This window comes from Scylla paramamosain, chromosome 4 (genome assembly GCF_035594125.1).
Source record: "Scylla paramamosain isolate STU-SP2022 chromosome 4, ASM3559412v1, whole genome shotgun sequence".
In the NCBI taxonomy this organism is placed as follows: Eukaryota; Metazoa; Arthropoda; class Malacostraca; order Decapoda; family Portunidae; genus Scylla; species Scylla paramamosain.
Window position 1 is genome coordinate 15443412 of NC_087154.1, and position 144179 is coordinate 15587590.

At 39.3% G+C, this 144179-nt stretch overlaps 1 protein-coding gene and 2 pseudogenes across 1 annotated transcript; all 3 read right to left on the reverse strand.

Annotated features, from left to right (window-relative positions):
- Nucleotides 1-56061: 56061 nt before the first annotated feature.
- On the reverse strand, nucleotides 56062-71566 carry LOC135100124 (uncharacterized protein DDB_G0271670-like). Its single transcript, XM_064003089.1, has 4 exons — nucleotides 71461-71566; nucleotides 67545-68015; nucleotides 66584-66925; nucleotides 56062-56150 (listed from the first exon to the last, which is right to left on the reverse strand). The coding sequence occupies exons 1-4, from the start codon at nucleotides 71564-71566 to the stop codon at nucleotides 56062-56064; spliced, it is 1008 nt and encodes a 335-aa protein (XP_063859159.1).
- A 13129-nt stretch (nucleotides 71567-84695) lies between these two features.
- Nucleotides 84696-98592, reverse strand: LOC135100125 (UPF0746 protein DDB_G0281095-like; annotated as a pseudogene).
- Nucleotides 87268-87386, reverse strand: LOC135100159 (5S ribosomal RNA; annotated as a pseudogene).
- Nucleotides 98593-144179: the final 45587 nt, after the last annotated feature.

Below are 144179 nucleotides of genomic sequence, written 5' to 3' on the forward strand. Positions count from 1 at the left end.
AATATGGACACAAAATTATTAGAGGCTATGAATCTTAAGCACTTAAATCCAGAATTGAATAACTTAACATCGAGTCAACTACAATATTGTAAGATAATGAATTTTATAACACTTTTACTTAGTGTTTTATTGACTTATAGCTTGAAGATGACTGCAGAAAGAGGTGAAACGTAGCAATTGACAAAAGAATAAATTTAAACAAAACTTCGGAATTTCCCTGCAAAACAAACAAATATATATATATATATATATATATATATATATATATATATATATATATATATATATATATATATATATATATATATATATATATATATATATATATATATATATATATATATATATATATATATATATATATATATATATATATATATATATATATATATATAATGTCACACACGTGACTACTCTACCACGGAACCAGGTGCCTGCCTCTCAACTCGTGGCGCTGCCACGTGTATAGCTTGAGGCATACTGGATACGTGACCTCTAGCAGGCTACCAAGCCGATAACGAGGGGTGGAGTTCCATCGAGCTTCAGTCTCCTCCAAGGGTCGCTACAGCTCTGAGGTCGCCTTGGCATACGCTGGGAGCCTCATATACACTCGAGAGCGGTGGTAAGAGTTACACCAGTGTTACACACCCACACACACACACACACACATAAACACACACACACACACAAACACATTTATATTTATTTTCTATTATGTATATGTAAAGGTGTTTATTTTTGTAATTTGTATCTATATGCATTTACTAACTTGGCTTAAGTTATTAACTGAACCAGTCTTTTAAGTTATTCAGTCCAGTTCAGATTGCCACTCCTTGTTACTTACTTTTACTTACTTAAATAATCTTCAATTTTGTATTGTTACTTAATTTAAGGGTTAACTTTAAAGATATTAAATAGCAGTTAAAATGTCTCCTTTTCTCTTTTCTTTTAACCCTTCCATTGTTAGTGTGAGCGACACCCCTTCATGGTCCATCCCCTAGAGTTCAGTGTATGCTCACACGTAACAATTGGGGGCCCGTCCGGGATATTACACATGTTTACACATACATATAACTACACTAGTTCCTTTCCTGCTCTCGAGTGTATATGAAGTTGTGCTTATTTCTTTGTTGGTGAATTTTTGCGTTTTTCCGCTTTAAAAATACGCGAAGTACCGGCGTCTAGTCATAAAAGCGTTATTTCATTTCATTTCTCTTTTCTTTTAACCCTTCCATTGTTAGTGTGAGCGACACCCCTTCATGGTCCATCCCCTAGAGTTCAGTGTATGCTCACACGTAACAATTGGGGGCCCGTCCGGGATATTACACATGTTTACACATACATATATAACTACACTAGTTCCTTTCCTGCTCTCGAGTGTATATGAAGTTGTGCTTATTTCTTTGTTGGTGAATTTTTGCGTTTTTCCGCTTTAAAAGTACGCGAGGTACCGGCGTCTAGTCATAAAAGCGTTAAAAACCTAACAATTGATTTCCTCAGTGTTGCTTTAATGTCGGTTCGATTCCCCCTAGTAGTGACCTTCACCCCGAACTCCGAGACTCCTTAAAACTTGGGAACTTGCGTTCCACTCTTTGCTTGAAAGCAGCGAATACGGCAAGCCATTACAAGTGCTTAAGTGTTAGTTCTATGGTAGTCATTTTGGGGCAGTGATTATCGCTACACTTCTTCGATTCGTTGCCTCTTCAGAAGCACAGTTAAGGCGTTGCTAACCTTGACTCAACTAGACTCAAAAACGAGTCTCTGTCGATGCACGCGGGTCAACTCATTTCCCTCCGACTCGTGGTTTCGAACCTGTCGTTCACGCGGGTCCTTCCGACTCGTGGTGGCGAACCTAGGTCTTGGATCAGGTTTCAGTGTAGGGCTCAGACACACTTGATTTGGTTCAATTGACCTCACGCTCATTAATCATGTCGCATGAGTTAAACTTGGACGCATTTTGCAGTAATCCTTCTGTGGCGGAGCTACAAACTGCCAAAGTGACAAAGGATGATTTAAAGTACATAGCCCGACAGTTTGATCTCTCGTATCCGTCTGACATTCGGAAGGAAGAACTCCGAACTCAAATCCTAGTTCACCTTGGAGGTGAAGCCACTAGTGCTGCTTCACAGCACGACGCCAGTTTAATGTTCGAACTCGAAAAGCTGAAACTAATGGCAGCAAGAGAAGAGAGAGAGGCAGCAAGAGAAAGAGAGAGAGAAGAGAGAGAGGCAGCAAGAGAAAGAGAGAGAGAGAAGAGAGAGAGGCAGCAAGAGGAGAGAGAGAACTAAGGCGAGAAGAACTAGCTTTTCAAAAAGAAAAAGCGGAAAGAGATCTGGCATATGTAAAAGAAAAGGAGGAAAAAGAAAGAGAGGAGAGAGAAAAAGAAAGAGAGGAGAGAGAAAAAGAAAGAATCCACGAGACCCAACTCACACAATTAAAATCTCGATCAACCACCACAGCTGACCTCAAACAAAAGTTAACTAAATATCTCTCACTACTCCCTCAGTTCTCTGACAAAGACCCCGAAACTTTCTTTGGACAGTTCGAGGACACAGCAGTACATTTTGAACTGCCCCGAGAAGACTGGCCTTGGCTTCTTAAATCCAAACTCAGCCAAAAGGCTTTAACTATTTTGAACGGCCTCGAAAACAACACGGATTACGACTGTGTCAAACAGGGCATCCTAGCGGCGTACTCCATTACCACAGAAGGATACCGTCAGTCTTTTCGAAAAATGTTCAAAACTCCGCAACAAACCTATCTAGAGTTTGCCTCAGAGAAACTGAGGGCTCTCAAGCGTTGACTTAAGTCAGCCGCGATAACCACGTACGACGAATTAGTAAATCTCTTAGCCTTAGAAGAGTTCATGCGTAAGCTCCCTTACTCAGTAATGTTACACATCACCAACAAAGAAGAAACGGATCTTCTCAAAGCCACTCAGTTAGCGGACCTTTTCTCCCTGGTGAATCGCAAGGCAACCTCAGACAAGCTGACCGAGACTCCTAGTGGTAAGATAAACTCGGGTAACTCAGGGGTTGGTAAAATGACCGGCAGTAGTACTGGACCACCTCTATTTTGTGCTTTTTGTAAACAGCCGGGGCACCTCATAAAGAACTGTCCTAATCCCAAGTGCAAGGTAGCTCAAACATATCCTGCCAAGCCAGTTGCTTCCATACAAGCTCTTCCCTCCTTCCCTGTACCTAAAGACTTATTTGAGCCTTTCAGGTCTGTAGGCACCATCAGCATTGATAACAAGGATCACCCAGTTAAGATTGTCAGAGACACCTGTTCAGCTCAGTCCCTAGTGCTGAAGTCAGCAGTCCCTGGTATTGAACAGTGTTACACAGGTGAAAAGGTATATTTAAAAGACTTCCATGACCCCTTCCCCATTGCATTAGCTAAAGTACATCTTGATAGCCCACTAGTAAGAGGTGAAGTGATAATAGGAGTTAGTGAAGAACCAGCCTTACCCATCCCTAATGCTCAACTACTCCTCGCTAATGACCTAGCTGGCAGTAAGGTGACTCCCCCTTTGGTAATTAGTGACACAATGCTGATGGATAACCCCACTGTACAGTTAGAAGAGCAACAACCAGGCTTATTCCCTGTTTGTGTCACTACTCGTGCACAAGCAAGGAAATCTGATCAGTCTTTCTCACTTCCAAAGAAGAGCCCATCCCCACTTGAACTCAATCAAATATTTTCTGAAAAACTTCTCACTGAGGCTCTGATCAGTCTTTCTCACTTCCAAAGAAGAGCCCATCCCCACTTGAACTCAATCAAATATTTTCTGAAAAACTTCTCACTGAGGCTCAACAGGAAGATACTACTTTGACTCAATTTCATGACAAGGTTATCCCTCCAGATCAAATTACTCATTACCCTGCCTTTTACAAACAGGATGGAGTTCTCATGAGAGTGTTCCGGCCCTCTAAGGTCCCAGATGATGCTGCTTGGGCAGAAGCCCACCAGGTGGTTGTGCCTACCATACTCAGACATTCCATACTAGAGATCGCTCATGAAAGTTTTGCTGGTCACTTGGGCATCAAGAAGACATGTAAGAAGATCCTCGCTGACTTTTACTGGCCAGGATTAAGGGAGGATGTGAAGAATTACGTCAGTACTTGTCATCTCTGCCAGATAGCGGGTAAACCTAACGTAACTATCCCCCCCTATCCTCTCCAACCTATTGCTGTTCCCTCAGTAATGAATATATCCTAACAATTCTTGACCCAACAACTAGGTATCCCGAAGCCTTTCCGATACGTAAAATCAACACCAACACTATTGTGTCCAAGCTAAACCACTTCTTTACTACCTTCGGGATTCCTCAAACCATTCAGAGTGACCGAGGAACTAATTTCACTAGCGTTCTCTTCACAGAGGTGTTAAAAGAGCTTGGTATCGCACAAACCTTGTCTTCTGCCTATCACCCGCAGTCACAGGGCGCTCTAGAAAGATTTCATCAGACACTGAAAGGACTTCTACGCAAATTCTGTCACGAGCAGGAGAGCGAATGGGATGACGCACTCCCCTACATGCTTTTTGCCATCAGGGAAGCACCTAACGAGAGTACAGGAGTTTCCCCATTCGAGCTCCTGTTCGGTAGGAAAGTGCGGGGACCATTAAGGATTATTAAAGACAAATTGTTAGATTCCACTACCCACAAACTTGTCTCTGTAACTAAATACTTGAACAACCTTAAAGCCACACTCACTAAAGTTCGCACCTTTGCTGATAACAACTTACACAAATCTCAAAACACCATGAAGAAACACTTTGATCAGAAGGCCAGAGTTAGAGTATTTGATAGAGGTGATCAAGTCCTTGCATTCATACCCACACCTAAACACCCATTACAAGTAAAGTATCATGGTCCCTATGAGGTAGTGGAAAAGGTAGGAGATAACAACTACATCATAAACACTCCAGACCGCCGAAAGGCAACACAGTTAATACACGTTAATCTCCTAAAAATGTATAAATGTAGAACCCCTGTGACTGGCGCCCAATCAACCCCTAGAGTAGCTTCCTGTGGTATCATTGAACCCCAGGAGGCTGACTCAGAGTTAAAACCTGCCTCTGTGTGTTCATTGATGTATGATAAATGTATTACCACTGAGATTGACACAAACACCATACATCCCAAGGACACGCAAAACAACACCTACATTATCCAACACTTAGATGATCAGCTCCGTCATTTTTCATCCTCACGAGCACTGGATATCTCAAGAATGATCTCTCAGTATGACGTGTTCGGTGACCATCCTAAAATCTGTAATGTCCTCCGCCATGATGTGAAGGTGCTTCCAGGGACCTTCCCTATCAAGCAGTCTCCCTACAGAGTCGACCCCCGGAAACGAGAACAGATGCAGAAGGAGGTCCAGTACTTATTAGAGCAGGGCTTGGCTATACCCAGCAGCTCCCCATGGGCATCACCCTGCCTCCTAGTACCCAAGGAGGACGGACAACTGCGATTCTGCACGGATTACCGATGGGTCAACGCCGTCACCATTCCTGACGCCTATCCTCTGCCTCGGGTAGACGACCTGATAGATGAAGTAGGTCAAGCCAAATTTGTTACTAAGCTGGACCTATTAAAAGGGTATTATCAAATAGCCCTTACTGAAAGAGCTCAGATAGTCTCTGCCTTCATCACCCCTTTTGGACTTTTCCAGTATGTAGTAGCCCCATTTGGCATGAGGAATTGCCCCGCTACTTTCCAGAGGGCAATGAACAAGGTAATGCAGGGATTAAAAGGAGTGCTAGTTTACTTAGATGATATTCTTATTTATTCTTATTTTTTCACATGACTGGGATGACCACCTGTACCAGATCTTTATGTGCTCAGCCGTCTGCAGGAAGCGAACCTCACCGTGAAGCTGGCGAAGTCTACGTTCGGAGCTGCCACCGTCTCCTACCTAGGACATCAGATTGGACAAGGCTCCGTCCGGCCCAAGACCGCTAACGTCGACGCAGTACTGAAGTACCCAACTCCCACTACTCGACGCGAGCTCCGCCGCTTCCTGGGCATGGCGGGGTTCTACCGGCGTTTCTGTCCAAACTTCGCAGACGCAGCTGGGCCACTTACTAGACTAACTAGTGGGAATGTGGCGTACGAATGGACCCCTGCCTGCCAACATGCCTTCAATCAACTTAAGAACTTGCTTGCTCGGGAACCGGTTTTGCGTGCGGCCGACTTCAGTAAACCCTTCATCATACATACTGACGCCAGTGATCACGCTTCGGGTGCCACCCTCCTGCAAGAATCTGACGGAATCTTTCACCCAGTCGCCTACCACTCCGAGAAGTTCAACATCCATCAGAAGAATTACAGCACTATCGAGAAAGAACTTTTAGCCATTATCTCTGCCATCAAGAAGTTTGAGTACTATCTTCAGTCCAACACCCAGCCACTCCAAATCTACACTGACCACAACCCTTTGACTTTTCTCAACAGGAACCGCTTCACTAACCAACGTCTGCTACGGTGGTCTCTACAGCTCCAGCCTTACCACATTGAAATGCACCATATTAAGGGACTGGACAACTGCCTTGCTGACACTTTGTCTCGCCTTCCCACTACGCCTCGCATCACTACCCGTCGCGACCCTGAGGACCCTAGGATCCTGTTGCCGGGGATGCAGTCGTGCCTTGTGAACCGGTCGATGGAGGCAGCCGAGGGCCGAGCACTGCCAGAAGAACCATCTACCGGGCCCCAGACTACACACGTTCTGGTGGAATCAACCTTCACGGGACAGGAACCACCTCACTTCTCTAATGACGCAGAGTCATTCCTTCTGCGTCATCCTAAGAAGGGGGGAATGTCACACACGTGACTACTCTACCACGGAACCAGGTGCCTGCCTCTCAACTCGTGGCGCTGCCACGTGTATAGCTTGAGGCATACCGGATACGTGACCTCTAGCAGGCTACCAAGCCGATAACGAGGGGTGGAGTTCCATCGAGCTTCAGTCTCCTTCAAGGGTCGCTACAGCTCTGAGGTCGCCTTGGCATACGCTGGGAGCCTCATATACACTCGAGAGCGGTGGTAAGAGTTACACCAGTGTTACACACACACACACACAAACACACACACACACACACACACACACACACACAAACACATTTATATTTATTTTCTATTATGTATATGTAAAGGTGTTTATTTTTGTAATTTGTATCTATATGCATTTACTAACTTGGCTTAAGTTATTAACTGAACCAGTCTTTTAAGTTATTCAGTCCAGTTCAGATTGCCACTCCTTGTTACTTACTTTTACTTACTTAAATAATCTTCAATTTTGTATTGTTACTTAATTTAAGGGTTAACTTTAAGATATTAAATAGCAGTTAAAATGTCTCCTTTTCTCTTTTCTTTTAACCCTTCCATTGTTAGTGTGAGCGACACCCCTTCATGGTCCATCCCCTAGAGTTCAGTGTATGCTCACACGTAACAATATATATATATATATATATATATATATATATATATATATATATATATATATATATATATATATATATATATATATATATATATATATATATATATATATATATATATATATATATATATATATATAATATCAACTCATGCAAGTTTGTTAATGAGGATGACTATAATTAACAGCAAAGTGACTAATAATATAGGCTATCATGACTTAATATTTAAGAAAAACCCTACCTACACAATGCATTTACCTGTGCACCTACCTAACTTATATGTCCCAGTCTAATGATCAAGGTACGCATCACTAAATGCTTCAGTATCGTTTGCAGTGCTGTGCTTCCAGCGGGCTGCAGTGAAGGTTGTCAGGGATTGCAAGGGTGTTTCTGTGACGGTAGTGATAATTTAACATGTACTCTAAATTAACAGATCTATGAGAATTCGACTAGTCATTTAAGTGGACTTTGAAAATAATTACTGAGATACTAAATATGTTTAAGAATGCTTTCAATTGAAAAATTCAATTGAAAATAATTACTGAGATACCAAATATGTTTAAGAATGCTTTCAATTTCCCACATCTCCCTTACTGAAGAAAAAAAATCGTAGTTTATTCCTTCTTTGTATCTTTCGTGTTCTTTACTATGCCATAACCTCGTGTGCCAAAAATATATTCTCACATATTAAGAAATACACCATACACTTCCTATAATAGACCACTCACGTGTCCCTAAAATTCCTCTCACGTACCCTGGGGACACACGCACCCTAACTCTAGAGCCCCTGACCTAGAGGGGTAAAAGAAGCACATTCAATTTAAGTTAACAGAAATGCACAAGAACAACACCATTATGGCTAAATTTTGATAGTGAAATATTTAGTCTCTATCTTCAACCACGAAGTACATCAAGACCTGTTCAGACACGAAGCATTATCATTACGTATTCATTTGTTTTGTGTGGAGCAGAGGAAGAAAATTAACATAGGGAGATGCTTGACTGTAGTTGTGGAGTCGCGGAAGTGGTGGTGGTGGTGGTGGTGGTGGTGGTGGTGATGGTAGCGGTAGTGAAAATAATGTGAGAGAATAAGGGAAGAAGAATGGGAGAAAGGAAAATGCAACGGAATATATAGAAAAAAGGAAGACCATAGGGGAAAAAAGATAAATAGCGTTGATGGAATGCTTCAAATACGGAAACGAAGAAAAAGAAGATGATGATGATAATGGAAGAGAAGGATGAACAGGAGGAAATAGAAGACAAAGGAAGACAAAGAACAAGAAAAAGAAGAGCAACAGCAGCAGCAGCAGCAGCAGCAACAGCCGCCGCCGACGCCGCCGCCGACGCCGCCGCCGCAGTGTTGCATCTCTTATTATCTTCTCTCGCTATTTTCATGTCAACTGCTCTTCTGATCTTGCTAACTACATACCTCCCTTTCTCCAGCAGCTTCGCTGCACAAGACTCTCTCTCTCTCTCTCTCTCTCTCTCTCTCTCTCTCCCACCCCTATTCGGTCCACCTCTCTAATGCAAGAGTTAACCAGTATTCTCAATCATTCATCCCTTTCTCTTGTATTCCCTGCCTGGTTCTGTATTTCCACTTTCCTATGACTTGAACTACCGCTTTCGAATCTGTTCGGGGACCGGCACCTCAGCGGGACCTTTTATTTATTTATTTATTATTTATTTTTTTATTTCAGTTTTGTTGCCCTTGGCCGGTGCCCCTCTTACATACAACAACAACAACAACAACTACAACAACAACAACAACAACAATCTAATAAAAATACTGGCACTCCTAAATTACCTCAGTCATCCATATAAATTATCACAGAAAATGGAGTACCAAGCTACCCACTTTTACATTCTTTTTTTCCTCTTTCAATACATTTCATTATTTAATTAACCATTATCTAAACAGCAATATATTTCCCTGGCGTAATAAATTGCATAAAAAATAAAGAACTCTCTCTCTCTCTCTCTCTCTCTCTCTCTCTCTCTCTCTCTCTCTCTCTCTCTCTCTCTGTACCGGAACTACCTAACTACCTAATGAACTAAGAACAAATAATCTTTAAAAAACACTAATACCATAGCAAACTTAAAAAAAAACAATAAATAAATAAAAGCAGTAATAGCAATACTATTAAAAATAATAACAGTAATAAGTAAAATAATAACACTCAAAGGCAACGGAATACGTCACAACTAAATAATGACGTCATAGGAACCCATCATGACGTCACTACCACTAATACACCCTCAAAACATAATAATTACGTACTTGAACGCACTTCACGCATCATCAGACCGACCATAACGAGCAACAAGAACACAAAAGAACAGTAGGGAGGAGTACCAAGCCTTACTGTAAAGCCTATCACACATTACCGCCAAAATACACACGTGAACTCACTGGGAAACAGGAGCCTCCCAGAACAGGCCGCTGCGGTAACACTCACTCACCCTTCGCTATTTTATCCACGTTCATCCGCCTTCTAGAGTGTCCCGTGGTGTTATTCTGCTGGTGGTGGAGAGAGGAAGCCTTTGCCATTATCCTGCAGTGTCTTGTGGGATGAGTGGCTTAAGGATCCTATGAAAATCGGTGTTTATATATTGATATCAATTGCGTGATTATTCTCCGTTAGTCTTTTTCCGGGATACTGGAGAGGGAGTCAAGCGAGTGTTTTTTTTTTTTCTTTGTTTCATACCTCATACTTTCAATTTATCCAACAGTATTAGAATCCAACGTATTAGAATTATGTGTATAGGTACTGGAATCATTTAAATTGTACTGCCTTGTTAGAGGAAAGCCCATTTTTATGTTAGGATAGGAGTTAATGAAAGAAATGGCGTGTAATGTTATTTATCGAGTTACCATATATTGTTGATTTATGTAAAATATATAAATGGATATAAAAAAAAAATACAATTTGAAGGTAATTGTTTGAGGAAAGCCTAATTTATTATTTCAGGCTGTATGTAAGCAAGTTAGTAAAATGAACACCTGAACCTCTACTACTGCAGCTACCAGGATATCATCTGAGGGAATCCATTCAGTGTTTATAGTCGTAGTGTCACTTTCTTTGTTTTTATTCATGGAGCCTCTACTGCTTACGAAAATTATGTTTGATTTAGAACAAAACTCTCTCTCTCTCTCTCTCTCTCTCTCTCTCTCTCTCTCTCTCTCTCTCTCTCTCTCTCTCTCTCTCTCTCTCTCTCTCTCTCTCGCTCTCTCACCACTATTCGGTCCAGCGGGGGTAACTGTTTTACAATAAGCTAACCGTAAACTGATGAAATGAGCATCAAAGAGAGAGAGAGAGAGAGAGAGAGAGAGAGAGAGAGAGAGAGAGAGAGAGAGAGAGAGAGAGAGGGAGCTTGGCAGGGAGAAGTGGGATTAATCAGTAGAGATTCAAGAAAATAGGACACGGTGGATCGAAGGGGGAACTGGAACTAAGTGTGAATATGAGTTAAGTTCACGAAAAATTAACCCATTTGAATCGAGGGGTCAAAGAGAGCGAGAGGAAGAGGAGGAAGACGAGAAGAAAGAGGAGGAGTACACATGCTATCAAGAGGAAAAAAGGGAAGACTAGGGTGAGGTTTTGAGAAGACTAAAGGATGATTTAAGGGAAAACTTTAGCAAGGGACAGATTCACGAGGGATCAGAGGGAAGAGAGGGCAAGACGACGGGGTGGTAAAGGCGAGGGTACCTGTGTATCTCTATGGGACTGCACCCTTAATTGTGCTGTCTCTTCATCGTCGTTATCATTGTTATCATTGATGTTGTTGTTGTCGAGAGAGAGAGAGAGAGAGAGAGAGAGAGAGAGAGAGAGAGAGAGAGAGAGAGAGAGAGAGAGAGAGATAATTACTTGAAAAAAATAAAATATGGTAAGCAAGACATACATACGAGAAAATAAAAAAGAAAAAACGAAAGAAGAAGAAGAAGAAGAAGAAGGAGAAGAATATGATGAAGAAGAAGGAGAAGAAGAAGGAGAAAATCTTCAATAACAACGAAGATGACAACAAGAACTGGAAAAGAAAAAGAGAAAAAGAAGTAAGAAAAAAAGTAAAGAAGAAAGAAATATAAGCAAAGAGCAGAAACAGACAAGGAAGGAAAGAAGAAGGAAAGGAAGGAAGAGAGAGAGAAACAAAAAGAGAAAAAGTAAAAAAATAACACGAAATTAGAAAAGGAAACGGGAAAAAAATAAGATACAGGAAAGAAGAAAAAGAAAAAAAATACTAAATAAATTGACGGTAGGGAGAGACAGTGGGGAGAGGAAACGATGAAATAATAGAGACGGGAAGGGAAAAAGGGAAATAGAACGCCCTTTTTTTCTCTCTATATTCTCAGAGCGTGCATCTTTTTACCATTTATATTAATTTTAGTGCTGAAGGTCTGAAGCTACATCCAAGGAGAGGAAGGGAGAGAGAGGGAGGGCACCTTATCTCCCTCACATCTAGGCAGGGAGGGAGGAAGGGAGGAAGAGGAAAATGAGGGTAGAATCGTCTGACTTGAGAAAAAGGAAGGGGAATGAGGCGGAGGAGGAGGAGGTGGTGGTGGTGGTAGTGGTGGTGGTGGTATGGGAGGTACGGAGGGGAGGTAGAAACGAGGACTGTAGGCTCATTAACTTTATCGAAAGAGAGAGAGAGAGAGAGAGAGAGAGAGAGAGAGAGAGAGAGAGAGAGAGAGAGAGAGAGAGAGAGAGAGAGAGAGAGAGAGAGTACTAACGGTGGGTCGACTCGCCATTTTCTTCTCCTGCCAAGAATTTCAAGCAGACATGACCTATAGCCTCTTTCCTCCTCCTCCGCCTCCTCCTCCTCCTGCTCCTCCTCCTCTTCCTCCTCCCACGCCAACCATTTCTTCTTGCCCAACCTTCATCTTTCACTATTTTCACTTCGTAATTTTTTTGTTTCTCTACTTCTCCCTATCCTCCCCTTTCTCATTCTTCTCTTCTTCCCTCTCCTCGTTCTCTTACCATGTCGCCTATTTCCTCCTCCCATCCTTTTATCCTTCCTATTTTCACTACTTCGTCATCTCTTCCCTTTACTCTTCCTCCTCCTCTTTCCAAAATTCGCCACTATTTGTTTAGTATAGCAAATCCACATTTTGCTTCCACCTTTTTCCATTACTTCAGCGAATCGTTCTGTCTGTCACGTAATGTTCCTATTCTCTCACCCCTCCTTCAGCCACTTCAGCCTGTCTGTCTTTCCCTCCTTCGGCTTGTATCCCCCGGAGTGCCGTTAGGCCCAGGGATGCTACTTACTCCCGCTCCCTCCTGTCTTCCTTCTCGTTTACTAGACTCTGATGGCCTGCCTTCTGTATCGATGGGTATGCAGGGCGCTCGTCGGCTTCTTGTGGTGCTGGTGGTGAGAGGTTGTATGGATGAGTGGCTGGCAGTTGGCACCAGACGTGACCTGGGGCCATATTCTGAAACGTTTCTGCGTCGCTCCCTCCCGATCTTCACTACTTTCAAAAGACTGTTTAAGTTACACGGGTTTTCAAGGGTGTTTGTATAGTTCAAGTGACAGATTAACAAGATTTCTGCACTATTAGCCGGAGAAACTCTCTTGAAAACCGAGTAATCAACGCTGCGGCCTTTGAGAATAATCGTGATGAGATAGCAAAGTGTTTCAGAATAACCTGAGCCTGTATTCTCGAACATTTCAGTGTCTTATCTCAGTTTTAATAGTGTGTTGTATAAGTTAATGTAGTCTTCTTAAGGATTTATTTTTTTTTTTTTCGTTATCCCAGTGGTAATTGGACAAAGGTTCTGCATCATCAGTGGGGAAAGCAGGCACGGTAATTCGATCATTCATCCCTGTGGCCTTTGAAAAAATAGTATTGATGAGAAAGTAAAGTGATTCAGAATATAAGCTCTGTTTCACCAAGGAGCCCAATATTCCTAAACGTTTCGTCGTCTTACCCTCGACTAATTTCAAGAGGCTTTAGTAGACGTTATGAATACAGTTACCCAAAGAAGTAATATCACATTCTAGAAAGTGCTGAAGAAAAAAAAAGAAAGAAAGAAAGAAAGAAAGAAGGAAAACAAAACAAAACAAAATGGAACAACCGCTTTCACCTATCATACCCTCATTTTATCTAATTTTCTATCTTATTTCTTTTTCGGTCTTGGCGGAGCTGTTCAGACCAATTCTTTAGTCCATGTATCAACTCCTATTCAACTTAAAGACCTGGAAATTCACTGGACTTGACGCCATCAGTGCTTGAGGAAACTACATTCTTCGCCTTCATTATTATTTTGTAGTGATGTCTGGCGGGTTTGCTGAAGAATTCCTGGTGTGTTTGAAGTCTGTGTCCTGTTTCATGTGTGGTTGTAAGTGTGCTATGTAAGGAGGAAGATATAACAAAGGTTTGTGTATCATTTAGATTTGGGGACGAGAAAAATGGAATTGAGGAAACTAAAAAGGTAGAAACTAATGAAGATTTTGTGTGTTTTACTTCTTTCTTGTCTTTCTCCACCTTTTTTTTTTTCCACTACAGTTCCTTCGTCCTCCTGATTGCCACTTCTGCATCTAAGAATAAACAAATCATTACTTATTGTTCTGCATTTATCTCTTCCCTTTTTCCATTTCCTTTCTCCTCTGTCCCTTCCTATTGGTTGTTTGTTTATTTATTTATTTTTTTTCTACGGTCTCTCCTTCATAATTATTACATGCATTAATACGTACAAACTTAAATGTAGTATTCATTGTTTCTTGTTTATCTCCTCATCCCTTCTTTTCTTCCTTTTCCTTCTTATTTATCTCTTCATCCTTTCTTTCCCTCGTTTTCTCTTCTCCCTTCATATATATTTTTGTCACATACATTCACACCAAAGAAAAGAAAAAAAAAAGAAGAGAAATAATCGTCTTTACTAATTGTTTCCCGTTTATCTCCTCCTTCCCTTTTTCCCTTCTTCCTTTCCTCCCTACTTCTTTGTTCCCCTTGCACTCCAAAAGCGCTGTCGCCAATATCTTAGGTTTTTTTTTTTCCCTACCCTCTTATCAATAATTGCGACTCTTCTTTATTTAATCAAGGTACGCCGGAATTCATTAAACTTTGCTAACTTCTCTTAACGTTATGGGAACTTCCCCAAAAGTCTCGGTCAAAAGTTACGTATTACGAGAAGGCGAGGGAGGATGTGTGTGTGTGTGTGTGTGTGTGTGTGTGTGTGTGTGTGTGTGTGTGTGTGTGTGTGTGTGTGTGTGTATGTGGCTGTTGTTGTTATCCTCAGCCAGTCTTACTTACGTATTTGGTTAGCTTGATTGTTGTTGTTGTTGTTGTTGTTGTTGTTATCAATTTTTGTAGTAGTAGTAGTAGTAGTAGTAGTAGTAGTAGTAGTAGTAGTAGCAGTAGTAGTAGTAGTAGTAGTTATTGTTGTTGTTGTTGTTGTTGTTGTTGTTGTTGTATTTATTCTGGTATGATTATTGTTGTTATTACTACTGAACAAATGTTATTACTACTGTTATAAGGTTTTGGTTTCCTCCTCCTTCTCTTCTTGATAGTGTTATTATTATCATTATCATTATCATTATTATTATTATTATTATCATTATTATTATTATTATTATTATTATTAGTAGTAGTAGTAGTAGTAGTAGTAGTAGTAGTAGTAGTAGTAGTAGTAGTAGTAGTAGTAGTAGTAGCAGAAATAGTAGTAGTAGTAGTAGCAGTAGTAGTAGTAGTAGTAGCAGTAGTAGTAGTACTAGTAGTAGCAGTAGTAGTAGTAGTGGTAGTAGTAGTAGTAGTAGTAGTAGTAGTAGTAGTTGTTGTTGTTGTTGTTGTTGTTGTTGTTGTTGTTGTTATGGTTGTTGGTGTTGCTGATGTTACGTAAAGGAAGCCTTGCAGTACTGACCTGCCCATAGCAATAGCAGGCCAGTATTGTTACTATTAATAATCCCAGTAGTGTTGAGCGTCCGTCACAACTCAGGGTTAGTCGATCATAAGAGACCACAGACAATTATTGTTGTCACTGCGTACGGTACTAATGAATTCATGAGCACATTTGATAATTTATTTTTCGCAGTGATAGATATATAAGCAGAATTTTCTTTTTTTATCACACACCGATAAATTGGTGGACATATTTGGTATTATTTACTGGTGAAATCTAGGGCGCATATGATGTGTTCTGTCGGCATTCTGGGTAAGTATGCGTGGCCATTACTGAAAGACTTCAAGAGGTACCAAAGACAAAAGACTAAGAACACTTGCTTTGAGTCCTGTTTATTTTGGACATTTTTCTTTGGGACTGGCATCTTCAGAGGAATTTTTTTTTTTTTTATGCCCTAAGGCAGGACCTCATCTTACGAAGGTAGAGTAGAATAAAATGAGATAAATAAAAACTGCCGCCGAATAAAGAATTATGGTTTGCTAGGCGCTGATTTCGCTGAATCGTGGTGTGTCTGCCACGCTCTGGCAGGTCGTGTGGCAGCCACAAGTCTTTTGTGAGCTCTAGAAAGAAGTAGAGCAACTCCACCAATAAGCTCCTGCCAGCAGGTAGTCCACGGCTGGTCTCGGAGAATTGACGAGAAGTCTGAGGTTGTCACCGGCAAGACGTGTCTGTTCGCGTGTAATGTAGTGATGATAATAATGATAATATTTCGTAGAAAGTGTTCTTAAAAGGAAAATATCACAAGTGAATGAAAATTAACAGCGTTTTTTTTTTCTATTTTCTCTTTTAAACGTGTTAACATTTTTACAAAATGTACTGTTTTACTTTTTTTCTTTTTTCATCTCCATCTTATGTAGTAATTCATATGTTTTAGGTGAGTGAGTGAGTGTGTGTGTGTGTGTGTGTGTGTGTGTGTGTGTGTGTGTGTGTTTATCCATTCTTACCAGCAGTAACCTCCTTTCGTTATTCCTCTCTTTCCCTCTCCCATTCTCTTAACCTCTCTTACTTCCCTTCTCTACATTGCCGCCCTTCACTACTTATCAATCTCTCCTGCCTTTCTCATTCTCAGCAGTTGCACCTTCTCTCTCCACCCCTGCCCCTCCCAATCACTCCCCCTCACTGCTGCTCTCTCTCTCTCTCTCTCTCTCTCTCTCTCTCTCTCTCTCTCTCTCTCTCTCTCTCTCTCTCTCTCTCTCTCTCTCTCTCTCTCTTTCTCTCCCTTTCAAGATAAGACGAAAGTGAGGGTTTAGTGTCACTAGCATTATCGTATCAGCCTGGTCAGTGCCAACAAAAGGGAAAAATACATAGATTCATAGCAATGTCTTTAGGATTAATAAAAAAGAAAAAAAAGTTAAGTGTCTGGTGTATGTTTGAAAATTTCGGAATAGATTTGGCAGACGAGGTTATGGCACAGTAAGAACTAAAAATACGATATATATATATATATATATATATATATATATATATATATATATATATATATATATATATATATATATATATATATATATATATATATATATATATATATATATATATATATATATATATATTATTTGTTTAGGAGTGGTCTCTCCTAGAGCAATAAGACCTAGTAAAAAAAAGAATAAATAAATAATGCTGATAATAATGTGCCAGACCCAAAATGAGAGAGAGGAAATAAAAAAAAAATATATATTAATAATAATTTGTTATGTATAGACAGGTAGGTGGATGGCCAGATAGAGGCAGATAGATAGGTGACAACACACACCTCTCTATGGACTGGTTCACTGTGTGAGGAAACACTTTAGCAATATTTGTAAATGTTGGTAATGTGACGATTACAGATGGTAAGGTTTAAAGTGACATACATCAGTAGTAGTAGTAGATAAGTAAGTACTTTTTTGTGTCACTGATAGAAAATTAATATAGATGCGGTAAGATTATAACTATTATACTATTGATTTAATATCATAGACTGATAGATAAAGGACAGGTATATAGGTAGATAGATATGTAAACAACTACATTTCTCTTAGTGGAGAAGGTGACAGTATACAGATACGTAAAGTGGATATGGTAGTTATGATTTCTGTGATATACACTGGAAAGAGACAAAATACTTAGTTCATTGAGAGGTTGAAGTAATAGGTAACGTTAAAGAGTTGACTGACAGATGAATAAATAGAATAATTGAATAGATAGAGATGTAGATGAATGAAAAAAGTAAATGAGTAGATTGATAGATTAATAGATTGATGAATGAATATATAGAGATGTACATGACTGAAGACAGATATATGCGTGGATAAACAGATAACTCCTGTGCAGTGCTTGACCAGAAATAATTAAGTGGAAGCAGATTACTGATGGATAGACCATACATCGATGAGCAGAGCAGGCAAACGGAATGGACAGATAGGTAGAAAGATAGATAGATAGATAAATAAGGACTGTTTTTCAAAGGTAAAAATCTTAATCAGGTTCTCGTGTGTGTTTTTCCCACTAACCGTATAGAATATTTGTCAAGCTATTACTAGAATCATGAAAACACACTTGGAAACCTGTAGAACGTGTTCAAAGTAAGTGAAAAAGTAAGGTAGTGTTATTATCATCGTCATTTTTGTTGTTATGCTTATTTTTTCATATGGATGTTTTATTAAATTAAATGTGCGTGTGTATGTGTGTATGTGTTTGTGATTGTGTTGTGATTGTGTATGTGTTTGTGTTTGTCTTTGTGTTGTGTTTGTGTTGTGTTTGTGTTGTTTGTGTTGTGTTGTGTTTGTGTTTGTGTTTGTGTTGTTTGTGTTGTGTTTGTGTTGTGTTTGTGTTTGTGTTTGTGTTGTGTTTGTGTTTATGTTTGTGTTTGTGTTTGTGTTGTTTGTGTTCTGTTGTGTTGTGTTTGTGTTTGTGTTGTGTTTGTGTTGTGTTGTGTTTGTGTTTGTGTTTGTGTTTGTGTTGTGTTGTGTTTGTGTTTGTGTTGTGTGTGTTCTGTTGTGTTGTGTTTGTGTTTGTGTTGTGTTTGTGTTGTGTTGTGTGTGATGAAAGAAGCTCTTTCTCCCCAAAAAGGCTCCTTCCGTGTGTGTTGTGTTGTGTTGTGTTGTGTGATGTGTGTGTTGTGTGTTATGTTGTGTGTTGCGTGTGTATTGTATTGTGTTGTGTTTGTGTTGTGTGTGATGATAGAAGCACTTTCTCCTCAAAAAGGCTCCTTCCTTGTGTGTTGTGTTTGTGTTGTGTGTGATGATAGAAGCACTTTCTCCCCAAAAAGGCTCCTTCCTTGTGTGTTGTGTTTGTGTTGTGTGTGATGATAGAAGCACTTTCTCCCCAAAAAGGCTCCTTCCTTGTGTGTTGTGTTTGTGTTGTGTGTGATGATAGAAGCACTTTCTCCCCAAAAAGGCTCCTTCCTTGTGTGTTGTGTTTGTGTTGTGTGTGATGATAGAAGCACTTTCTCCCCAAAAAGGCTCCTTCCTTGTGTGTTGTGTGTTGTGTTGTGTTGTGTGTGATGAAAGAAGCACTTTCTCCCCTAAAAGGCTCCATCCGTGTGTGTTGTGTTGTGTGCTGTGTTGTGTTGTTTGTTGTTCAAGCGATTACAACGATGAATACACGATGGGCGCCCGCGATGATAACGATCCGAATAGCGACAATAATAACGATCCTTACAACTACGACGATAATGGTCCTTATAACTACGTTGACAATGGTCCTTATAACTACGTTGACAATGGTCCTTATAACTACGACGATAATGGTCCTTATAGCTACGTTGACAATGGTCCTTATAACTACGTTGACAATGGTCCTTATAACTACGTTGACAATGGTCCTTATAACTACGACGATAATGGTCCTTATAACTACGTTGACAATGGTCCTTATAACTACGTTGACAATGGTCCTTATAACTACGACGATAATGGTCCTTATAACAACGTTAACAATGGTCCTTATAACTACGATGACAATGGTCAGGCAATGGTCAGGTAGGCAAACTTCCAGCAAGAAGGAAAGGTAGATGTTGACAGACAGAGCTGGAAGAGTTTGACTATGCAAGGTGCAAGCACGGAGGCACAGTTTCGGAGAACAATAGGAGGGACCCCATCAGGTCCATAAGCCTTCCGAGGGTTTTTTCAAACAAGTACACTAAGATTGTACTTTTTTTTCAATATTCATTTATATATTTTACGTTAGTTAACAATACTGCATAACTAAAAGAACATTATAAGATATTTTTATCAATGCATTTCTAGCCTAATATGAAAATAGACTTTCTTCCATACAATTCTATAAAATTTAAGTGATTTCAATACCCATACACTTAATTCTAATAAGTGAACGCTACTGGATAACTTGAGAATATAAGAGAAACGAAACAATAGACACTCGCTTGACTCCCTCTCCAGTATCCCTGAAAAGACAGTGGTAGCAGTAGCGCAAGTGAATTTAATACATAAACTCCGATTTTCATGTGAATCTTAAGCCATCCATCCTTCAAGACACTGCAGGATAATAGTAAAGGCTTCCTCTCTCCACCACCCACAGGATAACACCACAGGAATCTCTAGAAGGCGGATGAACGTGGATAAAATAGGGAAGGGTGAGTGTTACCGCAGCGGCCTGTTCTGGGAGGCTCCTGTTTCCCAGTGAGTTCACGTGTGTGTTTTGGCGGTTGTGTGTGATAGGCTTTTACAGTAAGGCTTGGTACTCCTCCCTACTGCTCTTTCGTGTTGTTGTTGCTCGTAATGGTCGGTCTCTTATGTGGTAATGCGTATGTTTTTAGGTGTGTGTGATTCACCTACGGTCGTCTGCTGGTCACCCAGCCAGCCGTTCCCCTACGAAAAGAGCTCAGAGCTCAGTGACCGATCTTTGGGCAGTAATGAGACCACTGACACACCACACACCGGGACAGCGAGGTCACAACCCCTCGGGTTACATCCCGTACCCACTTGCTGCTAGGTGAACAGGGGCTACACTTTAACAGGCTCGCCCATTTGCCTCGCCACGCCCGGGATTTGTTGGATGCTGCGTTTATGTGTGCAATGACTTAACCTGCTCACGTGCCCACGCTCTTGAAGCTTCTGAGTCTTCCACCATCTGGCTACGACTAGAGAGTCACTCTCAAACTAAATTTATCTGTGCTGTATACCTTTCACCTAACTCCTCTGACTATAAGAAATTCTTTGACTGCTTAACTTCCAAACTTAACTTCAACTTTGCTATCCTCCACGACCTAGAGCAATTGTTGCAACACCCTACTCTGCCTCTGGCGTTTTGCCTCTGCTAGGTGGGGGTACCTGATAAGGTATTTTGCTGATTTTCCTTGGAATGACTACTGCTTTCGTGTCAGAGACCTGTCTTTGTGTGCTGAGCGCATAACAGAGGTGATAGTGTCTGGCATATAGGCGTACATTTCTCACTCTTTTTCTCGACCTAAACCTTCTAAACCTTGGTTTAACACAGCTTCTTCTCGTGCTATACATGATAGAGAGGTGGCCCACAAAAGGTACTTAAGCTTTCCATCACCAGAATCTCATGCACTTTATATTTCTGCCCGGAACCATGCGAAGTCTGTTCTCCAACTAGCCAAAAACTCCTTCATTAATAGAAAGCGTCAAAACCTTTCAAGATCTATCTCCCCTCGTGACTTCTGGCATCTAGCCAAAAATATTTCCAATAACTTTGCTTCTTCTTTCCCTCCTTTATTTCAACCAGATGGCACCCCTGTTATCACATCTATTTCTAAAGCTGAACTCTTCGCTCAAACCTTTGCTAAAAACTCTACCTTGGACGATTCTGGGCTTGTTCCTCCCTTTCCTCCACTCTCTAACTACTTCATGCCATCTATTAAAATTCTTCGCAATGATGTTTTCCATGCCGTCGTTGGCCTAAACCCTCGGAAGGCTTATGGACTCTTTCAGCTCTGTCTGTCAACATCTATCTTTCCTTTTTGCTGGAAGTTTGCCTACATTCAACCTGTTCTTAAAAAGGGTGACCGTTTTAATCCCTCAAGCTACCGTCCTATTGCTTTAATTTCCTGCCTATCTAAAGCTTTTGAATCTATCCTCAACAGGAAGATTCTTAAAAATCTATCACTGTTATGGTGTTATGGGTAATCTTTGGTGATGATGGTGATATCCTGTGGGGCTTGAGGACGTGAAATACGGGAATTACTGTCTGGCGACGCGGTAATGGCGTCTGAGTAAATTCCTGCGGTTGAGGGAAATATTTCTGTGACTGGTGGAGGTGTAAACGGGTTCTGGTGTTGTGTGAAGTGACGAGAACGTCATGTAGTAACATGTACTACCTCATGTTGTTTGTGAATTATCATTAGTATCAATATATGTGGTTGTAACATAGAATAATCGTGTTTTCTACTCCCCCAACATTGATCTGGTATTAGAGGTGATTCCAGGTGTGCTATGTCAAGGTAAAGGTAGAGTGAGAGGGTGTAATTCTGGTGATTTCGGATAGGTCGGGTAGGCACTCGAAGCCTTTAAAAATCCAGACCTTTAAAACTCCGGGATCAGTGTAACGTCCACTTTCTTAGAAAGATAACCGTGATGGTACGATCGTAAGTGAGTAAGCGATCGTGACACTTGTCATACTCTTCCAACTCTATCTATCAACATCTACCTTTCCTTCATGCTGGAAGTTTGCCTACATTCAGTCTGTTCCTAAAACAAATGACCATTCTAATCCCTCAAACTGTCGTCCTGTTGCTTTATTTCCCTGCCTCTCTAAAGTTTTGAATCTATCCTCAACAGGAAGACTCTTAAACGTCTATCACTTCACAACCTTCTATCTGCTAGCCAGTATGGGTTCCGTCAAGGCCGCTCTGCTGGAGATCTTCTGGCTTTCCTTACTGAGTGTTCGTCATCCTCTTTTAGGGATTTTGGTAAAACATTTGCTGTTGCCTTAGATCTACCATAAGCTTTTGATAGAGTCTGGGAGAAAACCCTAGCCTCCTACGGCTTCTTTCCTTCTCTCTGTAACTTCATCTCAAGTTTTCTTTCTGATCGTTCTCTTGCAGCTGTGGTAGACGGTCAATGTTCTTCTAAAACTATTAACAGTGGTGTTCCTGAGGGTTCTGTCGTGTCGCTTACTCTCTTCCTATTACTCACTAATGATATTCTAAACCAAACTTTCTGTCCTATCCAGTCCTACGCTGATGATGCTACCCTGCACTTTTCCGCGTCTTTTCGTAGACTTCCAACTCTTCAGGAAGTAAACAGTTCACTCACAGGAACAACAGAACACCTGACTTCTGAGCTCTCTAAAATTTCTGATTGTTTCAGAGAAAACTTTGTATTGCTCAATGCCTTAAAAGCTCATTCGTCCATCTATCAACTCAACACAAACTTCCAGACAACTATCCCCTCTTCTTCAGTGACACTGAACTGTCCCCCTCTTCTACACTGAACATCCTCGGTCTGCCCTTTATTTATAATCTAAACTGGAAGCTCCACATCTCATCTCTTGCTACAAGAGCTTCTATGAAGTTAGATGTTCTGAGTTGTGTCCTAGAGTGTTTCTCACCCCCCAGCTACTAATTGTGTACAGGGGCCTTATCAATCCATGTATGGAGTATGCTTCACGTGTATGGGGGGAGGGGTTCCACTCATCTCTTTCTCTGGTCAGCTCTGGAACTCCCTCCCTGCTTCTGTATTTCTTCTTTCCAATGACTAGAACTCTTTCACCGGGACCTCAGTGGACTTCTTTTTTTATTATATTTTTTTGTTGATCTTGGCGAGTCTCCCTCCTACACGTAAATAAAAGAAAAAAAAAGAAGACCTCAAACCTTGTTTCACCTTTAGATTACTGTTTAATTGCTTATTTAAACTGATTTAAATATAAATATGAAAAAAAATAAAACCCTAAAAAAACTAATCTCCTCAAAAAATAAAATCCCTAAAAACTTTATTTATTTTTTTTTTTTGATCCGTGTTTTTTCCAATCCAACAACTAATACTGCTAATAGTGCAAGTGTCCTCAGTGTTGAGGGCGCGTCACAACTCCGCGTTAGTCAGACATAAGAGAAAAAAGCACCTGGCGTATTTTTCCTCACCAGTTAATTAGAGAAAACATTCTGTAATACTTAATACTGCAAGTCCTATTATTTGTGCTGATCGCTAGTATGGGTTCCTTCAAGGCCGTTCTGCTGGCGATTTGGCTTTCCTTACTGAGTCTTGGTCATCCTCTTTTAGAGATTTTGGTGAAAATATTGCTGTTGCCTTGGACATATCAAAAGCTTTTGATAGAGTCTGGCACAAAGCTTTGATTTCTAAACTACCCTCCTACTAGGCTTCTATCCTTCTCTCTGTAACTTCATCTCAAGTTTCTTTTCTGACCGTTCTATTGCTGCTGTGCTAGACGGTCATTGCTCCTCTCCTAAATCTATTAACAGTGGTGTTCCTCATGGTTCTGTCCTGCCACCCACTCTCTTCTTATTATTCATTAATGATCTACTAAATCAAACTTCTTGTCTTATCCACTCCTACGCTGATGATACCACCCTGCACAATTCCACGTCTCTTCATAGACGTCCAACCCTTCAGGAGGTAAACATTTCACGCAGGGAACCCACAGAACGCTTGACTTCTGATCTTTCTAAAATTTCTGATTGGGGCAGAGCAAACTTGGTATTGTTCAATGCCTGAAAAACTCAATTCCTCCATCTATCAACTCGACACAACCTTCCAGACAAGTATCCCCCTCTTCTTCAATTACACTCAACTGTCCCCCTCTTCTACACTGAACATCCTTGGTCTGTCCTTTACTTATAATCTGAACTGGAAACTTCACATCTCATCTCTAGCTAAAACAGCTTCTATGAAGTTAAGTGTTCTGAGACGTCTCCCCCAGTTTTTCTCATCCCCCCAGCTGCTAACTCTGTACAAGGGCCTTATCCGTCCATGTATGGAGTATGCTTCACATGTCTGGGGGGGTTCCACTCCCACTGCTCTTCTAGACAGGGTGGAATGAAAAGCTTTTCGTCTCATCAACTCCTCTCCTCTAAATGACTGTCTTCAGCTTCTCTCTCACCGCCGCAATGTTGCATATCTAGCTGTCTTCTACCACTATTTTCATGCTAACTGCTCTTCTGATCTTGCTAACTGCATGCCTCCCCTCTTCCCGCGGCCTCGCTGCACAAGACTTTCTTCTTTTTCTCACCCCTATTCTGTCCACCTCTCTAACGCAAGAGTTAACCAGTATTCTCAATCATTCATCCCTTTCTCTGGTAAACTCTGGAACTCCCTGCCTGCTTCTGTATTTCCACCTTCCGATGACTTAAATTCCTTCAAGAGGGTGGTTTCAAGACACTTATTCATCAATTTTTGACTACTGCTTTGACCCTTTTATGGGACTGGCATTTCAGTGGGCATTTTTTTTTAATTGGATTTTTGTTGCCCTTGGCTAGTTTCCTTCCTACATAAAAAAAAAAAAAAAAATGTGGCAGCACAGACACAAACTCTTCTCTCACATACAGACAATATCAGATATACCTACAGTGTTACTCGTATTCTATTCACATAAAGATGCAATGCGCTTATATAATATATTTTCTACGTAATCCCTTCTAAGTAGTAACACAAGTAAAATCAAACTCTTTTCATGAACAAATGTATATAAGTTGATTTTCTAGTGAATCGGCCTTTAGATTTATTTGTTCATCTTAAGATTTCCAAATGAATACACTCTTGATTGGAAACGTCTTATTCTAGACGACAGTAAACATAAAGGCAACATGTCTATGATAGTCAAAAGTCCAAATTAGATAGATATCCTTCCTAGTTTATGGAAACGGCAATTTTAATATAAAAAATTGGCAACTCGAATGTCCTGGCGATAGTAATGCTGTATCTCTAACCAAAACAAACACCTGACTCGGCCGCGCTGGTTGAACTTAAGAAACACGTTGTTGGACAAGAAGTTGAATGTTGCTGCGGTGCCCATCTCCACTACGCCCTAAGCAATGGATTACGGTAGCTGGACATTACAGCTGCAGCAGGATCGCCTGAGAGATGTTTGTTTTGGTTCTCGATCACTTTGCCTTGTCGCTCGCTTCGTGAGAGGGATGCTAAAATCCCCACAAAAAAAAAAAAAAAAAAAAAACTAGAGCCGTATATCACCATGTTACTGAATAGGTTGTGTCATACTATAATAGTACAGTGTGATTTTTTTTTTATTGTCCAAATCAATAAGTTTTATACTTGTAATATGCTTTATTTAAGATAATGCTAGCAGTTTACTCGATAATCACAAAAAAAAAAAAAAACTGACCACCTTCTCTCAATATTATCCATACCGGATATTGAAAAGTCGATACATCATTTCAATAGTATCGTGATGATCAATGTTATATGCAGCTTTACGCATCTGTGATTTACTACAACAATATTTTAGCTCTCTTTCCTACAGTTAGATGAGCAGCAACGACATCTAGCGGTTTAGTTCCGAAAACTCCCCATTAGATTGGCACAGATACATTAGGCAGGTGCACAGGTAAATGCATCAGGTAGGTAAGGTTTTTCTTAAACATTAAGTCATGAAAATTGTCATTTACCTTGGTATTATTTATAAATCGTCACCCTCATTAACAAACTGGCCTCTGTATCTTTTTTATTTCTGAATACTGAGTATATATATATATATATATATATATATATATATATATATATATATATATATATATATATATATATATATATATATATATATATATATATATATATATATATATATATATATATATATATATATATATATATATATATATATATATATATATATATATATATATATATATATATATATATATATATATATATATATATATATATATATATATATATATATATATATATATATATATATATATATATATATATATATATATATATATATATATATATATATATATATATATATATATATATAATGTTATTATTAGTAATTTGTTATGTATAGACAGGTAGGTGGATGGCCAGATAAAGGCAGATAGATAGGTGACAACACACACCTCTCTCTGGACTGGTTCACTGTGCGTGGAGACACTTTAGCAATATTTGTAAATGTTGTTCATGTGACGATTATAGATGGTAATATATGAAGTGACTATTATACTATTGATTTGATATTATAGATGGATAGATAAAGGACAGGTATATAGATAGATAAATAGGTAAACAACTACACTTCTCTTAGTGGAGAAAGTGACAGCATGGATTCGTAAAGTGGATATGGCAGATATGATTTCTGTGATATACACTGGAAAGAGACAAAATAGATAGATAATTAGTTGATTGATAGGTTGAAGGATAGACCATACATCGATGAGCAGAGCAGGTAAACGGAATGGACAGATAGATAGATAAATAGATAGATAGATAGATAGATAGATAGATAGATAAATAAGCAGGTAGAACGAACGCCACACTGTATATGCTCGTATACAGCGGCCCACAAACAGTACCTCAGTTTTCCAATGCATGAAACTCGTGCCAAGACTTCATCGTTCATCAATAGAAAATGTCAAAATATTTCTTAACACAAGGTAATTTATTTATCACATTGTTATACAGTAATGCATGCATGTGAAAATCTCTATGGCTGCAGGCTACAGAGCAAGGAAAAATGCAGTAAACTGTATAGTGTACATGAATGTAAGATATTACATAAGTAAATGAATACGTAATTCAGATAAAATGATAGCATTACCTGTATTATTATTGTTACTATGCTTATAATTATGATTATTATTTTGTTAATTAAGATTGTGTGTGTGTGTGTGTGTGTGTGTGTGTGTGTGTGTGTGTGTGTTTTGTTTTGTGTTGTATGTGATGAAAGAAGCTCTTTCTCCCCAAAAAGGCTCCTTACGTGTGTGTTGTGTTGTGTGTAATGAAGGAAGCTCTTTCTCCCCAAAAAGGCTCCTTCCGTGTGTGTGTTGTGTTGTGTGTTGTGTTGTGTGTGATGAAAGAAGCTCTTTCCCCCAAAAAAGGCTCCTTCCGTGTGTGTTGTGTTGTGTGTTGTGTTGTGTTGTGTGAGATGAAAGAAGCACTTTCTCCCCAAAAAGGCTCCTTCCGTGTGTGTTGCGTGTTGTATTGTGTTGTGTGTTGTGTCTTAATGTAATGAAATCGTGGAACGACGATAGTTGAAGCGATTACAATGATGAATACACGATGCGCGCCCGCGATGATAACGATCCGAATAGCGACAATAATAACTATCCTTATAACTACGACGATAATGGTCCTTATAACTACGTTGACAATGGTCCTTATAACTACGTTGACAATGGTCCTTATAACTACGTTGACAATGGTCCTTATAACTACGTTGACAATGGTCCTTATAACTACGTTGACAATGGTCCTTATAACTACGATGACAATGGTCCTTATAACTACGTTGACAATGGTCCTTATAACTACGTTGACAATGGTCCTTATAACTACGTTGACAATGGTCCTTATAACTACGATGACAATGGTCCTTATAACTACGTTGACAATGGTCCTTATAACTACGATGACAATGGTCCTTATAACTACGTTGACAATGGTCCTTATAACTACGATCCTTATAGCTACGATGATAGCGATCCGAGTAGCGACGATGAACATTAGCTACACGTGTGGGGCGGACCCTTACTGTCCTTAAGGGTCCGTTTAAGTCCAATGGGCAGTGGCGTGCACGCTTCCAGCCCCTCACAGGGACACTGCCTTGGAGGAGCCCAGTCCTCCCCTAAGGGGCCCCTCCGATGGTCAGATGGCAGTGTCTGCTGGAGGCTGTTCAGTCCCCTGAGCATGGTGTGTTCTTTTTGGCTGTGAGGGGCTGCAAGTGGGCGCCAATAATTTTGTAGCAGGAGGAGGTGGAGCAGGAGGTGGAGCAGGAGAACCTGCTGTGTGAGGCCGGCATGGACCTGGGGCCCCAAGGTCCAGCCGGTCACCTCCTCCTCCAGCGCCTCCTGCAAGTCTTTCCCGGGCCTGAAGAAATTTTGTCCCCAAGTTTCCGAAACAGAATGAATTTTGCAGAGAATAGAAAATTGCCGACACTTGGTGAAAAATGAGTGTGGTTGAGGCGAGTGGAAGAATCAGTTTGGCAGTGAGGCCAAGAGAGAACTTTTCCCTGTGAGCGCCTTGGATGTGCCCTCAGTGTGTCCTGCCTGCAAGTGTGCGTCTGTCTGTTTGTCTGTCTGTAAGGCAGTAAAGCATTCAAGCCAGTGACTGGGAGAGTTCTTTAAATGATTACATAAGGAAAATCCTCAGGGTCAGTAATAAGGAAAAGACAAGAAATAATAGGTTTAAGCTTGATAAAGATAGATGTAAAAAGGGAAGTAAATGCATGCAGGATTGCCACGTGTAGGACTAACGTCTTGCTGCTTCCCTTATTTTCCTAAGGTTTCATATTCTCTTACGATTAAACCACAAATGTGGAGTGCGCCTCCTTCAGGTTACTTTTGTGGGAGATTTTGTGCATAGAGAGCAACTGTTCCCATGTGAGACGCTTCCTTCACGCCGTTGGTTTTGATGTTGTGAAGTGCATGTCTCCCCTCCTGCGGCAGCGCTGCAGAATGCTTTGTACTTTGTAACCTGCATTGTGTCCACCTCAATAATGCAATGAGTTAAGTATTATTTTCAGTCATTTCATCTATTTTACTGTTAAACTCTGAAAAACTTGCCTGCTTGTGTCTTCCGTCTGTCTATCACTTTCAATAATAAATATAATTCTTTTTGGTTTGCTATATAGGGAGTGGCACATCAGCGAGCCTTTTCTTCCGTTTCGCAGCCTGAGCCATATATATATATATATATATATATATATATATATATATATATATATATATATATATATATATATATATATATATATATATATATATATATATATATATATATATATATATATATATATATATATATATATATGCACATATATACACATACACACATGTACATATACATATTTGCACATATATACACATACAGGAGGAAGCAGGCAGTAGACACCTGCCGAAACGATAATTACTCCCAGTGAGGTCTAAAGCACTGTTCAGAGGGTGCTGTGAACTTATCATCAAATCCAGCTGTGACCTCACTGAACGTTTCCCTTTGTGTCTCACAACACATGGGGACAGTCACAGCCTGCCCTCTAAAGACAACTCTCTTCCTCCACACAAAACTACAAACACGTAATAACACACAAACCCTTCACTCAAAAATCTTAAAATCATCATAGCGACTCCTACACCAGCCTCGGAGTCCCCATCTAGGGAGGGGACCATAAATGTCCCCAGGTCGGACTGCCTTTCTGTCGACGACCCTAAGTGTCTTGACACCCCCCCTCAAGTTTTTCTTCATTAACTTTTGCAACATTCTCGGTGTAAGATCTAATTTTCAATCTGTAGTTCAACACAGATTGTTCTCGTGCTATACATGATAGAGAGGTGGCCCACAAAAGGTACTTAAGCCTTCCATCACTAGAATCTCATGCACTTTATATTTCTGCCCGGAACCATGCCAAGTCTGTTCTCCAACTAGCCAAAAACTCCTTCATTAACAGAAAGTGTCAAAACCTTTTAAGATCTAATTCCCCTCGTGACTTCTGGAATCTAGCCAAAAATATCTCCAATAACTTTGTTTCTTCTTTCCCTCCTTTACTTCAACCAGATGGCGCCACTGCTACCACATCTATTTCTAAACTCTTCGCCCAAACCTTTGCTAACAACTATACCTTGGATGATTCTGGGTTTGTTCCTCCCTCTCCTCCATCCTCTGACTACTTCATGCCACCTATTAAAATTCTTCGCAATGATGTTTTCCTTGCCCTCGCTGGCCTAAACCCTCGGAAGGCTTATGTAACTGATGGGGTCCCTCCTATTGTTCTCCGAAACTGTGCCTCCGTGCTTGCACCTTGCCTAGTCAAACTCTTTCAGCTCTGTCTGTCAACATCTACCTTTTCTTGTCTCTATCGATTTATTTTAGAATTCTCATATCCAACATATTTTGCTGTACTGATATTTAACATCTTTCCGTCTGCTTGCCTGTCTGTCTGCTTGTCTGTCTGTCTGCTTGTCTGTCTGTCTGTCTGTCTGTCTGTCTGTCTGTCTGTCTGTCTGTCTGTCTGTCTGTCTATCTGTCTGCTTGTCTGTCTGTCTGTCTGTCTGTCTGTCTGCTTGTCTGTCTGTTTATTCGCCTGCCTGATCGTTGGGAATGAGTAATGGCTTAGGAATTTGCTTATACAGTATTTAAACCCTCTTAAATCTACTCGGGATTCTAAAGAGATACACTTCTTACTCTTCTGTCTGGTATTCAACTCATTAGTGACCTTGGCTACTTACAGTGTGTGTGTGTGCGTGTGTGTGTGTGTGTTTCTTTTTCCTCCAGTATTACGTGACTTAACAGGGATTCAAGAGTCAGTTGTTGTGGTGCAGTTTTTTCCTTCGTCCTTCAGTATGTTATCTATCTGCTACTTGTTTTCATTTCTTAATATGTTTGGTTTAAGCTGTGATCATTATCTTTATCAGTATCTATCTTAAGCTGTGATCATTATCTTTATCAGTATCTATCTTAAGCTGTGATCATTATCTTTATCAGTATCTATCTTAAGCTGTGATCATTATCTTCATCAGTATCTATCTTAAGCTGTGATCATTATCTTTATCAGTATCTATCTTAAGCTGTGATCATAATCTTTATCAGTATTTATCTTAAGCTGTGATCATAATCTTTATCAGTATCTATCTTAAGCTGTGATCATTATCTTTATCAGTATCTATCTTAAGCTGTGATCATTATCTTTATCAGTATCTATCTTAAGCTGTGATCATTATTTTTATCAATATCTATCTTAAGCTGTGATCATTATTTTTATCAATATCTATCTTAAGCTGTGATCATTATTTTTATCAATATCTATCTTAAGCTGTGATCATTATCTTTATCAGTATCTATCTTAAGCTGTGATCATTATCTTTATCAGTATCTATCTTAAGCTGTGATCATTATTTTTATCAATATCTATCTTAAGCTGTGATCATTATTTTTATCAATATCTATCTTAAGCTGTGATCATTATCTTTATCAATATCTATCTTAAGCTGTGATCATTATCTTTATCAGTATCTATCTGCATCTATCTTTCTTTCTGTCTAGCTGTCAATCTGTCTGTTTATCTCAAATAGTGTTTTTCATGATGTCTTAAGATATGTCTATTTTAGTTTGTTTAAGATGGTTTCCAAGGCGTTTTTCATGTAAGTTCTTCGTTATCAGTTAATATTATTGGCTGCAACATCTTTTTTTATGGCGTTTACTTAGAGCTCTGAATTTAGGTTTTAAACAATATATTTGACAAATTTGAGAAAACTTGTGGTCGGTAAACTACTACTACTACTACTACTACTACTACTACTACTACTACTACTACTACTACTACTACTACTACTACTACTACTGCTACTACTAGTACTACTACTACTACTACTACTACTACTATTACTACTACTACTACCACTACTACTACTACTACTACTACTACTACTACTACTAGCAATGCTGCTGCTGGTGCTGAGTGGTGGTGGCGTGTGTGGTGTCAAGGTGGCAGGAAGGACGTCCTGGGCTCACCACCCACGGGACCACCTGACGTGTATGAAGACCCCTGCGTTCCCTGCTGTGCTGCATCACTCCACTACTTCATAGACACGCCCAGCCTTTGAGGTGCTCCCGCCCACACTGACTCCACACTAACTGCATTAGACAGGTGTGGTCTTAATTAAGTATAGTACCCTTTGGACCCTTGGCTGTGTGGTACAGGCTCTTGGCTCGCGTCTCAGAGATTGGTGTTTGATTCCATTCATGGTTGTAGTGAAATCAACAGTTCTGATAATAATATAAAGTATTGGCAGACTGCTTTATTTAGTTTTATGGTATTATTTTTTTGTTGTATTTTAATTTGTTTTATTCATTATATTGTAGCCCAAGAATCACCAAGAAGAAATGAAACACGTAAGAGGGAAGAATGAGACCAAAAATGAATACCTGAGGAGGTATTTTGCTGATTTTCCTTGGAATGACTACTGCTTCCGTGTCAGAGACCCGTCTTTGTGTGCTGAGCGCATAACAGAGGTGATAGTGTCTGGCATGGAGGCGTGCATTCCTCACTCTTTTTCTCGTCCTAAACCTTCTAAACCTTGGTTTAACACAGCTTGTTCTCGTGCTATACATGATAGAGAGGTGGCCCACAAAAGGTACTTAAGCCTTCCATCACCAGAATATCATGCACTTTATATTTCTGCCCGGAACCATGCCAAGTCTGTTCTCCGACTAGCCAAAAACTCCTTCATTAACAGAAAATGTCAAAACATTTCAAGATCTAACTCCCCTCGTGATTTCTGGCATCTAGCCAAAAATATCTCCAATAACTTTCTTCTTTCCCCTCCTCTATTTCAACCAGATGGCACCACTGCTATCACATCTATTTCTAAAGCTGAACTCTTCGCTCAAACCTTTGCTAAAAACTCTACCTTGGACGATTCTGGGCTTGTTCCTTCCTCTCTTCCACCATCTGACTACTTCATGCCACGAATTAAAATTTTTCGCAATGATGTTTTCCATGCCCTCGCTGGCCTAAACCCCTCGGAAGGCTTATGGACCTGATGGGGTCCCTGCTATTGTTCTCCGAAACTGTGCCTCCGTGCTTGCACCTTGCTTAGTCAAACTCTTTCAGCTCTGTCTGTCAACATCTACCTTTCCTTCTTACTGGAAGTTTGCCTACATTCAACCTGTTCCTAAAAAGGGTGACCGTTCTAATCCCTCAAACTACCGTCCTATTGCTTTAATTTCCTGCCTATCTAAAGTTTTTGAATCTATCCTCAACAGGAAGATTCTTAAACATCTATCACTTCACAACCTTCTATCTGATCGCCAGTATGGGTTCCGTCAAGGCCACTCTACTGGTGATCTTCTGGCTTTTCTTACTGAGTCTTGGTCATCCTCTTTTAGAGATTTTGGTGAAACTTTTGCTGTTGCCTTGGACATATCAAAAGCTTTTGATAGAGTCTGGCACAAAGCTTTGATTTCCAAACTACCATCCTACGGTTTCTATCCTTCTCTCTGTAACTTCATCTTAAGTTTTCTTTCTGACCGCTCTACTGCTGCTGTGGTAGACGGTCACTGTTCTTCTCCTAAATCTATTAACAGTGGTGCTCCTCAGGGTTCTGTCCTGTCACCCACTCTCTTCTTATTATTCATTAATGATCTTCTAAACCAAACTTCTTGTCCTATCCACTCCTACGCTGATGATACCACCCTGCACTTTTCCACGTCTTTTCATAGACGTCCAACCCTTCAGGAGGTAAGCATATCACGCAGGGAAGCCACAGAACGCTTGACTTCTGATCTTTCTAAAATTTCTGATTGGGGCAGAGCAAACTTGGTATTGTTCAATGCCTGAAAAACTCAATTCCTCCATCTATCAACTCGACACAACCTTCCAGACAACTATCCCCTCTTCTTCAATGACACTCAACTGCCCCCCTCTTCTACACTGAATATCCTCGGTCTGTCCTTTACTTATAATCTGAAGTGGAAACTTCACATCTCATCTCTAGCTAAAACAGCTTCTATGAAGTTAGGTGTTCTGAGACGTCTCCGCCAGTTTTTCTAACCCCCCCCCCCAGCTGCTAACTCTATACAAGGGCCTTATCCGTCTATGTATGGAGTATGCTTCATATGTCTGGGGGGTTCCACAAATACTGCTCTTCTAGACAGGGTGGAATGAAAAGCTTTTCGTCTTATCAACTCCTCTCCTCTAACTGACTGTCTTCAGCCTCTCTTTCACCGCCGCAATGTTGCACATCTAGCTGTCTTCTACCGCTATTTTCATGCTAACTGCTCTTCTGATCTTGCTAACTGCATGCCTCCCCTCTTCCCGCGGCCTCGCTGCACAAGACTTTCTTCTTTCTCTCACCCCTATTTTGTCCATCTCTCTAACGCAAGAGTTAACCAGTATTCTCAATCATTCATCCCTTTCTCTGGTAAACTCTGGAACTCCTTGCCTGCTTCTGTTTTTCCACCTTCCTATGACTTGAATTCCTTCAAGAGGGAGGTTTCAAGACACTTATTCATCAATTTTTGACCACTGCTTTGACCCTTTTGTGGGACTGGCATTTCAGTGGGCATTTTTTTTTCTTATTGGATTTTTGTTGCCCTTGGCCAGAGTCCTTCCTATATATATATATATATATATATATATATATATATATATATATATATATATATATATATATATATATATATATATATATATATATATATATATATATATATATATATATATATATATATATATATATATATATATATATGGTGCTTTCCATGGAGTTTAGCGTTTTGGTACTTAACAATGTAAAATGCACTCAAAATACACGTTTTTGGTAATGTTGTTATGTTTCTCTCTAAAAAGAGTTATTCATGCGTTTTAGCGTTTTGGTACCTAAGATCAAAAACGTTTTTGGTAATATTATGCTGTTTCTTCATACAGAGTGCTATTCAAGTGTTTTATCGTGTTGGTACCTAAGAAGCTCAAAAACACTTATAATACATGTTTCAACTAATGTCTTTTCGTTTCCCCATAGTTGGTCATTTCCAACTTTTTCCAACCAATATTTTCAGCTCATTGGCTACCGCAACCACAAACACAGGCAGGCCATGTTTCTTGTAATGTTTTCTCGTTTCCCCATTGAGGGTACTTTGCATGCATTTTGGCGTTTTTGTACGTACAAAGCTCAAAAACACTAAATAGCTGAAAAACACTCAAAACGTACCATATATGGTACCGTATATGGTACCATATATGGTACTTTTGATGTTTTTTTAAGTGTTTTGGTGCCTAACACGTTTTTAATGCTCCTTTTCTCCATATACTGCTATTCATACTTTTATTTCCGTTTTAGTGTCTAAGAAGCTCAAAAACATTCATAATACATGTTTATTTGTTTTTGGTAATGTTATTGTATTTTCTCCATGAAGGATGTTTTGGATCAGTTTTAGCGTTTTGGTAAGTAACAAGTTCGAAAATACTAAAAAGACATTTTTATTCGTAATGTTTGGTATTCCCCATATGCGGTGATTTCCATGCTTTTTTATGGTTCTGATGGCTACCACGTTGTAAAACACTCAAAAGATACGTTTATGGTAATGTCGTTTCCTTAACCCATATAGGGAGCTTTGCATTCATTTTGGTTTTGATACATAATGATAAAAAAAAAAAAACACTCAAAATACACGTTTCTGATAATGTTTTGTTTTTCGATATAAGTGCTATTAATATGTTTTAGCATTTTGGCACCTAAGAAGCTCAAAAACTTACATAATATACGTTTCTCGTGGTCTTTTCGTTTCCTCATATAGAGTAATTTGCATTAATTTTGACGTTTTTATACGTAACTAGCTCAAAAATACTCAAAATACACGTTTTTGATGACGATATACTTTTCTCTTTTTTTTTTTTTTACATGCGTTTAAAAACACTAAAAAGAGACGTTTTTTGTAACTGTTTTGTTATCTCATAGAGTGTGCTCTCCATGATTTTTATCGTTTGTTGCCTATCTCGCTCTTAAACACATAAAAGACACGTTTGTGGTAATGTCTTTTCGTCTCCCCATATAGAAGGCTTTACATGCTTTTTGGTGTTTTGATACCTAGCAATATGAATTAAACTAAAAAAAAAAAAAAAAAAAAATGATGTTCTGTTTCTCGATACAGAAAGCTATGTGTTTTAGCAATTTGGTATCTAAGAAGCCAAAAAACACTCATTATACACGTTTCTCATAACGTCCCTTCGTTTTTCTAAATAAGGTTGTTTGCGTGTATTTTTGCGTTTTAGTACCTAATGTGCTCAAACACACTCACAATAGACGTTTTAGGTAACTTTGTTCATTTCATTCAAATCACGTTCCTTGTATGCATTTTGACGTGTTGGTACCAAACAAGGTAAAAAAAAAACACTTAAAAGAAACATTTTTGGTAATGTTGTTCTCCATATAGAGTGCTTTTCACGCATTTTATTGTTTTGGTATGTATGTTCAAATATTAAGTTCAAAAACAATTATTATATATAAGCGGTGTTTTGCATGCTTTTTAGCGTTTTGCTACGCAAGAAGTTCATAAACAGTAAGCACTCAAAAGACACATTCTCGCAATGTTCTTTTTGTATTGGAATATAGGATGTTTCTTAATTTGTTAAAGAAAAAAAAACATTGAAAAAACTGGTAATGTCGTTTCGTTTATCCATATAATGTGGCTTTTTGGTACCTAACATTGTTAAAGCAATACTCAAAAAACACATTTTTAGTAATGGAGTGCTATTCACGCATTTTAGCATTTTTTTTTTTTTTTACCTAAGATCAAAAACCTATAATACACGTTTCCGATTATATCTTTTTTTTTTTTTTTTCACCATATGTTACTTTACATACATTTTCACATTTCTGTACCTAACAAGCTCAAAATTAATTAAAATACAAAAAAAGTTTTGCATGCGTTTTAGAGTTTTGGTATGTTAAAGGCTAAAAAAAAACACTGAAAAAACAGGCTTTTTGTAATGTATTTTTGTATTTCATTATAGTGCTTTCCATGCATTATAGCCTTTTGATGCCTAACAGGCTGAAAACACTGAAAACAAATGTTTCTGGTATTGTCGTTACTTTCCTTTATTTGCCTGCATTTTGGCGCTTTCGTACCTAGCAATATGAAAAAAAAATATTCAAAATAGACGTTTTTGGTAATGTTTTTTTCTTTCCCCAAATAGAGTGTTATTGACTCATTTTAGAGTTTTGGTACTTAAGAAGTTCAAAAACACTAACAATACACATTTTTCCTAATGTCCTGTCGTCTCACATAGGATGTCTCTCATGCATTTGGGCGTTTTAGCACTTAACAATGTAAAAAACACTCAAAAAGGACGTTCATGGCAATGTTGTTTTATTTTACAAAAAAATATATATATATATTATTTACGCGTTTTACCGTTTTGGTATCTAAGAAGTTCGGAAACACTTGTAATATGTAATACTTGTAACACTTGTACGTAAGAAGCTCACAAACACTCAAAAGACACGCTGTTTTTGTACTCCATCCAATATTTTTGTATTGTATTTTGTATGTATTCCATGCATTATTCTATGCATTTTAGCGTTTTGGTGCCTAAGAGGCTCAAACCACTTCCTTTAGTATCATTTTGTTTCCCATATAGGGTATTTCGCGTGAATTTTGGCATTTTTGTACGTAAGAAGCTCAAAAACACTGAATACGCACGCTATTGGTTGTATTATTCTGTTTCGCCATGGTGTGTTTTGTAGTTGTTTTAGCGTTTTGTTACATAAGAAGCTAAAAAAAAAAAAAACTCAAAGGACATGTTTTTGGTAATGTTGTTTTGTATTCATTATACACTGCTTTCCATGTTTTTTTTTTCAATTTTGCTGCTTAAAACGCTGAAAAACACTGAAAACGTACGTTTCCGGTAAAGTCGATTCGTTTTTCTATACATAAAAAAAAAGCTTTTTTGTATGCATTTTGGCGTTTTGATACCTAGAATGTGAAAAACACTTTTTTTTTTTTTTTTTGTAAAGTTGTTCAGTTTCTACTTGTAGAGTGCTCTTGACGCGTTTTAGAGTTTATTTACTTAAGATCAATAACACTCATAATTACGTATTTTTCACCATATAGGGTACTACGCATGCATTTTGCCGCTTTTGTTCCTAATAAACTCAAAAACACTGAAAATAAACCATTTTTTGTAATGTTATTCTTTTTTTCCATAATGTTTTTTTTTTCATGCGTTTTAGCATATTGATACATAAGAAATTCCTAATCAATGGAAAAACACTTTTTTTGGAAATACTGTTTTGTATTCCAGTATTGGGAGCTTTCCATGGATTTTTAGTGTTTTGTTGAAAAAAAAAAAAAAAAAAGCTAAAGAAACATTGAAAAGACACGTCTTTTGTAATGTCGTTTCGCTTCCCAATACACAGTGCTTCGCATGGATTTTGGCGTTTTGGTACTTAACGTCAAAAATAAATAAATAAATGAATAAATAAATAAATAAATAAATACACGTTTTTGGTAATGGTGTTGTTTCCTCATACAAAATATTATTCACGCGTTTTTTTTTACTGTCAGTACCTAAGAATCTCAAAAACACTTATAATACACGTTTCTAATAATATCGTTTATATCATCATATAGGGTAATTTGAATGCATTTTGAGGTTTCTCTACCTAATAAGCTTAAAATTACTGAAAACATACATTTTTCCTGATGTTATTCTGTTTCTTCATTCTTCTTTTACATGCGTTTTAGTGTTTTGATAAGTAATAAGCTCATAAACACTCAAAACACACGTTTTTAGTTATGTTGTTTTGTATTTTAATGTAGGGTTCTTTACGTACTTTTAAGCGTTTTCGTGCCTAACACACTCAAACACACTCAAAAGACACGTTTCTACTAATGTCATTGCGCTTCCCCTGAATAGAGTTTTGCATGGATTTTGGTGTTTTGGTATCTAGCAATGCAAAAAAAACTCAAAATAAATGTTTTTCATAATGTTCTGTTTCTCCATACAAAGTGCTATTCACGTCTTTTATAGATTTGGTACCTAAAAAGCTCAAAAGCACTCATAATACACGTTTTTCGTAATGACTCTTTGTTTCCCCTTATAGGAAACTTTGCATGCATTTGGTGTTTTGGTACCTAAAAAAAAGTCGTTTCTGGTAATTTTGTTGTTTCTCCCTATTAAGTGGGAACACGCGTTTTAGCGTTTTGGTACCAAAAAGCTCAGAAACACTTATAATATACATTTCTTATAATATCGGTTTATTTCTTATATAGGGTTTTTTCATGCATTTTGGTGTTTGTACGTAATAAGCTCAAAAAAAAAAAAAAAACACGTTTCTGGTAATACCGCTTTGTTTCCTTTATAGAATGCTTCGCATGCTTTTTAACGTTTTGGTACTTAAAAATGTGAAAAAAAACCCATTCCAAATACACATTTTTTTGTAATGTTGTTCGGCTTTTCAATATAGAGAGATAATCAAGCGTTTTTTTGTGTTTTGGTACCTAAAAACCTCAAAAACACTCATTATACACGTCTCTCATAATATCTTTTCGTTTCCCCATATAGAGTTATTTGCATGCATTTTGGTGTTTTGATACCTAACGTTGTCAAACACACTTACAATACACGTTTTTGGGAACTTTTCTGTTCCTTCGAAAGACTTATTTGTATGCATTTTGGCGTTTTGTCACTCAACAAAGAGAAAAACACCCAAAACACACGTTTTTTGTAATGTTCTGTTTCTTCGTAGTTTTTTTTTTTTCTCGCATTTTAGTGTTTTGGTACCTAAGGAGCTCAGAAACACTCATTATACACACTTCTGGTAATATTATTTCGTTTCCCAATATAGAGTTTTTGCAAGTATTTTGGCGGTTTTTTGTATGTAAGAAGTTAAAAAAAAAAAACACCCATAATCCACAATTTCGGTAATGTTATTCCGCTTGACCATAAAGGGTGTTTCGCATGCGTTTGAACGTTTTTGGTATGAAAGAAGCTTAAAAGCATATTAGATACGTTTTTGTTAATCTTGATTTGTATTCCCATATAGGATGTTTTCATGTTTTTTTTACGTTTTCGTGACTAATATTCTCAAAAACACTCAAAAGACACGTTTCTGGTTTTTATTTTCCAATATAGAGTGCTTCACATGCACGTTTCTCTATAACAATGCGAAAAAAAAAAACACTCAAAACACACGTTTTTTTTGTAAACCTGTTCATTTTCAAAATATAGAGTGCTTTTCACGCGTTTTAGAGTTTAGTTACCTAAGTTCATACACGCGTCTGTTAAGTACGTTTTGTTTCACCATATAAAGTTCTTTGCATGCATTTTGCCGTTTTTGTAATTAACAAGGTAAAAAACACTCACAATGCACCTTTTTGGTAATGTTATTCTGTTATTATCTTCCATGCGTTTTAGCGTTTTTATACATACGAAGCTCAAAAACACTCAAAATAATTTTTTGGTAATATATATATATATATATATATATATATATATATATATATATATATATATATATATATATATATATATATATATATATATATATATATATATATATATATATATATATATTGTATTCTACTATAGGGTGCTTTTAATGTAATTTAGCGTTTTGGTATCTAACAATGAGACACGTTTCTGATAATGTCATTTTTTTCCCCAAATACATTGCTTTTCATGCATTTTGGTATTTGTAGCTAACAATGTGAACAACACTTAAAATGTACGTTTTTGGTTATGTTGTTATTTTCTCCTTATAGTGTGCTATTCACGTGTTCTTTTTTTTTTTTTGCGGTTTGTTAACTACGAAGCTAAAAAAAAAAAAAAATATTATTAACGTTTCTCGTAATTATTATTTGCATGGATTTTGATGCTCTGGTACCAAACGAGGTCAAACACTCTCGCAATACACGTTTTTGATAAATTTATTCTCTTTCATCAATCAACGTGCTTTCCATACATTTTTGAGTTTTGGTAGCTAACAAGGTAAAAAATACTCAAAACACGTTTTTGGTATTGTTGTTCTGTTTCTTCATATAAAGTGCTTTTGACACGTTTTAGTGTTTTGGTACCTAAGAAGCTCAGAATCATCCATAATACAAGTTTCTTGTAATAACGGTTTGCTTTCCATATAGGATACTTTTCTTCCATTTTGACGTTTTTGCACAAAACAAGCTCAAATACACTGAAAATAAACGTTTTTGGTAATGTTATTCATTTCCTCATTAAAGGGTGTTTTGCATGTGCTTTAGCGTTTTGGTACGTAAGACACGCAAAACACTCAGAAGACATGTTTTTGGTAATATTGCTCTGTTTCTCGATATACAATGCTATTCATGCGTTTTAGCATTTTTGTACTTAAGAAGCTCAGACAACTCTTATAAGACCCGTTTCTCGTAATGGCTTTTCGTTTCCCCGTGTAGAGTACTTTGCATGCATTTTTGGCATTTTCTACGCAACAAGCTCAAAAACGCTCAAAATACACGTTTTTGGTATATTCATGGCGTGAATTTAAAATTTACACTGAAAAGATACGTTTCTGGAAATCTCTTTTCCTTTCCACATACAGGATGCTCTGCGTGCATTTTGGCGTTTTGGGACATGATAATATGAAATACACAGAAAATACTCGTTTTTGGTAATATTATTCTGTTTCTCCATATTTCCATTCATGAGTTTTAGGGTTTTGATACCTATGAAGCTCAAAAACACTCATAACAAAAGCTTCCGTAATGTCTTTTCGTTTCCATATATAGGATACTGTTCATGAATTTTGACGTTTTTGTTCGTTACAAGATCAAAAACAATAAAAATACTTGTTTTTTGGTAATATTCTGTTTTTCCATTAAACGTGTTGTGCATGCGTAGTAACGTTTTCGCACCTAATAACAATAATAATAAGAAACATTAAAAAAAACACGTTTTTCTTAATGTTGTTTTATATTCCCATAAAGCATTTTCATGCTATTCAGCGTTTTTGTCCCTAACACGCTCATAAAAACACTCATTAGACAGGTTTCTGGAAATCTCGTTTCCTTTCCCTATATAGGGTACTTTATATTTATTTTGGCGTTTTTTACTTAAGATCAAAAATACTCAAAATACTTGTTTTTTGGTAATAATGTTTCTCCATGAGTTGTTTTGCATGCTTTTTTTTTTTTCATTTTAGTACGTAATTAGCTCAAAACACTGAAAAGAGTCGATTTTTTTTTTTTTTTTTTTTCATATAGAGCTCTTTTCATACTTTTTGGTGTTTTGGTGCATAACACGCTCATAAACAATTACAAAACACGATTTTTGGAAATATCTTTTCCGTTCCCCACATGGGGTGCTTTGCATGCATTTTTTAATGTAAAATACACTCAAAATACACATTTTTTTTGTTAATGTTCAATTTCTCCATATTGAGTGTTATTCATTCGTTTTAGAGTTTTGATACCTAGGAACTTAAAAAAAAAAGAATTGTAATACATGTTTATAATAATGTTCTTTCGTTTCCCAAAATAGGGTACTTTTCATGCATTTTGTCGTTTTGGTAGGTAACAAGCTCTAAAGCTCTAAAAATACAGGTATTTGGTAAGGTGATTGTGTTTCTCCTTAATGTGTGTTTTGCGTGCAGTTTAGCGTTTCGTAAGTAGCTCAAAAACACTCAAAGGAACCGTTTTTAGTAATGTGGTTTCCTTTTTTCCCGAATAGAATTCTTTCCGAGTTTTTAAGTGATTTCGTTCCTAACACGTTGATAAACACTCAAAAGATTTCGAGAAATGATTCCATTCATCATATAGGGAGTTTTGCATGCATTCTGACGTTATTTTGAAATATTCAAAATACATGCTTTTGGTATTTTTTTCATATAAATTTTTATTCATTCGTTTTAATGTTTTGGTACCTAAGAAGCTCAAAAAACCTCATAATACACGTTTCTCGGAATGTCTTCTCGTTTCCACATACTTTGTACTTTTCATGCATTTTGGAGTTTTTGTACGTATGAAGCTCATTTTTTTTTTTTTTTGTAGTTATTATTTCATAAAGGATGCTTTTGCATGCCTTTTAGTGTTTTATTACATAAGTAGCTCAAAACACTCAAAGGACGTGTTTTTCGTAAGGCATTCCCAAATAGGGTGCTTTCCATGCTTTTTTACCGTTTTGGTGACTAACACGCTCTTAAACACTCGAAAGATACGTATCTGGAACTCTCGTTTCCTTTCCATATATACTGCGTATTCCATGCATTTTGGCGGTTTTTTCGTACCTAACTGTGAAATACTATGAAAATGCACGTTTTTAGTAATGTTTTATTTCTCCATATAGAGTGTTATTTATGCTTTTTTAGCGTTTTGGTACCTAAGAAGCTAAAAACACTGATAATACACGTTTCTCGTAAAGTTATTTCGTTTCCCCATATAGCGTACTTTCCATGCATTTCGTGTTTTTTGTACGTATGAAGCTAAAAAAAAAAATGAAAACAGTTCTTTTTGGTAGTATTATTCGCTTTATCCAAAAATAGTGTTTTGCATGCATCTTAGCGTTTAGGAAAGAAAGTAGCTGGAAAAGATTGAAAAGATATATTTTTATTAATGTAATTGGTAATTGGTACTATAGGGTGTTTTCCATGCTTCTTTTTTTTTTGTGTGTTTTAGTGCCTAACACGCTCATAAACACTCTCTGGACTCGTTTCTTCAAATATCATTTATTTTCTAATATCTTTTTTAATATTCTTTTCTAATATTAAATATGTATCTTCGCATATATTTTTGTTTTTTTGCGTTTTGGTATCTTACAATAGAAAATACTCTGATAATTCACGTTTTTGGTAGTATTATTATGTTTCTCCATATAGAATTCTATTCAGGCGTTTTAGCGTTTTGGTACAAAAGAAGCTCAAAAACATTTATAATAATACACGTTTCTCTTAATGTCATTTCGTTTCCGCATACTTCCCCATACTTTGCATGCATTTGGCGTTTTTTTGTACGTAACTATCTTAAAAACACTGAAAATACTTGTTTTAAGTTATTTTTGCTGTTTCTCCATAAAAGTGTGTTTTCTATCAGTTTTAACGTTTTGGTACGTAAGAAATTCAAATCACTTAAAAGACACGTTTTTTGGTAATGTTATCTATTCCCATATTCGGTGAGTTCTATACTTATTAGCGCATTGGTGCCTAATACTCTCAAAAACACTCAAAAGACACGTTTCTGGTAAAGTCGTTTCTTTCTTCCCATATATATATATATATATATATATATATATATATATATATATATATATATATATATATATATATATATATATATATATATATATATATATATATATATATATATATATATATATATATATATATATATATATATATATATATATATATATATATATATATATATATATATATATATATATATATATATATATATATATATATATATATGTGTGTGTGTGTGTGTGTGTGTGTGTGTGTGTGTGTGTGTGTGTGTGTGTGTGTGTGTGTGTGTAAGTAGCGAATAAAAAGGCTCGTCAGCTTGGTGTTCATTAGCATGCCTTCATCAGACGTGTGATTACTCGTGTGTTCAGACGACAGGAGATTGACTTACACGTTGTTAATGCTTGTAATGAGGATATTTATTTATGTATTTGTTTATTAGCTGGTCATCTCCAGCCTAACATCTGGAGCTTCATTACATCATGTTTCAGGAAAAATATGAGTAAATCGTGTGAGTCTTACCGTGGTAGGAAAGACGGCCTGCTGCGGGACCTTATCAAAAGAGCGTCTGGCACTGGTCTGGTAAGCCAGGGGACTAAAATAATAGGATGCGTTTGGTAATGCGTATATAGGAATATTATTGCCAGCGAAACACTACCTTAGCTTTGCAGTGAGGCTTTTGTATTCAGATGACCGCATGAACTGAAATATGTAGACACAACAATACTGGGCAGGTCCAGTGAAAGGTACCACATTAAATGTATTGCTTCATCCAGACGAGTTAGCAGCACAAGCATGAAGTAGGGTGGATCTTACAGGTGTTTGCTTTTGTTGAGATCCTTACCAAGAAGCGGTGACATCTTGAACCAACAGCAACTACGATATCTTTGTGGTCTCTGGAGCCTTTGTTGTTGTTGTTGTTTTGTTGTGTAAGACGTTATAGGGAACATCCTGTGTCCTCGCAGTAACCACACGAAAAGGCAGGTATTTTACTAGGAGTGGTCTGAGAGTTGTTGTTGTTGTTGTTGTTGTTGTTGTTGTTATCAGAACCACAAACGGAGGAAGGTGGATGTGTTGTATTACTGAGCAACAATAAAGAAAGAAGAATAGATGAGTCAGGCCACCTTGGCGGAGATACTCAAAAGGGACTTTCATGTTTTGTGCCGTGAATACTTTTTATAGTTAGACTGAAGTGGTACTTATTATTTTCTAAGTATATCCTTGCTGTAGTTTTTTTTAGGTTTTATTTTGTTGCAGCTGTTGTGCATATTTAACATTCTCAGCGTTTCAAGTGTGTTCTGTTTTCAGTGTTGTTTTTCATGTATCCTTGTGTTCTTGCTTGGAGGAATTTGGCACGTTTTATTTATGATATTTCGTGTTTTTCTTCAGTATTTATTCTTTCCTTTTTTGTTCATGTGTATGTTGTAACTCATGCAGTAAAGGATTTCTGGTGGTTCTGTTTATGATGCTTCATTTTTAGCTCTTTTTAGAATAGTGAAGCTGCATCACTTTTTTATGTGGATGTTTTGATATTTTCAGGAAAAGATGGCAAGTGGTGCCGCGGTGAACACTCCCAACACGTGCAGGAGGAAAGTGAGTACCTGCTTCATTACTTGATGTGCCCTCTGTTTTGGAACTCGTTGTTAAACTTTTTTTTTTTTTTCCATGTCAACCGAAACCTGTCACTGTTGCCTGCCTTTCTCCTGTCTGCTTCCCACGAATCTATGAAGGAAAGAAAGGATGTGCTTCCATGGTATCGTGTCAGTAGTATTATCCATTGAAGGATTAGTTTAAACCTTTTCCCTAAGCGTTGTTTTTGTCTCCCATTTTTCTGCCTTCCTAGGGTATATATATGAAAGAAGAAAGAATGTAAATTTAGTCTATAATGTTCATTGCAACATCTTACAGGGAAAAAAAGTCCTTTAAGGATTAACCGAGAATCTTTTTCAAAAGTATAATTTTTGTATTCCAGTCTTCGTGTGCTTATTTTATTGTATGCATAGAGAAAAGAAGGATACGAAATCATATATTTTCTATAATGGTGTCATCTTGTTGGTATAAATATTTACTTGGAGATTCAGTTGAAACCTAACAATTAGTTGTCATTTTTGCGTTCATATTTTTTTTCGTATGTATCTTTTGTATGTACGAATATATGAGTGAAGAAAGGAAAGATGCAATTACAAAATACTTTCCACAATAACAGGAATATTCACTTGAGGACTTTTTTAGGTAACAAATATCAGATCTTGTAATTTATCAGTTTATTTATCCTTTACTGTGTTTTACCGTTATGTAGATTAATAATATTTTGCATGTTATGATAAAGTGTCCTTGGAAACTATTACTGTAACACATTTCATTTAGTGCAAATTTGGTTTCCACTTAAAAAAAATAAAATAAATAAATAAATAAATTGAAATAAAATAAAATAAAAATCTTTCCTTCTATGGACAAAACATATTTACATTTTCTTTGTTCAATTGGTATTGATATTATTTTTAACTCTGATTTCCCGGGAAGCGTTACCACCATGATATTTGTGACCTAACCTAAGGTAACTTTTTAGCGTCATAACCTTTGTTGCAGCTTTATTCAAGTAAAATCAAAGAGAGGAAAGTTTGTATTGTTCTGTGAAGTGTTCTTATTTGTCTCTGTGTGTGTTGATTGTCACCTTGAAAAGTCAAGGTGACGTGGGCCTTAATGACTAGATCCGGCCCACACTATTTGTCTCCCTTTTTTTAGAGGCTTGTCGTTGTAGATTTCTGCAGTGTGGGTGTCGAGAGCAGAGGAAACAGCCAAATGTACGGCGACGGGCTAGTGTTTGCATGCGCCGCGTGGGGCGTGCAGTTTGTATGTAAAAGAGGAAGGCAAGTGGTCAGGCGGGGACAAGGAGGAGGAGGAGTATGAGCAGGAGGAGAGGGAGGAGGAGGAGGAGGAGGAGGAGGCGTAGCGTATCGTGGTCTGGATGGCGTGGAGGATTATGTGACGCTCAGAGACAGCTTCCCTACAGCTGCCACTATAGTCCACTATAGTCTCTCCCTTTACGCTGTAACGGAATGATGTAGTTATGGTGATGTAGTCTGGGATAATAATGTACACTAGAAAAATAAATAAATAAAAACCCCAGTAGTATCAACAGTTCCATTCTCGTGAAAGGTTCAGTGTTCCTCCATTATTTTCTTTTATCTTCAGCATTTCCACTTTATGTTCACTTAACTTGACAAGTGTGTTCCACGTGTGTCCCTAGGCGAAAAAAAAAAAAAAAACGTATCATTTTATACTCCTTCATATCTTGATTTATACAAAACTTTTTTTTTTTTACGATGTACTCTGTAAAACATTATTCTCTTTTTGTCTGCCTTATTTATGTTATTATATGTTTCTAGCTACAAACAAGTTTGTCCAGAAAAAAAAAAAATATCATACTGTTATTATATTCCTTTTTCATATCCCCACACAGAGAACAATTTTTAACAATAAACAGGGGTAAACTTTAGCTTAACCTCCTCCATTTCCTTTTAATTTGTCTAAGTTCTTTTCCATATTTTCGTTCATATAGACCTTTTTTTTTTTTGCCTTTAATAATGTATAGGATTAAAATATAGCCTCACTTCCTCTATCTCCTTTTTGCCGTGATATGTTTTGACCCTACACGCTGGTATGGTCCGCCTGCCCCTCTTGCCCGCCCCCTTCCCCCTGACAGACCCGCGTGTGGCCGTGGAGCGTGGCTCCCCAAATGGACATTCAGTATTGCTCCTAAAAATGATCCCGTGATGCGTCTACCGAATGGTTGCTTAAAGTGTGTTGCTGGGGTGGGGGAGGTGGAGGGGAAGGGGACTGATGTGGCTCTCTGGCCTAGAACTCTCTCTCTCTCTCTCTCTCTCTCTCTCTCTCTCTCTCTCTCTCTCTCTCTCTCTCTCTCTCTCTCTTAGCTCGAATTATGATTTCACCGAGTGGTTTAAGAACATATTCACGTGTTATTTGTGAGCCATCACTTCCAGCAGCAGCAACAGGAGGAGGAGGAGGAGGAGGAGTAGGGGGAGGAGGAGGAGGAGGAGGAGGAGGAGGAGGAGGAGGAGGAGGAGGAGGAGGAGAAGAAGAAAGAATACAAAGGAATGCAACGGAAGACCAAACCTTGAGATATTGACGAGGCTATTTGGATAATTATTCTACATTATTATTGGGAGATACAAGATAGTACAGAAGGTTCCTCCTCACCAATCCCTCCAGCAGAAGCTGACAAGATACAGGAATTGATACCACGTGGTATAAAAAAAAACCCATAGAACTTGAGAGATTAGTGAGGGAAAGAGTTGTGGCCTGTCTACTTTTGTTTGTGAGTTAGAGTGTAAATGCATGATAGTTGTGTGATGTGGTGTGTGCGTAGCGCAGATGAAGGTACAGTTTGGTTGTTGAGGGGTGGTGCAGCATCCTTGCGTTGCGCTTTCCAGGGAGGCGGCAGTCAATCAGGCCACAGCTTCGGTCACTGGGTTTGTGTACCTTCCCTTTAGGGGCTGCATACACAGGTCATCCCCTGCAACTTTGACCTCTAGTACTTAAAATCACAAAGTTGATCAATAACAGGAGAATGCGGACGAAGAAAATGAGGATTACATGTGATTACATAGAATAACCAAAACAGAAACACTTCCACTGGTCTTTACATATCGCTTTGGAATTAATTTAGATTAACTACCCCTTAGTAAAGTAAGCTGGAGCAGTGTATGACTTCTGGCAAACCGACACGCCCTTGTGCTTGTGCTGGCGTGGGAAAATCATCGTGCAGTGTGGGAAAAACTGGCTGCATTTTGATTGGAGAGAATGAAATGAGATTCTATCATTATTCCTATGCAAAAAAAAAAGGGAGGAGGTGGTAGTAGGAGGCACGGTTTTTTTTTTTTATTGCATAAAATTTTTAAAAAATCAATATTTCCGAAAAGATGATATTCAAATTTAAGAGAAAGAAAGCTTTTTCACTTGTCTTATTCATTGTGACGTAACATTCTGAGGTAATTTGTGCGCCCAAAGGCACAGACAAAGGGATGTTTAAAGTGGATGCTTTTGCTAATGCTGTTATTACCCTCAAGTGCAGTGGTTTTCATCTTTCAGGCCACGGGCCACAAACAAAATCAAAAAGAAAATGTAGACCCTTCCAATTTTGGTTTGGGCTGTAATATAGCATCTTTTGTCGTCAACTGCACACACTGACATAGTACGCCGCACACCATAATAAATGACCACAAATCAAATTACACGCCCATACCTGTAAAAGAGATTGGACCAATAATACAACTAATCAACACTGCAGTTCGGTGGCCACTGGCCACAGGCACGGTGGTCCACAGCACTTAACGACTCGTGTAGTCGCGCGGAAGCTGACAGAAATCAACAGGATGGCTTGTCACCTTGACGCGTATAGTACGAGTATGTTCTCAGGCCCTAGTCCCGGATGGCGGCGTGAATCTTGAGCATTCGTTGTAGATTAAACTTAGAAGTGATCTCGAAGTATTACGTAACAGCTACAACTTACTGTCAATAGATCTCTTAAATAGAAATGTAATAAAATGAATAACCAGTTATTTATTTTGATCAAATTGTTCATACTGAATTTTCCATTTCATTTTCATCAGCAAATACAGTAGGCATCCTGTGGACCACCCTAAAGAGTCACTGTGGACCACCAGTTGAGAACCATTTCTCTAGTGTCATTGTTTCATGTGGAAGGGTCAAATAATTTAAAAGGACTTTTGAGGACTCTTCGGGACTGAATGTAATGCAGGTCTTGCGAGTGATGCTCGTCAGAGAGATGATGTGTTCTTTAAAATTTCTCTACTTTTTTTTTTTCTGTGCGTTTAGTTAGGTATTCATTTACTTTTATGATCAAGTGTCATCTGATTACCACTTAATGCTTCCTTGAACTGTCTTATTACAGTTCTTTTTATGGATAAAAATTCCGAATAGCGTGTTACATTTCATTGCTGGCATGATTTCCCTTTTAAATGAATGCAAAGCATTGTCTGAAAGAACCTTTTTTTTGTGTCTGATTGCTTTTCTTTCTGTGTATGTGTCTGTTTTGGCTTCTTTGTCTCTCTTTATGTGTATGTGCATCTCTCTCTCTCTCTCTCTCTCTCTCTCTCTCTCTCTCTCTCTCTCTCTCTCTCTCTCTCTCTCTCTCTCTCTCTCTCTCTCTCTCTCTCTTAATGCTTTATTATAAAATCTTCCTTTCCCTATTTTTTTTCTCTAAGTCAGTCGTTTGCACGAAGAGCATGGCCTGCCTTCCTTGACGCCAAGACTTGGTGAGTGGAGGTCTGTGCTGAGTCCCGTGTAAACAAGGAGGCTAAGGCGGTGTTGCCTGTGCCACCGTACTCTTCTGTGCTGTGTGTGCATGTATTGTGAGGCTCAGCAAGTGTTCATTCCGCCGTCTTGTTTTCTCTCCGGGAGTTCAGTGAAAGAGCTAAGGCGGTCAGGGTGACTTGCTGACGTGGCCTGACCTGATGCCAAGAAAGATTTATTTATATCAGGGAGATTGAATAAAAGAGTAAACAGTGATGGAGAAATATTGTGCATTGGTTGGGAGCAGCATGTATTGTTGTCAAAAGGATGTGTATGATGCATTTCCTGTAATATTACGGTGTTAGTAAAGGGATTCGTGAGGGAATTTTACCTTACTGTGACATCCTTAGTTTTTTTTTTTTTTTTACGTGTTGAAGATTGGCAAGGGATTGTACTGTCTTAAAACAACAAAAGTAGAAAAATTACACACACACACATACACGCACACACACACACACACACACACACACACACACACACACACACACACACACACACACACACACACACACACACACACACACACACACACACACACACACACACACACACACACACACCAGTCACATGAACTCCACTAATATAAAATAAATTGGTCTCTTTCTTTCCTATTTTTTATGGATTCATTTCTAGAAATTACTGGTGTCTTTCTTTTGAGTTTCGCTTAAGCCTCTCTTTCTTTGCTTTTCTACGATTGCGTTTTCTTTTGCTTCCTGTTTTGCTGTCATTTTATATTCTCGTGTAGTGTTGCTTCCTATTTATTTATTTTATTTTTTTTTCATGCGGCTTTTCCTTGCCTTATATTCATTATTTGTCATTGCTCTTGTTTCTTTTAGTTTCTCTTTTTAATCTCTCGTTTCCCTTTTCACTGTTTTTTTAATATATTTCACATGTATTTCCCTTCTTCCGTTTCCATTATTCACAATGTTATTACGTATTTCTATTGGTTTGCGTATTGAAATTTCCTTTTTCCTCATCATTTTCTTTTCATTGCTCATCTTTTTAATCGATTCTTCCCATTCACCTTTCTTTCAACTTTTTTTTTTCTTTTTCAACTGTCTCCACGTCTTCTTCCAAAGAGGACATTTTCTGTTTCGTTACCAGCACTTTTGAAGGTAATTAATGTAAACACTCCACTACGTACACGCACCAGGAAATCAGGGCCTGGTGTGGATTCTGAGGCAGCGGTGGTGATGGTGGTGGTAGTGATGGTGGTGGTGGTGGTGGTGGTAGTAGTAGTAATATTAAGTTCGTTTTAAGGCTTTCGTTCCACTCATTCCCTCCGTTTCTCGTCATCGTCCTCATCATTATCTTGACGGTCTCTCTCTCTCTCTCTCTCTCTCTCTCTCTCTCTCTCTCTCTCTCTCTCTCTCTCTCTCTCTCTCTCTCTCTCTCTCTCTATTCAATAAGAATATGAGTAAGCATAATGAGTCTTAGTTCTAATTGTTATTCCTATGATAATAATAGCAAAGATAATAATAATAACAAAGATAATAATAATGATAATAATAATAATAATAATAATAATAATAATGATAATAATAATAATAATAATAATTATAATAATTGTTATTATTATTATTATTATCTTAATAATAATGGCAATAAGATTAGTAATAATCTTAGTCCTAATTATTATTTCCTAGATGGTAATGATGAAAACAATAATAATATAATAATAATAATAATAATAATAATAATAATAATCTTAATAAAAATGACAATAGGAATAGTAATAATCTTAGTTCTAATTATTATTTCTTAGATGGTAATGATGGCAACAACAACAATAATAATAATAATAATATTAATAGTAATAATAATAATAATAATAATAATAATAATAATAATAATAATAATAATAATAATGATAATAATAATATTAATAATTAATGAAGCCATTGGTCATGCAAGCTGCCATTTGCTTAGCTTGGAAACATTGCTCCCAGTGTGTCGGCTGATGCCTTTGTTATCGCTGTGGTTGTTGGTGACGCTGTTGTTTTCATTACTATTATATCTTGCTACACAAAAAAAAATAAGTAGTACTAGTAGTAGGGTGGGGTGGATGGGGAGGAGACTCTTCTGTGCTATCTTGTCTCTCCCACTAATAGCGTAGAATACCTACCCAAACAGCCAAGTGAGAACCCCAGGCTCTGTTGCTGTTTGGTCTTCCTTTGTATATTCTTTGGTATATTTCTCCACCTCCAGTCGCCACCACCACCACCACCACCAACACCACCACCATCTTCGCCTCCACCTCTGCTCCACCACCACCTCCACCTCTGCTCCACCACCACCTCCACCTCCTCCTCCTCCTCCTCCTCCTCCTCCTCCTCCTCTTATTTATCTTGAAAACTACGACATCATAGGCGTCACGGAAACGTGGATAAATTCATCAAGCAGGGATTACTTAGCTGAGTACTCACTCCCTGGCTACACCATTTTTAGCTGCGAGAGAACTCACCGTGCGGGAGGCGGTGTTATGTTTTACGTAAAAAGTAATATTCATCCTCGTTTACTCCCGATCCCAACCATTGCTAATATAGGCGTCACTTTCATCCAGTTAGAAAATAAATCTCGTAAAATAACATTAGGTCTCGTCTATCGTCCTCCAGCCCAGTCACCCGCTACAGACGAAAAACTTTATGACCTTATCGCGGACATTTGCTGTGTTAATAATTGCATAATTATGGGGGACTTTAATCTTCCAGTCACGAGGTGGGGTGAACCACTGACGGCTCACGCAGGCCAGCATCTCTACGGGAGTATCCTTGAAAGCTCCCTCCACCAGCACGTCATGCATCCGACGAGAGGTAACAATATCCTAGATATTGTTTTAACAACTGGTGAAGAGTCAGTAAAAGACCTAAAAATTGGACCAGAACTGAGTTCCAGCGATCATCGTAGCTTACTTTTCACCGTAAATTTTGACAAAGCTAAAGTAAGCGAAAGTAAAGAAAAAGTGCCAGACTATCGGCGTGCTAACTTTGAGAGACTTCGCATGCAGCTTGCATCCATAGACTGGAATGAACTGCTGGAAACACCAGACATAAACAACGCATGGGAAGTCTTTGCTAAAAAGTTAAATGAAACTACGTTTTTGTGTGTACCGCAACGAAACAGACGGAAGGTAAAAAACACCAAACCGAAATGGTGGAACAATGAAATTAGATGCTGCCTTCTGGCTAAGAAAAATGCGTACCACAAATACATACTAACACAAAATAATGATGATAAACTAGAGCACGACAGATTACGTAGAAAAACTAAAAAGCTGATCAAATGCAGCAAAAAATCTGTCGAAGCTCAGATCGCGAACTCATGTAAAACGAACCCAAAAGAATTTTACAGTTATGTAAAAGCAAAAAGGGTCGTAACATCAACGATTGCTCCATTAATAACAGAAAAGGGTAAACAAATAACAAGCGAAACAGACATGGCGAATACCCTGAACGAGTACTTTTCAACCGTCTTCACGACTGAGGATGTTCAGGGCAGTCTGCCGACCCCCACGCCTCAGTCACGAGGCACCACGCTGCCAGACTTCACCATCACAGAAAGTGAAATCCTCTCAGTCACAAAGAGCATGAACGTTAACAAAACACCCGGGCCAGACAAGATATCACCCAGGCTTCTTAAAGAAGCAAGAAATGAGCTCGTGAAACCGCTTACAATTTTATTCAATAAAACTTTGCTAGCGGGTAAAGTTCCCCACGAATGGAAACTAGCAAATGTCACGCCAATCTTTAAAAAAGGAAATAAATCTCTCCCAGCCAATTACAGGCCGATCAGTCTCACTTCAGTAGTGTGTAAGCTGATGGAAACAATAATTAGAGATAAAATTGTTAAATATTTAGAAGAAAATAAAATCATAAAGGATTCGCAACACGGTTTCAGAACCAAGCGCTCCTGCTTAACAAACTTACTAGACTTCTTTTATGAAGTATTTAACTCGTATGACGAGACAAAAGCTGTTGATATTATCTACCTTGATTTCCAGAAAGTTTTCGACACTGTTCCCCATAAGAGACTCAGTAAAGTAAAAGCTCACGGCATTGCCGGAAACACCCTGAAATGGCTGAGAGACTGGCTCTCTGACAGAAAACAGCGTGTTGTAATAAATGGAAAAGAGTCAGAGTGGCATAAGGTAAATAGCGGCGTTCCTCAAGGCTCTGTGTTAGGACCAGTACTCTTCATAATGTACATAAATGATATTGATGAAGGGATAAACTGCAAAATAAGTAAATTTGCAGACGACACCAAAATAACAAGTAGAGTTACGTCTGTGTCACAATGGCAGGAACTGCAGTGTGACCTCAATAAACTAACAAGCTGGGCAGAAAAATGGCAGATGAGATTCAATATAGAAAAGTGCAAAATTCTACATATCGGAAGCAACCATGTTCAGGTGAGATATGTAATGAATAACATGCCACTGTCAAGTGCTGATAGAGAAAAAGATCTTGGTGTCGTTGTGTCAAACGACCTAAAGCCGAGTCAACACTGCACAGAAACAGTAAAGACGGCAAATAAATTAGTAGGGTTCATTGGAAGAACCTTTGAATTTAAATCAGAAAAGGTTATACTTGCCTTATATAACTCACTGGTGCGCCCTCATCTAGAATACTGTGTACAGTTCTGGTCACCATACTACAAAAAAGACATTGAAAAACTAGAAAAGATACAGCGCAGAGTCACAAAGATGATTCCAAGATTGCGCAATAAGCCGTATGAGGAACGGCTGGAAGAACTAAACCTATTTAGTTTAACAAAGCGCAGGATAAGAGGAGACCTAATTGAAGTGTTCAAAATTTTCAAAGGATATAGTAACATTGATGCACATGAATATTTTACCATTGATCATTCTAACCTAACAAGAAATAATGGATTCAAGATTATACCCAAACGTTTCAAATCCCACGAGGCCAAACATTTCTTCTTTAATCGTATAGTAAATATATGGAATAAACTTCCTGCAGAAATTGTAAACAGCAATACTATTGAATCATTCAAAAATAAAATAGACAGATATTTAAAAGCAAATCCCCAACAAGCTCTCTTCTTGTCCGAATAATTACTAAATTCACTATTAAACTCTTATTCAACAGACACCATTTTTAATATAACTTGTATTAACTTTCAGATAGGCGTATAGAGTTCACCGTAGGGTGAATAGTAGAACTTCCTTTCATCCTTTCCTATGAAAATTTCCATGTCAGTTTTTCCATACTGCATGGTACTTTTCCCAACTATTTCCATGCCAGCGCAAGCTGGAGGGAGTGGTGGGTGGGGAGGAGCCTTCTGCTATGCTGTCCTGTCTCTCTTCACTGTAGCTAGTTAGAAGTAGTTACCAAACAGCCTTGCAAGGACCAAAAGGTCTGTTGCTGTTTGGCTTTCCTTTGTATTCCTTTGTATTCCTTTGTATTCCTCCTCCTCCTCCTCCTCCTCCTCCTCCTCCAGTTTCTCTGGTTTTCAGGTAAATGTCAAAAGTGAACATTTAAAAATATGTATATTTAGATATATGTACAGAATTCTTGGAGAAGGGTGTGGCGTGTACGGGACAAGGGATGTCCTCCACGTGGTGCAGCGTTACACCCTGGCAAGAGACTGCCGGACCCGGCTGTAGGGACGCTTAGCGCCTTCAAAGAGTGCTGACAGTACAAATATGGGCGGGTTGTCTGCACTCACAGTACATGAATATATTCATAGTTATAGCTGTCAAATTACATAAATAAGGCAAAGGACAAACTACTTATAGCTAAGAATAATATATGCCAAAATACATTAGAGAGAGATTAACTCTGGAGAATACTCAGAGGATTGATTGACAGACCGCAAACAGCGAGTAGTAATTAACGTGTCGTGGTCCGAGATGTTGCAAGGAATTGGTTTATAAAGGCTACTGTAAAACTCACAAACATTTTCATATATTAATTAATAACTACTAATTATTTACATTTCTTACAACTCAATTTCTCACTCGCATTCATCTTCAGGTCATTCAAAGTTATTAGGTGAAACCTTATATCTCTTCAACATATTCACTGATCAACGCAATCATCGTGCAAAACACAGACAATATCAAATGCACAAACACAACAAATATTCAGTCGGCGCCATTAATGTTCAGTTAGAAAAACACACATGATATCAGCAACACATCAATTACTATAAACATTCCATGACTGAGTAAATCTTCGTACATCATACACATCTGTCATACCAAACATAAAACATCAGTTAAACATCCTGCTCCTCCTTTAATAAGATCATTGATTTATAGACTGCATTACGTTTTCAAACTCCACTTACTTTGAGGTTATTCCGTCCATCTCGACCCCTCTCTGGTGAGGCCCTCTGGAACCTCTGGGTGTGTGTCTGCCACTCTCCGCTACTCTCCGCTACTGAATTATTCCACTGTTACACGCTATAATATACAATCGTTTGGGACTGCCTATTTCCCTCAAAAAAACTATCGTTATTTTCATAACATTTTACATATCTACCATTCACATTGCTCATCTATGCATGTGATCCGCCCACAGGCGTGGTGCTTGATACAGAAGCCAGTCAGAGGGTAGGGGCAGTTTGAAGGCGGAGCATTAAGTGGGCGTGTGTATTTTGCTATAGGCTGACGTGTCCTTCTTGGTGCCTCACGCCTCCTGGCCTACTTTCCCTTTCAAATCCTTTCTCTGCCTTGTCCCTACTATCATTACCGTTAATCCCTGTTTGACCCAGGCTGCCTTCCCAGGTTGTATGGCCGTCTTCTTGTTGTGGGCTGCTTGGGTCCTGTGTCCTTGTTTGTGTTTCCTCGGTTCCCTCGATATCAAGTGGTAATTATCTTCCCTTTCCCGGGTAGTATGATCGTTTGTTATTCTCCATACTTCATTCATCTTCTCCATTTCTTCTTTCTTCTTACTTATTTTATCTTCTCTTCTTTCTTTTTCCTTATTTTGCTTTCTTTCGTCTTCTTCTTTTTTGACAGTACAATATATATTGTGGTGTGGGGTCACCACAAACGCTAATTCTTAAAATTGGATTAATGTAAGTAGTGGCGTTCCTCAATGTTCAATCTTAGGACCGATCCTCTTCATAACATATATCAATGACATAGATAAAGGAATCAGAAGTAAACTGTCAAAATTCACAGGTACTAAAATTGCTAACAAAACTGACACCAAATCAACGTCAAATTTTGCAAAATGATGTATACACTCTCATTGAATGGTCTGAAATGTGTCTTATAAATTTAATTTTGATAAATGCCACGTATGAAGTATCGGAAATAGTAATGCGCAGGAAAAAAAAAATAAAAAGTAATCCCCCCATCAAAAGTTTGGATCCTGAGAAAGATCTGGGAGTTTTAGTGACAACAGATCTTAAACCAAGCAAATTCTGCACCAAAGTCATTCAAATTGCCAATATATTAGTAGTTTTCATTAAGAAGATCTTTCACCTTCAATTCTGTGAAAAAAAAAAAAAAATCTGGCCTTGTACAACTCACATGTACGTCCTCATCTTGAATACAATGTTTTTGTCATCCTACTACAGAAGGAATATTGAGAAATTGGAAAAAAAGACAATACGAAGTAGAGTAACGAAAATTACTTGAAAGCTTCGCAATAAACCCTACAAGAAAACGTCTAAAGAACTAGATCTATTCTCCCTATCCAAACGCATGCTAAGAAGGGATCTGATATTGCTTTACTAAACTTTTAAGGGCTTCACAAATATGAGACCCGAATTCTTCCTAAGACTCAACATGTCTAGTATTACAAGAAACAATACAAATAATAGGTAAGCGATTTAAAACAAATGAAGCCAAACATTTTTCTTCAATCGTGTCATCAATATGTGGAATTGTGTTCCATCAAGCGTCGTTAACTCAGGTACTGTACACTCATTGAAAACCTGTCTTGACAAGTATGTAGACACTAATTCCCGGTTGTCATTGTTCATGTCTGAATAACGAACACGTTCACTCCGTACTGTCCGTGCTGGCATGTAGATTGTATGTGGTAGAAGTAGTCCTCCTCTCTTTCTTAGTTTTCTCTCACATTCCATGTTGTTTTTTGTTTTTTTTTCTATAAAATATGGTACCATTTCCTTTTTCAGGTGAGCCTTGCCTGGAGGGATAGGGGGTGGGGGATGGAAGGACCCTTCCTCCGTGCTATCCTTTCTCTATCAATAATAAAGTAGAATAGTTACCAAAACAGACTTGTAAGAACCTCTTGGTCAGTTACTGTTTGGACTTTTTTTTCTGCAAAAGAAATAGATTCAGTACATAAGTAACAGAAAAAAAAAACAGTACAAAATATAGATGTAAATGCCAATGATACCGTGCAGTGCATACAGAATAAAAAACAAGATCTCCATCGTTACAAATACTGAACTGTCAAAACTTACAACTTACAAGATACGACACGGAAATAAAAGAACACAAACCCGCTACACTACAATGATGGTGCTGATGACGATGATGACGGTAATAATAATAATTATAATGGTAATAATAATAATAATAATAATAATAATAATAATAATAATAATAATAATAACAACAACAACAACAACAGTATCACATCACTACGTATCGCCTCACGCGGGGAGGAGGGGTGGGAGGGGCACAGGTCTTTCTTCTTTTTCATGCAGTATTCTTTTTTATACCTATGAAGCATAAACACACTTCCAGCCTCCGCTGGTCCCCCAACTCTCTCTCCCTTAATCCCTCCCGACGCCGCCCTTCCTCCCAGTCAGAAGCTTTCATCCTGCTGATAGGTAGTAAAGCCTGTGTGAAGAAGTGAGTGCTTCACCAGCTTTTTTCAATGACAATTTCATTGATGTCTATGTTGAGAGTGGACGTGAATTACGAATAAAGCAATCCGTGGTTCTCTGGGCTGAGTCATTCTCGTGCTGCAGGATGGACAGGTGTAATGGTGTGTTGTTGTTATTGTTGTTGGTGGTGGTTGTGGTGCAGCACAGGGGAGGGTTCCAGGAGGCGGCTCCAGACACAAGGAATGCCTGCCTCTGTAAAGTTCTCTGATCTCACCTACTGCTATTTGCACTCCACGACATGCTCCCACAAGTCAACAATTATCTAATTATCACTGTGGGAATGAACGCTCACATTAGAATCAGCAGCAGTTTTTGTTATTGAACTTTTAGTGCTGTATGAACACAGGAAGGGAAATCATGTGTTCAAATATTTCTTGTTTACCGTTGGGGTTTCATGGCGTATTGACAGTGTTGGGAACCCAGTGTTTGTGCGGTCATATCCCATACAAAATACAATAAATAAATAACGTGATGAAAAATAATTCACATCATAATTCTTTAATACATACTGGCGTGAGCATTAGATGGGGAAATAAACCAACTTTACAGAAAAGATGGGGAAGATGGGGAAATAGACCAACTTTAAAAATAAGAAAAAGGGCCCTCGTGACCCAGTGGGTAGAGTGATGCACTTGGAGTTTGGCGTGAGGGAAGTGAGGGGCGGTTAGGTTCGAACCCCCCTCTCGGAACTCACAAAGAACTTCAAAGAGCATCCATCCATCACCATGTGTGCCTCAAACACACAGGTACGGTGATGGAGCTGCCCACGGGGAGGAGGGGAGGTGAGTGCGCAGCACCTCCCTACTCCTACCCAGGGGAGGAAGGCACCGCCTTACCGTTCCCGGGAGAGCAAGGGAGGTGAGTGCACAGCGCTTCCCTCCCTTCTCTCCCCTACCTAACCCTGGTAAGTCTACGGACTACCAGGCAAAAAATAATAAAAAAAAATAAATAAATAGATAAAAAGCAAAAAAATAAAAATAAATAAATAAAGGTGAGTGCATAGCCCTTCCCTTCTCTCCACCTAACAAACAGGAAAAAAATAAAAATAAAGGTGAGTGCATAGCGCTTCCCTACTCTCCACCTAACAGGAAAAATAAATAAATAAAAAAATAAAGGTGAGTGCATAGCCCCTTCCCTTCTCTCCAAACCTACCAGGCAAAAGATAGAAAAAAATAATTAAAAGAAAAAGGTGAGTGAGTGCATAGCACTTCCCTTCTCTCCCAACCTACCATGCAAAAAAAATAGATAAATAAATAAATAAATAAAGTAAATAAAAACCTCCATACCATATCGGACCTCGGGAGAGCAAAGGAGGTGCGTGCCCAGCACTTCCCTTCTCTCCCCAAGTCTACGGACTACCAGACCAAAAAGAATAAAATATATATAGGTGTAAAGAAAAAAAAAAACAATAAAATAAATAAAAAATCAATAAATAAATAAAATGAAAAAAAAGTAAATAATCAAAGTAAAAACCATAAAACTCCTATTCCCTCCCCCTCAATAAAACTGACTGAGTCTGTCAATGAACAGTAAATAATATCAATAAAACAATACCAACCTGACTGACCCTGACAACTCCCAAGACCACCACCCCACCTGGGAAGCACGGGAGGTGAGTGTGCAGCACCTCCCTACCCTCCCCAGTCTCCTAGTTTGACTTTGACCACCAATCTGACTCATCCTAGCAACTTCAACAGTACAGACCACCACCAGTACTGTCCACCCCGGCAAGGTGAGTGCGTAGCACTTCCCGTGACTCATCCTGGCAACTCTAAAGACCCACCATCCTGACTGACCTTGGGAAGCACGGGAGGTGAGTGTGCAGCACCTCCCTACCCTTCCCAGTCTCCCAGTTTGACTTTGACCACCAATTTGACAACTGTACAGACTACCACCACCATCCCTCTGAACTTGGCAAGGTGAGTGCGTAGAACTTCCCTTGACTGACCCTGACTGACCCTGGCAGCTCAAAAAACAACCAACTTGACTGACTTACATATATGTAATATATCACATATATGTAACTGATTGGCCCTGGGGAGCATGGGAGGTGAGTGTGCAGCACCTCCCTACACTTCCCAGTCTCCCAGATTGACCTGACTCATCCTGGCAACTTCTAAGAGCAACTCTGACCCACTGTGACCCTGATCCCTACATCCCTACATCTTATCCTGTCCTGGCTAGATGAGTGCGTATCACTTCCCTACCACCAGCCTGACTGCCCCTGGCAACTCTAAAAACATCCAACCTGACTGACTTACAAATCTTACTTACCACCAAACTGACTGACCCTGGGGAGCATGGGAGGTGAGTGTGCAGCACCTCCCTACCCTTCTCAGTCTTCCAGTTTGACTTCCACCACCAATCTGACTCATCCTACCAACTCCAAATGTACTACCACCACCACCCCTCTAATCTTGGCAAGGTCAGTGGGTAGCACTTCCCTTGACCTGGCAACTCCAAAAACAACCAACCTGACAAATGTTACAAATGTAACCTGGGGAGCATGGGAGGTGAGTGTGCAGCACCTCCCTACCCTTGCCAGTCTTCCACCAACCTGACTTGAATCATGACTGGGTAGCAGGGGAAGTGAGTGTGCAGTACCTCCTGCTGCTGCTGCTACCTGCTGACTTCACCACCAACCAACCAACCAACTGCTGTTGCTACCGTTGTTGCTGCTGCTGCTCAGGCCACCAAACTGACTGTCTTAGAAGAAGCTGCTATCGCTGCTACCGCTGTTGGTGCTACCGCTGTTGCAACGCCATCAGAAGAAGAAGCAGCAGGAGTAGTAGTAGTAGAAGTAGTAGTAATGATACTGTTGCTGCTGCTGCTGCTGCTGCTGCTGCTCCCGCTGCTGCTTCTGCTGCTGCTGCTGCTGCTGCTTCTGTTGCTGTTGCTGCTGCTTTTTTTTTTTTTATGTAGGAAGGATACTGGCCAAGGGCAACAAAAATCTAATAAAAAAAATGCCCACTGAAATGCCAGTCCCATAAAAGGGTCAAAGCAGTGGTCAAAAATTGGTGGATAAGTGTCTTGAAACCTCCCTCTTGAAGGAATTCAAGTCATAGGAAAGTGGAAATACAGAAGCAGGCAGGGAGTTCCAGAGTTTACCAGAGAAAGGGATGAATGATTGAGAATACTGGTTAACTCTTGCGTTAGAGAGGTGGACAGAATAGGGGTGAGAGAAAGAAGAAAGTCTTATGCAGCGAGGCCGCGGAAGGAGGGGAGACATGCAGTTAGCAAGATCAGAAGAGCAGTTAGCATGAAAATAGCGGTAGAAGACAGCTAGATATGCAACATTGCGGCGGTGAAGACAGTCAGTTAGAGGAGAGGAGTTGATGAGACAAAAAGCTTTTGATTCTACCCTGTCTAGAAGAGCAATATGAGTGGAACCCCCCCAGACATGTGAAGCATACTCCATACATGGACGGATTAGGCCCTTGTACAGAGTTAGCAGCTGGGGGGGGGTGAGAAAAACTGGCGGAGACGTTTCAGAACACCTAACTTCATAGAAGCTGTTTTAGCTAGAGATGAGATGTGAAGTTTCCAGTTTAGATTATAAGTAAAGGACACACCGAGGATGTTCAGTGTAGAAGAGAGGGACAGTTGAGTGTCATTGAAGAAGAGGGGATAGTTGTCTGGAAGGTTGTGTCGAGTTGATAGATGGAGGAATTGAGTTTTTGAGGCATTGAACAATACCAAGTTTGCTCTGCCCCAATCAGAAATTTTCGAAAGGTCAGAAGTCAGGCGTTCTGTGGCTTCCCTGCGTGATATGTTTACCTCCTGAAGGGTTGGACGTCTATGAAAAGACGTGGAAAAGTGCAGGGTGGTATCATCAGCATAGGAGTGGATAGAACAAGAAGTTTGGTTTAGAAGATCATTAATGAATAATAAGAAGAGAGTGGGTGACAGGACAGAACCCTGAGGAACACTACTGTTAATAGATTTAGGAGAAGAACAGTGACCGTCTACCACAGCAGCAATAGAACGGTCAGAAAGGAAACTTGAGATGAAGTTACAGAGAGAAGGATAGAAACCATAGGAGGGTAGTTTGGAAATCAAAGCTTTGTGCCAGACTCTATTAAAAGCTTTTGATATGTTCAAGGCAACAGCAAAAGTTTCACCAAAATTTCTAAAAGAGGATGACCAAGACTCAGTAAGGAAAGCCAGAAGATCACCAGTAGAGCGGCCTTGACGGAACCCATACTGGCGATCAGATAGAAGGTTGTGAAGTTATAGATGTTTAAGAATCTTCCTGTTGAGGATAGATTCAAAAACTTTAGATAAGCAGAAAATTAAAGCAATAGGACGATAGTTTGAGGGATTAGAACGGTCACCCTTTTTAGGAACAGGTTGAATGTTGGCAAACTTCCAGCAAGAAGGAAAGGTAGATGTTGACAGACAGAGTTGAAAGAGTTTGACTAGGCAAGGTGCAAGCACAGAGGCACAGTTTCGGAGAACAATAGGAGGGACCCCATGAGGTCCATAAGCCTCCCGAGGGTTTAGGCCAGCGAGGGCATGGAAAACATCATTGCGAAGAATTTTAATAGGTGGCATGAAGTAGTCAGAAGGTGGAGGAGAGGGAGGAACAAGCCCAGAATCGTCCAAGGTAGTGTTTTTAGCAAAGGTTTGAGCAAAGAGTTCAGCTTTAGAAATAGATGTGATAGCAGTGGTGCCATCTGGTTGAAGTAGAGGAGGGAAAGAAGAAGAAGCAAAGTTATTGGAGATATTTTTGGCTAGATGCCAGAAATCACGATGGGAGTTAGATCTTGAAAGGTTTTGACATTTTCTGTTAATGAAGGAGTTTTTGGCTAGTTGGAGAACAGACTTCGCATGGTTCCGGGTAGAAATATAAAGTGCATGATATTCTGGTGATGGAAGGCTTAAGTACCTTTTGTGGGCCACCTCTCTATCATGTATAGCACGAGAACAAGCTGTGTTAAACCAAGGTTTAGAAGGTTTAGGACGAGAAAAAGAGTGAGGAATGTACGCCTCCTTGCCAGACACTATCACCTCTGTTATGTGCTCAGCACACAAAGACGGTTCTCGGACGCGGAAGTAGTGGTCATTCCAAGGAAAATCAGCAAAATACCTCCTCAGGTCCCCCAAACTAGCAGAGGCAAAACGCCAGAGGCACCTTCGCTTAGGGGGATCCTGAGGAGGGATTGGAGTGATAGGACAACGGAGAAGAAAGGGTGACACCATAAGCAGAAGGATTAGAGGTCAGGAAAAGGTCAAGAATGTTGGGCGTATCTCCAAGACGGTCAGGAAGGAATACGAGTAGGGTGTTGCACCAATTGCTCTAGGTCATGGAGGATAGCAAAGTTGTAGGCTAGTTCACCAGGATGGTCAGTGAAGGGAGAGGAAAGCCAAAGCTGGTGGTGAACATTGAAGTCTCCAAGAATGGAGATCTCTGCAAAAGGGAAGAGGGTCAGAATGTGTTCCACTTTGGAAGTTAAGTAGTCAAAGAATTTCTTATAGTCAGAGGAGTTAGGAGAGAGGTATACAGCACAGATAAATTTAGTATGAGAGTGACTCTGTAGTCGTAGCCAGATGGTGGAAAACTCGGAAGATTCAAGAGCGTGGGCACGAGAGCAGGTTAAGTCATTGCGCACATAAACGCAGCATCCAGCTTTGGATCGAAAATGAGGATAGAGAAAGTAGGAGGAAACATAAAAGGGGCTACTGTCAGTTGCCTCAGACACCTGAGTTTCAGTGAGGAAAAGAAGATGAGGTTCAGAAGAGGAGAGGTGGTGTTCTACAGATTGAAAATTAGATCTTAGACCGCGAATGTTGCAGAAGTTAATGAAGAAAAAGTTGAGGGGGGTGTCAAGACACTTTTTAGGGTCGTCGACAGAAAGGCAGTCCCACCTGGGAACATTTATGGTCCCCTCCCCAGATGGGGACTCCGAGGCTGGTGTAGGAGTCGCCATGATGATTTTAAAATTTTTGGGTGAAGGGTGTGTGTGTTATTAGGTGCTTGTAGTTTTGTGTGGAGGAAGAGAGTTGTCTTTAGAGGGCAGGCTGTGACTGCCCCCTTGTGTTGTGAGACACAAAGGGAAACGTTGAGTGAGGTCACAGCTGGGTTTAATGATAAGTTGACAGCACCCCCTGAACAGTGCTTTAGACCTCACTGGGAGTAATTATCGTTTCGGCAGGTGTCTACTGCCTCCTCCTACTAACTAACCTACTGCTGCTGCTGCTGCTGCTGCTGCTGCTGCTGCTGCTGCTCCCGCTGTTGCTGCTGCTGATGCTGCTCCTGTTGCTGCTGCTCCCGCTGCTCCTGCTGCTCTTGCTCTCGCTGCTGCTGCTCTTGCTCTAGCTACTGCTGCTGCTGCTGCTGATGCTGATGCTGTTGCTCCCACTGCTGTTGCTGCTCTTGCTCTCGCTGCTGCTGCTCCTGCTCTCGCTGCTGCTGCTGCTGCTGCTGCTGCTCATGCTCTCGCTGCTGCTGCTGCTGCTGCTGCTCCCGCTGCTGCTGCTGCTGCTGCTGCTGCTGCTCCTTTCCGCTGCTGCTGCTTTTCCCCGCTGTTGCTATTCCTCTCCGCTTTTGCTGTTCCTCCCCGCTGCTGCTACTGCTCCCCGCTGCTGCTGCTACTCCCCGCTCTTGCTGTTCCTGCTCCCCGCTGTTGCTACCGCTGTTGCTGCTGTTGCTCCTCGCTGTTGCTGTTTCTGCTCCCGCTGTTGCTGTTGCTCCCTCTGCTGCTGCTGCTCCCTGATGTTGCTGCTGTTGCTCCCGCTGTTGCTGCTGCCTCCTACCCTCTGCTGCTGCTGCTCCCTGCTGCTGCTGCTGCTCCCCGCTGCTGCTACCGCTGTTGCTGTTGCTGCTACCCGAAGTTGCTACCGCTGTTGCTGTTCCCCGCTGTTGTTGCTGCTGCTCCCGCTGTTGCTGTTGCTCCTACTGCTGCTGGTGGTCCCCGCTGTTGCTGCTGTTGCTCCCGCTGTTGCTGCTGCTCCCCGCTGTTGCTGTTACTCCCGCTGTTGCTACCGCTGTTGCTGCTGCGATCCCTGTTGCTGCTGTTGCTGCTGCTACCGCTGCTACCGCTGCTGTTGCTGCTGCTCCCGTTGTTGCTGCTGCGACCCCTGTTGCTGCTGTTGCTGCTGCTACCGCTGCTACCGCTGTTGCTGCTGTTGCTACCGCTGTTGCTGCTACCGCTGCTGCTGCTGTTGGTGCTGCTGCTACCGCTGTTGTTACTGCTGCTGCTGCTCCCGCTGTTTCTGCTGCTACCTCTGCTACCACTGTTGCTGCTGCTGTTGTTGCTACCGCTATTGCTGCTACCGCTGTTGCTGCTGCTGCTGCTGCTATCGCTGCTACCGCTGTTGGTGCTACCGCTCTTGCTGCTGCTGTTGCTACCGCTGTTGCTGCTGTTGCTGCTGCTGCTGCTACCGCTGCTACCACTGTTGCTGTTGCTGTTGCTGCTATCGCTGTTACTGCTGCTACCGCTGTTGCTGCTGCTACCGCTGTTGCTGCTGCAGTTGCTGTTGTTGCTGCTCCCGTTGCTGCATCTACTGCTGCTGCTGCTTTTGCTGCATCTACTGCTGCTGCTGCTTTTGCTGCAGCTGCTGCTGCTGCTCCCGCTGCTGCTGCTGCTCTCGCTGGTGCTGCTGCTCCCCGCCGTTGCTGTTGCTCCCACTGCTGCTGCTGCTACCGCTGTTGCCGCTGCTGCTGCTGCTACCGCTGTTGCTGCTGCTGCTGCTGCTACCGCTGTTGCTGCTGCTGCTGCTACCGCTGCTACCGCTGTTGCTGTTGCTGTTGCTGTTGCTGGTACCGCTTTTGCTGCTACCGCTGCTACCGCTGTTGCTGCTACCGGTGTTGCTGCTGCTGCTGCTGTTGCTACCATTGCTACCGCTGTTGTTGCTACCGCTCCTGCTGCTGCTGCTACTGCTACTGCTGCTGCTGCTGCTGCTGCTGCTGCTGCTGCTGCTACCGCTGTTGCTGTTGCTGTTGGTACCGCTGTTGCTGCTGCTGTTGCTGCTACCGCTGTTGGTGCTACCGCTCTTGCTACTGCTACCGCTGCTACCGCTGTTGTTGTTGCTGTTGCTGCTGTTGCTGCTACCGCAGTTGTTGCTCCTTTTGCTTATACTGCTGTTGCTGCTGCTGCTATTCCTGAGGTTGATGCTGTTGCTGCTACCGCTGTTGTTGCTGCTGTTGCTGCTACCGCTGTTACTGCTGCTGTTGCTGCTACCGCTGTTGCTGCTGTTGCTGCTACCGCTGCTGCTGCTGGTGCTTCTCCTCCCACTGCTGCTGCTGCTGCTGCTCCTCGCGCTGCTGCTGCTGCTGCTGCTCCCGCTGCTGCTGCTTATGCTCCTGCTTCCGCTGCTGCTGCTGCTGCTGCTGCTGCTGCTGCTGCTGCTGCTGCTGCTGCCGCTCCCGTTGTTGCTGCTGCTGCTTGTGCTACTGCTCTTGCTGCTGCTTGTGCTGCTGCTCTTGCTGCTGCTGCTGCTGCTGCTCCTGCTGCTGCTGCTCCCGCTGCTGCTACTACTGCTGCTGCTGCTGCTGCTCCCGTTGTTGCCGCTGCTGCTGCTGTTGCTGCTGCTGCTGCTGCTGCTCACGCTCCTGCTGCTGCTGCTGCTGCTGCTGCTGTTGCTATTGCTGCTGCTGCTACCCCTGCTGCTGCTGCTCCCTCTGCTGCTGTTGCTCCCCGCTGTTCCTGTTGCTCCTGCTGCTGCTGCTGCTGCTCCCGCTGATGCTGCTGCTCCCGCTGCTGCTGCTGCTCCCCGCTGTTACTGTTGCTCCCGCTGCTGCTGCTGCTCCCCGCTGCTGCTGCTGCTCCCCGTTGTTGCTGCTGCCCCCGCTGATGCTACTGCTGTTGCTGCTGCTGCTCCCGCTGTTGCTGCTGCTGCGCTGCTGCTGCTGCTTCCCGCTGTTGCTGTTGCTCCCGCTGCTGCTGCCTTTTCCCGCTGTTGTTAATGCTCCCGCTGCTGCTGCTGCTCCCGCTGTTGCTGCTGCTTCTGCTGCTGCTGCTGCTTCTCCCGCTGTTGCTACCGCTGTTGATACTACTGCTGTTACCGCTGTTGCTGCTGTTACCGCTGTTGCTGTTGTGCTGCTGCTACCGCTGTTGCTGCTGCTGCTGCTGCTACCGTTGTTGCTGCTGGTACTGCTGCTACCGCTGCTACCGCTGTTAGTAGTTGGGAAATTGCCACCAGAGTCGCCCTTCGCAATATGGCATGCCGTCAGAGTCGCCCCTGGGTGGGTGGGGTGGGGGGTGGGGTCCCCCCACCCCCCACCCCACCCCACCCCAGGGGCGACTCTGACGGCATGCCATATTGCGAAGGGCGACTCTGGTAGCAATTTTCCATAGACCCAGGCTTGGGAAGGGGGGGTGATTCACGACGGCAAACACCAAGGGGGAGGGGGGGGAGCGGGACGGTGACGGCGACACTGACGGAGAGGTGGGGAGGCGTGCGTCCTTATCCTTCGGGGACGATGGAGGATGGGAGAGGGGAGGGGGGAGGGGGAGGGGGAGGGGGGATGGGGATCCCATCCCACCCCCTGGAGCGACTCTGATGGCATGCCATATTGCGAGTGTGGACCTTATCAAGTTGCAATGGGGAAACCTGACAGCAATTTTCCGTAGACTTCAGTGGCAGTCCATTTCAGGATGGAGACCCAGGCTTGGGAAAGGGGAGGGTGGCGATTCACGACGGCAACACCAAGGGGTGGGGGGGGAGGGAGGGGGGGAGGGACGGTGACGGCGACACTGACGGAGAGGTGGGGGGGCGTGCGTCCTTATCCTTCGGCGACGATGGAATGACTAAATGAATCAATGATGGTGGGTGGAAAATAATTGAGTGAAAGGAGGGGGGGGGGGGTGTGGACTGGCGGCCAGACGTGGAAGTCGCCACACACACGCGTGGTTAGGTGACTGTGACGGCAATGCCGTGTAGGTCGCCCTTTCACGTCCCCCCCCCCCACCCCACCCCCCCAACCCACCCACCCAGGGGCGGCTCTGACGGCAAGCCATATTGCGATGGTGATCCTGATAGCAATTTTCCATAGACCCAGGCTTGGGAAGGGTGGGGGTGATTCACGACGGCAAACACCAAGGGAAAGGGGGGGGGGAGCGGGACGGTGACGGCGACACTGACGGAGAGGTGGGGAGGCGTGTGTCCTTATCCTTCGGCGACGATGGAATGACTAAATGAATCAATGATGGTGGGTGGAAAATAATTGGGCGAAAGGGGGGGGGGGTGTGGACTGGCGGCCAGACGTGGAAGTCGCCACACACACGCGTGGTTAGGTGACTGTGACGGCAATGCCGTGTAGGTCGCCCTTTCCCTTTCATTCACAAGAATCCGGGAGGGTGGGATGACTGAGTGTTGCCATCACGTGTTCCCTCCGACATCTCAATACATCCCCTATGGTCAAGGTCGTCGCGACTGCCGCACGAGATCCCGTTACCTGTCCATCCTTTTTACCTGGAGAAAGCGTCTGTGACGGCCAGGGCGGAGCGGCGGGCTCTTCCACTTTCACCGACCACCAGCGGCATGGCCGACGTAATACTTATGTCGGATGGCGGTCTTATTATTATCATTATTATTATTATTATTATTATTATTATTATTATTATTATTATTATTATTACTATTATTATTATTATTATAGCCGACACGTGCCCCCTCCGATATCTCAGTACATTCCCCCTATGGTCAAGGTCGTCGCGACTATCCACGCTGTACCGCTATAATCTCCAGTCTGGCGACGTATATATGTCATGAAAAAGTAAAGTTTAAAGTCAGTCTGTTAGTTGACAGGGTTTAAAAAACATGTCGTTGAGAGATAGTGACGATATATACGTATACCTATCTTCTCTTGCAGGTGGTAGGTCATTTCCCAAAAACACAACAACAGAATTTGAAAACAGAATCTTACCCATTCATTTAGACACCAGCAGGGATTATGAAGTCGGCCTGTGTAATATTTTATTCCCTAAATATTTCTACTGCATTACGGAAGGGGATCCAAATTCTAGTATATCGTTCTATGGTCGGGTTAAGCAGTCAGACTTTGATATGTATGAATATAATATGTATACCTATCTACCGGAAAGGAATATCATCTCCAATTTTACCGATAAGAACATACCAGCCATAACTAAGGCGATTAATGGACAGATAGTGAGAGAACTTCAAGCAATCTTGAATGACTCCTTTAAGATCTATTTCCCTTACTCGGATATCATTTATTATGACCACGACTTGGAGCGGGTCGTTGTGAATAACGCGATTGTCCCTCCTAATGACGATCGTATTTACAGTGATATAAGTATAAAATTTGCATCGCATATAGCTCGCATTCTGGGTTTCAATCCAAATTTTCGCTACACCGTCTACTTTCAAAGATCTGGCGATGTCATTTCATCTTCCAGCGCGAGCGAAGCTTCCTCCTCATTACCCATAAAATTATTCGCTCAATACGTACCGCGAGCTGATGCAGGGACGGATTATATGTACGTTTATACCGACATCATTTCTCCCTCGCGATTTGGTAACCAACTAGTTAATATATTAGACCTCATACCACTCCCCGGCGACAGCACCAGTAAAGGTGCGAATTCAGTTACGTATAAACCACTTTCTGTATCAACTATAGAGAGTGTGGCTATCAAAATTGCTAATCAAAGAGGCAAACCTATTCAGTTTGAAGATGGGGAAAACAGTGTTACTTGCGTGTTACATATAAGACCACGTTAACTTTGCGTCTCGGACGTAAAGTTTTGAAGAGAATCGATCAAGGTGGGATAATGGGTGGAGTGGAGGATAATGAAACAGGCAGGTGTTGCCTACTTCCGAGGCAAGTCACGCACCTCGCGACCATCTGCGCGGGAAGCTTCAGTGTTTCCCCGCGCGGCATGGCGGCCGGGACAAAGTGTTGACAATGTTATAGAAAAAAAAGAAAAGAAAAATGGGTGTTCATTGTGGAACAGCAGAGGCGCGGCTTTTATGTGAAGTGTGTGGGAGATGGCACACTAATCCATCCTGCCCCTCATGTGTGGAAGACCAGTGTGATTTATGCGAGCGGTGTGGACTTCTGTTTCCACATCCACCGCCAGAACACACCTGCGAAGTTGGCAATCCTGCTTCTTCTGGTAAGCATTATTACTTATTTTGGCGGGAATGTATAATAATAAAGATGAAATGACTGTCAATCTTTACAAGTTTGAGCTCTGAGCACATCTTCCTGTACAGGCTCACACTCGATTGAGGTTGGACAGAACGGCGGCGTAGAAGGTCCACGTCGGCGGACGTCACAAGGCGACATCCCACGCGGAGGCGGGGGAAGAGGTGAGAAAAAAAAAAAAAAATACTACAAATAATAAAGCAATAAATACGGTGCTGCCGCCACTACTAATATTCTTTTTTTTTAAGACTCGCCACGGCCGGGACCGAGTGGATTATCGGGGAACGTATTCAATTCTTCCGAGACTTCAAGTCCTTCACTACCTACACAAGGTAAATATCAATTCAATAATAATAATAATAATAATAAAAATAATAATAATAATAATAATAATAATAATAATAAACTGTCGCTGCTACTTCTATTTTTTCTTCCCAGACACGCCACAAGCGGAGGCGGACCACGATGAGTGCAGCATGGCGGGAGAGTCGGCGGATGCAGACCTTGACGAGCGCGGGATGCCGGAAGAACCGCGGTTAATTGACTCGAGGGAAAATTTTATGAGGAGCTTCACCAGACATCAATATGACATACCTGATCATGTAAGCAGAGATCCACTCGGTCTACTTACCGAATACAGGGAGTTCTTTATACGGGAAATTAGATCATATTTCACGTCACACGGCTCGCCATTCCCCCCCACCCTGAAAATATTTTCACACATTTCTCTGTTACTAGTGAAATTCTCTACCTTAGGGGAGGATGAACATCGAGTCATTCATATTGCTTTTAGAGCACGACTGATCACCTATCAAGATGTGCCTGACCTTGTTGATTTATGGATCCATCAGCTGAACAGTCGGCTGGAAAGCCTTACCAGCGAGACTGAAGGATCTGGTTTTATCATTTCAAGAGTACAGAATTTTTTCATCAATTATTGCTTGCACGTCGCATGTAGTGGCATAGGAGATTATGTTGCTTATCCTAGAGGCGTGCGAGGAGGGAATGAAATTTTCAATCCTGATGGCCGACATTCATCCTGTGTTATTCAGTGTTTGGCGGCTTTCAGACTTCATGCTCGAGGTGTACCTTGGAAAAGAATTCCAAAAATATTACGGAGACGGCATGGCGGAGAGAAATACGTCACGCGCGGAAAAGTAGACAGTCCAGTGACTTGGGAGAACTTGAGTCAGTTAGAAAGGTTAAATCGCCTGTCTCTGGACGTTTATACACTGACAAAAAGCGGTGAGATATACTATTTAACATTATCAAGAAAAGGCTCGCGGAAGTATAAAACTGTAGTCTCACTCCTTTTACTAGGTGGAAAACATATGACGCTCATTAAAGACGTGGAGAAGCTGCACCGGAAATTGACGAGAAGCAGCCCCACCCCAGAGGGTCATCAGTTTTGCAAAGTATGTTTCAGCTCAGTTCCCAAGTCTGTCAGTTTGAGCGATCACGAGTGTCACTGCGACTTCACTCAAACTCTTCTCTTTCCAGGTGACGGTGAAAAAGTAAAATTTAAAAATTTTGCCTACACCTATCAGCCTGCATACTTAGCATTTTTTGATTTTGAAACTATGATAAAACCTAAGGAGAATAGGAGTGTGATAGCTGAACATGACCCAATTGGATACTCGTATCTCATCATCAATAGGCATGGAGATGTCGTGGAAAAGAGAAGTTATTTCGGTGAAGATCCCGTGAATAATTTCATTGATAGCCTATCCAATGCTTGGGGAATCATCAAGGAAAGTGTAGTTAGCTATCCAATTAGCATGTCTGCGGAGGATGAAGCCCACTTCAAACGTCAGCGTCACTGCGAGCTCTGCCATCAACCCTTTAATGTGAAAACCCCACCTCATAAACATCACGACCACTCATTACCACAAAATAATTACAAGGGGGCTTTGTGCGCGCGATGCAACCTCCAGTGTCGTGACATGAGGAAATATCTCATCACTCTGGCACATAATATGAGCTTTGACGTCTCCTTAATCATAAAAGACCTTCACTTGCCAGAGTCGCACGTGGACATCCTTGCCAAGTCAGAATCGCATTTATTGAAAGTAAGGATTAAGGAATTGCAGTTTCAGGACACGCTTTCCATTATGAATGCTGGTCTCGGTCATCTCGCTCAGAGTCACGTGCAGGCGGGCTATAGCACGCGTTACGCCCAGGAAATGGTGAATTACCTCCCCGAGGATGTAAGGCGTGTAATTTGCACTCAAAAACAGTTTCTTTGTTATGAGTACATCACCGACCTTGGCCGCTTAGAAGATCGACAATTGCCACCTCGTGAGGCATTTTATGACACGCTCAAGGGGAAGGCTCTGCCACCTGGAGAATATGAACACGCTCAAAGCGTGTGGAGTATGACATCCTGCCGCACTTTAGGAGATTACATAAGACTGTATTGTGAGATTGATGTGGGATTATTAGCCGACACATATCTCAAATATAGATCATACCTGCATGAATTTTATGGGCTGGACGTGTCACATTACGTGTCACTGTCTTCTTATGCTTATGACGCTTTTTTAAAGTCGACAGGCGTTCAACTTGATCCACCTTACGACCCTAACATGTATCACCTGATCAAAAGAAATGTACGAGGAGGCTTTGTAACTTGCGTCAGGCCACACCTGCAGTCAAACCACGAACCCGACGGTGGACCCGGCACCTATGTGTTCTATCTGGACTATAATTCATTATATGCAAGCGTTATGTGTTCCCCCCTGCCTATGGGTGACATCAAAAAGCTTTCTCAGTCAGAGATGGATGATTTTTTTGAAGTTGGCATCCAGAATCATGCGACAGATGGCGACGTCGGTTACTGGCTGCATTTAGACAGCTGTGACGTTTCCCCCGACGTAGCTCGGATCACGGACGAGTTCCCTCTGTGCCTCGCACACATAACTATTACAGAAGATGACATCTCGCCGTACAGTAAAAGACTGTTAGAAGCTGAGGGTCGTAAGCTGGGGAGGAAAAATCGTAAACTCGTGGCCAGTCATAAGGGACTGAAAGATCATCTCATCAGTCTGGAATTGCTGCAACTTTTACTCTCACTTGGACTGGAAATACAATGTGTTCATGCTATATATAGGTTCAGACAGGCTCCATACCTGAAACCTTTCATAGAAAGGAACGTCGCTCAGCGTAAAAATGAGACGTGCGCCATTAAAAATCGCATTTGCAAACTGATGTCAAACGCAGTTTATGGTAGATCCATGTTATCTGAAGTGAAGTATGGCCTCCAGCAGAAATTAGTGACAAAAAGAAAGACTTTCCTGAAGTATGCAAGAAATCCATCCTTTAAAAGGGTCCACCAATTAGGCGAGGACCGAGTCATATGTGTCAACAGTAAGAATACGATTAAAATCAGGCAGCCAAATTACTTGGGATACCATATTTTAGAAGTGGCAAAGAAGTACATGTACAACTTTTGGTATCGTGTCATCAAAGCTAATTATGGGGAGAGAGCTAAATTAGCTTATGAAGATACTGACAGTTTCATTTTCAGTCTGCACATACCTACAAACTTAAATGATGAACTGAAACATGGACCCATGGCAAATTTTCTCGACACCAGTAACTTTGCTTCAGATCACCCGTGTTTTAATGGGGAGCGGAAGGGTCAACTAGGCTTGTTGAAATCTGAAACCGGATCCACGCTCATCAAAGAGGCGATTATATTAAAGCCAAAGATGTATTCGCTGCTGTTGGAAGATGACAAGCAAGTATCTCGAGGTAAAGGCATTCCAACTCACCTTCAGCAAAATATATTGCATCAGCAGTATAGGGAAACACTTAATAATGTCGCATGTGGGATGGTGGATTGCTATAATATCAGGAATGTGAAAGGACAAATTTGTACCACTCGTATGCGAAAGCGTACGTTGTCACATTTTGACGACAAGCGCTTTCACGTCGATGGCTATACCTCAAGGGCGTATTATCACCCCGACAATGATCCGCGGGAAAGAGATGTGGAGAATGAGATGGAAGAGGAGGTGGCGGTGGATGTGGGGGAGGTGGAGGTGGATGAGGAAGAGGAGGAGGAGGAGGAGGAGGAGGAGGAGGAGGAGGAAGAGGGGGAGGAAGAGGGGGAGGATGGGGTAATGAGTGGTCTGTGGCGTGATCGGGAGAGACTTTCCGCGGCATTATTCACATCATGATTAAGGGGTAGAGAAAGAGAGGACGCAGCTGCTAGCAGACGCCCTTCATGTAATGTAAAAAAACATTTGCTCTGACCACGTAGGCTAAGGAAGAGGGGGAGGTGGAGGATGAGTTGTGTCGTGATCGGGAGTGGCCTTCCATGACATTATTCACGTCATAATTAAGGGGTGGAGAGAGACCGCGGCCGCCAGCAGCTGCCATTCATGTAATGTAAGAACATTTGTTTTGAGTATGGAGTTAAGGAGAGGAATGAGGAGATTGTTCATGTACTGTAAGGACATTTGTACTGCCCACGTGGGATAAGGAGGATGAGGAGGAGGAGGTAATGTAAGAACATTTGTACTTAGGTTAAGGAGAGGGGGGAGGGGGGGGGAGGTTGAGGAAGAGGTGTGGGTCGGGGGAGATCCACGTCATAATTAGAAGGCAGGGATGAGGATGCAGCTGGGAGGTTAGTTATGCTGTTACCTACATGACCATGTAAATAAAGGTTAAGTAATAAATACTGTAAACATATCGTAGCGTCTTTTAGTAACCCTCTGAACTTAACATGGACAAGACATTTAGCGAAGAGATGCTGAATCTCTTCAGATATCCTGCACGCATAATTATTGCAGGTTATACAAATTCCGGCAAAACACACCTCTGCAATAAAATTATAGAGAAATATCAGCATGGATTTAACAGAATTATCATTTGTGGCGTCTCATCGCATTCGCTGCAGCAGAATTCCCCTTTTCAAGATAAGGTCGAAGTGCATGAGAAAATTATTGATCCCGTGATGGATGATAACAGTCCATACGCCGACCCGCAAACGCACACACTCCTGATATTAGATGACAATTTCCTCACGGCTGGCAATTCTCAAACGATAGCAGAGGCTTTCACCAAAGGGAGACATAAAAATTTGTCAGTTATAATGATAGCACAGAATGTCTTTTTCCCCGGAAAGTATGCTAGAACGATAACTTTAAATGCCTCACATTACATTCTTATGAAAAACAGAGATATATATCAAATTGAATGTCTGGGCAGGCAACTTTATGGAAGGGAGCGCGCCAAACACTTTGTGGAAATTTATAAAAATGTCGTGCTTAGACGAGATCACGGTTATTTGTTGTGTGATTTATCCCCGAACGCACCCGAAGAAATTCAACTGCGCACGAATATTGTGGATGAGCCACCCTGTGAGAAAGTCTATCTGCTATGAACGCCGTTTTGGACGAACTTTACCGGGATATGACGAATCCTGCGGCTTTAGGAGGTGTGCAAGCACTCTACAGAGAGGGGAAGAAAAGGGATAAGAATCTAACACTCCGCGATGTGAGGGCATTTCTGCAGGGCAACCGCACTTATACGCTTCACAAGCCGACACTGAAACGTTTTCCGCGACGAAAAATTCTCGCTCCTAAACCGTCCGTCATTTTAACTTGCGATTTGGCTGATTTTGCGAGGCTGCACAGACACAATGGCGGCGTCCGATACATCATGTTTTGCCTGGACGTTTTCAGCAGATACTTGAAAGTGGCAACGCTGACAAGTAAATCCGGACACAGTAGCCTGCAAGCGCTGAAAAAAGTTCTAGAGTCGGGGAGTTTTACAGGCGTGTCGCGTCTTTTTACCGATCAGGGATCCGAATTTTATAATCAAGCAGTGAAAAAATATCTAACTTTGAAAGGTATTACCTTGTATTCCAATTACTCGCGTGAAACAAAGGCGAGTTTGGCAGAAAGGGTCATCCGAACCATAAAGACAAAAATATATAAATATCTCACGCAGAACAACACACTGACGTATATTAACGTCTTGCCCACCCTAATAAATACGTACAATCACACCCCACACCGCGGTTTGGGCGGCAACCAAACGCCGGCTCAGGTTCACCGCCTCCGCGAGCTGTCACAAGTCAGGAAGCAATTTAAACGAATGTATTTAAATCGGCCAAGGGGAAAGAAAGTTGTCAGTCATAAATTAGACGTGGGAGACATTGTACGCTTGCAACGTGCTTCCCGAACGCAATTTAAATTCAATAAGGGTTATACCGTCAACAATACCGAGGAGCTTTTTAAGATAAGTCGTGTGGATTACTCACATAAAATCCCTATTTATTTCATAAGGGATTTGGCGGGGGAGGACGTGACCGGCGCTTTCTACAGGGAAGAATTAATCAAGTCCTCTCTTCCCTCACATTACCAGGTCGATATATTACGATCGAAGGTCGAGCGAGGTAAGAGAAAGTACTTCGTCCACTGGCGTGGGTACCCAGATAAATTTGACAGCTGGATAGATGCGGACGACTTAGTATAAGATATGGATGAGGAAAAACCATTGATATTGAAGTACAAGGATTTGGTTTTTCTCCTCTCGCACGTCACCCCTAAATTGCGGAAGCAGGTCTTGCAAAGTTTGAATAAGCGCGAAGTCAATTGCATCTCGGAAATATTCGCCAACTTTTTGAAGAGACGCCTGACGGACGACGATACCATCATTAACCGCCTGAAAAAATTCAAGAGTGATATTCGCACTGTAGCCTTGAAGAAGACGCCCGTGTACAAGAAGAAAGCGATTCTAATCTCCAAACGAGGTGGTAACATATTGGCCGCGTTACTCCCGATAGCCGTGTCGGCAATAACAAGTTTACTACAGAGATGAAAGAATATTGTTTAGTTCCCGTCTCAGTTGCCGAGAGGTGTAAGTTTAAACCGACCGACAGCGCAACTCAGCACCGATTCACGTCAAAACAAGTCAAGAAAAAAAAAAAAACTTCACTTCCGCTACCGGCCGCCGCCCTCCCCGACGCCGCCACCGTGACGCCACCACCACGCGCACCTGTCAATCCACCCTTGGATGATTTGATTCGAGTTGCCGTTCCTCCTTCCTTTAGAGAATATGGTTTATCTCTCTTGAAATTATTGGAGGGTAAACCTGGGATTTCATGGGATGAGCGCGGTAACTTACTTCCACCATTTTCTGGCATAAGCGTGTTTGATCTCATACGAGTACTCAGTCACGAAAAGGGGGCCGCGAAAAGACTTTCACCCGATAAGCGTCCATTATTATCACTGCTACTTCGCATGGCGCAACTCCCCGCGGATGCCATCAGAAATACGACTCAACGAAGTAAACTGATAGGTGGCGGGGTCGGTGACATCTGGGAAGCATATTAAATGAGAAAGCTCCCCATCTTACTCTGTAAACGAGTAAGTACATCAATAATACATGAGAGCACGTGTTAGGCGCGTCAGGGGTGCAGGCCCACGGATGGATAATTGATGAGGGTTATGGTCAAAAAAAGGTTCACCCCCCCTAACCCACATCCCCTAATAAATAATACGTTCCCCGCCCTCCATCCCTTCCCACCAACAAAGGAAAAAAAAAATAACACCTGCGTCAATTTGAATGAATAAATTCTACTACGCAGAAGGTGTAATATCGACCAATACGTGCGAATAAAGGTCTGCGATGTCACATTTCCCCCTCACTCCCTTCACAGAGGGTTCAACGTGTGGATCAGCCCTCCAATTACTCGTCAAGATGAAGGTGGTCGAGGGCAAGCTGACCGATGGCATCTTCCGCGACCGCCGCTGTTATATCATTTATTCAGTAAATGCCGTCTCCACCGAACCGAGTGGGATTGCGCGGGATCTCAAAACGATTTACCCATACGAGAATACACATGCAGCTAGAAAGAGACTCTACTCGCTTCATCGGGCCACGGCAGACACGAGAGATGACCCAGGACGTATCATTATCCACGCGCCTCCCACAGGAAGCGTAAATCTCCCTCACCTGGTGGCCTGCGTGACTCAGTATGGTTGGGGCGAGGCCGTCGAGGGAAACGAGAAGGCGCGACAGGCAATCGCGACGTCGAAGGATTTGCCTTACGTGGAAGGACTCAAGATGGATACAAGCGTGAATCGACGTCAACACTTCCAGAATTGCCTGAAAAAGATTGCCCTGCTAGCCATGGCGAACGCTGAAGTAGAGCAAATTATTATCCCGGAAGGACTGGGATGTAGAGGTCGCTGCCAGGATGAGTGGAAGAATAATTACCTGCCTATGGTGGAAGGGCTGGCGCAGCGACTTCAACCTTTTGGAGTTGAAACTATTCTGGTGAGGAAGTCTGAATAACTATATCATGTAAATTTTAAAATAAAGTTGATGTGTGTTTGACAAATCGAGTATAAATGTATTCCTTAATTGGGGTGACCGTTATTATTTATTTTGATCATGGCGGGAGCAGCATATCAGACAGAAATAAATAGCTGGTGATTATGCTCGACGTCTTATTCATGACGTGACAACCATCATGACGAGAGCGTTCACACCTCCCACTCGAGCGGAATACGACTTGCTTTTTACGCAAAGCAAAGGTGGAGGTTTAGACGACATCCGGGTTTTTATTCCACCCCATTCAAGAAGAGGTGGCGGTCTATTTTCCGTTTTGAGTGGCTTTGCTAAAAGAGCAATTCCCTTTCTTATGCGCACTGTAGCACCCGAAGCGCTCCAAATGGGAAAAGGTTTATTAACAGATGTTTTAGAAGGGAAGCGACTTCGCGAATCATTAAGAAATAGAGGTGTTGCAGCCGTGAAGGGTGTGGGGGAAAGGATAGTTCGAGGCGGACGAGTAATGAAAAAGAGGAAAGTTGGAGTCGGAAAAAAAAAAAAAAAGAGAAAACCACCAACCAGGCAACTGAAAAGAAAGACTTGCTATAAAGCAGATATCTTCAATATTTAGCTTAGTCGCAAAGATGACTCATTACGGTCCGGATGTGCAGGGTGGAGCGACCTCCACCCCCCTGAGCAATTATCTGACGGCCGTGAGTGAGAACTTTCCGCGGGTGAATCGCTTGCATACCATCGAATCGTCAGTCGCTGCGAGGGGAAAGTTGGACGTATTACCCGTTAATTTAGATGCAAATGCTAATAATCATGCGGGGATCAACGATCCTTACATTGAATTTAGACTGCCTGGTATTCCAGGGCAATTTTTGGATCTATCAACGCTGTCTCTAGAATTGCGAGTTAGCGCGACGAAGGCAGACGGCGCGCCACTAGACGATGGCGATCACGTCGTTTTTAGTAATGGTTTGAATAATACGATGTTTAAGTCATGCGCTTGTTATTTTAACGAACAGCTTGTGGAGTCATCCTCTTTGTTCAACTATCACGCCTTCATTAAAATGATTACAACAATCCCTCAGGATAAAATTGACTCTATCGGTCGCGTCGCCTTCTACCACCGCGATTATGATGGATCAAAAGGCATAATCAATAAATTTGATGAAGACTATTTCACGGGAGGGAATAAAGACGAGAAACAAATGATGAAAGATTGTAAAACGCACGGCATTTCGATGACTGCGCCTTTGTTTTCGGATATATCAAGTCTGGACGCTTATCTGCTTGACTCTGTTGATGTGAGAATTCGATTAGAATTGGCTAACAAAACATGGATTCTTAATTCACACCAAGATGCCAGCAGTTTCAAATTTAAGCTCGAGATGGCTAAGTTATGGGTTGACCGCGTCACGCCACATCCGCCCGCCTTAGAATCGTTAAATAACTCCTTGACTCGAAATCCAATGCAATACACTTTTAATAGAACGCTCAATAAAACGTATGTGTTAGCCGCCAATCAAACGTCTTTGATTGCCGAATTACCTTTCGCGCAAATCATACCTCAAAATTTGACCATGGCAATAGTTGATATGGACAGCTTACAAGGCGTAATTGATAAGAATGGTTTATATTTTCAACACGCCGATCTGTCACATGTACGAGTACATATCACCGTGAACGGGGCGACCATTTATAACGTTCGCAGCTCTTTCCCGCATCACGCGTCAAAATTGTTTTACACGACCCTTGAGTCACTAGGATTGGACACGCGTAATTCCCTAACATTTGATGCATTCAATAAAGGTCGGACAGTATGTTTCTTTAACTTTGTGACGGAGGACGTGCACAATGCCATCCCTCTGGATAAATCAGGAAATCTAAGAATTAATCTGTCGTTTGCCAAGGGACGTAATCACAACCGCGTCATAATGTTTTTCGCCGACACTACTGGCGTCATAGAAATTGATCATTATCGTCACGTTCGCTGCATTGTCCGCGCATAAGCCGTCATGAATGCACGTGAAATACAGGCCGGTCTAGCAGGCATCTTGGGCGATCGAGTTTATTTTTTAGGCTGTCACGATCATCGCCATGTGACAGATCTGATAAATCTTGCCAGAAAACAGGTGAAGCCATGCGTTTTCATTCTAAATACATTGAGTGACTCAAAGACCATGGGCCACTGGATTACTGTTTATCTTAATTTTCAAAGTCAGACCATAGGCTATTACGATAGCTATAACTTGCATCCCAAATACAATTCCGCTGTCTTACATCATTTTATGCAAACTTGTCCACATATGAAAATTAGCACATTAAATTATCGACTTCAGGGGTTGAATTCCCTCGTGTGTGGCATTTATTGCATGTTCTTTTGCCTTCTACTGAGTTGGCATACATTAAAACGTGCAATGTGCATTATTCACGCCACCTTCAAAAAGCATCAATATCTATATAATGACAAAAAAATTACTCGTATGGCATACGTAATATTTCGTAATATGCCGCATTGCATGCCTACGTTTTGCCCAGCCGGCAGCCGGGCGAGATGTCGTAACATCTGTAAAGCGGTAATAAGGTAGATTGGGGGGTGGGGTGGGGGTGGGAAAGGGGGTCAATACGGGGTAATTGCTGACGGATAAGCGTCACTTCGCCATCACCTCTCAACCCAGTCGGACGTCGAAGCCTCATCTCCAAGAATGGAGCAAGCTAACAAACGTTTCATCTTGAGAACTGCGGGTGAGTACGCCATTACCTTGCACGGCATCTGACATCTTCACCATTGTAAATTACATTAACGTTCTTTGCCAATGAATAAGAAGAGGGAGAGTGGGAGGGGAAATAAAAACTTTTCCATTGTTCTCATCGTTTTTTTTTTTTTTTTTTTTTTTTTTTGTCTGTTACAGAACGCATCTCTTTCCGCTTTGATATCTATCTGGGCGATGCTGGGGGTAAGCGAAGCCGTGCTGACCATGAGGATGTCAATGTGGAGAAAATGTCAGAACCTGCAAAGAAGAAATTGATCTTTAGTGATGACGACATGTCGCCACTGCCGGCCAGCCCACCTCCTGACGCTCCATCAGGACAGGAGTCGCAACAGCAGCAGCCGACATCACAGTCGATTCCGCCACCTCAGGAGTCGCTGATGCCACCTCCGACCGAAGCACAGCCGCAACGGTCAGATGAGTCGACAGTAGGCGGCAAAGAGGGTCAGGAGGTGAAGAAGAAGTCGCAGGAAAACAGAAAAAAAAAGAATATTCCCCCTAACACGCCAGAGGACGACAGCACACCAAAACTCCCCGTTGCTCCAGCCGCCCCTCGTAAGAAGCTGGTTCCTAGAGTTATTAAAACTACGCCCGTCATTGACAGCGATGACGATGATCTCTTCGCCTTCAATTCGCAAATGTTTTGAATGAAAGAGATGTATTTGCCCTAATAAGCAATGAGCTGTATTTGTCCTAATAAAAATAAAATGTTCCATCGACTCTGCATAACCTTTCTAATAATAATAATAATAATAATAATAATATTAATAATAATAATAATAATAATAATAAGGTGACCATCCGGCATAAGTATTACGTCAGCCCACGCCGCTGGCGGTCGGTGAAAGTGGAAGAGGCCGCCACTCCGCCCTGGCCGTCACAGATGCTTCCTCCAGGTAAAAACGATGGACAGGTAACGGAACCTCGTGAGGCTGTCGCGACGACCTTGACCATAGGGGATGTATTGAGATGTCGGAGGGAACGCGTGATGGCAAGTCTCGCCACCCAGACTGTCCAGGATCCGCGCGGGCAACTAGCGCGTGACGTCCACGTGGCGGCCCATTCTAAGCCCTCAACTTCCCGTTCCCGCCAAAAAAAAAAAAAAAAAAAAAAAAAAAAAAAAAAAAAAAAAAACCTGCATGACTCCTGGCGGCGTAAGGCCGCATGGGACCTGGCGGTCATCGCCTGCCACTTTCCTGACACGTGCGGTCCTCCCCCCCACCCCATTCCCTTCCACCCGACCTTGACCATCCAGCGGTGGCAACCTTGGAATGTACTGAGGTGTCGGAGGGAACACGCAATGGTAACACTCAGTCATCCCACCCTCCCGGATTCTTGTGAATGAAAGGGAAAGGGCGACCTACACGGCATTGCCGTCACAGTCACCTAACCACGCGTGTGTGTGGCGACTTCCACGTCTGGCCGCCAGTCCACACCCCCCACCCCCCTCCTTTCACTCAATTATTTTCCACCCACCATCATTGATTCATTTAGTCATTCCATCGTCGCCGAAGGATAAGGACGCACGCCCCCCCACCTCTCCGTCAGTGTCGCCGTCACCGTCCCTCCCCCCCTCCCTCCCCCCCCCCCACCCCTTGGTGTTGCCGTCGTGAATCGCCACCCTCCCCTTTCCCAAGCCTGGGTCTCCATCCTGAAATGGACTGCCACTGAAGTCTACGGAAAATTGCTGTCAGGTTTCCCCATTGCAACTTGATAAGGTCCACACTCGCAATATGGCATGCCATCAGAGTCGCTCCAGGGGGTGGGATGGGATCCCCATCCCCCCCCTCCCCCTCCCCCTCCCCCCTCCCCTCTCCCATCCTCCATCGTCCCCGAAGGATAAGGACGCACGCCTCCCCACCTCTCCGTCAGTGTCGCCGTCACCGTCCCGCTCCCCCCCCCTCCCCCTTGGTGTTTGCCGTCGTGAATCACCCCCCCTTCCCAAGCCTGGGTCTATGGAAAATTGCTACCAGAGTCGCCCTTCGCAATATGGCATGCCGTCAGAGTCGCCCCTGGGGTGGGGTGGGGTGGGGGGTGGGGGGACCCCACCCCCCACCCCACCCACCCAGGGGCGACTCTGACGGCATGCCATATTGCGAAGGGCGACTCTGGTGGCAATTTCCCAACTACTGCTGTTGCTGCTGGTACCGTTGCTACCGCCGTTGCTGGTACTACCGCGTTTGCTGCTGTTGCTTCTACCGCTGCTACCGCTGTTGCTGCTGTTGCTGCTGTTGCTGCTGCTGCTACCGCTGTTGCTGCTACCGCTGCTACCGCTGTTGCTGCTTCTGCTGCTGCTAGCGCTGTTGTTGTTGCTGCTGCTGCTTCTGCTGTTGCTGCTTCTGCTGCTGCTACCGCTGTTGCTGCTGCTGCTACTGCTGCTACCGCTATTGCTGCTGCTGTTGCTGGTACCGCTGTTGCTGCTACCGCTGTTGCTGCTGCTACCGCTGTTGCTGCTGCTGCTGCTGCTGCTACCGCTGTTGCTGCTGCTGCTGCAGCTACCGCTGTTGCTGCTTCTGCTGCTACCGCTGCTACCGCTGTTGCTGTTGCTGTTGCTGCTACCGCTGTTGCTGCTACCGCTTTTGCTGTTACCGCTGCTACAGCTGTTGCTGCTACCGCTGTTGCTGCTGCTGTTGCTGCTACCGCTGTTGCTGCTGCTGTTGCTACGACCGCTGTTGCTGCTACCGCTGCTGCTGCTGTTGCTGCTACCGCTGCTGCTGTTACCGCTGTTGCTGCCGTTGCTGCTACCGCTGTTGCTGCTGCCGCCGCCACTGCTGTTGCTGCTGCTGCTGCTGCTGCTGCTGATGCTGCTGACGCTGCTGCTGCTGCTGCTGCTGCTGCCGCTGCTGCTGCTACTGCTCTTGCTGCTGCTGCTGGTACCGCTGCTACTGCTGTTGCTGCTGTTGCTTCTACCGCTGCTACCTCTGTTGCTGCTATTGCTGCTACCGTTGTTGCTGCTGCTGTTGCTGTTACCGCTGCTACCGCTTTTGTTGATGTTGCTGTTGTTGCTGCTATCGCTGTTACATAAGAACATAAGAAATAAGGGAAGCTGCAAGAAGCGACCAGGCTTACACGTGGCAGTCCCTGTATGAAATACACCTACCTATTTCCATCTGCTATCCCCATCCATAAACTTGTCTAATCTTCTCTTAAAGTTCTCTAGTGTCCTAGCACTAACTACATGATTACTGAGTCCGTTCCACTCATCTACCACTCTATTTGAGAACCAGTTTTTTCCTATCTCCTTTCTAAACCTAAATTTTTCAGGCTTGAACCCGTTATTTCTTGTTCTACCCTGGTTGCTGATCCTAAGAATTTTGCTTACATCTCCCTTGTCATAACCCTTATACCACTTAAAGACTTCTATCAGGTCCCCTCTTAACCTACGTCTCTCTAAAGAATGTAAATTTAACAGCTTCAACCTCGCCTCGTAAGGAATACTCCTCATCCCCTGTATCCTTTTAGTCATTCTCCTCTGTACTGATTCTAAAAGACCTATATCTTTCCTGTAATGTGGGGACCAGAACTGCACCGCGTAGTCTAGATGAGGTCTGACCAGCGCCAAGTATAACTTTAATATTACTTCCGGCCTTCTACTTTTAACACTACTAAAAATGAATCCAAGTACCCTATTTGCCTTGTTTCTGGCTTCTATGCATTGTTTCCCTAGACGGAGTTCAGAGCTAACTATAACTCCTAAATCTTTCTCGTACCCTGTACCTACCAGAGTTTGGTTGTCTAATGTGTACCTATTGTGTGGGTTTCCTCTACCTACGCTAAGCACTTTGCATTTATTGATATTAAATTGCATTTGCCATCTATCCGTCCATTCATTCATTCTATCTAAGTCTGCCTGCAAGGCGATGGCATCCGATTCTGACCTAATTAATCTACCTATCTTTGTGTCATCCGCAAATTTACTAACATCACTACTAATTCCACTATCTAAGTCATTGATATACATTAGAAATAACAATGGCCCTAATACTGATCCCTGTGGCACCCCACTAATTACATGACCCCACTCGGATTTCGAGACGTTTATTACCACTCTCTGTCGCCTGTTACCAAGCCATGACCCTATCCAGCCTAACACCTTCCCATCTATCCCGTGTGCCCTAACCTTTCTCAGGAGCCTTTGATGGGGTACCTTGTCAAATGCTTTACTAAAGTCTAGATATAAGATATCATAACTATCACCATTATCTACTGCCTCGTACACCTTACTGTAAAAACTTAACAAGTTTGTTAGGCAAGACTTCCCCTTCGTGAAGCCATGCTGTGACTGATTTATCAAGTTATGTTTGTCTAAATGTTCCCTAATGTTCCTCGCTATTATTGACTCTAACATTTTACCTACAACTGAAGTTAAGCTGACAGGTCTATAATTAGACGCTAAAGTTTTATCTCCTTTCTTAAAGAAGGGTACAACATTAGCCTGCCTCCACATTACTGGTACCTCACCTGACTCCAGTGATTTCCTAAAGATAGAAACTAACGGCTCACTAATAATCTCTTTACATTCCTTAAGTACTCTGGGATATATTTCATCAGGTCCTGGTGACTTGAACTTTTTTAGCCTATCTATCTCCTGTTCCACTATCTCCCTAGTTATGGAAATATCTGTCAGCTTCTCATTTTCATCTGCTCTAAACACCTGTTCACTATCTGGCATATCCTGCATGTTTTCCTGGGTGAAGACAGTTAAAAAATAATCATTCAGAAGTTTACTAATCTCCTCCCCAGAACTAACCAGCTCCCCATCTGCTACCTTTAATGGACCTACAGTATCCTTATTCTTCGTCCTGTCACCCATCCAAGTACTAACCGGACCCAACGTTGCTTAACTTCGCTGATCAGACGAGAAGCGGTGTATTCAACGTGGTGTGGTCGTTGGCTTATTCTTCGTCCTGTATACCTGATAAAATCCCTTGGGGTCCGTCTTCGCCTGGCTGGCTACCTTTAATTCATAATTGTCCTTAGCTTTCCTCGTTAACTTCCTGACTGTTCTAACTAATTCATTACATTGTGTCCTTAAAACTTCTTCACCTGCCCTTAATCTCCTATGTATACTTCTCTTACGCCCTATATAATGCTTTAACCTAGCAGTCATCCATTTAGGATCATTTTTTTGTGATCTTATTGTTCTATACGGGATATTTGCTAACTGACCTGTATGAACTTTACAAAATATTTATACAATTCATCTACATTTACTTCACCTAGTCCCCTCATCTCTTCCCCTACCATCCTCTCCACTCCCTCATCTACTCGCCTCGACCTCACCTCTCTCATTTCAGCATGACCTGACATTCCAACATACTCACACCTAGCTCCCCCCTTCCTCTTTCCTCCTCCCTTCCGGACACATCTTCCCTCCTCTTGTCCTACACCTTCACGCTTCACCTCACCTCTCTCATCCTGCCTTATCTCTCTGAACTCCGTCCCTGACCTGACCTCACCCTGCATCCTTTGCCAGTCCACTCCTTGGAGGTACCTTTTTAATTCTTCAAAATCTGCTCTCCTAAAGTCAGGTATTTTACTAGTGTTTTTGTTTCTAACAGTTTCTTCCCATTCTAAATTGTACCTAATTTCCCTATGGTCACTGTTACCTAGCTGTCCTCCAACCTCTACCTGCGTGACTGCTTCCTCCCTGCTAGTAAGAATTAAATCTAGAATATTATTCCCCCTTGTGGGTTCTACGACTACCTGTTTTAGAAAAATTATCCTGAATTACCTTAAGAAATTCCTCTGCTTCCTTGTTACTCACCATCAGACTCCAATCGATATTCCTAAAATTAAAATCTCCTACCACACATACCTGACTGTACCTGCCTGCTCTATTTAATTCCTGCCACAGTGAGGTGTTAATTTCCTCTGTACTGGTCGGTGGTCTGTAAACTACCCCTAGTACTACTGACTGCGATCCTTCTTTAATATCTACCCATATCGACTCTGCTTTGTTATCTGTTTTAATTCTACTGTTGATACAACACTGTAATGTGTCCCTAACGTATAACGCGACGCCTCCTCCTTTCCTGTTTTCCCTATCTTTATAGAACATTGTATACCCATCTATTTTAACCTCTGGATTAAATACTTTTCCTGACATATCTAACCAAGTTTCAGTTAAAGCAATGATATCAAATTTCTCAACGCTCGCTATTCCTCTAAGCAAGTCTATTTTATTCAGAATACTTCTACAGTTTGTGTAGTAAACACTTAAGCTATTTCTCACCATCCCTGAGCTAGCTACCTTTCTAGATTTAACTATTTTGCCCCTCGCCTTCTCACTACCCCTTCTTCCCTCCCGACTAACGAAAAAAGTGCTGGAGTGCAGTAACCTCCCGCTCGAGTGTTTCGGCCAAAACACGAACACCCTGGCGTGACAAATGCACTCCATCCCTGGCGTACAAGGTGTCCCTGCCATAGAAAAGGTCCCAGTTGTCGATGAACGTCCATCCATTACTCCTACAATGATTCGCGAGCCTGCGATTCACTGTAATAGCCCTGGACAGCCACTCAGCACCAACTCCCCTCCTCGGCAAGACACCACATACCACGGGGATCCCACCCTTGTCCCTAATCCTGTCCAAAGCCTGTCGAAACCTCCTGATAAGCTCCTCACTCCTGACCTTACCAAGGTCATTCCCTCCCGCACTGAGAAAAACAATGGGCTTGGTCCCATCTTTTTCCAAGCACGTGTCTAGCCTATCAGCTACCTTCCCTATCCCGGCCCCCGGCAAACACACCCTCGACCTACGCTTCCTATCCCTAGCACAGAACGCACTATCTAAGTGCCTAACCTGACTATCACCAAACACAAGCACTCTACCTTGGGGCAGGGTAACTGCATCTGCCCCCTCCTTCTTGCCTCCTCCCGCCCTGTCCACCTCCTTCTCCTTCCCTTCCTCCAGCACATTGAAGGGATTCTTCGTTTCCACGCAAGGTTGATGCTGTTGCTGCTGCCGCTGCTGCTGCTGTTGCTGTTACCGCTGCTGCTGCTACTGTTGTTGTTGCTGTTGCTGCTACCGCTGTTGCTGCTGCCGCTGCTGCTGCTGCTGCTGCTGTTGTTGTTGTTGCTGCTGCTGCTGCTCCTGCTGCTGCTGCTGCTCCTGCTGCTGCTGCTGCTGCTGCTCCTGCTGCTGCTGCTGCTGCTGCTGCTGCTTAACTTTACAAAAATCACCACTATCGTTTTTGCCGTCGTGCGTGATGTGCCTCTAATCGTCGTCGTCCTCGTTCTCATCGTCGTCGTCGTAACAGTAGCATCGCCTGTCAGAGCAAAGACAGGCTAAAAGAATACCAGAGGTCACAGAGAACTGGAAAGGGAAAAGCACCACATTAATTATTACCTTTGGAGAACAAAACAAAATATACTGGATACATGACAGAACAACAGCATTTCTTTAATAACGTGTGTGTGTGTGTGTGTGTGTGTGTGCGCGCAGCGAGAGAGAGTTACATAAAGTTACATAGAAATACAGGTCACTGCAGACCTTGCGGCTCTCATGAGATGACCTGTCCTAGGGCTACTAAGGTGATAGTAGAAGAAAAGGACAGCAAAGCAGAAGGCTCTCTCCCCACCCTCCACTCTCTCCGTCATAAGCCTTATAGGAAACAGATCTGAAGTAAATATCTTACTGGGTTAGAGAAGGAAAACCCGAAGGAAAATTTATAGGAAAAAATGAAAATAGATGAAATGATGTGCACCCATTTACTGGAGGCAAGGAGTTTTAATCTGTAACAAACAAACACTGTTACCCGCGGATCTGAGGTAAGATATTTATCAAGACTGCATTTCAAAATCTCTACGGTATTGCAAAAAAAAAAAAAAAAAAAATCACCAGTATTCGCCCTCCCGGAAATTAAACACATGTATGGCGGTTCAAGCTGGTGGCGGTGGTGGTGGTGGCGGCGATGATTGTGGCTGGAAAGTTAACCAATTTAATTTCTTTTTCATTTCTATGTATAATTAGTTTTTCTTTTCTCTCTCTCTCTCTCTCTCTCTCTCTCTCTCTCTCTCTCTCTCTCTCTCTCTCTCTCTCTCTCTCTCTCTCTCTCTCTCTCTCTCTCTGTTTTTTTAGAAATAAAAGAAAAGTTTCAGGTAAAAATACGCAATCCATTTGGGAGATGTTGATTTTGGTGGTGTTTTGATATCAAAGTGTTCCTTTTAAAAATATTTTAGTATATAGTACTAGTGGTTGATAACTTTGTGATATGTAAATGTTGTATAGAAACGCGTTTCACGAATTTGCAATTACAATTAGGATCATTTACTTTATTTCAACTTATAATCAATTCCTTTATAGTGTATAACGGTAATACATACCTTCATAGGAAATGAAAATCATCATCATCATCATCATAGGAAATGAAAATTTATCTACTAATATAAATTTTACATGTTTTAAATATTAAAACGTGCTTAACACCCACGACTCTGGTTATTGCAAATGTTTATTTATTTATTTATTTATTTTATTTTTTTTTTGTATTTACAAGCCCATTTTTTGTAATGTGATAAATAAACCGTATATATATATATATATATATATATATATATATATATATATATATATATATATATATATATATATATATATATATATATATATATATATATATATATTTTTTTTTTTTTTTTTTTTTTTTTTTATTTATTTATTTATTTATATAAAGTGCAGTCGTTATCTCTTCGTTGTCTCTACTTTGCCGTGGAAATCTGCTGAAGAATGAGATTGGTGAGACTAAAGTATTGCAAATGATAAGCACTACATATACCACTACTCTCTCTCTCTCTCTCTCTCTCTCTCTCTCTCTCTCTCTCTCTCTCTCTCTCTCTCTCTCTCTCTCTCTCTCTCTCCCTTTTAATGCTTTATTATAAAATCTTCCTTTCCCTATTTTTTTTTTTTTTTTCTCTGTAAGTCAGTCGTTTGCACGAAGAGCATGGCCTGCCTTCCTTGACGCCAAGACTTGGTGAGTGGAGGTCTGTGCTGAGTCCCGTGTAAACAAGGAGGCTAAGACGGTGTTGCCTGTGCCACCGTACTCTTCTGTGCTGTGTGTGCATGTACTGTGAGGTTCAGCAAGTGTTCATTCCGATGCTCGCGCCGTCTTGTTTTCTCTCCGGGGGTTCAGTGAAACAGCTAAGGCGGTCAGAGTGACTTGCTGACCTGGCCTGACCTGGTGCCAAGAAAGATTTATTTATATCAGGAAGATTGAATAAAAGAGTAAACAGTGATGGAGAAATATTGTGCATTGGTTGGGAGCAGCATGTATTGTTGTCAAAAGGATGTGTATGATGCATTTCCTGTAATATTACGGTGTTAGTAAAGGGATTCGTGAGGGAATTTTACCTTACTGTGACATCCTTAGTGTTTTTTTTTTTTTTTTTTTTTTTACTTGTTGAAGATTGGCAAGTGATTGTTCTGTCTTAAAACAACAAAGAAGTAGAAAAATTACACACACACACACACACACACACACACACACACACACACACACACACACACACACACACACACACACACACACACACACACCAGTCACATGAACTCCACTAATATAAAATAAATTGGTCTCTTCCTTCTTTCCTATTTTTTACGGATTCATTTCTAGAATTACTGGTGTCTTCCTTCTAAGTTTCGCTTAAGCCTCTTTTTCTTTGCTTTTCTATTGCGTTTTCTTTTGCTTCTTTTTTTTTTTATGTAGGAAGGATACTATCCAAGGGCAATAAAAATCCAATAGAAAAATATGCCCACTGAAATGCCAGTCCCACAAACGAGTCAAAGCAGTGGTAAAAAATTGATGAATAAGTGTCTTGAAACCTCCCTCTTGAAGGAATTCAAGTCATAGGAAGGTGGAAATACAGAAGCAGGCAGGGAGTTCCAGAGTTTACCAGAAAAAGGGATGAATGATTGAGAATACTGGCTAACTCTTGCGTTAGAGAGGTGGACAGAATAGGGGTGAGAGAAAGAAGAAAGTCTTGTGCAGCGAGGCCGCGGGAGGAGGGGAGGCATGCAGTTAGCAAGATCAGAAGAGCAGTTAGCTCTTCTGTATATATTCTTTTGTATATTCTTCCACCTCCAGTCACCACCACTACCACAACCACCACCACAACCACCACCACCTTCGCCTCCACCTCTACTCCACCACCACCTCCTCCTCCTCCTCCTCCTCCTCCTCCTCCTCCTCCTCCTCCTCCTCCTCCTCCTCCTCCTCCTCCTCCTCCTCCTTTATAACAAATAGAGTAACGTCTGTGTCACAATGGCAGGAACTGCAGTGTGACCTCAATAAACTAACAAACTGGGCAGAAAAATGGCAGATGAGAAGTGCAAAGTTCTACATATCGGAAGCAACAATGTTCAGGCTAGATATGTAATGAATAACATGCCACTGTCAAGTGCTGATAAAGAAAAAGATCTTGGGGTCGTTGTGTCAAACGACCTAAAGCCGAGTCAACACTGCACAGAAACAGTTAAGACGGCAAATGAATTAGTAGGGTTCAGTGGCAGAACCTTTGAATTTAAATCAGAAAAGGTTATACTTGCCTTATATAACTCACTGGTGCGCCCTCATCTAGAATACTGTGTACAGTTCTGGTCCCCATACTACAAAAAAGACATTGAAAAACTAGAAAAGATACAGCGCAGAGTCACAAAGATGATTCCAAGATTGCGCAATAAGCCGTGTGAGGAACGACTGGAAGAACTAAACCTATTTAGTTTAATAAAGCGCAGGATAAGAGGAGACCTAATTGAAGTGTTTAAAATTTTCAAAGGATATAGTAACATTGATGCACATGAATATTTTACCATTGATCATTCTAACCTAACAAGAAATAATGGATTCAAGATTATACCCAAACGTTTCAAATCCCACGAGGCAAAACATTTTTTCTTTAATCGTATAGTAAATATATGGAATAAACTTCCTGCCGAAATTGTGAACAGCAATACTATTGAATCATTCAAAAATAAAATAGACAAATATTTAAAAGCAAATCCCCAACAAGCTCTCTTCTTGTCCGAATAATTACTAAATACACTAATAAACTCTTATTCTACACCAGTTTTAATATAACTTGTATTAACTTTCAGATAGGCGTATAGAGTTCACCGTAGGGTGAATAGTAGAACTTCCTTTCATCCTTTCCTATGAAAATTTCCATGTCAGTTTTTCCATACTGCATGGTACTTTTCCCAACTATTTCCATGCCAGCGCAAGCTGGAGGGAGTGGTGGGTGGGGAGGAGCCTTCTGCTATGCTGTCCTGTCTCTCTTCCCTGTAGCTAGTTAGAAGTAGTTACCAAACAGCCTTACAAGGACCAAAAGGTCTGTTGCTGTTTGGCTTTCCTTTGTATTCCTTTGTATTCCTCCTCCTCCTCCTCCTCCTCCTCCTCCTCCTCCTCCTCCAGTTTCTCTGGTTTTCAGATGAATATCAAAAGTGAACGTTTAAAAATATGTATATTTAGATATATGTACAGAATTCTTGGAGAAGGGTGTGGCGTGTACGGGACAAGGGATGTCCTCTACGTGGTGCAGCGTTACACCCTGACAAGAGACTGCTGGACCTGTAGGGACGCTTAGCGCCTTCAAAAAGTGCTGACTGTACAAATATGGGCGGGTTGTCTGCACACAGAGTACATGAATATATTCATAGTTATAGCTGTCTAATCACATAAATAAGGCATAGGACAAACTACTTATAGCTAAGAATAATATACGCCAAAATACATTAGAGAGAGATTAACTCTGGAGAATACTCAGAGGATTGATTGACAGACCGCAAACAGCGAGTAGTAATTAACGTGTCGTGGTCCGAGATGTTGCAAGGAATTGGTTTATAAAGGCTACTGTAAAACTCACAAACATTTTCACATTTTAATTAATAACTACTAATTATTTACATTTCTTACAACTCAAAATTTCTCACTCGCATTCATCTTCAGGTCATTCAAAGTTATTAGGTGTTACCTTATATCTCTTCAACATATTCACTGATCAACGCAATCATCGTGCAAAACACAGACAATATCAAATGCACAAACACAACAAATATTCAGTCGGCGCCATTAATGTTCAGTTAGAAAAACACACATGATATCAGCAACACATCAATTACTATAAACATTCCATGACTGAGTAAATCTTCGTACATCATACACACCTATCATACCAAACATAAAACATCAGTTAAACATCCTGCTCCTCCTTTAATAAGATAATTGATTTATAGACTGCATTACGCTTTCAAACTCCACTTACTTTGAGGTTATTCCGTCCATTTCGACCCCTCTCTGGTGAGGCCCTCTGGAACCTCTGGGTTCTTCCACTCTCCGCTACTCTTCGCTACTGAATTATTCCACTGTTACATGCTATAATATACAGTCGTTTAGGACTGCCTATTTCCCTCAAAAAAAACTATCGTTATTTTCATAACATTTTACATATCTACCATTCACATTGCTCATCTATGCATGTGATCCGCCCACAGGAGTGGTGCTTGATACAGAAGCCAGTCAGAGGGTAGTGGAAGTTTGGAGGCGGAGCATTAAGTGGGCGTGCGTATTTTTCTTGGTTCCTCACGCCTCCTGGCTTACTTTCCCTTTCAAATCCTTTCTCTGCCTTGTCCCTACTATCATTACCGTTAATCCCTGTTTGACCCAGGCTGCCTTCCCAGGTTGTATGGCCGTTTTCTTGTTGTGGACTTGTTGTGGATTTTGTTTTCTTTCGTCTTTTCTTCTTTCTTCTTTTTGACATTACAATATATATTGTGGTATGGGGTCACCACAAACGCTAATTCTTCAAATTGGATTAATGTAAGTAGTGGCATTCCTCAATGTTCAATCTTAGGACCGATCCTCTTCATAATATATATCAATGACATAAAGGAAGGAATCAGAAGTAAACTGTCAAAATTCACAGATACTAAAATTGCTAACAAAACTGACACCGAACCAAGGTCAAATTTTGCAAAATGATGTATACACTCTCATTGAATGGTCCGAAATGTGTATTATAAATTTAATCTTGATAAATACCACGTATTAAGTATCGGAAATAGTAATGCGCAGGAAAATTATAAAAATCCCCATCAAAAGTTTGGATCCTGAGAAAGATCTGGGAGTTTTAGTGACAGCAGATCTTAAACCAAGCAAACTCTGCACCGAAGTCATTGAAATTGCCAATAAATTAGTAGTTTTCATTAAGATCTTTCACCTTCAAATCACTTGTACGTCCTCATCTTGAATACAATGTATAGTTTTTGTCATTCTACTACTGAAGGAATATTGAGAAATTAGAAAAAAAGACAATACGAAGTAGAGTAACGAAAATTACTTGAAAGCTTCGCAATAAACCCTACAAGAAAACGTCTTAAAGAACTAGATCTATTCTCCCTATCCAAACGCAGGCTAAGAGGGGATCTGATATTGCTTTACTAAACTTTTAAGGGTTTCACAAATATGAGACCCGAATTCTTCCTAAGACTCAACATGTCTAGTATTACAAGAAACAATACAAATAATAGGTAAGCGATTTCAAACAAATGAAGCCAAACATTTTTCTTCAATCGTGTCATCAATATGTGGAATTGTGTTCCATCAAGCGTCGTTAACTCAGGTACTGTACACTCATTGAAAACCTGTCTTGACAAGTATGTAGACACTAATTCCCGGTTGTCATTGTTCATGTCTGAATAACGAACACGTTCACTCCGTACTGTCCGTGCTGGCATGTAGATTGTATGTGGTAGAAGTAGTCCTCTTCTCTTTCTTACTTTCCTCTCACATTCCACGTTGTTTTTTTTGTTTTTTTCTATACAACATGGTATCATTTCCCTTTTCAGATGAGCCTTGCCTGGAGGGATAAGGGGGGGGATGGAAGGACCCTTGTTCTGTGCTATCCTTTCTCTACCAATAATAGAATAGAATAGTTACCCAAACAGACTTGTAAGAACCTCTTGGTCTGTTACTGTTTGGACTTTTTTTTTCCTGCAAAAGAAATAGGTCCCCTTACGCTCTCTCCCTTAATCCCTCCCGACGCCGCCCTTCCTCCCAGTCAGAAGCTTTCATCCTGCTGATAGGTAGTAAAGCCTGTGTGAAGAAGTGAGTGCTTCACCAACTTTTTTCAATGACAATTTCATTGATGTCTATGTTAAGAGTGGACGTGAATTACGAATAAAGCAATCCGTGGTTCTCTGGGCTGAGTCATTCTCGTGCTGCAGGATGGACAGGTGTAATGGTGTGTTGTTGTTATTGTTGTTGTTGGTGGTTGTGGTGCAGCACAGGGGAGGGTTCCAGGAGGCGGCTCCAGACACAAGGAATGCCTGCCTCTGTAAAGTTCTCTGATCTCACCTACTGCTATTTGCACTCCACGACATGCTCCCACAAGTCAACCATTATCTAATTATCACTGTGGGAATGAATGCTCACATTAGAATCAGCAGCAGTTTTTGTTATTGAACTTTTAGTGCTGTATGAACACAGGAAGGGAAATCATGTGTTCAAATATTTCTTGTTTACCGTTGGGGTTTCATGGCGTATTGACAGTGTTGGGAACCCAGTTTGTGTGGGATGCCAGCGGTCATATCCCATACAAAATACATTAAATAAATAACGTGATGAAAAATAATTCACTTCATAATTCTTTAATACATACTGGCGTGAACATTAGATGGGGAAATAGACCAACTTTACAGAAAAGATGGGGAAGATGAGGAAATAGACCAACTATAAAAAAAAGAAAAAGGGCCCTCGTGGCCCAGTGGGTAAAGTGATGCACTTGTAGTTTGGCGTGAGGGAAGTGAACTCACATAGAACCTCAAAGAGCATCCCTCCATCATCATGTGTGCCTCAAACACACAGGTACGGTGATGGAGCTGCCCACGGGGAGGAGGGGAGGTGAGTGCGCAGCACCTCCCTACCCCTACTCAGGGGAGGAAGGCACCGCCCTACCGTTCCCGGGAGAGCAAGGGAGGTGAGTGCACAGCATTGAGATAGGAAGGATGGTGCACAGCGCTTCCCTTCTCTCCCCTATGTAACCCTGGAAAGTCTACGGACTATCAGGCAAAAAATAATTAAAGAAAAATAAATAAATAAAAATAAATAAAAAAACAAAAAAATATAAAAAAAATAAAAATAAAGGTGAGTGCATAGCACTTCCCTTCCCTCCACCTAACAGGAAAAAATAAACAAATATATAAAGGCGAGTGCATAGCCTTTCCCTTCTTTCCCAACCTACAAGGCAAAAGATAGAAAAAAAATAAATAAAAAAATTAAGGTGAATGCATAGCACTTCCCTTCTCTCCCAACCTACCACGCAGAAAAAAAATAAATAAAAATAAATAAAAAACCTCCCTACCATCTCGGATTCTCTTCCCAAGTCTACGTACGGACTACCAGACCAAAAAGAATAAAATATATATATATATATATATATATATATATATATATATATATATATATATATATATATATATATATATATATATATATATATATATATATATATATATATATATATAACAAAGTCTTCTGCAGGAGAAGAAAAATAAGGAATAGGAGGAATAATACAGCAACATTCTCGCATGCATTGTTGAAGTTGAAGTGTGGATGTCTGAAGCAGCAGCCGTCCCTGGCACTTTCAGTCTGAGTTAGCGTACTTTCCTTTCATGGACACGTGGAACTTTTTTTTTTCCCCCTCTCTAAACACAGCCCATCACAGGTCAAACTTTGCCTGGCGCCAGCGGAGGTTTCACCAGTCGTAGTTTACATATATATGTTTCTTCCTCTAATGGTGGTGACGCTGCTGCTTCTTCCTCTGAGAGCAGTGGTGGTAGTTCTTTTTCTCTGCTTCTTTTTCTTGTTTTCTTTCTCTGATGACGGTAATGCTGCTGCTGCTGCTGCTTCTTCTTCTTCCTCTGATGGCGTTGCTTCCTGATCTTGTTCTTCTAAGTTCGGTGGTCTAAGTTGGTTGGTGGTAGGGTAGTCAGAGTGGGGAAAGTAGGAGGTACTGCACACTCACCTCCCCTGCTACCCAGACATAATTCAAGTCAGGTTGGTGGAAGACTGGGAAGGGTAGGGAGGTGCTGCACACTCACCTCCCATGATCCCCAGGTTAGATTAAATATTGTCAAGTTGGTTGTTTTTGGAGTTGCCAGGGTCAGTGAGTCAGGCCCAGTCAGTCAAGGGAAGTGCTACGCATTGAGCTTGCCAAGATCAGAGGGGTGGTGGTGGTAGTACATTTGGAGTTAGTAGGATGAGTCAGATTGGTGGTGGAAGTCAAACTGGGAGACTGGGAAGGGTAGGGAGGTGCTGCACACTCACCTCCCATGCTCCCCAGGGTCAGTTGCCAGATTACAGTAAGATTTCTAAGTCAATCAGGTTGGTTGGTTTTAGAGTTGCCAGGGTCAGTCAGGCTGTTGGTAGGGAAGTGCTTCGCACTCACCTAGCCAGGACAGGGTAAGATGTAGGGATGTAGGGATCAGGGTCACAGTGGGTGAGAGAGTTGCTCTTAGAAGTTGCAAGGATGAGTCAGGTCAAACTGGGAGACTAAGAAAGTGTAGGGAGGTGCTGCACACTCACCTCCCATGCTCCCCAGGGCCAGTCAGTCAAGTGGTTGTTTTTTGAGCTGCCAGGGTCAGTCGGTCAGGGTCAGTCAAGAGAAGTGCTAAGCACTCACGTTGCCAAGATCAGAGGGGTGGTGGTGGTAGTCTGTACAGTTGTCAGATTGGTGATCAAAGTCAAACTAGAAGACTGGGGAGGGTAGGGAGGTGCTGCACACTGTAGCGAAGGTGAGGTGCTACTTGGCCGCCCGGAAGTTGCTCAAACGAGAAGTTTAGGCTCCCAACTATGATTCTTAGTCATGGCAGTGTTTAGTCCTTGAAGGGTAACATCTCCAGTGTCATAACTGTGTAGCTCTGGCAAAGGAAACTTAGCCTGGGTATTCTCTGTTTATTCAGGTTTATTATTAAAGGTTTATTGAGTATTATGTCAACATATACATATATATACAGGTAAAAATATGAACAATATATACAACGATTACTAAACATAACAAACGACACATACAAAATTATGGAAAAAGAGAGTGTATGTGTGTGTGTATGTCTGTGTGAAGAAAGGAGTAGTAAGATGTATTGAGAAGATGTGTAATACATGTGTAAAAGAGCGTGCACAGAATGTGACAAGTAAGAGAAATGTATAAAGTGATGAAAAAGAGATGAAAGACAAGAGCGTGTGCAGTAGAGAGAGTGAAAACGGAAGGGTGAAAATAAAACAGAAAACGGAGTGCTAGGAGCGGTGACTTGTGTCCCGCTACAACACTCACCTTCCGTGCTTCCCAGGTGGGGTGGTGGTCTTGGGAGTTGTCAGGGTCAGTCAGGTTGGTATTGTTTTATTTTTATTATTTGCTGTTCATTGCCAGACTCAGTCAGTTTTATTGAGGGGTAGGGAATATGAGTTTTATGGTTTTTACTTTATTTTTTTTATTTTATTTATTTTAAATTTTTATCTTATTGTTTTTTTCTTTATACCTATATATATATATATATATATATATATATATATATATATATATATATATATATATATATATATATATATATATATATATATATATATATATATATATATATATATATATATATATATATATATATATATATATATATATATATATATATATATATATATATATATATATATATATATATATATATATATATATTTTTTTTTTATTCTTTTTGGTCTGGTAGTCCGTACGTAGACTTGGGAAGAGAATCCGAGATCGTAGGGAGGTTTTTATTTATTTATTTTTTCTTTTTCTGCGTGGTAGGTTGGGAGAGAAGGGAAGTGATATGCACTCACCTTTATTTTTTTATTTACTTTTTTTCTATCTTTTGCCTTGTAGGTTGGGAAAGAAGGGAAGGGCTATGCACTCGCCTTTTTATATTTGTTTATTTTTTCCTGTTAGGTGGAGGGAAGGGAAGTGCTATGCACTCACCTTTATTTTTATTTTTTTATATTTTTTTGTTTTTTTTATTTATTTTTATTTATTTATTTTTCTTTTATTATTTTTTGCCTGATAGTCCGTAGACTTTCCAGGGTTAGGTAGGGGAGAGAAGGGAGTAAGGGAACGGTAGGGCGGTGCCTTCCTCCCCTGAGTAGGGGTAGGGAGGTGCTGCGCACTCACCTCCCCTCCTCCCCCGTGTGTTTGAGGCACACATGATGATGGAGGGATGCCCTTTGAGGTTCTATGTGAGTTCACTTCCCTCACGCCAAACTACAAGTGCATCACTTTACCCACTGGGCCACGAGGGCCCTTTTTCTTTTTTTTATAGTTGGTCTATTTCCTCATCTTCCCCATCTTTTCTGTAAAGTTGGTCTATTTCCCCATCTAATGTTCACGCCAGTATGTATTAAAGAATTATGAAGTGAATTATTTTTCATCACGTTATTTATTTAATGTATTTTGTATGGGATATGACCGCTGGCATCCCACACAAACTGGGTTCCCAACACTGTCAATACGCCATGAAACCCCAACGGTAAACAAGAAATATTTGAACACATGATTTCCCTTCCTGTGTTCATACAGCACTAAAAGTTCAATAACAAAAACTGCTGCTGATTCTAATGTGAGCATTCATTCCCACAGTGATAATTAGATAATGGTTGACTTGTGGGAGCATGTCGTGGAGTGCAAATAGCAGTAGGTGAGATCAGAGAACTTTACAGAGGCAGGCATTCCTTGTGTCTGGAGCCGCCTCCTGGAACCCTCCCCTGTGCTGCACCACAACCACCAACAACAACAATAACAACAACACACCATTACACCTGTCCATCCTGCAGCACGAGAATGACTCAGCCCAGAGAACCACGGATTGTTTTATTCGTAATTCACGTCCACTCTTAACATAGACATCAATGAAATTGTCATTGAAAAAAGTTGGTGAAGCACTCACTTCTTCACACAGGCTTTACTACCTATCAGCAGGATGAAAGCTTCTGACTGGGAGGAAGGGCGGCGTCGGGAGGGATTAAGGGAGAGAGGGTAGGGGGACCTATTTCTTTTGCAGGAAAAAAAAAGTCCAAACAGTAACAGACCAAGAGGTTCTTACAAGTCTGTTTGGGTAACTATTCTATTCTATTATTGGTAGAGAAAGGATAGCACAGAACAAGGGTCCTTCCATCCCCCCCCCTTATCCCTCCAGGCAAGGCTCATCTGAAAAGGGAAATGATACCATGTTGTATAGAAAAAAACAAAAAAAACAACGTGGAATGTGAGAGGAAAGTAAGAAAGAGAAGAGGACTACTTCTACCACATACAATCTACATGCCAGCACGGACAGTACGGAGTGAACGTGTTCGTTATTCAGACATGAACAATGACAACCGGGAATTAGTGTCTACATACTTGTCAAGACAGGTTTTCAATGAGTGTACAGTACCTGAGTTAACGACGCTTGATGGAACACAATTCCACATATTGATGACACGATTGAAGAAAAATGTTTGGCTTCATTTGTTTGAAATCGCTTACCTATTATTTGTATTGTTTCTTGTAATACTAGACATGTTGAGTCTTAGGAAGAATTCGGGTCTCATATTTGTGAAACCCTTAAAAGTTTAGTAAAGCAATATCAGATCCCCTCTTAGCCTGCGTTTGGATAGGGAGAATAGATCTAGTTCTTTAAGACGTTTTCTTGTAGGGTTTATTGCGAAGCTTTCAAGTAATTTTCGTTACTCTACTTCGTATTGTCTTTTTTTCTAATTTCTCAATATTCCTTCAGTAGTAGGATGACAAAAACTATACATTGTATTCAAGATGAGGACGTACAAGTGATTTGAAGGTGAAAGATCTTAATGAAAACTACTAATTTATTGGCAATTTCAATGACTTCGGTGCAGAGTTTGCTTGGTTTAAGATCTGCTGTCACTAAAACTCCCAGATCTTTCTCAGGATCCAAACTTTTGATGGGGATTTTTATAATTTTCCTGCGCATTACTATTTCCGATACTTAATACGTGGTATTTATCAAGATTAAATTTATAATACACATTTCGGACCATTCAATGAGAGTGTATACATCATTTTGCAAAATTTGACCTTGGTTCGGTGTCAGTTTTGTTAGCAATTTTAGTATCTGTGAATTTTGACAGTTTACTTCTGATTCCTTCCTTTATGTCATTGATATATATTATGAAGAGGATCGGTCCTAAGATTGAACATTGAGGAATGCCACTACTTACATTAATCCAATTTGAAGAATTAGCGTTTGTGGTGACCCCACACCACAATATATATTGTAATGTCAAAAAGAAGAAAGAAGAAAAGACGAAAGAAAACAAAATCCACAACAAGTCCACAACAAGAAAACGGCCATACAACCTGGGAAGGCAGCCTGGGTCAAACAGGGATTAACGGTAATGATAGTAGGGACAAGGCAGAGAAAGGATTTGAAAGGGAAAGTAAGCCAGGAGGCGTGAGGAACCAAGAAAAATACGCACGCCCACTTAATGCTCCGCCTCCAAACTTCCACTACCCTCTGACTGGCTTCTGTATCAAGCACCACGCCTGTGGGCGGATCACATGCATAGATGAGCAATGTGAATGGTAGATATGTAAAATGTTATGAAAATAACGATAGTGTTTTTGAGGGAAATAGGCAGTCCTAAACGACTGTATATTATAGCGTGTAACAGTGGAATAATTCAGTAGCGGAGAGTAGCGGAGAGTGGAAGAACCCAGAGGTTCCAGAGGGCCTCACCAGAGAGGGGTCGAAATGGACGGAATAACCTCAAAGTAAGTGGAGTTTGAAAGCGTAATGCAGTCTATAAATCAATTATCTTATTAAAGGAGGAGCAGGATGTTTAACTGATGTTTTATGTTTGGTATGACAGGTGTGTATGATGTACGAAGATTTACTCAGTCATGGAATGTTTATAGTAATTGATGTGTTGCTGATATCATGTGTGTTTTTCTAACTGAACATTAATGGCGCCGACTGAATATTTGTTGTGTTTGTGCATTTGATATTGTCTGTGTTTTGCACGATGATTGCGTTGATCAGTGAATATGTTGAAGAGATATAAGGTAACACCTAATAACTTTGAATGACCTGAAGATGAATGCGAGTGAGAAATTTTGAGTTGTAAGAAATGTAAATAATTAGTAGTTATTAATTAAAATATGAAAATGTTTGTGAGTTTTACAGTAGCCTTTATAAACCAATTCCTTGCAACATCTCGGACCACGACACGTTAATTACTACTCGCTGTTTGCGGTCTGTCAATCAATCCTCTGAGTATTCTCCAGAGTTAATCTCTCTCTAATGTATTTTGGCGTATATTATTCTTAGCTATAAGTAGTTTGTCCTATGCCTTATTTATGTGATTAGACAGCTATAACTATGAATATATTCATGTACTCTGTGTGCAGACAACCCGCCCATATTTGTACAGTCAGCACTTTTTGAAGGCGCTAAGCGTCCCTACAGCCGGGTCCAGCAGTCTCTTGTCAGGGTGTAACGCTGCACCACGTAGAGGACATCCCTTGTCCCGTACACGCCACACCCTTCTCCAAGAATTCTGTACATATATCTAAATATACATATTTTTAAACGTTCACTTTTGATATTCATCTGAAAACCAGAGAAACTGGAGGAGGAGGAGGAGGAGGAGGAGGAGGAGGAATACAAAGGAATACAAAGGAAAGCCAAACAGCAACAGACCTTTTGGTCCTTGTAAGGCTGTTTGGTAACTACTTCTAACTAGCTACAGGGAAGAGAGACAGGACAGCATAGCAGAAGGCTCCTCCCCACCCACCACTCCCTCCAGCTTGCGCTGGCATGGAAATAGTTGGGAAAAGTACCATGCAGTATGGAAAAACTGACATGGAAATTTTCATAGGAAAGGATGAAAGGAAGTTCTACTATTCACCCTACGGTGAACTCTATACGCCTATCTGAAAGTTAATACAAGTTATATTAAAACTGGTGTAGAATAAGAGTTTATTAGTGTATTTAGTAATTATTCGGACAAGAAGAGAGCTTGTTGGGGATTTGCTTTTAAATTTTTGTCTATTTTATTTTTGAATGATTCAATAGTATTGCTGTTCACAATTTCGGCAGGAAGTTTATTCCATATATTTACTATACGATTAAAGAAAAAATGTTTTGCCTCGTGGGATTTGAAACGTTTGGGTATAATCTTGAATCCATTATTTCTTGTTAGGTTAGAATGATCAATGGTAAAATATTTATGTGCATCAATGTTACTATATCCTTTGAAAGTTTTGAACACTTCAATTAGGTCTCCTCTTATCCTGCGCTTTATTAAACTAAATAGGTTTAGTTCTTCCAGTCGTTCCTCACACGGCTTATTGCGCAATCTTGGAATCATCTTTGTGACTCTGCGCTGTATCTTTTCTAGTTTTTCAATGTCTTTTTTGTAGTATGGGGACCAGAACTGTACACAGTATTCTAGATGAGGGCGCACCAGTGAGTTATATAAGGCAAGTATAACCTTTTCTGATTTAAATTCAAAGGTTCTGCCACTGAACCCTACTAATTCATTTGCCGTCTTAACTGTTTCTGTGCAGTGTTGACTCGGCTTTAGGTCGTTTGACACAACGACCCCAAGATCTTTTTCTTTATCAGCACTTGACAGTGGCATGTTATTCATTACATATCTAGCCTGAACATTGTTGCTTCCGATATGTAGAACTTTGCACTTTTCTATATTGAATCTCATCTGCCATTTTTCTGCCCAGCTTGTTAGTTTATTGAGGTCACACTGCAGTTCCTGCCATTGTGACACAGACGTTACTCTACTTGTTATAAAGGAGGAGGAGGAGGAGGAGGAGGTGGTGGTGGTGGAGTAGAGGTGGAGGCGAAGGTGGTGGTGGTTGTGGTGGTGGTTGTGGTGGTGGTGGTGACTGGAGGTGGAAGAATATACAAAAGAATATATACAGAAGAGCTAACTGCTCTTCTGATCTTGCTAACTGCATGCCTCCCCTCCTCCCGCGGCCTCGCTCCACAAGACTTTCTTCTTTCTCTCACCCCTATTCTGTCCACCTCTCTAACGCAAGAGTTAACCAGTATTCTCAATCATTCATCCCTTTTTCTGGTAAACTCTGGAACTCCCTGCCTGCTTCTGTATTTCCACCTTCCTATGACTTGAATTCCTTCAAGAGGGAGGTTTCAAGACACTTATTCATCAATTTTTGACCACTGCTTTGACCCGTTTGTGGGACTGGCATTTCAGTGGGCATATTTTTTTTATTGGATTTTTGTTGCCCTTGGCCAGTGTCCTTCCTACATAAAAAAAAATAAATAAAAAAAGCTATGAAGATAGAAAATTATTGATGCTTTTATATATTTTAACTGTATTGTTACGGAAGCACAAACCTCAGCACTCCCGTAGACGCCCACAATTCCCCGACAGTCAGGACAGCACTCGGGAACACCAGCAGGCTACACAAGAGATGCTAAGGGTACCACGTCCCACGTGATTCACGCACAGCCAGACAGAGCGGGTAGACAAACAGTGGGCAACACTTTCTTCCTTTACTAGTTCCGTTAGTTACAGGCAGTTACAGACACAGGCAGGGACAGTCAAACTCTTCAGGCTCACGCAACAGGCACTCGGCACGGAGGACACGCAAAGACAAGTTATCCAGAGCGGGGCCAACAACACACTGCCCAGTCACTGCAGTCACGCGACTTCTCTCCCGCCATCCATGCACCACTGCCAGACACCAGGCACAGCTGACACACACACACGCACGTCACACACTCAACCCCACAGAAAGAAATAAAGGCAACTTAGACTAAACAACAATAATACCCGGGCGTTACAGTATTGTAGAAAAATTCTAGAAAATTCTAGAATATTCTGGAAATGTTTACATCGAGTAGAATGTTCTAAAATGCTCTAGAAACTACTAAAAGTATCTGGTGGAACATTCTGGAAGATTTGAGAAGATTTCTGAAACGTAAGCAAATTATTCTAAATAAGAGAAATTTCTTGCTAGATCTGCTCAGTTCAAGAATTATCTTATTAAAATCTAAAATCCTTAGAACACTTTGTATTATTTCTTTCATTGTTTTAACTTATTTGCATCTCTTCAAAAGCAATTAGATAAGCAATTGAGAATTTGCAAAGGTCTTTACTGACATGAAAACCAATACTATAATGAAATAAGGCAAATATGTAAATTAATTGTTCTAACCAGAAAAGCAAAGTTTTGGTTTCCCCATATAGGGTGCTTTGCACTTTCCACTTTGCACTTTGCATTTTGATGCTTTTGTGACGATAGACCCAAAAATACGTTTTTTCTTTTTTTTAAGGTTGTTATTTTCTCCATTTAAAGTGGTACTGATGCAAAGATAAAAAAAAAAAAAAACTCACAATACACGTTTCGTAAGGTCTTTTCGTTTCCCCATATAGAGTACTTTGCATACATTTTGGCGTTTTTCTACGTAACAAGCTCAAAAACACTAATTTCTTTTTTAAGTTTTTTGGTTATGTTATTTTGTTTCTACGTAAGGGGTGTTTTCCATGCGTTTTAGTACGTAAACAGTTCAAAACACTAAAAAGACACGTTTTTGGTAAAGTTTTTCTTTTGCCGTAAAGAGTGATTTATATCCTTTTTAGCGTTTTGTATCGTTTTTAGCTTTTAACGTTTTTTTTATAATGTGGTTTCCTTTTCCCATATTGGGAGCTTTGCATGCATTTTAGCGAATTGGTACCGTATAATGTGAAAAACATTCAAAATACACGTTTATGGTAATGTTCTGTTTCTCCATATAGAGTGCTTTTTCTGTTTTAGCGTTTTGGTACCTAAAAAGCTCAAAATTCTTATAATACATATTTCTCGTAATTTTCTATCGCTTTTTTTTTATCGTATATGGAGTACTTTTATGTAAGAAGCTAAAAAACTAATACACGTTTTTAGGGTAGTAGTATCGATATACTGTCTCCTTAAAGTTTTTTTTTTTTTTTTTGCATGAGTTAGCTTTTCGGTACGTAAGTAGCTTAAAAGTACCGAAAAGAAATGCTTTAGGTAATGTTGTTTTGTTTTCCAAAATAATGTGCTTTCTATGCTTTTTTATCATTGTTTTGGTGCCTAACACGCTCATAAACACTCAAAAGACACGTTTCTGGAAATCTCGTTTCCTTTCCCCATATAGAGTGCTTTGCATGCATTTTGGCGTTCTGGTACTTAACAATGTGAAATACACTCAAAATACACATTTTAGGTAGTTTTTTTTTTTGTGTTTCTTCATATAGAGTGTTATGCATCCGTTTTAGCTTTTTGGTACGTAAGTAGCTCAAAAACACCGAAAAGAGACTTTATTTTATGTTATTTTTCTTTTCCTATATAGGGTGCTTTCCATACTTTTTTTTATGGTTTTGTTGCCTAGCACGCTCACAAACACTCAAGCACTCCTTTGTGGAGATCTCGTTTCTTTTTCCCATATAGAAGCTAAGAAAAAAAAAATAGAAGAAATACTTGTTTTTGGTAATGTTATTCCGTTTTTCCATAAAGGGTGTTTTACATGCTTTTTAACGTTTCGGTACCTAAAAAAATTGAAAACACTAAAGACACGTTTTACGTAATATTTCGTATTCCCATATTGGATGCTTTCCATGCTTTTTGCGTTTTGATGACTACCGCGCACATCAACAATCAAAAGACACGCTTCTGGAAATCTAGTTTCTTTTCTCCAAATAGGGTGTTTTGCATGCATTTTCGCGTAGCTAAGAATATGAAATTCCCTCAAAATTCACGTTTTTGGTAATGTTTTTCTTTTTCTCCGTATAGAGGATTATTCTTGCATTTTAGAGTTTGCGTATATAATAAACTTTAAAAAAAAACTCATAATACACAATTCTCGTAATATTCTTTCGTTTTTGCGTTTTTGTACGTACCAAGTTCAAAAACACAGAAAGTACATGTTTTTAGTGAAATTATTGTGATTTTCCATTAAGAGTTTTTCCCGTGCGTTTTAGCGTTTTGGTAAGTAAGTTGTTCAAAACACTCAAAAGATACGTTTTTTTGTAATGTTTCATTTTCATATATAGTGTGTTTTCCATGCATTTTAGCGTTTTGGTGATTAACACGCTTATCAACACTCAAAAGACACGTATCTGGAAATCTTGTTTCATTTCCCTAGATAGGATGCTTTGCAAACATTTTGGCGTTTTGTTACCTAATAATGTGAAATACACTCAAGATACTCGTTTTTGGTAATGTTGTGTTCTGTTTATCCATATAGAGTGTTATTCATGCATTTTAGCGTTTCAGTATCCAAGAAGGTCAAAAACGCTCATAATACATGTTTCTCATAATGTCCTTTCGTTTAGCTATGCATTTTGGCGTTTTTGTACTTAACAAGCTCAAAAACACGTAAAATACTTGTGTTTAATAATGTTATTGTGTTCCTCCATAAAGGGTATTTTGCATTATTTTAGTGCGTTTTCCATGCTTTTTTTTTTTAGCGTTTTGGTACCAAATATGCTCATAAACACTCAAAAGAGACTTTCCTGGAAATGACGTTTCCTTCCCCTGTAGGGTGGTTTGCATACATTTTGGCGTTTTGGTACCTAACAATGTCAAATACGCTCAAAATACTCGTTTTTGGTAATCTGTTTCTCCATATAGTGTTATTTTATTTATTTATTTATTTTATTTATTATTTTTTTTTTTTTTGCATTTTAGCGTTTTAGTATCTAATACTATTAAAAATGCTCATAATACATGTTTCTCATTAAGTCTGTTTATTTATCCATATGGGATACTTTACATGAATTTTGGTGTTTTTCTATGTAACATCCTCACAAACACTCAAAATTCTCATTTTTGGTAATGTTATACTTTTTTTTTCCATAAAGGATGTTTTACATTCGTTTTAGCGTTTTGGTACGTAATTAGTTTAAATAAATTCAAAAGACATTTTTTGGTAATGAAATGAAAGGAATGAAAGGGATGTTTCATTGCTTTTTAGCGTCTTTTTGCCTAACACGCTCATAAGCTCCCTAATTAAAGGCATGTTTCTGTAAAAGTCACGGTACTTTGCATGCATTTGGACGTTTTCATACTTATCTATATGAAAAACTCTCAAAATACTCGCTTTTGATAATGTTGTTCAGTTTCTCCATATAGATTGCTATTCATGCGTTTTAGCGTTTTAGTACATTAGAAGCTCAAAAGCACTCATAATACAAGTTTCTCATAATGTACTTTTTTTTCCCATATTGAGTATTTTTCAGGCATTTTTGTGTTTTTTTGTAGGTAATACACTCCAAAACACTTAAAATAGACTTTTTTTGGGTAAAGTTACTGTGTTTCTCCATAAAGGGTTTTTTTGCATGCCTTTTGGCGTTTCGGTAAATAACAGCTAAAAACCACTCAAAAGACACGTTTTTTTTTTTTTTTTGGTAATGTCGTTTCATTTCCCAGTAGAAGGGACTTTGCATGTATTTTGGTGTTTAAGTACCTAACAATGTTAAAAACATTGAAAAAAAAGAAGTTATATATATATATATATATATATATATATATATATATATATATATATATATATATATATATATATATATATATATATATATATATATATATATATATATATATATATATATATATATATATATATATATATATATATATATATATATATATATAATTTTTTTTTTTTTTCAACGTTGTTCTGTTTCTGTATTTTGAGTTATACTAAAGCGTTTTCGCATTTTGGTATCTAAGAAGCTAAAAAGTCATAATACACGTTTCTCGTAATGTTTTTCTTTTTCCTTTCCTATATAAGTTGGGTACTTTCGATACATTTTTGCGTTTTTGTACGTAACAAGCTCAAAATACTTATTTTTGGTAATGTTATCTTGTTTCTCCATAAAGAGTATTTTGTATGTGTTTTATCGGTTTGGTAGGTAAGTACCACAAAACACTCAAACGACACGTTTTTTATAGTTAATTAGTTTTCCCATATAGGGTATTTTCCATACTTCTAGCGTTTTGGTGACTAGCACGCTCATAAAGACTCAAAAGACATGTTTCTGGAAATCTGGTTTCCTTTCATCGTATAGGGTGCTTTCCTGTATTTTGGCCTTCTGATACTTAACAATGTAAAATACTCAATTTTTTTTTTTTTTTTTTTTTTTTTGTAATGTTCTGTTTTGGTATGTAAGTGGCTCAAAACACAGAAAAGGGACATTTTTGATGATGTAGTTTTGTTTTCCCATATAGGGTGCTTTCCATGCTTTTTTTTAGCGTTTTGGTGCCTAGCATGATCATAAACACTCAAGTGACAAGTTTCTGGAAATCTCGTTACCTTTCCGCCATATATGGTGCTTTGCATGGAATTTGGCCTTTTGGTACCGAACAATGAGAAATACACTCAAAATACTCATTTTTGTTATTGTTCTGTTTCTCCATACAGAGTGCTATCCAGGCATTTTCCCGTTTTGGTATGAATCTCAAAAACAATCATAATACACTTTTCTCGTCATGTCCTTTCGTTTTGATATATAAAATACTTTGAATGCACTGTGACGTTTTTATACGTAACAAACTCAAATTTTTTTTTAAATACTTGTTTTTGGTAATGTTATTCTGTTTCTCCATAAAGGGTGTTTTCCATGGGTTTTAACGTTTTGGTAAGTAACTCAAAAATACTCAAAATACACGTTTTTGGTAATGCCGTTTACCATGCCTTTTAGCGTTTTAGTCCCTAATACGCTCATAAACACTCAAACGACATGTTTCTGGAAATGTCGTTTTGTTTGCCCCATTTCTTTGTATACATTTTGGCGTTTTGGTACCTAACAATGTGAAAAACGCACAATACACGTTTTTGGTCATGTCTCTATTTCCTCATGTAGAGTGATATTCATGGGTTTTCAGAGTTCTGGTTCCTAAGAACCTCAAAAACACTGATGTTTCTCCCAATGATTTTTCTTTTCCCCATATAGAAGTCATTCCTTTTTTTTTTTTTTTTGCGTTTTTTGTACGTAACAGGTTCAAAACACTAAAAATACACGTTTTTGGTGAATTTCTTGTGATTCTTCATAAAGAGTGTTTTACATGCGTTTTAGCGTTTTGGTACGTTAAATTGCTGAAAAATTACTGAAAAGAGATGTTTTTGGTAATGTTGTTTTGTTTTCTATATAGGGTGCTATACATACATTTTGACGTTTTTCTTTTTCTACGTAATAAGTTTAAAACACTTAAAATACTTGTTTTGGTTATGTTATTCTTTTTTTTTTTTTTTTCATTAAGAATGTTTTGCACTCGTTTTAACGTTTTAGTACGTAAGAAGCTCAAAACACTGAAATTATTTTCTTTTCCCATATATTTCGTTTCATTTCTCCACTTGTTTCCCCAGCATGGATTTTTTTGCGTTTTGGCACCTAACAATGTGGAAACATATAGAGTGCTATTCATAAGTTTTCGCGTTTTCCTACCTAAGAAGCTCAAAAAAAAACTCATAATACACGTTACTTGTAATGTCCTTTCCTTTCCACATTTAATGTACTTTCCATGCATATTTGTGTTTTCGTTCGTAACAAGATCAAAAACATTAAAAATAACCGTTTTTTGGTAAAATTGTTGTGTTTTTCCATAAAGGGTGTTTTGCATGCCTTTTAGCGTTTTGGTACGTATGTAGCTCAATAACACTCAAAATACACGTTAAAGGGAAATGTTCTTTGGTTTTCTAATATTAAGTGCTTTCTATGCATTTTTATCGTTTTGGTGCAAAACACGCTCCAAAGACTAATGATACACGTCCCTCATTATGTTCTTTAGTTTTATCAAATAGGGTACTTAACATGCTTTTTTGCGTTTGTGTACGTAACAAGCTCAAAACACTAAAAAAAAAAAAAAACTTGTTTTTTGGTAATGTTATTTTGTTTCTCGATAAATTGTATTTTGCATACGTTTTAGTGTTTTGGTACTTATGAAGCTAAAAAAAAAAAAAAAAAAAACCTCGAAAGACTCGTTTTTCGTAATGTTTTCTATTCCCAAATAGGATGATTTTCATTTTCTTTATCGTTTTGGTCCTAACACCGTTTCTTGTAATATTGATTTTTTTTTTTACACGGTTTTTGTAATGTTGTTCTGTTTCCCCATATATATTGCTATTAAAGCGTTTTCGCATTTTGGTAACTAAAAAGCTCAAAAACAAACATAATACACGTTTTTCGTAATGTCTTTTTGTTTTCCCATATAGGGTACTTAGAATGTATTTTTGCATTTCTCTAAGTAACAAGTTCAAAATCACTGAAAATACTTCTTTTGGTAATATTATTCTGTATTTTTTTTTTTTCTCAATAAGGGGTGTTTTCATGCGATTTAGTGTTTTGGTACGTAAGAAATTCAAAAACATTTCAAACGACACGTTTTTCGTAATGTTGTTTTATATTTCCATATAAAGTGCTATGCTTCTTAGTGTTTTGGTGCCTAACACGCTGAAAAAGACTCAAACGACACGTTTTTGGTCATGTTGTTTTGTTTCACCGTATAGGGACCTTGGCATGCATTTTGGCGTTTTTGCGACCTAATAACGTAAAAAATACTCAAAAGACACGTTTTTGGTAATGTTGCTCTGTTTCTCCATATGGAGTGCTATTCATGCGTTTTAGCAATATGGTACCTAAGAATGTCAAAAACTCTTAAAATGTACGTTTTTCATAATTTCTTTTTATTTCTGCATATTGAGTTCTTTCCATTCATTTTTGCATTTTTTGACATGACAAGCTCAAAAAGACTTCAAATGAACATTTTTGATAAACTTATACAGATTTTTCATGAAGGGTCTTTTCAAGCCTTTTTATCGTTTTGGTACGTAAGTACCTCATAAACACTAACAGGAGACGTTCTATTAATGCAGTTTTGTTTTTCCATATAGGGTACTTTGCATGCATTTTATCGTTTTGGATTCTTGGACGCTCATTAATACTTAAAAGACACGTTTCTGAAAATCGCGTTTTCTTTCCCCATATATATGTTTGGCATGCATTTTGGTGTTTAAGTTCACAACAACGTGAAATACACTTAAAATACACGTTTTTGGTAATGTTATGTGTCTCCATACATAGTGTTATTAAAGCGTTTTCCAGTTTTCGTATTTAAGCTCAAAAACACCCATAATATACCTTTCTCGTAATGTCTTTTCGTTTCTCCAGAAAGAATACTTTCCATGCATTTTAGCTTTTTGTTACGTAACAAGCTCAAAAACTTTCAAAATACTTCTTTTTGTAATGTTATTCTGTCTCTCCAGAAAAAAAAGCTGTTTTACATTCCTTTTAGCGCTTTGGCACGTAAGTAGCTCAGAAACACTCACAACCCACGTTTTTGGTAATGTTTTGTTTTTCCGTATATGGAGCTTTCCATGCTGTTTAGCGTTTTGGTGCCTAACACGCTCATAAACACTTAAAAACACGTTTCCATTTGTTGGCGTTTTGGTACCTAACAATGTAAAAATACCGAAAATAAACGTTTTTGGTAATATTGTTCTGTTTCTTTATATGTAGAGGTATTCAAGTGTTTAACTTTTTTTGGTACCTAAGAAGCTCAAAAACACTCATAATACACGTTGCTCATAATGTGCTTTTGTTTCCTCATAAAGGGTATTTTGCATGCATTTTGGAGTTTTTGTACGTAACAAACTAAAAACACTCAAAATATTTTTTGTTTGGTTATTATATCGTTTCTCCGTAAATGTTCTGCATGCGTTTTAGCGTTTCGGTACGTAAAAGGATGAAAAACACTCAAAATGGTAATGCTGTTCTATGTTGCAATATAGGTTGATTTCGATGGGTCTTTTTTTAGCGTTCTTGTGCCTAACACTCCCAAAAACAAACAAAAGACACGTTTTTGGTGATGTCGTTATGATTCCTCATATTGGGGGGCTTTCCATGCATTTTGGCATTTTGGTACCTAAAAGCGTTGAAAACACTCAAAATAATTTTTTTTGTAATGTTTTCTTTCTCTATATGGAATGCTATTAATGCGTTTTGAGTTATGATACCTAAGAAGCCAAATGACACCCATAATACACGTTTCTCGTAATGCCTTTTCGTTTCTTCATATAGGGTATCTTACATACATTTTAGCGTTTTTGTATGTAACACTCAATTTTTTTTTTTTTTTCTATAAAGGCTACTTTGCACACCTTGTAGCGTTTTTGTACGTAAGAAGCTAAAACACAATCAAAAGACACGTTTTTTATATTTTTGTTTTATATTCCCATATACGGTTCTGTACTTGCTTTTTAGCATTTTGGTCCCTAACATGAAAAAAACACTCAAAATATACGTTTCTTGTAATATCAGTACTTTACATGCATTTTGGCTTTTTGATACCCAACAATGTGAAAAACACTCAAAATACACTTTTTGGTAATATTGTTGTTTCTCCATATTGAGTGCTATTAATGTGTTTTCGCGTTTTGGTACCGTAGATGCTCAAAACACATAATACACGCTTCTAGTAATGTTTTTTTTTTTTTTTTGCATGCATTTTAGCTTTTTTTTCTAAATAATAAGCTAAAATAAATTCAAAATACTAGTTTTTAGTAATTTTCTTTTCTTTTATACTAAAGGGTCTTTTGCATGCGTTTGATACTTGCATTTTGGTGTTTTGATACTTAACAATGTAAAATACACTGAAAATTTGATATCCCGTATAAGGTGTTTTCCATGCTTTTTAGCGTTTTAGTGCCTAGTCCGCTTATAAACACTCAAAAGACAAGTTTCTGGAAAGTCCCCACATATGGTGCTTTGCATGCATTTTTGGCTTTTGGTACTTAACAATGTGAAATACACTTAAAAACACATTTTTATTAGTGTTGTTTTGTTTCTCCATAAAGGGTGATTTGAAAGCGTTTTAGCGTTTTAGTATGTAAGTAACTAAATAACACAGAATTAGACATATTTGGTAATGCTGTTTTGTTTTTCCATATAGGCTGCTTTCTTTTTTTTTTTTTTTTCTAGCGTTTTGGTGTGATCATAAACATTCCTCAGATAGGTTGCATTGCATGCATTTTGGAGTTTTGGTACCTAACAATGTGAAATACAATCAAAATACCCGTTTTTGGTAGTGTTGTTCTCTTTCTCCGTATAGAATGCTACTCATGCGTTTTCGCGTTTTGATACTAAGAAGCTAAAAAAACACTGATAATTCACTTTATTTCGTAATGTCCTTTCACTTTCATATACAAGGTACTTTCCATGCATTTTGGCGTTTTACTACGTAACAAGCTCAAATACACTCAAAATATATATATATATATATATATATATATATATATATATATATATATATATATATATATATATATATATATATATATATATATATATATATATATATATATATTGTAATCTTTTTTCTGTTTCTCCATAAAAGGTGCTTTGTATCCGTTTTTTGCATTTTGGCAGGTAAGTAGCCTAAAAAGTGAAAAGACACTTTTTTTGTTAATACTTTTTTGTTTTCCCACATGGGAAGGTGTCCATGCTTTTTAGCGTTTAGTGCCTAACACGCTCATAAACATTAAAAAGACATGTCACTGCAAATGTTTCCTCTTCTCATAAAAGGTAATTTGCATGCATTTTAGGATTTTGCTACCTAAAAATAAAAAAAAAAATATATATATGTATATAAAAAAAAACAAGCATTGCACGTTTTTGGAAATGTTGTTCTGTTTCTCCATGTAGTGTTGTTATTCATGTGTTTTCACGTTTTCCTACCTGAGAAGCTGAAAAAAAAAAAAAATCATAATACACGTGTGTCGCAAAGTCCTATCTTTTGCCCATGAAATGTGATTTCCATGTATTTTTGCCTTTTTGTAACAATCTTAAAAAAAAATCAAAACGCACGTTTTTTATAAAGATATTTCGTTTCTTCATAAACGGTGTTTTGCATGCGTTTTATCTTTTTAGAACGTCAAATTGCTCGAAAACACTAAAAAGAAACATTTGTGGTAATGTTTTGTTTTCCCGTATGTGTTTTGCATGCGTTTTGGCGTATTTCTATGTAAGATCAAAAACAAAAAAATACTTGTTTTTCTAATGTTATTAATTTCACGTAAAGGTTGTTTTGAATCCGTGTTTTACGTATTTTAATACGTAAGAAGTAAAAAAAAAAAACACTCAAAAGGCACTTTTTTTTGTAATGCTGTTTCGTATTCCCATATAGGGTGATTTCCATGCTTTTTAGCAATTTGATGCCTAACACGCTTATAAACACTGAAAAGACACGTTTCTGGAAATATCGTGTCTTCTTTATATAAGGTGCTTTCTATGGATTATTCCCCTTTTGGTACCTAACAATGTGAAAAACACTAAAATACACGTTTTTGGTAACGTTGGTAAATTTCTCCATATAGAGTGATGCGTTTTCGCGTTTCCCTACCTAAGAACTTTAAAAAAAATCATAGTACCCATTTCTCGTAATGTCTTTTTTCCCAGTAACAATGTATTTTCCATGCATTTTGGTGTTTTTATATGTAACAAGCTCAAAAACGCTCAAAATACACGTTTTTAGTAAAGTTATGGTGTTTCTCTATAGAGGGTGTTTTTGGGTGCGTTTTGGCGTTTGGGTACGTAATTAGCTAAAAAAAAAAAAAAAAAAAAGAAAGAAAGAAAAAAAAGAAAAAGAAAATACTCGATCTTGGTAATGTTGTTTTCGTTTTCCATATAAAGTACTTTTTAGTCGTTTTGGTGTCTAACACGCTCAGAAAGACTCAAAAGGTTCTGGAAATATCGTAACTTTTCCCCTTATAGGGTGCTTTCCATCTATTTTCATTTTTTGCTATCTAACAATATGAAATACACTGAAAATACACGTTTTTGGTAATGTTCTGTTTCTCCATGCAGGGTGCTATTCATGAGTTTTAGGCGTTTTGGTACCTAAAAACCTGAAAACACTCATAATACTCGTATCTCGTAATGTCTTTTTCGTTTCCCCATATACAGTACTTTACATGTATTTTAGCGTTTTGTACATAACAAGCTTAAAAACAATGAAAGTACTTTTTTTTGCAATGTAATTCTGTTCCTTAGCGTTTTGGTAGGTAATGTTCATAAACACTTTCCTATTCTCATATAGGGTTGTTTCCATGCTTTTTAGCGCTTTCGTGCCTAACATGCTCAAAAACACTCAAAAGACACCTTTCTTACAATATCGTTTCGTTTTGACGTTTTCGTACCTAACAATGTGAAAACAAAAACTCAAAATCCACATTTTGGTAATGTCTTGTTTTTCCATTTATAGATGTATTTAATGCTTTTTAGCATTTTGGTGCCTAAAAAGCTGAAAGAACTCTTGCAATACATGTTTCTCGTAATGCTTTGCAAACATTTTGTTATTTTTCTACGTAACAATTAAAAAAAAAAAAACTCAAAATACACATTTTTGGTAAAGTTATACTTTTTCTCCATTAGAGTTTTTTTTCTTGCATTTTAGCGCTTTGGTATGTAAGTAGCTCAAAAACACTGAAAGGAGAGCTTTTTATAATACAGTTTTCTTTTCCATTATAGAGTGTTTTTCATGATTTTTATTGTTTTTGTGCCTAGCACGTTCATAAACACTGAAAAGACACATATCTGTAAATCACGTTTCCTTTTTTTCCATATAGGGTGCGTTGCATGCATTTTGACGTTTTGGTACCTAACTGTGGAATACACTCAAAATTTATGTTTTTTGGTAATTGTTTTCGCGTTTTGGTACCTTAGAAGCTCAAAAAAAAAAAAAAAAACTCACAATACGTTTCTCTTAATGTTTCTTCGTTTCCTCACATTAAGTACTTTCAAGGCATTTTTGGCGTTTTTTGTAACAAGCTTAAGAATATTCAAAATGTGGTTATTGTGTTTCTTAATGTTTTGCATGTGTTTTAGCGTTTTGTTTCTTAAATAACTAAAAAAAAAAAAAGTAAAAAAAAAAACGCTTGTTTGCTTTTTAGTGTTTCGGTGCTTAACACGCTCAGGAACACTCAAAAGGCACGTTTCATGAACTGTTGTATTCTTTTCCCATATAAAGTGTTTTCCATGCATTTTGGCGTTTTTTCAAAAACTCAAAGGGTTTTTTTTATCATGAGTGTTAGCGTTTTGGTATGTAAGTAACTCAAAGAAAACTAAAAAGATACGTTTTTTGGTAATGTTTAGTTTTCCTATATAGTGTACTTTTAAATGTTTTTTTTTTTTTTCGTTTTGGTGCCTAGCACGCACATAAACACTCAAAAGACACGTTTCTGGAAATTTCGCTTCCTTCCCCAATATAGGGTGCATTGCACGCATTTTGGCGTTGATACCTAACAATGTGAAATGTATGTTTTTTTTTTTAGTAATGCTTTTTTCTATATATAAAGTGCTATTCATGCCTTTTAGTGTTTTGATAAGTCAAAAACACTTATAATATATATTTTTCTTGAAGATTTTTTCTTTCCCCATATTAGGTATTTTACATGGACTTTGGCGTTTTTCTACGTAACAAGCTCAAAAACACTCAAAATACTGTTTTTGTGTAATGTTATTCTCTTTTTCTTAGTTAAGGGTGCTTTGAATGCGTTTTAGCGTTTGTGTGTAAGAAGTTCAAAAACGCTCAAAAGACATTTTTTTTTTTTTTACTGTTGTTTTGTATTCCCATATTGTGTGTAATACATGATTCTCGTAATATTCTTTATTTTCCCATATAGGTTATTTTTCTTTCATCTTGTCGTTTTTTTTTACGATAAAAGATCAAAAACACTTGTTTTTTGCTAATGTTATTCTGTTTCTCTATAAAGGGTGTTTTGCAAACGTTTTAGCGTTTTGGTATGTAAAAAGCTGAAAAACACTCAAAAGACACGTTTTTGGTAATGTTATTTTATATTTCCATATAGGGTGCTTTACATACTTTTTAGCGCTTTAGCGCATAACAAGGAAAAAAAAATCAAAAGATACGTTTCTTGTAATGTCGTTTCTTTTCACCATATGAAGGACTATGCATAAATTTTGGAGTTTTGGTACCTAACTATGTTAAAAACACTCAAAAAATAAACATTTTGGTGATGTTCTCTTTCTTTATATAAAGTGCTTATAAAGCGTTTTCTCGTTTTGGTACATAAGAAGCTCAAAAACATGTAATACACGTTTCTCGTTATATCTTTTCGTTTCCCCATATAAAGTACTTAGCATGCACTTTAGCATTTTTCTACGTAACAAACCCAAAAACATTCAAAATACATGTTTCTGGCTATAATTTTCTCCATAAAGTTTTTTTTTACGTGCTTTTTAGCGTTTTGGTTCGTAAGTAGCTCAAAACACTCAAAAGACACCTTTTTGGAGGGAAATGTTATTTATTTTTCCCATATAATGAACTTTTTACGCTTTTTAGCATTTTTTCTGCCTAACACGCTCACAAACACTCAGAAGACATGTTTCTGAAAATCTCGTTTCCTTTCTCCATATAAGATCCTTCCAATATATTATGGCGTTTTGTTACCTAAAAATGTGAAGTACACTAAAGATATCCGTTTTTAGTAATATTGTTTTATTCCTCCATATAGAGTGTTATTAACTCGTTCTCGGATTTAGGTACCTAAAATCAAAATCACTCATATTACAACCATCTCGTAATGTCCTTTACTTTCCACATATAGGGTACTTTCAATGCAATTTAGCTTTTTTCTACCTAACAATATCAAAAAGTCTCAATATACACGTCTTTATTGTGTTTCTTTGTTGAGTCTTTATCGTGTTATTGTGTTTCTCCATCATGGGTGTTTTGTAGGCTTTTTAGCGTTTTCGTATGTAAGTAGGTAGTGCTTTCCATGCTTTTTTAAGGGTTTGGTGTCTAATACCCTGAGAAATATTAAAAAGCACGTTTCTGAAAATGTCGTTCTCATTCCACATATACTTTCCATGGTTTTTTTTTTTTTTTTGCGTTTTTTGTACTTGGAATGCGAAATACACTAAAAATTCACATTTTTGGTATTGTTCTATTTCTCAATAATAGAGTCCAGTTCATGCGTTTTAGCATTTTGATACATAAGAAGCTCAAAACACACGATAATGTAATCATTGTACATTATTATATTATTATTATATGTATTGTACATATTAAACATCTTTTAATGTTTCTTTTCCCCATATACGGTAATTTGAATACAAATGTGGCGTTTTTTTGTGCGTAACAAGATCAAAACACTCAAAATACTTGCTTTTGGCAATGTCATTCTGTTTTCCATGAAGAGTGTTTTCCATGCGTTTTACCGTTTTCATACGTAAGAAACTCAAAAAACACCCAAAACACTGCATGTTTTTGGTAATGTTCTGTTTCTACATAAGTGCTATCCATGCGTTTTAACGTTTTGGTGCATAAGAAACTAAAGAAAAAAAACACTCATAATAAATAAGATAGAAAAAAAATAAAATAAAACAATCAAAAGACACGTTTTTGGTATCGTTGTTTTCTTTTCCCATATAGGGTGTTCGCCATGCTTTTTAGCGTTTAGGTGCCTAGCACGCTCATCAAAACTAAAAAAAAAAAAAAAAAAAAAACACCTGAAAAATTCCTTTTTTTCCCATAGGGTATGCATTTTTTTTTTTTTTTTGCTTTCTGGCACATAACAATGTAAAATACACCTGAAATACACGTTTTTTTTATATTGTTTTCTGTTTATCAATAAAAGATGCTATTCCTGTGATTTAGCGTTTTCCTACCTAAAAAGATAAAAAAAAAACAAAAAAACTAATATTACACGCTTCTCGTAATCTTTAAATCTCTTTACGTAATCTCCTTTCCCCATATAAGTTACTTTCCATTCGGTTTGGCTTTTTGTACGTAACAAGCTCAAAAACACTCAAAATCCACGTTTCTCGTAATGTGTGTGTATATATATATATATATATATATATATATATATATATATATATATATATATATATATATATATATATATATATATATATATATATATATATATATATATATATATATATATATATATATAGATAGATAGATAGATAGATAGATAGATAGATAGATAGATATATTAACATTATGAGAAACGTGGATTTTGAGTGTTCTTGAGCTTGTTACGTACAAAAAAGCCAAACTGAATGGAAAGTAACTTATATATATATATATATATATATATATATATATATATATATATATATATATATATATATATATATATATATATATATATATATATATATATATATATATATATATATATATATATATATATATATATATATATATATATATATATATATATATATATATATATATATATATATATATATATATATATATATATATATATATATATATATATAAAACACATGTTTTGTAATGTTTTGTTTCTTCATATAAATTGATATTGACGCGTTCTTGCGTTTTGGTAGCTAAAAATCTCAAAAACACTCATAATACACGTTTTTTGTAATGTTTTTTTTTTTTTTAGCAATATAAGTTACTTTGCCTGCACTTTGGCGTTTTTCTATATAACAAGCTCAAAAAACGTAATGTTATTTTTTTTCTCCATAAAGTGCAGTTTTGCGTGCGTTTTAGCGTTTTGGTACGTAAGAATTTCCAAAACATTTAAAAGACACGTTTTTCGAAACTCAAAAGACATGTTTCTTGTAATGTTGTTTTGTTTCCCCATAAGGGATGCTTTGGATACATTTTAGCGCTTTGGTGCCTAACAATGTAAAAAAACAGTCAAAATACACGTTTTTCGTAATGGTCTTCGCTTTCTCCATATAGAGACCTATTCATGCGGTTTAGCGTTTTTTTTTTTTTTTTACCTAAGAATCTCAAAAAAACTCTCATAATAAAGTTTTCATAATATCTTTCCTTTTTAACCATAGAGAGCATTTTCCATGAGTTTTGGCATTTTTCTACGTAACAAGCTGAAAACACTCAAAATACACGTTTTTGGTAAAACCTTTTTTTATAAAGGGTGTTTGCATCCGTTTTAGCGTTTTGGTACGTAAGTAGCTCAAAAACACTCAAAAGACACGTATTTGAAAATGTTTTGTTTTTTCCATATTGGGTTCCTTCCATGTTTTTTTTATTGTTTCGGTTCCTAACACGGTTATCAACACTGAAAAAACACGTTTCTGGAACTGTTTCTTTTTGCCTTATAGGGTGCTTTGCATGCATTTTGGGGTTTGGTACCTAACAACGTAAAACACAAAAAATACACGTATTTGTTAATGTTTTCTGTTTCTCCATATAATGCTATTCATGCGTTTTAGCCATTCGGCACCTAAGAAGCTCAAAAACATTCATATAACACGCCTTCCGTAATGTTCTTTCATTTCCCTATTTAGGATATTTTGCATGCATTTCGATGTTTTTGTACGTAACAAGGTGAAAAACACTCAAAACATTTATTTTACTTAATGTTATTCTGTTTCTCCACAAAGAGTATTCTACGTGCGTTTTAGTATTTTGGTGTGTGAGAAGTTAAATGACACTGAAAAGCGACATTTTTGGTAAAGTTGTTTTGTTTTCCCATATAGGGTGCTTTCCATTATTTTTAAGCGCTTTGGAGCTTATCATGTACAAAGATACTCAAAAGATACGTTTCTGAGAATGTAGTTTCTTTTCTTCATATAAGGGGCTTTTCAAGTATTTTAGCATTTTGGAACCTAGCAATGTAAAAAATTCAAAATACACGTTTTTGTACTGCTATTCTATTTCCCTGTATAGAATGCTATTAGTGCATTTTCGCGTTTCGGTACCTAAGAATTTCAAATACACTCATAATACACGTTTCTCGTAATATCTTTTCGTTTTCCCGTGTATGGTACTCGGCAAGCATTTTGGCGTTTTTCTACATAAGAAGAACAAAACACTCAAAATATTTGATTTTGATCATTTTAATCTGTTTCTCTACTAACGGTGTTTTGCACGCGTTTTAGCTTTTAGGTAAGTAAGAACTTAAAAACCACTGAAAAGACACGTTTTTCGTAATGATGTTTTGGCGCCTAACATTCACAAAAACACTCAAAAGATACGTTTCTTGTAATGTCGTTTTGTTTCCCAATATAAGTGGCTTTGCATGTATTTTTGCGTTTCGGTACTAATAATGTGAAAACACTCAAAATACACGTTTTTGGTAATGTTGATATGTTTTTCCATATAGAAAGCTAATAACGCATTTTAGCGTTTTGGTACGTAAAAAGCTCAAACACTCTCATAATACGGGTTTGTCATAATGTCTTTTCGTTTCCCCATATATAATATTTTTGCATGCATTTTTGCATTTTTTTGCATAACAAGTTAAAAAACACTAAAGATACGCGTTTATGTAAAGATATACTGTTGTTCATGTATTTTTGCGTTTTAGTACGTAAATAACTTTTTAAAAAAATAAGAAAAGAGACTATTGTTAATGTTGTTTTGTTTTCCCATATAGAGTTCTATCCATTTTTTTTTTTTTTTTTTTTTGTCGTTTTGGTCCTTAGCATGGTCATAAACAATCTATTGACACGTTTCTCTAAATATCGTTTCCCCATATCGGGTGCTTTGAATGCATTTTGGCGTTTCGGTACCAACAATGCGAAAAACATTACATGCACTTTTCTTTTTTTCAATATAAAGTGCTATTCATGCTTTCTAGCATTTTCTTACCTAGAGAGCTCTTTTTTTTTTTTTTTTTGTAATACACGTTTTTCGTAATGTCATTTCCTTTCCCCATATAGAGTACTTTACATGCATTTTGGCTTTTTTTCTATGTAATAAGCTCAAAAACATTGAAAATACATGTTTCTGGTAAAGTTATACTAATTTTCCATTAAAGTTTTTTTTTCATGCCTTTTTTATAGATTAGGTACGTAATTATCTCAAATACATTAAAAAGAGACGTTTTTGGTAAGGTGGTAGTTTTTTTTTTTTTTTTTTCTTAAAAGAAACGTTTCTGGAAATTTCGTTTCTTTTCCCAATATAGGGTGCTTTACATCCTTTTTTGGCGTTCTGGTACCTAACCATGTGAAAAAGATTCAAAATACACCTTTTTTGTGATGTGCTATTAACGCATTTTTTTTCCGTTTTGGTACCTAAGAAGCTCAAAATCACTCTATACACCTTTCTTGTAAAGTCTATTGGTATAACCATTACAGGGTGCTTTGCATATATTTTTTTTTTTTTCCCCCTGCGTAACGAGCTCAAAAACACACAAAATACTTGTTTTTGGTAAAGTTATTAGGTTTTTCCGTAAATGGTGTTTTGCCTGCGTTTTAGTGTTTTGGAACGTAGGAAGTTGAAAACACTTAAAAGACACGTTTTTCGTAATGTTGCTTTGTATTCCAAAATAGATTCCCATGCTTTTTAATGTTTTGGTGCCTAATGCGCTCAAAAAAAAAAAAAACACTCAAAAGATCTGTTTCTGGTAATATCATTTCGTTTCTCCATATCTGGTGCTTTCCAGGCAATTTGGCGTTTTTTACCTAACAAAGTAAAAAAAAAAAAAAAAATTATAAAAAAAAAAACTCAAAATACACGTTTTTGGTAATGTTTTCCTTTTTCTCCATATTCAGTCTTATGGTACCTAGCCTTCATAATACACGTTTCTTGTAATGTCTTTTTGTTTCCCATACATACAGTACTTTCCATGGTTTTTACCATTTTGTACATAAAACTTAAAATACACGTTTTTTTTTTTTTTTTTTTGTATAGTTATACTGTTTCCCAATAAAGGGATTTTTGGATGCATTTTATCATGCGTTTTTGGTACACAAAAATCTTAAAATTTCTGAAAAAAAAAAAAACATGTTTTTCATTTGTATTCCTATTTAGGGTGATTTACGTTTTTTTTTTTTGCGTTTTGATGCCTAACACGATCAAAAACACGGAACACACGTTTTTATCAATGTCGTTCCGTTTCTCCATATAGGGTAAATTTGAAATAGATTGTAAAAAACGTTTTTTTTTTTTTTTTTTTTTTTTTTTTTTATAGAGTGCTATTCATGCGTTTTCAAGTTTTGGTAACTAAGAAGCTCAAAAACGTAACAAGATCAAAAGCACTCAAAATATTTGTTATTGTTAATGTTTTTTGTGTTCCTTCATAAAAGGTGTAATGAATATTTTAGTGTTTTAGTATGTAAGCAGCTCGAAAACACTCAAACGACATGTTTTTGGTAATGTTGTTTTATTATCCCACATAGGGAGCTTTCTTTGCTTTTCAGCGTTTTGGTGCCTAACACGATAATTAACACTCAAAGGACATGTTTCTGGAAATGCTGTTTCCTTTTTTCATATAATGTGCATGCATTTTGGCGTTTTGGTACCAGTCAATGTGAAATACAATCAAAATACACGTTTTTGGTAATATTTTCTTTTTTCTTTTCTCCATATTGAGTGTCATACATGCGTTTTCGTGTTTTGGTAAGAAAGAAGCTCAGAAACATTCATATTACAAGTATCCCGTAATATTCTTTTCTTTCCCCCATAAAATATATTTTCCATGAATTTTTACGCTTTTATACAGTCATGACAAGATTAAAAACATATTGTTTCTCCATAGTGCTTTGCATGCGTCTTAGCGTTTTGGTAAGTTCCTCAAAAACACCCAAAAAGAATTTTTTTTTTTTTTTTTTGTAATACTGTTTCGTTTCCCCAGAGAGGGTGCTTTCCAAGCTTTGTAGTGTTTTGGTACCTAGCACGCTCATAAACATTAAAAAGACACCTTTCTGGAAATATCGTTTCCTTTCCCTATATAGGTTATTTTGCGTGCATTTTGCTGTTTTGTTGCCTAACAATGTGAAACACTCAAAATACACGTTTTTTGGTAGTGATTTTTTTTTTCTCCATATTTAAGTGCTATTCACGCGTTTAAGCGTTTTGGTACCTAAGAAGCTCAAAAACACTTATAATACGCGTTTCTCGTAATGTCCTTTCCTTTAGCCATATAAGGTATTTTCCATGCTTTTTAACATTTTTGTACGTAAAAAATTAAAAGATGCTCTAAATACTTGTTTTTTTTTTCTGTTATTCTGTTTCTCCATAAAAGGTGTTTTACGTGGGTTTTAGCGTTCTTGTACATAAATAGTTCAAAAACACACAAAAAGACGTTTTTGGTAATATTGTTTTCTTTTCCTATATAAAGTGTGTTCCATGGTTTGTAGCGTTTTGGTGGCTGGTACGTTCATAAACACTCAAAAGACACGTTTCTGTAAACTTCGCTATCAAGCATTTTGGTGTTTAGGCACCTAATAATATGAAATATACTCAAAACACACTTTTTGGTTAGGTTGTTCTCTTTCTCCATATAGAGCGCTATTCATGCGCATTAGCGTTTTAGTACCTCAGAAGCTCAAAAAACACTCAAAATACACGTTTTTCGTAATGTTTCATCATTTCCCGATATGGAAATATTTGTAGCATTGTGGCATTTTTCTACGTAGAGATAAAAAAAACACTCAAAATTTTTGTTTTTGATAATGTTATTCTTTTTTTCATAAAGGATGTTTTGCGTACGTTATAACGTTTTGTTACGTAAGAAGCTGAAAAAAATACTCAAATGACACGTTTATGGTAATATTGTTTTGTTTTCAGACATAGGATACTTTCCATGCTTTTTAGCGTCCTGGTGCCTAGCATGCTCATCAACACTCAAAGGATACTTTTCTGGAAAGCTCGTTTTATTTCCCAATGTAGGGTGCTTTGCATGCATTTTGGCATTTTGATATCTAACTATGTGAAATACACTCAAAATACAGGTTTTTGATGATGTTCTGTTTCTCCATATAGAGATATTTGTTTTAGCGTGTTGGTACCTAAGAAGAAGCTCAAAAACACCCATAATACACGTTTCTCGTACTGACTTTTAGTTTCCCATATGTTGAGTACTCTGCATACATTTTTGCATTTTTCTACGTAATAAGCTTAAAAACTCAAAATACACTTTTGTATTAAAGCTATAAAGTTTCTCCATGAAGGGTGTTTTACTTGCGTTTTCGCGTTTTGGAACGCAAATAGCTCTAAAACACTGAAAAGAGACGTTTTTGGTAATATTGTTTTGTTTTTTCCCATATAAGTTACTTTCCATGATTTTTAGTGTATTTTTCCCAGGCCCGCTCAGAAAAACTCGAAAGACACGTTGCTGGAAACCTCGTTTCCTTTCCCACATATAGGGTGCTTTGCATGCATTTTTTTCTGTTTTGTTACCTAACAATAAGAAATACACTCAAAATGCATTTTTTTTTTGGTAATAATGTTGTTTCCCCATATCGAGTGTTATTTATGGGTTTTAGCCTTTTGGTACCTGAGAAGATCAAAAATAGTTATAATACCCGTTGTTTCGTTTCCCCATATGAGGTGCTTTCCAGGCATTTTGGCGTTTTAGTAGCTAGTAAACTAAAAACACTCAAAAGAAATGTTTTTGGTAATGTTGTTCTGTTTCTTTATATAGAGTGCTATTTATGAGTTTTAGCATTTTGGGACGTATGAAGCTCATAAAAACGTTTCTCATAATGAATTTTTTTTCCCATATCGTTTACTTTCCATGTATTTTGGCAATTTTGCACTTAACAAGATCAAAAACACTTAAAATACACATTTTTTTGTAAAGTTCTTGTGTTTCTTTATTAAGGGTGCTTTGCATGAGGTTTAATACATAGTAGCTGGAAACCCTAAAATGCGAAGTTTTTAGTAATGTTTTGTTTTCCATATAGGGTGCTTTCAATGCTTTTTAGTGTTTTGGTGCCACGCACACTCATAAACACTGAAAAGACAAGTTTCTGGAGATCTCGTTTTCTTTTCTATACAGTGTACCATGCATGCATTGTGGCGTTTTGGTACCTAAAACTGTTAATTATTCTTAAATACACGTTTTTGGTAATGTTGTTCTGTTTCCCAGAACAACATTACCAAAACGAGAACCTTTTTAATAATGTTGTTTTGTTTTCCCATATAGTGTTTTTTTTTTTTTTTTTTTGGTGCCTAACGATCATAAACACCCAAAATACATGATTCTGGAAATTTCGTTTATTTTTCCCCATATAAGGTGATTTGCATGCATTTTGGCGTTTTGGTACATAATAAAGTGAAAACACTGAAAATACACGTTTTTGGTAATGTTGTTCTGTTTCAAAAGAGTGATACTCTTAGGTTTTAGCGTCTAAGTACCTAAATAGCTAAAAAAAAAAAAAAACTCATAACACACTTCTCTCGTAAATGTTATTGTGTTTCTCCATAAATGTTTTTTTTCATTTTTTTTTTTTCTTAGCGTTTCGGTACGGAGGTAGCTGAAAAACACTTGAAAAAGATCTTTATGGTAATGTTTTCTATTCTCATATAGTTTGCTTTCCATATCTTTTAGTGTTTTGGTGCCTAACATGCACAAAAACACTCAAAAGATATTTTTCTTTTAATGTAGTGTTTTTTTTTTTTTCTATGTATTTTGGCGGTTTGGAATCAAACAATGTGAAAAACACTCAAAATACACGTTTTTGGTAATGTTGTTCTGTTACTCCATAAACAGAACGATTAACGTGTTTTCGCGTTTTGGTACCTAAGCTCAAAAACACTCGTAAAATACTTCTATCCTAACCTAACCGAAGAAGCTCAAAAAAACTCTCATAATACACGATTCAATTCGTAATGTCTTTGCATCTATTTTGGCTTTTTGCATAACAAGCCTAAAAACACTGAAAATACTTTTTTTTTTTTTTTGGTAATGTTATTCTGTTTCTCCATAAACCGTGTTTTGCATGCATTTTAGCGTTTTGGTACGTAAGTAGCTCAAAACACCGAAAATATATTTTTTTGCGTGATTTTTAGCGTTTTCGTGCCTAGTACACTCATAAACACTCAGACACATGTTTCTCGAAGTTTCGTTTCCTTTCCCCATATAGGGTGCTTTCCATGCAATTTAGCGTTTTGGTAAGTAAGACTGTGAAATACACTCAAAATAAATGTTTTTATTTTTATTTATTTTTTTTTTTCTGTTTTTCCATATAGAGTGCTATTGATGCGTTTTAGCGTTTTGCCATCCAAGTAGCTCAAAATATTCGTTTCTCGTAATGTCCTTTTCATTTAGCCATATATGGTACTTTCCATGCATTTTAGACATTCTTTACGTAAGAAATACATGTTTTTGGTAATCTTTTTCGTACAGTGTGTTTTGGAGTTTTTTTTTTTTTTTATGCAAGTTGCTCACAAACACTCAAAAGGCATGTCTTTGGTAATGTTGTTTTCTTTTCTCATATTGTGACTTTTTAGCGTTTTGGTGCCTAACACGTCCATAAATACTCAAAAGACATGTTTCAGGAAATGTTTCCTTTTATTATGTAGGGTGCATTACACACATTTTTGGTTTTGGTACCTAACAATGTGATTTTTTTTTTTTTTTTTTTTTTAATATTCGATTTCCCCATAGAGAATGTTATTCATGCGCTTTATCGTTTGGGTACCTAAGAAACTAAAAGAAAAAATCAAAATGCACGTTTCTTATAATATCCTTTCGTTTCCCTATATAGGGTTCCTTGCATGCATTTTGATTTTTTTTTTTTTTTTTTTTTTGACGTAACAAGCTGAAAAACTCAAAATCCTTGTTTTTCGTAATGCTATTTTATTTTTCCATAAGGGGTGTTTCACATGCGTTTTAGGGTTTAGGTACGTAAGAAGCTCAAAAACATTCAAAAGATACCTTTATTGTAATGTTTTGTATTTCCATATAGGGTACTTTCCATGTTTTATAGTGTTTTGGTGCCTAACAAGCTCATAAGCATAGAAAGTTCCCCATATGACTAAACGAAAGTACGTTACGAAGGAAGTGTTACATGAATGTTATTGAGCTTCTTAGGTACCAAAAACGGTGAAACGCATGAATAGCACAAAACAAAATTACCAAAAACGGTGTTTTGAGTGTTTTTAAGTTTGTCAGGTACCAAACCCCAAAATGCATACAAATTACCCGATGTTGGAAAACGAAGCGATATTAAGAGAAACGTGTATTATAAGTGTTTTTCTGCTTCTTATGTACCGAAACGCTAAAATACGTGATTAGCATTCTATGTAGAGAAACAGAAAAACATTACAAAAACGTTTATTATATATATATATATATATATATATATATATATATATATATATATATATATATATATATATATATATATATATATATATATATATATATATATATATATATATATATATATATATATATATATATATATATATATATATATATGTATATATATATTTTTTTCAGTAATGAGGTAAAATTAGGAGCTAGGTGAGCGTCCCAGGTGAAGGTGGGGAGGGTACACACTTCAGGTCATCAAGGGAGTGGTTGTCTTGATTTGTCTTTAACTTGAGCAGCACGACAGAATTATTTGTCAGTTATAGGAGAGTGAATTGGTTGCTCTCTCTCTCTCTCAGTGTTTAAACTTCTGCATATCATATACTGCTTCTACCCTTTGGTTATCCATTGGCACAGTTGGCTCCAAGAATCTGAATATGTCATGACAAGGTGAGGGCGATATCTAGTATAACTGCGCAACGAAACAGAAAATGTCCTCATGGTTACGGTAATAGTGATGGAGATGCTGTTGGCAATTCTACGTGAGACAGAAACTTGTGAAATATTTCTATCTCAGCTTTGCCTATAGCTTCTCCATCCTTATCACCCTAACCTTGGGAGTTTCTGTCTCAGGCAATGTTGCCAACAGCTTCTCCATCCCTATTACCCTAATCTTAGGGATACTTCCTGCTCCGCTGTGTTGACGTGCCAGACATTGCTCATGACGTGTACCCAAATTCTTGGAATGAATTTAGTGCCCAAAGGTCTGATGTTCCCTTGTGGCAAACGATAATTACAAATCCTATCACTGGTTTAAAAGAAATACAAATATTGACACTTTTTTAGATTTTTAATTGATAATGGAATAATCCGAATATTAATAATAAAAAGAAAGGAATTCAGAAATACAAAATAAATGGTAGCGTACTCTTCAGTTACATAAAAACTGCGATGGAGATATTTTTGCAACTACTGAGTTGCGGGGGAGACCAGAGAATAAATAAATAAATAAAAAATATACCCAAAAAGTATGTATAGACCTGAGGACAGTCTCACACGGTGATCTCGAACCAGGTGGTTACACTAGTCACGTGGAGAGAACCAACAAAAAAGAACGAAAAAATGCGAATATCTATCCACTCAGAACAATAGTTTATCAACAGGAATATCTGAGGAGAATCCGAGAGAGTCTGGCTTTAGTAAAATTATTGTTAAACAAACACTTACTTAATATTACAGGAAATGGAGGAGGAGATTATCAGACTGCATGCTCACCTGAGGAGAATCCGAGAGAGTCTGGCTTTGCTTGTGAGGAAATCGGCGGGAAACTAAGGATAAAGGTTTCCAATGGGGAAATTTATTAAGAGTTATAATTTTGTTTTTAGTGGGGGGGGGCGACTAGGTTGTGAGTTCAGGGATGAAAAATATGAATAATTAAGTTACTGTTTACTTTATAGTTGTTACTTTAAGAAGTTTAATTCAATGGACTTTTGAAATCAATTGGGGAATTAGTCAAAGTCTGGTATCTCTTCCCGGCTTGCATAGCAACAGGGGTAAGAGGACGGCGAAGCAAAGAAGACTTATCAGATTCGTCAACCTCATTGGCGCGGCATAATTCTCTGGGATTTGTTTGAGCTGGTTTAAGACCTTACCATTATAGAATTAATTTTATCGTATTAAGGGCTCCCAATTCTCTGGAATTAGGTGAAAAATTCGCCTCTATAACCTGGCCAAGCAGGAGAAATTACGTTTATTCACGGGGTAAATTTATCATAGAAGTGGTCAACACAGTGACGCTGAGAGGGGGGGGGGGGAAAGCAAGGACAAAAGGACACTGACGAGAGGAGGGGAAAGGGGGGGGGTTAGTCACATGGTACTGAGACTGTCTGGTCATCCCCGCACATTACATGGGCCTTAGCCTAAAAAAAAAAGTAGAAATATACATAATTAATTTTCCAGCACTACACGAGCCTTTCATCCGTTCTAGAATTTTTCACCTCTCTCTTTTCTCCTTACCAAAAAAAATAAAATAACACCTTCACATCCGAGTAATTAGAACCTCCCCTCACCACCACACAACCAAGCCAGGCTGACGAACTGCACGTGATCTCTGTCGGGAAATAACTCTGACATTCCCTCCCATACAATGGCTCGTGGGCCATATCACCACAATGTCTCCTGGAGACATAACTCGGCTCTTTCTCTTATCTCAAGGAAAAAAGAAATTCCACCCCAACCAGCCTCTTGACCTCCTGTGGTGTGAGGACTTAACCTTAAGTCACTCCGTCACTCTCTGAAACGAGATTCGGCCACCCCAGTACTCGGTTCCTTCCACTCGAACAGTTATTTACTCATCCACACATTCACTCACACCACGAGATACTACAGATGAATACGCGAAGCGCTCGCCACGTCCTGAAGTAAACCACCACAGTATGGCCCGAACGGGTTGTCGAGTGCAGTAGTAGTCTGCGAATTAAAGTGGTTCCTTATTCCTTCTCAAATTCTTACATCACCTCTCACATAGTACCCATACCCGTCATACCTCGATTCATTACAACCAGTCCAGCCATCTTTCCCGAGAAAGGGTCTTTCACCACATAACCACCGCCTCCTCTTAAAACTTCCACCACCTTATAATGGGCCGTCCCAACGAACACACAGTTTCTTACACACTCCTGACTCTGTAGTTTCTCGCTTCACCCACACCAACGCCCCAATGTCTACCTTCTGCTCCTTGCGTTTCCTGTTGGCCGCATTACGGTATTTCCGAGTCATTTTCTCGTGTGTTTCCCGGATCAGCCGGCGGACCACATCCACGTCTTGCTCGTCACCATCAACTGCGGGTAGCCTGGCACCCACCACTCGGGGGCGCATGCCGGGAGAAAAACGCGAAGAAAGGTTGTTGGGCGATACTGGTATGGACAGCGGCATTCATAGTGGCCTGACACACAGGGAGTAGGCGAGGCCACCGTAGCGGGTAACCTCGGCACATGGAAGCCAAGATGGATTTGAGCGTGTGATGGAGTCGTTCGGTGATGGCGTTCCCTTGCGGGTGGTAGGGAGTGGTGTAACAGAGGGTGATGAGGTGTTGCTGGCAGAATTGTTGGAAGATCTGGGAGGTGAACTCGCCCCCGTTGTCCAGGACGATGGAGTGAGGAGTCCCGAAGTCGGTAATGTACTGCTGCAGCGCCTCTACAATTCCCTCTGATAGTTTGTTTTTGAATGGATAGAACTTCACAAATCGGCTAAAGTGATCTACGATAGTCAACACATATCGGTAGCCACCACTGCCTGCAATTATATCCCTCAGGTCTATACACACCCCTCAGGCACATCTCCCCACTTATCCACTTATTTCCAGTCTCCACCTCTTTCGGTCAGTCGCGAAATAAATCCCACCGCTGCCACCAGTTTAGTGCCCAAAGGTCTGATGTTCCCTTGTGGCAGACGATAATTACAAATCCTATCACTGGTTTAAAAGAAATACAAATATTGACACTTTTATAGATTTTTAATTGATAATGGAATAATCCGAATATTAATAATAAAAAGAAAGGAATTCAGAAATACAAAATAAATGGTAGCGTACTCTTCAGTTACATAAAAACTGCAATGAAGATATTTTCGCGACTACTGAGTTGCGGGGGAGACCAGAGAATAAATAAATAAATAAAAAATATACCCAAAAAGTATGTATAGACCTGAGGACAGTCTCACACGGTGATCTCGAACCAGGTGGTTACACTAGTCACGTGGAGAGAACCAACAAAAAAGAACGAAAAAATGCGAATATCTATCCACTCAGAACAATAGTTTATCAACAGGAATATCTGAAGAGAATCCGAGAGAGTCTGGCTTTAGTAAAATTATTGTTAAACAAACACTTACTTAATATTACAGGAAATGCAGGAGGAGATTATCAGACTGCATGCTCACCTGAGGAGAATCCGAGAGAGTCTGGCTTTGCTTGTGAGGAAATCGGCGGGAAACTAAGGATAAACGTTTCCAATGGGGAAATTTATTAAGAGTTATAATTTTGTTTTTAGTGGGGGGGGGGGCGACTAGGTTGTGAGTTCAGGGATGAAAAATATGAATAATTAAGTTACTGTTTACTTTATAGTTGTTACTTTAAGAAGTTTAATAAAGGGGCCATAGCACATTTTTGGGGTGATTTTCAAGCAATTTTGGAGTTTTAGGGTGATCGTCTCTCATAAATAATCAACACTTTGGCAATACCTCAGAAGCGTGGTATGGCTCTGAGAAGCGTTTAATGCCTCTGAGCGGCATTTAAACCAACCCATGTGCTCAGCGAGTGATTTAAAGGTCTACGTTGACATCCGAGAAATTTGCATTTCTCATCTACGAGTTTTTGAAGATTTTTATAATTTTTTTTGTGGCGAATCTAGCATCACCCGTCAGGCAAGCCTCTAAGCAGTCACTGAGGGCAGTGAGGGGTGTCTCACAGTCAGTAGCCCGCGGCGGGCTGTTGAGAGAGAAAGGAGGGTGTGTTGCTCTGATCAGCATCATTACTTCTCTTTTAGCACTCTTTAGCACTTCTACGTAGCTACATCACCTTACTCTTCTGAAGATGGCTAGAATAAAGAAGGGAGTGAAGCAGAGCCGACTGAACCTAAAAGCGGCAAGAGAAAAGAAGAAAAAGCAGACGCCGAGTGTTGATGCCCGCGTGACCACAAGCAGTGAGTCACCACTACCACCACCACCCAGCATGTCACCATCACAACATCCAGCGTGAAGAGGAAGAACCTTTTGACAAAAGAATCTGATATACCAGTGGTAACACAAGAAAATGTCTTTTTGAAGAAACAAAGCTTAGAAGAACTTGCATCGAATGTGTGCTGCCCTGAGTGTTTTGAGAAGATGAAGTGCATATTCACGAGAAAACATGCAGACAGTAGCTTCAAAATTGTGTGTACAAAGTGTTCATATATAGCAAAAGACACTGCTGAAGACCACAAAAGTAAGGAAGTAAGTGAAGGACTGAGGTTAGTAGAAGATGTCTACAAAAGGCTAACAACTGATGATATGATGACGAGGTGCCTCAGAGGGAAGACTCAAAATCCCAATGAGTCATTACACCACAGAATATGGCGCTACTGCTCAAAGCACAAAAATGCCACGAAGGAAATGCTGGACTTCGCAACTGCACAGGCGGTGTCCAACTTCAATGGAGGATATCTTTCTAGCGACCTGTGCAGTAAGTTGGGAGTGGCCTTCACAGACAAGAACTACAAATACCTTACAAAGGAAAACACCAAAATGGACAGGCCGATCAAGAAGAAGATCAGAAGCAAACAGCTGCAAAAGGACCTGGAGGCATATGCATCTGGTGCGCATTAGCCATGCAGCGACACTCCCAGAACTTCAGAGCCTCTTTTCTCAAAACATAGGTAAGCGCTTCTAAGTCAAAATAACTTTCTTATTTATCAACCGATTTCCTTGATTTTTTTTGTGTGTGTTTGTGTGAATGAATTTTCTACAAAAATTGTTACTTACTTTTCAAAAATATATATATTATATATTTAAAAAAATTCTATTATTCATGATGTCGGGTATGCAGTTTTTCATTGAAATGTATTAGAGGTATATCATTATTTTTTGGGAAAACTAGCAAACAGGCATTGAAGATTAACCCTTCTAGTATACACACAACTTTAGTGTGAATGATTTCTGGACTCATATTACTAAGGAATTATTCAATTTCTAAAGTACTCTTTTTTACAAGTTTTTAATTTTCATATTTTTTCCTTTACAGATACCATGATGAAACTTCGCCTCATCATTTACCATATGATTACACACTTTGAGTAAAATTTACAAAAGGCTATGATGATTTTTAATCAACCCCCCAAAAAAATGTGCTATGGCCCCTTAATTCAATGGACTTTTGAAATCAATTGGGGAATTAGTCAAAGTCTGGTATCTCTTCCCGGCTTGCGTAGCAACAGGGGTAAGAGGACGGCGAAGCAAAGAAGACTTATCAGATTCGTCAACCTCATTGGTGCGGCGTAATTCTCTGGGATTTGTTTGAGCTGGTTTAAGACCTTACCATTATAGAATTAATTTTATCGTATTAAGGGCTCCCCATTCTCTGGAATTAGGTGAAAAATTCGCCTCTATAACCTGGCCAAGCAGGAGAAATTACGTTTATTCACGGGGTAAATTTATCATAGAAGTGGTCAACACAGTGACACTGAGAGGGGAGGGGGGAAAAGCAAGGACAAAAGGACACTGAGGAGAGGAGGGGAAAGGGGGGGGGTTAGTCACATGGTACTGAGACTGTCTGGTCATCCCCGCACATTACATGGGCCTTAGCCTAAAAAAAAAGTAGAAATATACATAATTAATTTTCCAGCACTACATGAACTGTACCATTACTTTCATGCAACTTTTCTAAATTATTTCAAAGGGATCTACATGTATATAACTACTTTTATCATTCATCCTTATATTGAGAAAATATAAAAAGAGTAAAGCGTTTGCAAAAAGTGTATTCAAGTGAAATACGGGTCCAATAAAAGAGGGTCACTTTATATATGTGAAAGTGTATTTCATATTCATGTAGTTTTTACTTAAACATCATAGTTGTCTTTGAGTAGGTAATTCATTTTGTTGCCATTTTTAAGGAAGTAGAGATGATAATGTCACTAAAATGAACATCCTTTCTGCAAAGATAATATGGATCATACCCTGATGTTAGATGGAATTGAATGAAAGTCATATCTAGCCTGATCATTTACCAACAGCTTGGCATGTCCTCCCATGTGAATGCCACACCCCGTCCGTGTGCTTCATAATTCAGCAGGCCACCTGAATGGTCTATCTATCCCTTGGTGGTGTAGTGATAGGTTACCTTGGAGGGCGAGTATTCTGTCCCCGTCCAGTAGCTGCCCTGTTAGATACTGTAGGAGGCTGTTCAGTCTTGCTGGGTGAGTTTAACTTCAGTCTAATGTTAAATATTGGAGGAATTCTTGCTATCATGGCAAAACTTTGTTAGTTATTGCATGGACTTCACAAATGTGTATTACATTCGGGTCTATTTCATAACTTGTTTTGCTTGATTTGTGCATGATGTCCTTCGTGTTCTTTAACTTCCAGGTTTGGTTGCTATGTCAAAAGATGTGGAATCCATGTATGCATCAATCAAGGCACTTTCATGTGTAATCAAGACCAGTAAGACAGGTGAGACTTGACTACCTTCCTGCCCAGCCCTTGCCGCACCCAACTACCTCTGTGTGGGGGTGAAGTGGCTTCCACTGAATGGTGTGGTTACCGTCCCCATCATCAGTACTGGCCGCTCCTTAACTGCCTCGGGGGGTACCGCTACCGGAACGTCATGCCGACGGCCGAGGGCCCCATTGCCGTGACGTCAGTGGGAGGAGTGCGGTTCGTGCTATCCCCGTCTCTCTGGAAGTGGTCCGGTTCCCCCTTGAAACCTAGGCTGCGAGGCAAGAAAATAATGTATAAAAAACAAAAATATGAATACAAAGCCATAAGACAAAAAATATGAAAAAACCACTAGGTGTTGGCACACGACCCCACTCCCTCGGTCAGAGGCATGGTATGTTAATGGCGGTGATTTTTTGTCGCGTCTCTTTCCCAGGAGCAGTCCGGTGCCACCTTAAAACCTAGGCTGCGAGACAGAAAAATAATGCATAAAAACAAAAATATGAATACAAAACCATAAGACAAAAAATATGAAAAAACCACTAGGTGTTGGCACGCGGGCCCGCCCACGTGAACGAGAGAACGACGATGATGCCACTCAGACACCATGAGTGGTACAGAGAAAGGAGATAGTGAAGGGAAGAAAGGAGGAGTCCATTATTAGAAGACAGGTTCAGGAGGCACAGTGGGAGGATCAAGGAGATTGCAGTGCGGCAGGTGACGGAAAGCTGGGGGGAGGTTGGTAATGAAATTGTATGTGATTGTGTGTCTGTCGGAGAAGGAGCTTAGTTGTTTTTCGATTCTATTGTGGAGTGTTATGTTAAGGGGGGGGATGTTGGACTCCTCGTGAATGGAGAGAGAGGTTCGGAAGTCGAACCATTTCGTCCCAAGAGCGAAACGAATTGCTCGGTTTTGAACCTTCTGAAGTTTAGAGAGGTTGGAGGGAGCAGAGAGAGAGAGGGCAAGAGGGCAGTAGGTTAAGAGAGGGAGAATGAAAGCTTTGTAGAGGTGAATTTTTGTTTTTGTGCTGCTGTCGCGAAATCTTTCCAGGCTGCTCAGGGCCTTGGCGGCTATGATTGCTTTTTGTTTTATATGTATATTGAAGTTGAGGTACTTATCTATGGTGAGGCCAAGCACTTTGTTGTTGTTACTGATGGGAATTGGGGTGGGGATTGGATCAATTCTGTTTAGTGAAATTTGGCGGGGCTGACTTCTTCTAATGTTGAAATAAGTGACTTTTGATTTTTCGGGATGGGAGAGAATTCGCCATTTCATCTCCTATAGGCTAGTCGCCATCAGTTCCCGTTGAATTTTGTCGGTTAAGAGATCTAACGACCTGGCACGGGCCAATTGCGTTACATCGTCCGCGTATTGAATAGTTAGTGAGTCATTGTGGGCTGGGAGGGGTAGGTCAGCTGTGTACATGTTAAAAAGGGTGGGGGAGAGTACGGAGCCTTGTGGGACTCCAGCCTGGGGGGTAAAAAATGTCGAAAAGTTGCCCTGGTGGCGGATTCTTGTCTGTCTCTCTTCCAGAAAATTACACAAGATGCGTTGTGTTAAAAAAGGGAGATTGAAGTTATTACAAATTTTGTATTTTAAACCGGTGTGCCAAACGGTGTCAAACGCTTTTTTGACATCTTTTGTCACGAGGGCTGTCTTGTAATATGGCTTGTTGAAATTTAGGTAGGCTACTATGCTGTTAAGTGCGTCCTCAGTTGAGGCGTTCCTCCGGAAACCGAACTGCTGTGGTGCCAGCAATCCGTTACCTTCGAGGAACGCTCTCAATCTTAAATTGATTAGACGTTCAAAAGTTTTTCCAAGAATTTCAAGGAGGCTTATGGGGCGATAGTTTTCTGGTAAGTGAGAGTTTTTTTCGGGCTTAGCAATTAGGGTGATGTTTGAAATTTTGAAAGCCTTTGGGAAGTATCCAGAGGCGAGGCAAGCATTGAATATTTTTGTCAGGCTGGATATGATTTCTGGAGGAAGGCTCCGCACCATTGGCCAGGTGACTCCTGAGGGGCCGGGGGCTCGCCGCGGAGTGTGCCTGAGCAACCTGGCGACATCTTCCTCCTCAATGGGTGTGATGAGAGGGTGTTGCGGTTCTAGTCGTGTTAAGTGTATAATGTTATGTGGTAGTGTGTTTGCTAGGTTTTGGCGCACAATATCGGTGGTATGGTGTATGTGGGCAATACTGGGCTCATGAAGAGGGAGAGGGTGTGGTTGGAAGGAGTTACGCCAGTGTGTCTGGAAGGTGTTGGTGACCTGGTCTGGGTTGGTGACTCGATCACCGTTCACTAGGAGGTACTCGAATCTTTCTCGCTCAAGCTGATTGCGGGGGTGTATTTATACTGGTAGGCTTGTCACACCGCTGCGCGTCCTGGTCTCTGATTGGCTGACGGCTGTCGCGGGCTGTGCTGGGTTGCTATCCAAGCTGGGTCTACGCGCGCTTGGTAATGCTTGTAGGTCTTCGGATTGTTGATTTAATGTGGGGTTTGTCTCTTTTATATATAGTGCTTCTAAGATGGGGAGACGCCTGGTGTCTGGGCATGTAGTTAGGATCTCCGTTTTATCTACTAGCATTCCTCTTGTGATGTTTATGTTATGCTTCTCCTTCACTACATGCCCAGACACCAGGCGTCTCCCCATCTTAGAAGCACTATATATAAAAGAGACAAACCCCACATTAAATCAACAATCCGAAGACCTACAAGCATTACCAAGCGCGCGTAGACCCAGCTTGGATAGCAACCCAGCACAGCCCGCGACAGCCGTCAGCCAATCAGAGACCAGGACGCGCAGCGGGGTGGCAAGCCTACCGGTATAAATACACCCCCGCAATCAGCTTGAGCCATTCTCTCCGACACCCTCAACACGGATAGACCTTCGCTACTGAAGAAGGGTCAAGGACCCGAAATCGCGATCTAGCGAAAATGACTAGCTTCGGCGAAGTCATACAGCCAATTAAAAAAGAATATAAGACAATCATAAGATATAAGGAAAATATCTTAAGAAAAATAATAAATGCTCAACTAGCTATCACATTCAATGATATATATATATATACATATATATATATATATATATATATATATATATATATATATATATATATATATATATATATATATATATATATATATATATATATATATATATATATATATATATATATGATAAGCTGGTCCCTTCCAAGTCATGAATGTCATTTCTTGTTGTACTGGATACCTCCTAACTTGGTGACAAGTCATCACAAAGGTCTGAATTTGATGAGTGCATAATTTCAGTTGGCAAGTCCTTAACTGTTTGATATGTGTGATGCCTACTTATGTGTGATTTAAATGTGGTTGTCTTTGAGAACATTTTGGAGCACTGATTAAAGGGGCACTGAATTCTGGTGCCATCATCGATGTGCTGTCTCAAATGCTTTAATAAATCCTTCATTCTATCACAAACTTGTTGGCACAACATAGTTTTACACTGTAATTTCAAATGGAGACTTAAGATCAACAATTTTTCATCACTTTTTGACCTACGTTCTTGGTGGTCTCGGTATATATGAGCCTTTAGCCTTGCATATGATGAAAGTGTTCATTTGGAAATAAATTAATGGGCATTTGATAACTCTTCTGTATTAATTCAAATGCAACAGGCAATGATTTACAGAATTTTTCACTGGCCTAGATACATGATTACAGAGAGGACTTGCAAACTCTGAATCCATGACACAAAAGTAATTACTAAAAAATCAGTAGTACTTAAATGTGCTTGCTCTTCAGGTATTCAGGGATTATTACAACACTTAAGAAACATACTTTTTTCTAAGAGTGGTAGTGGACTCATGGAACAAACTGTACTACATTTTCACTCATTCATCAGTCTTCCACTCATCCATGTCCACCAGCTGGATGTAACAGACTACCACTTAACCTAGGTAACCATCCTAAGAAACTGATGAAACTAACCACCGTAACCAAACCAAGCCAAATTAGCCTGACCTAACTAACCTAACCTAGCCAAACCAGCATAATTTAACATAGGTATACAATCAAACTAACCAAACTAAGAGTGCAGGTGAGGCCCCATTAGTTAATTATGTAGTTTACCAATGACTTCATGCATAAAACATAATTTATATTAGGTATGTAAAAAAAAAATGAGTATACATAATGCACAAATAAACACACTTAGTAATGACATGGCTTACAAGCTGAGGTTAACCAACCATTGAATTGTCACTTACATGCAAGAGAGGAGACCAGGAATGTTGTTGGATGCAAGGCCCTTAGGCCTTAGGGCCTTAGGAGGTAGGTAGGTAGAATACTGGCTGTCTGTGCCCTTCGTGGTGTTTTTGTTGAGGCTGTATAGTTAAGCCTTAACAACAGCGTCAACATAGCCTCTAGTGTCCCAGAAGTGCAGTAAGCAGATAGTATCAAGCTTGATGAAAGTACAGGCCTGGGTCTCACTCAGTGCAAGATAAAAAAAAGGTGTAGCTACTGGTCTCGTACTGGGGTTTGGCGGGCACCTCGTATTCATAAACAGAAAAATTGGTGATTCAACAGTTGGAAATCTCGATGTGCATGTAACTACTCCTATGCATTTATTATTCTTCTCATCATACTTCCTTAAAATTTCATACTACTAAATGTTTCAACTGAGATAACAAAATATATTTCTTACCTTGCATGTCTCGACAGAGTAGAATATTCCATCTTCTGGTTACTCAAGTTACTAGGTCGTCACCGAAATATTATATAGAACGTCTGAGCTTTTAATTTCATTATGAATAATTTTCATCATCACATTAGGTAAAAATATTTGTAAACAATGAATGTACATCGACACACAAAGATGCTACATGACAAGTTTTCAGTAACAGTGCCACGTGTTGCAATAAACAATACGCATGACAAATTATATAGAAAAAAAAAAAAAAAACATTTAAAGCATGTTTTTAAGGCTATTGGTATAACAGCAATGAATAAGTATTACATTCCAAGTATTTTATAAAGAATAATATTGAAGACAACCGCTTAGCAACGAAGAAAAAATGCAACATTTACAAACACCCTGTTGCTTCGATTTACAGTGCTTATCTGTATTTAATTATATCTCGATAAAATATTATTTAGATAATATGGAGGCTTATGGTGTCTCGGCACATACTCAACATTGCCTATTAAATGATAACAAGGACTGAGCCAAGAAATTCAAAATGCATGTCACATACAACAGTTGGATTTGTAAACCTTGGTTACAGTTATTTCCTGTTAGTATTTATGGGAAAAATACTGTAAAAACAACAGTTATTTTTTACAGTGTAGTAAGAAAGTTCCCTTAAAGACACCTAACGAGTAAGACTTTTGCACACACACACACACACACACACACACAAAATATGGCAGCAGCAGGAGCAAAAGCAACTGCAGCGCGGACTTTGTTTCGTTATTGGTGAAGAAACACTTTTTTTCTTTTTGTCTTTAGGTTTTAACACGGTCCTCTGATTTTGTGTTTGTCTTGTCGGATGCAGCAGCAGTGGGACCTTTTTCCTTTCTCGCGGCCAGACGACGAGGACTGTTTTTTCCTGCTCCTCCTGACACACTCAAAATTTACCGGTGAGTGACGGGGACGGAGCTGTTTTTGTAGCTCAGTGTACGTCCTTCCATTTTTAGGTTTACATTTAAGTGAAGCCTGTCATGCTTGTCTATGTTATTCCATGTGCATGTAAGGTAAGGCTGCTTGACAAAGTGTCTGACCCACTGCAGACACTTGCTTTATGCTGTACTGTAATAAACAAGTGATTTCTCAATGTAAAGGAAACAGTGAGTCACAAAAGTGCCTCTCAATAAGATGTGGTAATGAAAAGTAGAATATGAAATAAGTAGATAATAAATAAGTGAATAAATAAGTAAATAAATAAATGGATGAATTAATGTATACCCTAGAGAACATTTCATACCTGCTGAGCCTACCATAGCAAATACACTGATATGCTACAAAAAATGCATACAAGTATATGAAGATGGAAAAAAAATGGTGGAAGTCTGTCTTGTGTTGTTATTTCCATGGTTACTGCTCCTCTGAATTTGCCATAAGCATGCATCTCTCCTGTCTCACACTGACACTACACAAGACTTTCACCTTTATTCCGTTCCCTTTCAGTAGTCCAGGTGTTAAACAATATCTTCATTCTTTCATCCCCTTCATTGGTAAACTCTGGAATTCTCTGCCTGTTTGTGTTTTTTCCCCTTCCTGTGACTTGTTGTTTTAAGAGTATTGAGGCACTTCCTGAAACATATTTAGATTTTTTATTATTGACTTTTTTTTTTCTTTTTCGTCTGTATGTATGGAAGCGGCAACTGAAAAGATATCTTTTTGTTCCTCTGTTTGCCATTCGCCAAGAAGATATGAGAGTGTGAGTATAAATAGTGGCTATATGCAAATGTTAGAATACCATTT

Excerpts from the sequence above, each read along its gene's own strand:
- LOC135100124 (XM_064003089.1), bottom strand. The coding sequence starts at position 71,566 with ATGTCGCCTTGTGACGTCCGCCGACGTGGACCTTCTACGCCGCCGTTC. Across the intron at positions 68,016-71,460 it reads TGTGCTCAGAGCTCAAACTT|CAGCAGCAGCGGGAGCAGCA; the intron begins GTAAAGATTGAC and ends AGCGGGGAGCAG. Across the intron at positions 66,926-67,544 it reads GAGCAGCAGCAGCAGCAGCA|CAACGGCGGGGAGCAGCAGC; the intron begins GTGGGAGGAGAA and ends TGGGAGCAACAG.